This window comes from Scyliorhinus torazame, unplaced genomic scaffold (genome assembly GCF_047496885.1).
Source record: "Scyliorhinus torazame isolate Kashiwa2021f unplaced genomic scaffold, sScyTor2.1 scaffold_475, whole genome shotgun sequence".
In the NCBI taxonomy this organism is placed as follows: domain Eukaryota; kingdom Metazoa; phylum Chordata; class Chondrichthyes; order Carcharhiniformes; family Scyliorhinidae; genus Scyliorhinus; species Scyliorhinus torazame.
In genome coordinates this window covers 1-123067 of record NW_027308202.1, presented here as the reverse complement: position 1 = coordinate 123067, position 123067 = coordinate 1, and the positions used below count along the sequence as shown (strand labels likewise).

The 123067-nt window shown below is 49.7% G+C and overlaps 1 protein-coding gene across 1 annotated transcript; it reads left to right on the top strand.

Annotated features, from left to right (window-relative positions):
• Positions 1-40256: 40256 nt before the first annotated feature.
• Positions 40257-119476, top strand: LOC140406322 (anoctamin-5-like; the record flags this gene model as incomplete). The annotated part of the gene is made up of 9 exons (XM_072494439.1): positions 40257-40815; positions 69532-69699; positions 74201-74255; positions 81007-81141; positions 82543-82780; positions 95994-96116; positions 97411-97506; positions 117014-117102; positions 119355-119476. Coding segments are annotated over exons 1-9 (1305 nt in total), but the record flags the coding sequence as incomplete, so codon positions are not given.
• Between the last annotated feature and the right edge of the window lie 3591 nt (positions 119477-123067).

Genomic DNA, 123067 nt, shown 5'->3' with positions numbered 1-123067 from the left:
CAGAACGGATCCCTGTGGTACTCTACTAGTTACAGGTTGCCATCCTAAAAATATGCCTCTTATCCCAACTCTATGTCTTCTATAGTCAGCCAATTCTCTGTCCCTGGTAAAATGCTATCCCCAACATCACGGGCTCCTATTTTGTATGTCCTTGAGCACTCGGCCAGCTCGGTCAGCCGTGATGCCACTGAGTTACTGTTGGTGATGTACATTGAAGTCCCTTTCCAGAGTACATTCTATGCCTTTGCCACCCTCTCTGGTTTCTCCAACATGGGGCTGAATATCAGAGTTAAAGATAGATAAGGTAAATTGTTTTATCTTTATCATTTTGTATGTGTCAGTAAAGATATAGCAGGGATAAAAGGAATAGTGTAAGTTTACATCATTTTCTTGTGTTTGTATTGAGATCTTTCAAACCTTTGTGTTTGGTGTCAATAAATGTTTTATTCTTCGTGTTAAAGGTTTATCAGCAGACTCCTGTGAATTTGTTCAGTACCTTTCCTCCACCGTTTCTAAACAAAATTAGTGGGCGGGATTAGCCACGGAGAATCCCTTTTGACGCTGCAATCGGGGGGGGTGCCTGATTTTGGATGCTCCGTCCCCTCCAAAACGGCATCATCGGTGAGTACGCCGCACGCCATTGTGACGGCCTCAGGATGCCACCTGAAGGCCCTCCCCGATGCTCCGCCCCCGATGGGCGACTTCCTGACGATGTGGATCACTTGTGCTCTTGAGTTTTCGTCAACCTCATGTGGCCGCTGTTGACTGTGTCCAGCGCCACCTCAATCAGGGGGGAGCCATTCCGCTGGTCGGGGGGCTTCGGCAGGGGCGGTGATGGGGGTTACAGGGAGGCACGATCTGGCAGGCCGGATCCGCTGCTGGTCGTCGCTGTGCGCAGGCGTGGCCCCGGACCTGGCAATTCTCCAGCCATTTCTGTCGTGAATGCCAGGGGTATTACGTGATGCGGCTGTGAGCCCCCCACTGGGCAGAGCATCGGTGCGGGGGTGGCGCCGACATTTTCATCGTGAAACTAGACACTTCCTCCGGACATAGCACGGTAGTACACGTGGATAGCACTCTGACTTCACAGCGCCAGGGTCCCAGTGTCGATTCCCCGCTGGGTCACTGTCTGTGTGGAGTCTTCACGTTCTCCCCGTGTTGCGTGGGTTTCCTCCGCGAGCTCCGGTTTCCTCCCACAGTCCAAAGACGTGCAGGTTAGGTGAATTGGCCATGATAAATTGCCCTTAATTGTCGTGTTGGGTGTTCTGATGCACAAATGATCCAACACGGCTGCAGATGGTACAACTCTGTTTTATTGTCTAACCAACGGTAACATCTAACTACTGGCTTGGGTTTGTGCTTCACCAGCTAACCTGTGGACCCAGACCTATCACTATCTTAGTGAGGCACTCAGCACATGGTCTATGTCTGAGTGGGACGCTGTGAGCTCTGTACTCTGAGCTATCTCCTGGTAGAATGAGCGGGAACTGTGGTGTTCCCTGTTTTATAGTGCGTGTGCTCTCACTGGTGATTGGCTGTGATGTTATGTGTGTGCTGGTTGGTCCAACTGCCTGTCCATCAGTGTGTGTGTTATTGCACCATGATATGCTGATGTGGATATCATGACATTAGTGACCAAAAAGGTTAGGTGGAACTATTGGGTTACGGGGATAGGGTGGAAGTGAGGGCTTAATTGGGCTGGTGAAGGCTCGATGGGTCAAATAGCCTCCTTCTGCACTGTACGTTCTATGTTCTTATAGCCTCAAAATCGGAGAATCCAGTACTGTATCAAGCCAGGTTTCATTCTGGGATCTGACTTTTCCAGTAGTAACAAGAGTTGTGATTGTAACACCAAGCAGAGTCTGTAATGGCCAGTGACAGAAGGAAGGGAAGGTGTCAGTCTTTTCTGAATGGGGAGTTGTGATTTTTGGTGATGGGAATAGCACTCTTTGTTCCTTATGGATAGCTTGGCCAGAAAGAGATTGTTTTGGTCATCACCTCCTTCCTCTTCCTCCTCATGTTCCTGCAGCACCTCTGAGCACATCAGATGTTGCAAATTTGGCAAGAATGGTCCTCAAACATAACAACATTTCAGTGCTTGCCTCCACATAGTGATCATAGAATTTACAGTGCAGAAGGAGGCCATTCGGCCCATCGAGTCTGCACCAGCTCTTGAAAAGAGCACCCCACCCAAGGTCAACACCTCCACCCCATCCCCATAACCCAGTAACCCCACCCAACACTAAGGGCAATTTTCGACACTAAGGGCAATTTATCATGGCCAATCCACCTAACCTGCACATCTTTGGACTGTGGGAGGAAACCGGAGCACCAGGAGGAAACCCACGCACACACGGGGAGGATGTGCAGACTCCGCACAGACAGTGACCCAAGCCGGAATTGAACCTGGGACCCTGGAGCGGTGAAGCAATTATGCTATCCACAAGGCTACCGTGCTGCCCACGGTTGGCTGCATGGACTGGTTGGCTGCAGTTTTTTCCCCAAGAGAAGTGATCTGATGTGCAAAAGTTGCAAGACTTTTTTTTTCAGGATGACCTTCAACTTCTTGTTGTTTACCCTGACATCATTGCCCATAGTAGATCAGCTTGGGGATTCTGTAGTTATCCATGTGGGAGACATGGTCTATCCATCCAAGTTGAAATTTCTGAAGAGTGGTCTCTATGCTATTAACTCCAGCGCAATGGAAAACCTCATTGTTTATTATTTTTGTCCTGATGGTGGAAGTGTTCCAGAGCTTTGATATGGTATCTGTCGCAGACCCAAGATTCAGTGCCATACAGCAGGTCGTTAAGACAATGGCTCATAGCCTGTACCTGGTGCTGGCTGAAACATAACCTTGATATTGGAGACACAGATTAGGAGACCAAAATCTTTGAGAGCAATGGAGAATATGTTTTCCATAGTCATTGTCAGCACAAGGCATTGTTACCCAATAGGCATCCTTGGGTTTGCCATGGTGGCACAAATGTTCGTGGCACAGTAGATCGCTGCAAAATGAAGACACAATGACTGCTTCCAGCATACCAGTATTGACCTTTATGATTTGCTGCTGGACAGTGAGGCACTAAAATCCTTTACATTTCTAATATGGGGTAAAGTTGACATACTGCTCCAACAAATTGATATGCATGCAGTGTGTGTGCAAGCACGACGGGAAACCTGCAATCCTGCATGTTTGGTCCATCTGCTTCTCTCTGGCATAAGCATGTCTACAGTTCCAGCCTGGAAGGAGCCAGACACATCTTCACAGCCACTGGCACTGTGATCTTTGCTGTGCTCTGACATTGTAGTAATGATGATGTGGAGATGCCGGCGTTGGACTGGGGTGAGCACAGTAAGAAGTCTTACAACACCAGGTTAAAGTCCAACAGGTTTGTTTCAAATCACTCGCTTTGGGAGCACTGCTCCTTCCTTAGGTGAATGAAGAGGTATACATACCTGTTGGACTTTAACCTGGTGTTGTAAGACTTCTTATTGTAGTAATGGGTCCAGCAGGTGGCAGCCTTCACTGAGGCTATCCATACTTGACCTCATCCTCACCAACCTGCCTGTTGCAGATGCATCTGTCCATGACCGTATCGGTAGAAATGGCCACCGTACAGTCCTTGTGGAGATAAAGTCCCGACTTCACATTGAGGATATCCTCCACAGTGTTGTGTGGCACGACCACAGTGCTAAATGGGATAGACTTTGAACAGATCTAGCAACTCAACACTGGGCAGCCATGAGGCGCTGTGGGCATCAACAGCAGCAGAATTGTACTCAACCACAATCTGCAACCTCATGGCCCAGCATAGCCCCTGCTCTACTATTACCACCAAGCCAAGGGATCAACCCTGATTCAGTGAAGAGTGCAGGAGAGCATGCCAGGAGCAACACCAGGCATATAGAATCAAAGAATTTACAGTGCAGAAGGAGGCCATTCAGCCCATCAAGTCTGCATGGGCCCTTGGAAAGAGCACCCTACCTAAGGCCACACCTCCAACCTATCCCCATAACCCAGTAACACAACTTAAGCTTTTTTGGGGGGGACACTAAGGGCAATTTAACATGGTCAATCCACCTAACCTGCACATCTTTGGACTGGGAGGAAACCGGAGCACCCGGAGGAAACCCACACATATACGGCGAGAAATGCATAGACAGTGACCCAAGCCAGGAATCGAACCTGGGATTCTGGAGCTGTGAAGCTACAGTGCTAAATACTGTGCTACCGTGCTGCCCCTAAATCTAAAAATGAGGTGGCAACCTGGTGAAGCTGCAATACAGGACTACCTGTGTGCCAAACAGCATAAGCAGCAAGTAATAGACCGAGATTCCACAACAAAAGCATAAAATCTTAAAAAACAAATTCAATTTGGCGTGGCTAATCCACTTACCCTGCCCATCTTTAGGTTGCGGGGGTGAGACCTATGCAGGCATGAAGAGAATGTGCAAACTCCACACAGACAGTGACCCAGGTCCAGGATCGAAACCGTGTCCTCACCGCCATGAGGAAGCTGTGCTAACCACTGCACCACCATGCTGCCTACAAATGCATCAGATCTAAGCTCTGCACTGGCCTTGCCACATTTAGTGAACTATTACTGGGCAGCAAATATAGCCATGGTTATGAAGTGGGTAGTGGGGGAAGAGCCGACGTGTGAGCGGCTTGAGGCAGCCTCTTGTAAGAACACTAGCTTAGGCGCACTATTGACAGCACGTCTGCTGTTCTCGCCGGCCAAGTACTCCATGAGCCCGGTACTGGTGGCGGCTCCGAGGGTGTGGGGACAGTGGCAGCAGCATCTGGGTTGGAGGGTGCCTCGATTTGGACACCGATCTGCAAAAATCATAGATTTGCACCAAGGGGTTGGATGCGGGGTTCCGGGGGTGACAGCAGGCGGGGATCGAATGGTTTGGGGAATATTTGGGGGGGGCAGCTTCTTGGGTCTAGAGGAATTGGAAGAGGAGTATGAGCTGCCCAGTGGGAATAGGCTCCGATACGTAAAAGTGCAAAATTATGTTATGAAGCAGGTGCCATCCTTTCCCAACCTGTCGCTCCCGGGGCTACACAAGGTGTTGTTGAAAACATGAGTTGGCAAGGGCAGGGTGTCAGAGATTTATACGGAATTAATGGATCGGAAGGGAGCCCCAATAGGAGAAGTTAAATGGAAGTGGGAGATGGAGCTGGGGAGGGAAATGGAGGCTGGGTTGTGTGGGGAGGCTTTGAGGAGAGTGAATTCATCCTCTTCATGCGCTAGGCTTAGCCACATCCAATTTAAATTAGTCTATAGGGCGCATATGACTGGCCAAAATGAGCAGGTTGTTCGAGGGGTGTGGGTGGTGCATGGGAAGGCCCGCAAACCATGTCCACATGTTTTGGCCTTGTCCAAAGCTGAAGGGGTTCTGGCAGGGGTTCGCTGATGTAATGCCCGAGGTGCTGAAGGTTGTCCCGGTTCCAGAAGTGGTGATTTTCGGAGTGTCAGTAGACCTGGGAGTCCAGGGGACAGGAGAGATTTGGCCTTTGCCTCCCTAGTAGCCCGGGGATGGATTTTGTTGGAGTGGAGGTACTCGGTGTTGCCAAAGCCGGGCATGTGGATGAGTGAACTCGCGGAATTCCTTAGGCTGGAAAAAGAGGGTGAGTGGGGAGGTTTGCCTGGAGATGGGCAAAGAGATTTCCTGTTCTCTTTTTGGTTGTGGTTCTGTTTAATGGATATATATAAATGCATTAATAAAAATATTTTTTTTAAAGATCTAAGCTATGCAGTCCTGCCACATCCAGCCATGAATGGTGATGGACAATTAAACAACTGACTGGAGGCGGAGGCTCCACAAATATTCCCATCCTCAATGATGGAGGAGCCCAGCACATAGGTGCAAGGACAAGGCTGAAGGATCCATCTCAGTATTTCAATACAGTATTTCAATACTCAATACAGGGGCTGTTTAGCACAGGGCTAAATCACTGGCTTTGAAAGCAGGTCAAGTCAGGCCAGCAGCACGGTTCAATTCCCGTACCAGCCTCCCCGAACAGGCGCCGGAATGTGGCGACTAGGAGCTTTTCACAGTAACTTCATTTGAAGCCTACTTGTGACAATAAGCGATTTTCAGTATCCTCCGGGCTCCCCAGCATCACAGATGTCAGACTTCAGCCAATACGATTCACCCCACATGATATCAAGAAACAGCTGAATGCGCCAGATACTGCAAAGGCCATAGGCCCTGACAATATTCTGGCAAAAGTCCTGAACAAAGAACGAAGAAAAGTACAGTACAGGCCCTCCAAGCCTGTGCCGACCATGCTGCCCGTCTAAACTAAAATCTTCTTCACTCCCGGGGTCCGTATCCCTCTATTCCCATCCTATTCATGTATTTGTCAAGATGTCCCATAAACGTCACTATCGTCTCTGCTTCCACCGCCTCCTCCGGCAGCGAGTTCCAGGCACCCACTGCCCTCTGTGTAAAGAAACTTGCCTCGCACATCTCCTCTAAACCTTGCCCCTCGCACCTTAAACCTATGCCCCCTAGTAATTGACCCCTCTACCCTGGGAAAAAGTCTCTGACTATCCACTCTGTCTATGCCCGTCATAATTTTGTAGACCTGAAGACTTGTGTTCCAGAAATTGCTGCACCCCTAGCCAGGCTGTTTCGGTACAGCTACAACACTGGCATCCACCCGGCAGTGAGGAAAATTGCCCAGGTGTGTCCTGTACACAAGAAACAGGACAAATCCAACCCAGCCAATTAAGCCCTATCAGTCAACTCTCTATCATCAGCAAAGTGATGGAAGGAACCATCAACAGTGCTATCAAGCGGCACTTACTCAGCAATAACCTGCTCACGGATACTCAGCTTGGATTCCACCAGGGCCACTCAGTTCCTGACCTCATTACAACCTTGTTTCAAACATGAACAAAAGAGCTGACTGCCAAAGGTGAGGTGAAAATGACTGCCCTTGACATCAAGGTGGCATTTGACCTAGTATGGCATCAAGGAACCCTAGCAAAACTGGGGTCAATGGGAATCAGGGGGAAAACCCTCCACTGGTTGGAGTTATAACTGGCACAAATAAAGATGGTTGCGGTGCTTGGAGGTCAATCATTGCAGTTCCAGGACATCACTGCAGGAGTTCCTCAGGGTAGCATCCTAGGCACTACCATCTTCAGCTGCTTCATCAATGACCTCCCTTCAATCATAAGGTCAGATGTGGGGATGTTTGCAGATCACTGCACAATGTTCAGCACCATGTGAGACTCCTTGGATAACAAAGTAGTCCATGTCCAAATACAGCATGACTTGGACAATATCCAGGTTGGGCTGATAAGTGGCCAGTTACATTTGCGCCACACAAGTGCGGGGCAATTATTATTATCTCCTGCGAGAGAGGATCTAACCATCACCCCTTGATATTCAATTGCATTACCATCGCTGAATGCCCCACAACCAACATCCTACGGGCTACCATTGATCAGAAACTGGACTTGCCATATTAATACTGTGGCTACCAGAGCAGATCAAATGCTAGGAAACCCACAGCAAGTAACTCACCTCCTAACTCCCCTAAAGTTTGTCCACCATCTACAAGGTACAAGTCAGGAGTGCAATGGAATACTCTCCACTTGCCTGGATGAGTGTAACTCTAACAACACTCAAGAAGCTCGCCACCATCCAGGACAAAGCAGCTCGCTTGATTGCTACCCTCTCCACAAACATTCAGTCACCTCACCTTCTCCTCCTCCAACGAACAGTGACAGGCGTGTGTGCCATCTACAAGATGCACTGCAGGAACTCGCCAAGGTTCCTTAGGCTGCACCTTCCAAGCCACAACCACTACCATCTGGAAGGACAAGAGCAGCAGATACCTGGAAACCCTACCACCTGAAGGTTCCCCTCCAAGTAACTCACCACCCAGACTTGGAAATATATTGCCATTCCTTCACTGTCGCTGGGTCAAAATCCTGGAATTCCGTCCCTAAGAGACTTTGGGTGTACCTACACCACAGGGGCTGCAACGGTTCAAGAAGGCAACTCACCACTACCTTCTGAAGGGTAATTAGGGATGGGCAATAAATGCCAGCCTAACCAGCAATGCCCACATTCTGTAAATTAATTTAGATGTCGTGCATTGTTCCTTGCTGAGGTTCAAGTAGGTGAATTGCTCCCTTTTTTTATTCGTCCTTGGGATGTGGTAGCATTTGAGCTAGCATTTGTTGCCCATCGCTAATTGCCCTTGAACTGAGTAGCTTGTTAGGCCATTTCAGTGGGGGCAGTTCAGAATCAACCGCATCGCTGTGTGGGTCTGGAGTCACATGTAGGCCAGACCAGGTAAGGATTGCAGATTTCCTGCCCTAAAGGATATTCGTGAACTAGATGGGTTTTTATGACAATCTGTAATGCTTTCATGGTCATCATTAGACTTAATTGCAGATTTTGTTTATTGAATTCAGATTTCACCATCTGCATGGTGGGATTCGAACCCAGGACCCCAGAGCATACTGGGGTCTCTGGATTACTAATCCAGTGACAATATCACTCGGCCACTGCTTCCCCACACCATAGCATTCTGCTGAGAGCCCTTCTACTCTTCCACCTTCTCCATCCTCCAGCAGCTTATCCTGCTCTCCTCCGCCTCCATTCATTCTCCAAGTCCTGTTGCATTCCAAAGGGATTGCCTACTCGCACACTCATGTCAGTGAGCAACCTCTTTGTGCAGAAACGTTGACATCAGCAAAAACCTGACGCACATTTATAGACTTTTGTAATTTTAAAAACTACTAAAAAAAACACAAAATGCTTCCAGAATAGTAACAATTAACTCGTAAGCAGTTGATGATCCCCTTAAGTAAAACTGGTGAAGTAGTTTGCTGAACATGTGTTCAGCTATGCAAGGTTAAGAAACAACTTTAGCTGAAACATTGAGCTCCAGAATGGAACTGCTGGCATCAAATCAGCATTATTAGTTGATAATCATGATCTGCACGCACTGCTTACTTCAAGGAGATCGGCAGATGTTCACTGCGTATGTGAAAATGTAATTACTAACATGACACTTCGGACGATTTGCTTCACAGTCATTTTGGAGCTATAAGGGTACCACTCATAGAACATAGTTTACCAGAATTCTCTGAAGAAAGTATCTGCTGCATTAAAGGTCATTGGATTTTTTTTTTAAACATCAAAATAGTCTTACAATTTGGTAACAGGCAATTCCACGCAACCAGTCCCTGCCATCATTTATACTCTATGTAAGCAAATAATTCTGATCCCATTTCCCACATCCATTCAACCCTTTTTCCTTCATCTGCCAACCCACTCAAATCTTGCGTGTTGACATAATTTCTGCTTCAACATCCAACACCCGTAGTTTCCTGTGTGAAGAAACTTCTCCAGCCCTCTGTTCTAAATCTCTTACTTAACATACGTTTCAGCAAAACCACATCTGCAATCGTGGAATACCTTTTCACCATGCCAAAACATAAGTAGTTCTAGACATTGGTGTAGTCTTTCAATAGAACAAAATCCCCCGAGACTGCATCTGTTTGTGACACAAAGAACTACAGGGAATTTACTGAAGCAGGTTTTTTTGTTTTGTTTTTGTGTTTGCTTTTCTCCGAAGTGAATTTGCAATGGATTCTCACAAACAGCCATCACCAACATGTCACAACAGTCACGAGAAAGGGCAGAGACTTTGAAAAACAAAAAGCAAAGTTTGTGACAACTGCATATGGATGAATTATTGAGTGTTTGCCCATACTGTAGTTTTCAAATGGAACATATTCTAAAGAGATGAAATGCCCACATTTATAAATGCAACTCATCTAAAATTCAGGACAAACTAACTAGTTATGAAATTTAAACAAAGTCCCAAATTACTTCTTAATGCTATGAATATTTAATTATCTAATTGCAGAGTGAATATTGCATCAAAAATTCTGAATTTGTATTAATTTGGATTATCAACTATTGTAGTTGAGTTTATCATGAATATATTCCTTCAGTTACAACACATGCCTTCATTGCATCAATATTAGTTTACATTCTCATTTAATGTTTTTTTATCTGATTCGAATTAATGCCACTTCAAAAGAACTCAGCCTCAAAATTCTTCACAGGTTCTACCAGCTTCTCACCAAAATTCAGCAGGACTGAAAAATGATGGAGACCTGGTTTTGGCAGGAGGACTGGACTACCCCACCCAAGCCCAGACACCCTGTCTTTCTAGCCAGAATGGGAAGGTAGGCACCCAGACTGGCACATAGAATTGCATTTCTATTAGTTTGCACCACTTTTACCAGTTGCATTTTCTTGTAGGGGTGATCGATGGCTTTGCAAATGGAAAAATTAGCTATTGATACCGAGATAAATGAATCATATCCTAACCGTTGAATTTGTGCATCATTTATTATACCGTGCATGGCTCTTATGTCATAGAAGTCAAACATTTATCTGTTCTTCCAATTTTATGTCAGCTGTGGCTTGATTGATAGCACCCTTGCCTCTGTGTCACAAGGTTGTGAGTTCAAGACCTACACCCGGGCTAGAGCATAAAGTAATCTCCGCAAACACTCCAGTGCGGTGCAATACTGAGGCAGCGCTACATTGTTAAAGGCACGGTCTTTTGGATGAGACTTTAAGCAAGGTCATATCTGTCCTTTTAGGTGGATGTGAAAGATCTCATGCCACTATTTTGAAGAAGAACAGTTGAGTTATCCTCATTGTTTTGGCCATATTTATCCCTCAACAGCATCACAAAAACAAATTATCTGATCATTATCACATTGTTGTTTGTGGGCTTTTGAAGTGTGCAAATTAGCTGCTGCGTTTCCAACATGTAACTACACTTCAAAAAGTATTTTGTCGGCTGTATAGCATTTTAAGATGCTGTGTGCTCATGAAAGGTGATACATAAACACAAACCTTTTTTTAAATAGAGTATCCAATTATTTTTTTCCAATTAAGGGACAATTTAGTGTGGCCAATTCACCTACCCTGCACATCTTTTTGGGTTTGCGGGGGTGAGACCCATGCAGACACGGGGTAAATGTGCAAACTCCACCCCAACAGTGATCCAGGGCTGGGATCAAACCCAGGTCCTCGGTGCTGTGAGGCAGCAGTGCCAACCACTGCGCCACCGTGCCATCTCTATATAAACACAAACCGTTAATTCTTCTTTTTCTCTGCTTTCACATAATTTGAAAGGTCATCTATATGCTTTACAGTGAACATGTCTTACCATTTAATGTGTGTGATTAATTTAATTACATATGCACACCACATAACAAATCATAAATCTTTGATATAAACTGAATACATGTTCATTTGTGTCAACTATTATTTTATTTTCTAAAGTTTCACCAATATTGATATATCTTCATAAATTTACAATGATGTAATAAAGTCTCAATATTGAATTGATGCAGACCATCTGTACGCTTTATATTAAAATTAGCTAAAATAAAGCAGCTCTCATGCTGTGGAAACACTTAAGGTTTATTTTTACAGACCAACAAATCATAAGAAATAGGAGCGGGAGTAAGTCATTCAGTCTCTTGTGCCTGATCTGCCATTCAATAGGACCATGATTGATCTGATTGTGGCCTTAACTGTACTTCCTGCCCATCTCTCACAACAATTGGCTCTTGTTGGTCAAAAATCTAACTCAGCTTTGAATATATATTCAATGTCCCATGCAGCCTCCACTACCCTCTGGGTCAGAGAATTCCAAAGTCTAACGACTCTCAGAGAAAAAATCCTCCTCATTCCTGTCTTTAATAGGGGGGGACCCTTTTTTAAAAAAAATTGTGCCCCTTAGTCCTTGACACCCCCAGAAGGGGAAACATCCTCCCAGCATCCAGCCTGTCAACTCCCCTCAGAATCTTATGTTTCCCATTCTTCTAAACTCCAATAAGTATAGGCCTAATCTCCTCAGTCTTTCCTTATAAGACAACACCTTCATCCCAGGAATCAGCCAAGTGAACCTTCTTCAAACTGCTTCCAACGCAATTACTTTCCTCCTTAAGTAGGGAGATCAAAACCATATGCAATACGCCAGATCTAGTCTCAAAGCCCTGTACAGCTTTAGCAACACTTCAACCGCATTGCAATAAAGGCTAGCTTTTTTGATTTATATAGCAGAACACCCAAATCCCTCTGAACCACAGATTTCTGCAGCCGCTCTCTATTTAAATACTATTCTACTTTTCTATTCTTCCTGTTAAATTGGACAGGCTCACGTTTTCAGTCATTATACCCCTGCTAATATGTTACTCCCTCCATACCCTGAGCTCTTAGCTTCTGCAGTGACCTTATATGTGGCTACTTATCGAATGACATTTGGAAATCCAAATACACCACATCTACAGGTTCTCCATTATCCACCCTGCTTGTTACTTCCTCAAAGAACTCTAATAAACACAATTTCCTTTTCGCAAAACCACATTGACTCTGCCTGATCTTATGATTTTTTTAATGTTCTGTTCCTGCCTCCTTAATTAATTCAAGCATTTTCCTTTATGACAGATGTTAGGCTACCTGTCCTGCACTTTGCTGCTTTTTAAAAAATCTCTCCTGTCTTGAATGGAGGTGTAACATTTGTGATATTCCAATACCCCAGAATTCAGGGAATTTTGAAAACTTGCAACTATCTCTGCAGCCACTTCTTTTAAGGCTTTAGGATGAAAGCCATCAGATTCCAGGGGACTTGGCAGTCTTTACTCCCAATAGTTTTCCCAGTGCCTTTCCCATTGTGATTGTTTCAAGTTGCTCCCATTTACGTCTTGATTTTCAATTATTCTTTGGATGTTTTTTGGATTTTCTACAGTGAAAATTAATATTTAATACTATCAGCAAGGTAGCACAGTGGTTAGCACTGCTGATTCACAGCACCTGGGTCCCAGGTTTGATTCCCGGCTTGGGTCACTATCTGTGCGGAGTCTGCACGTTCTCCCTGTGTCTGCGTGGGTTTCCTCCTAGTGCTCCGGTTTCTTCTCACAAGTTCCGAAAGACGTGCTGTAAGCAATTTGGACATTCTGAATTCTCTCTGTGTACCCGAACAGGTGCCGGATTGTCTCAACAAAGAGCTTTTCACAGTAACTTCATTGCAGTATTAATGTAAGCCTACTTGTGACAATAAAGATTATTATTATTATATCCATAATTTCCTTAATTGACCATGGATAGTAAATCCTTCTCATAGAGCAATATATCTTTATTGGAAGTTATGAAATATCTCCCCAAATGTCTGCCACTGATTTTATACTGTGCAAACTTTTTAACCTATTTTCCCAGTCCACTTTAGCCAGCTCTATCTTCATATCATTGTAATTGTCATTATTTAAACTGAATGTGAAATTCCATCATATCATGATCATAATCAGTAAGTCAAACAACATATTCCTTCAGTTGTTTGGAATACGCAGAGTACAGATTGTACTCCACCAACCTGCACTTGCAAAGCCCAAAACAAAATGTCTGCTGTTAGATGTGATTCTGCAATTAATATAAAATACTTGTTCAATCCATTTGCCATTTCCTTGTTTATGATTTTTAATTCCCCATCTCACCCTCTAAAGGACCAACGCTTACTTCAACTACTCTTTTCTTTTTTATATACAGTACTTGGAAAAACGCTTACACTTTTTATGTTCCCAGCTGGCTTTCTTTCATACTCTAATTCTGCCCTCATTTTTAGTTTCAAGTATTCTTTGCTGACTTCTAAAATTAGTTCAATTGTCTGACCTACCACAGTATTATACACATTTTTTTCAATTTAATACTATCAGCAAGGTAGCACAGTGGTTAGCACTGCTGCTTCACAGCACCAGGGTCCCAGGTTTGATTCCCGGCTTGGGTCACTGTCTGTGCGGAGTCTGCACGTTCTCCCTGTGTCTGCGTGGGTTTCCTCCTAGTGCTCCGGTTTCTTCTCACAAGTTCCGAAAGACGTGCTGTTAGGCAATTTGGACATTCTGAATTCTCTCTGTGTACCCGAACAGGTGCCGGATTGTCTCAACAAAGAGATTTTCACAGTAACTTCATTGCAGTATTAATGTAAGCCTACTTGTGACAATAAAGATTATTATTATTATATCCATAATTTCCTTAATTGACCATGGATAGTAAATCCTTCTCATAGAGCAATATATCTTTGTTGGAAGTTATGAAATATCTTCCCAAATGTCTGCCACTGATTCTATACTGTGCAACTTTTTAACCTATTTTCCCAGTCCACTTTAGCCAACTCTATCTTCATATCATTGTAATTGTCATTATTTAAACTGAATGTGAAATTCCATCATATCATGATCATAATCAGTAAGTCAAACAACATATTCCTTCAGTTGTTTGGAATACGCAGAGTACAGATTGTACTCCACCAACCTGCACTTGCAAAGCCCAAAACAAAATGTCTGCTGTTAGATGTGATTCTGCAATTGGGCAGCACTTACTGAATGTGTTAATATCTATGCTAACAAGCAATTTAAGATGATCAGTTGAGATCAAAACATGGCTCACTTATGCTTGCTACAAGTGGCATATATTCATACACAGAGACCTGTTCGCTGCAACAAAAAAAAAGAATAGGTCCAAACCGTAAATCTTTTTGAATTACATGGGATCTTAGGGAGCCTATAGTTTCCTGTTGCTTTCTCCATGACAATGTCTTGGCCAATCAAAGTCGACTTGCCAACAAATCAGGACCCAGTTCTCCAGGAACAGAAACTCTTGACGTTTGAAATTTGGCATTCTTGCATTTGTCCTGATGAGGGCAAGACAAAAGCTTTAGTAACATGTCTCTCTTTTTAGCAATATCAAGTTCTATGCTGCCAAGTGACAATCAGTAAGTAATTTGTGTTATCTTTGACAATTAGCACAAGAGCAATAAATCGGCACTCCCAAGCCAGTAAAAAAACCTATGATGTGGCTATGAGAGCACTGTATCCTAGCCTCTAGACCACCAGCAAAGAGGTGTAGAAACTTTGAGAGTTGGCTGATCTACACCACCTTTGCCATTTCTTCACTTCAGACCATTTTCCCCAGGGACAACTTTCACCTACGATTGGTTCTTCTTATGAATTTTGCCTTCTCTGTTATTTTTGTTTTGCAACTTGTTAATCCTACCTTACTACAACATCCACATATAATACATGTGATCATCCACAAGAAGCTCACATTTCATTGTGATGATAAAAAGATTTTGTCACCTTTGACTAATTTTGATGCCAACTACACATAGATAATGAACTAATGATAACCTTTCATTGTAGTTAAACGTTCACTTTGTTGTGCCTACAAAATTGACACCCGAGCAACTCTTATTCTTTGTATCTAACAATGTGGTCATTTATTTAAACTAAGAATAAATAACTAATGTGTCTTGTTTTATTGATTTTTTATTCATTCACGGGATGTGGACATCACTGGCGTGGCCAGCATTTACTTCCCATCCCGAATTGCCCTTGAGTAGGTGGTAGTGAGCTGCCTTCTTGAACCGCTGCAGTCCACGTGGTGTCGGTGCTCCCACAGTGCTGTTAGGGTGAGAATTCCCACCCTAGCAGCAGTGAGAGTGAAGGAACAATGATAAAAGTCCAATTCGGGCAAGTGAGTGTGGTCAGGAAGGAACCTCCAGGTGATGGTCGCATGGCACACGTGTTAATCAACTCGGTCCTCCGACAAACTCACACTTTCTTTGGGCATAACATACACCAATTTATCAGTAGTCTAACTGCTCAACTAATCAAACCCATTTTCTAGGCATCCCAGATGGCATGTAAACATGTGGTAGATCTCTTGCATACGTAAATGAGGGGCCTAACCTCTGTTGAAGGACCTGATAATAAAATAGTTTAGGATGAGAAAAACAGATCTTGGGCCTGCCCTGCTCCAAATTCCTCAGTGGCTCCTTTTTGTGAGGGCCACGATGAATCCAGCGCGAGTTGGAGGATGGAAAGAAATAAAATATATATTTGCAATAACATATATATATACACACAACAGCAGCAGCAGCAACTCCCTTGCTGCTCACTCCTCTCTAGCTGGTACCAAACTGGCCAGCTTTATTTATGCAGGGAATCTGCTAATGATTTCTCCGCCCCCCTCATTGGGGAAGCTCATACTCCCAAAGGATTGTGGGATTGCCATTAGTCCCCAGCCAGTGGTAAGCAAGCAGGTTATAACATCCTCCCCCCCCCACCCCCTCTCCACCAAACTCCAAGGAATCCCCCGAAGACGCCGGCAAAGAAGGGCACCGGACTCGTTTTGCCGCAGGCCGGACACCATTTGCACGAGGCGCTGGATCGGACAGTGTGTAACGAGATGGAGAACGGCGCTTCCGTGATGAATGGCGTAACGGTTGTACATCCATGGCCCGTGGGCCTGAGGACTTCCCCTCTGAGGCGTCCTGTGTCTCCATCTCGGAGTCGGTGTCCGCTGCCTCCGTCATCTCGGCATCTCTATCTCCGCGCGGTTCTGCAAAGAACTGCGCAGGCTTTGAGTGTGGCACCAGAGGAAGATTGTGAGGAATACACTCCACTGTGTCTGTCTCTGTGGCTGTAGAAATGAGCTCCGTGGGCGGGGAATCTTTGGAAGAGATGGTCTTCTGGACCGATTGTGGTCTACAAGCTTGCGCCGGAGACGACCCTGGGCTTGCACCTGGTAAGAGATAGGGCCCATTCGGCGAAAGGTAATGCCAGGGACCCACTGGGCACCACCAGCAAAATTTTGAACGAACACTGGGTCACCGGGCGCAAACTGCCGAATCGGCCGATGCCGAGATAAACCATGTCCCTGCCGTTCTTGAGTGCGGCGTACTTTTTCGCCAATATCCGGGAAAACCATGCTAAGGCGGGTGCAACGTCTCCGGCCCATTAGGAGTTCCGCGGGACCTACCCCAGTCACGGCATGTGGAGTGATCCGATATGAAAACAAAAAACGAGCCAGTCTCATGTCCATAGACCCGGAAGACTGCTTCTTTAGGCCTTGTTTGAATGTCTGCACTGCGCGCTCTGCCAACCCATTGGAAGCTGGGTGGTATGGAGTGGTGCGGATATGGCGTATGCCGTTCATCTTCATGAACCTCGCAAACTCCTCACTTGTGAATGGAGTGCCGTTGTCCGTGACCAACACCTCGGGGAGGCCATGCGTACTGAAAGTCAAACGCATCTTCTCGATTGTTGCACAGGACGTTGTGCCTACCATCTTATGCACCTCTAACCATTTAGACTGGGCATCAATTAATAGAAGGAACATGGATCATTGAAAAGGGCCGGCGAAATCCGCATGCAAGCGTGCCCAGGGCTGCCATGGCCATTCCCAATGATGTAGGGGTGCGGCTGACGGAAGCTTCTGATGCTCCTGGCAAATGGAGCAGTTTTAGGCCACCTTCTCAATGGCAGTGTCGAGGCCTGGCCACCAGACACATCTCCGGGCCAACATTTTCATTTTGGTCACACCCGGATGCCCATCGTGCAAGTCCCTTAGTATCAGTTCCTTTCCTTTTTCCGGAACAATCACACGCGTCCCCCACAAGAGGATACCGTCTTCCAAGCTAAACTCTGACAGCTTGGAGGAAAATGCCCGCAACTCGCCTGGGAGCTGTCTATGCTGCCCACCATACAGGACTATGTGCCAAATCTTTGACAGGACTGGCTCCGTCTGGGTCCACTCACGGATCTGTGATGCCGTGACAGGCAAGGAGTCCATAAAATTTAGGGTTGCAACCACCTCACCGGTCATGGGGGTCGACATGGGGCCCATCGATAAAGGCAATCGGCTCAGTGCGTCGGCATTCTGGGTTCCTGGTTTGTGCTCCAGAGAATACTCGTAGGCAGCGAGCAACAAAGCCCAGCGCTGGATCCGTGCGGAAGCAATGGACGGTATTGGCTTATCCTCTCGGAAAAGTCCCAGCAGAGGCTTATGATCAGTCACGATAGTGAACTGGCGGCCATACAGCTACTGGTGGAAGCGTTTCACCGCAAAGACCACCGCCAAGCCCTCCTTCTCGATCTGCGCGTACTTCTTTTCCGCTGCAGTCAATGTGCGGGAGGCGAAAGCTATCCGCCGCTCGGCCCTGTTCTCCATTTTGTGGGACAGGACGGCCCCAATACCATACGGGGATGCATCACACGTGATGAGCAAAGGCTTTCTAGGATCATAGTGGGTTAGTAACCCAGACGACAACAATTGTTGTTTTACCCGCCAGAAAGCAGTTTCTTGCGGCTGACCCCAAACCCAGGTGTGATTCTTCTTTAGCAGAAGGTGCAATGGGGCCAGCGTAGTTGCCAGATTGGGGAGGAACTTCCCGTTATAGTTTACGAGGCCGAGAAAAGAACAAAGATGCGAAGTGTCAGTCGGGGTGGACGCCTGTTGAATTGCGCGCACCTTCTCTACGAAGGGGTCCATATGGCCGGGAGGCAGGGTCCAGCTCCAACTGTAGGTAGGCGTGACTCATATCTAATTTTGTGAATGAGAGACTGCCTGCAAGCTTCACGTAGAGATCACCTATGGTGGGTACCGGAGCAATGGGTCAGAAGGTGAAAACATTGAGGGAGAATTAGGGAATAGGGCCAGTATGGCTCTGAGGAAGAGCAGACAGGGAGATGTTGTTGAAAACAGCAGGTCTGGTGGCCTGAAGTGCATATGTTTTAATGCAAGAAGTATTACGGGTAAGGCAGATGAACTTAGAGCTTGGATTAGTACTTGGAACTATGATGTTGTTGCCATTACAGAGACCTGGTTGAGGGAAGGACAGGATTGGCAGCTAAACGTTCCAGGATTTAGATGTTTCAGGCAGGATAGAGGGGGATGTAAAAGGGGTGGCGGAGTTGCGCTACTGTTCAGGGAGAATATCACAGCTGTGCTACGGGAGGACACCTCAGAGGGCAGTGAGGCTATATGGGTAGAGATCAGGAATAAGAGTGCAGTCACAATGTTGGGGGTTTACTACAGGCCTCCCAACAGCCAGCAGGAGATAGAGGATCAGATAGGTAGACAGATTTTGGAAATGAGTAAAAACAACAGAGTTGTTGTGATGGGAGACTTCAACTTCTCCAATATTGACTGGGACTCACTTAGTGCTGGGGCCTGGACGGGGCAGAGTTTGTAAGGAGCATCCAGGAGGGCTTCTTAAAACAATATGTAGACAGTCCAATTAGGGAAGGGCTGTACTGGACCTGGTATTGGGGAATGAGCCCGGCCAGGTGGTAGAAGTTTCAGTAGGGGAGCATTTCAGGAACAGTGACCACAATTCAGTAAGTTTTAAAGTGCTGGTGGACAAGGCTAAGAGTGGTCCTAGGCTGAATGTGCTAAATTGGGGGAAGGCTAATTATAACAATATTAGGCGGGAACTGAAGAACCTAGATTGGGGGAGGATGTTTGAGGGTAAATCAACATCTGACATGTGGGTGGCTTTCAAATGTCAGTTGAAAGGAATTCAGGACCGGCATGTTCCTGTGCGGAAGAAGGATAAATACGTCAAATTTCGGGAACCTTGGATAACGAGAGATATTGTAGGCCTCGTCAAAAAGAAAAAGGAGGCATTTGTCTGGGCTAGAAGGGTGGGAACAGACGAAGCCTGTGTGGAATATAAGGAAAGTAGGAAGGAACTTAAACAAGGAGTCAAGAAGGCTAGAAGAGGTCACGAAAAGTCATTGGCAAATAGGGTTAAGGAAAATCCCAAGGCTTTTTACACGTACATAAAAAGCAAAAGGGTAGCCAGGGAAAGGGTTGGCCCTCTGAAGGATAGGCAAGGGAATCTATGTGTGGAGCCAGAGGAAATGGGCGAGGTACTAAATAATACTTTGCATCAGTATTCACCAAAGAGAAGGAATTAGTGGATCTCGAGTCTGGAGAAGGGTGTGGAGATAGCCTCGGTCACATTGAGATCCAAAAAGACGAGGTGTTGGGCGTCTTGAAAGATATTATGGTAGATAAGTCCCAGGGCCGGATGGGATCTACCCCAGAATACTGAAGGAGGCTAGAGAGGAAATTGCTGAGGCCGTGACAGAAATCTTTGGATCCTCACTGTCTTCAGGTGATGTCCCGGAGGACTGGAGAATAGCCAATGTTGTTCCTTTGTTTAAGAAGGGTAGCAAGGATAATCCAGTGAACTACAGGCCGGTGAGCCTTATGTCAATGGTAGGGAAATTACTGGAGGGAATTCTTTGAGACAGGATCTACTGCCATTTGGAATCAAATGGACGTATTAGTGAGAGGCAGCATGGTTTTGTGAAGGGGAGGTCGTGTCTCATTAACTTGATAGAGTTTTTCGAAGAGGTCACAAAGGTGATTGATGCAGGTAGGGCAGTGGATGTTGTCTATATGGACTTCAGTAAGGCCTTTGACAAGGTCCCTCATGGTAGACTGGTACAAAAGGTGAAGTCACATGGGATCAGGGGTGAGCTGGCAAGGTGGATACAGAACTGGCTCGGTCATGGAAGGCAGAGAGTAGCAATGGAAGGGTGCTTTTCTAATTGGAGGGATGTGACTAGTGGTGTTCCGCAGGGATCAGTGCTGGGACCTTTGCTGTTCGTAGTATATATAAATGATTTGGAGGAAAATGTAACTGGTCTGATTAGTAAATTTGCAGACGACACAAAGGTTGGTGGAATTGCGGATAGTGATGAGGATTGTCAGAGGATACAGCAGGATTTAGATTGTTTGGAGACTTGGGCGGAGAGATGGCAGATGGAGTTTAATCCAGACAAATGGGAGGTAATGCATTTTGGATGGCTAATGCAGGTAGGGAATATACAGGGAATGGTAGAACCCTCAAGAGTATTGAAAGTCAGAGAGATCTAGGTGTACAGGTCCACAGGTCACTGAAAGGGGCAACACAGGTGGCGAAGGTAGTCAAGAAGGCATACGGCATGCTTGCCTTCATTGGCCGGAGCATTGAGTATAAGAATTGGCAAGTCATGTTGCAGCTGTATAGAACCTTAGTTAGGCCACACTTGGAGTATAGTGTTCAATTCTGGTCGCCACACTACCAGAAGGATGTGGAGGCTTTAGAGAGGGTGCAGAAGAGATTTACCAGGATGTTGCCTGGTATGGAGGGCATTAGCAATGAGGAGTGGTTGAATAAACTCGGTTTGTTCTCACTGGAATGACGGAGGTTGAGGGGCGACCTGATAGAGGCCTACAAAATTATGTGGGGCATAGACAGAGTGGATAGTCAAAGGCTTTTTCCCAGGGTCGAGGGGTCAATTACTAGGGGGCATAGGTTTAAGGTGCGAGGGGCAAGGAATGAACAATATGGCCTCTCACGTCTGCTCCAAATGGATATATTCATAGAATACCTACAGTGCAGAAGGAGTCCATTCGGTCCATGGTGTCTCATCGGCCCTCCGAAAGATCACCGCACCCAGGCCCACTCCGTTGCCCTATCCCCGTAATCCCACCCAAAGTTTGGACACTAAGGGGTAAATTAGCATGGCCAATCCACCTAACCTGCACAGCTTTGGACTGTGGAAGGAAACCGGAGCACCTGGAGGAAACCCACGCAGACACAGGGAGAATGTGCAGACTCCACATAGACAGTCACCCAAGGTCAGAATTGAACCCGGGTCCCTGGCGCCATGAAGTAGCAGTGCTAACCACTTTATCACCGTGCCACCATCATGGCGATCTTGGTCTCAACTTCACTTTTCGACTTGGTCCTCATATCCTTTCCCTGAGAGATCCGAGGTCTGATAATCTTCAGCTGCTTCATCAATGACCTCCCTTCCATCATAAGGTCAGAATCAGGGATGTTTGCGGATGACTGCACAATGTTCAGCACCATTAGCAGTTCCTCCGATAATAAAGCAGTCCATGTTCAAATACAGCAAGACCTGGACAATGTTTAGGCTTGGGCTGACAAGTGACAAGTTACATTCGCGCCAGGCAATGACCATCTCCTACAAGAGCGAATCTAACCACCGCCCCTTGACATTCAATGGCATTACCATCGCTGAATCCCACACAATCAACATGCTGGGGTTTACCATTGATCAGAAACTGAACTGGACTAGCCATATTAATACTGTGGCTACCAGGGCAGGTCAAAGGCTAGGGATCCTACGGCGAGTAACTCACCTCCTGACCTCCCAAAGCCTGTCCACCATCTACAAGGCACAAGTCAGGAGTGTAATGGAATACTCTCCACTTGCCTGGATGAGTGCAGCTCCAGCAACACTCAAGAGGTTCAACACCATCCAGGACAAAGCAGCCCGCTGGATTGCTCCCCTTCCACAAACATTCAAAGCCTCCACCACCAATGAACAGTGGCAGCTGATTGTACCACCTACAAGATGCACTACAGTAACTCACCAAGGTTACTTAAACAGCACCTTCAAATTCACGACACTACCATCTAGAAGGACAAGGGCAACAGACACCTGGGAACCCCACCACCTGGAGGTTCCCGTCCAAGTCACTCGCCAACCTGACGTGGAAATATATCGCTATTCCTTCACTGCCACTGGGGCAACATCCTGAAACTGCCTCCCTCACAGCACACCTCCTAGAACTCCCTTCGAACAACACACCTCAAGGACTTTAGCGGCTCAAGAAGGTAACTCGCCACCACCTTCTGAAGGGCAACCAGGAATGGGTAATAAATGCTGGCTTAACCAGCAACACCTACATCCCGCAAATGAATTAAAAAAATATCAAAAATGTATCACATTAACCTTAGAGGACTGTAATTTGTTAGACCAGTTGCACCCTTGAGCAGTATAAACACTGTATATTAGGACATAGCAGCATTTTGTACTGGCAGAGTGGTATAATTTTACTTAAATTCATGGATTGAGTTTAGAAGAGTAAGAGGTGACTTGAATGAAACCTTTAAGATCCTGAGGAGTATTGACAGGATGAATGTGAAAAGGATGTTTCCTCTTGGCGTAGAATCTAGAATTTGGGGTAACTGTGTAAAAATAAGGGATTGCTCATTTAAAACAGAGATGAGTTTTCTCTCAGAGGATTGTGAGTCTCTGGAACTCTCTTCCTCAAAAGTCAATGGAAGCAGAGTCTTCGAATATTTTTGAGAGATTCTTAATTAAACTAATAATCCAGGAGACATGGAGAGGCAGGCTTAAACAGATTTATTCTGAACTCAGAAGTAAAACCACGGCGTACTACACAGGTGACCCAGCCCAAGACTAATGTAACTCCCAGTCCTGGTCTAGGATGACATTTAAAGGGCTTGGTGACACGTCCCAGCTGGGTGGGTCTCCACTGTTACCATGGGAACTCGTACTCCACAAGCCCCATAGAGAGGTTGATAAGTGATTCCCCCCCCCCCCCCCCCCCCCCGGAGGACTTCCGGGTGCGGCTATGCAGAGCTACGTCGCATATTCGGCAGCTTGGAACGGACTTTTGGGCTCTTTTACAGGGCCCCCTCGGCATTTGTTTGACATTTCCCAGTGTGGGAAGAAGACTGCAGCATTCCCCTGACAGTGTCCCCCAGGAATGTTATGTCTTTTGGCTACCAGACCCGGCAGAAACAGTAAAAGATTTGGCTTTGGCTGCAGGTTTAGACAAAAGCCTCTTCCAGCATGCAGGCGGGGGAAGGGCAAGCTTAAAGCTGCAATCTGACTTGACTCTATCAAAGGTGAAGTCTAGCAGCAGAGGGAACAACTGTGAAAAGATCTACCAAGGCCATTGAAGAAGCAGGGACCAGGCTTCCGGTGGCGGCCATGGAGGAGTAGGTCGCGCATTCGGCAGCTCCCGTCTGGAACTGACTCTCAGACCTTTTTCAGGAGTTTCCATAGACTTTTTAAACGGACCAGAAGTGTAACGGCCAAAGGAGCGGCACTGGAGCAACGGGAGAAGCGAGGGAAAGAAAACAAAATGGCGGCGGCTAGGGACAAAGGGGAGCTGCAGGAGTTCATCAAGCGCTGCTTCGAGGAGCAGCGTGAGGAGATGCGCAAGGAGATGTTGGCGCCTATGCTTTCGGCAATTGAAGGACTCGGGATCACCCAGAAGGTCCACGAAGCTAAGATCCAGGTACAGAAAAGAGTCAGTCAGAATGAGGACGAGCTTGTGGGCCTGGCGGTGAGAGTGGAGCAGAACGAGGCGCTACACAAGAGGTGGGCGGGAAGACTCGAAGACCTGGAGAACAGGTCGAGGAGAAAGAATCTGCGAATCCTGGGTCTCCCTGAGGGAGTGGAGGGGGCTGATGCCGGGGCATACGTGAGCACGATGCTCGAGGCGATGATGGGCACGAAGGCCCCTTCGAGGCCGCTGGAGTTGGATGGGGCACATCGGGTGTTGGCGAAGAAGCCCCAGGCAAATGAGCCGCCAAGGGCGATGGTGGTGAGGTTCCACCGGTTCACGGACAGAGAGCGGGTCCTGAGATGGGCCAAGAAGGAGCGGAGCAGTAAGTGGGACAATGCAGAGATCCGAATATACACGGACTGGAGCACGGAGGTTGCAAAGCGGAGAGCGGGTTTCAACCAGGCCAAAGCGGCGTTGTACTGGAAATAAGTGAAATTCGGAATGCTGCAGCCAGCGCGACTGTGGGTCACATACAAGGGCCAAGACTATTACTTCGAAACGCCTGAAGAGGCGTGGACCTTTGTACAAGCCGAAAAGTTGGACTCTAACTGAGGGTTTGTGAGGGTAGGGGGGATATTTGAGGTTTGATGTGTGATGGTTGTTGTATATAGGGGGTCAATCACGCGCAGGAAATGTTACATGGGCTGGGGGAGAGAGACAAGGCTGCGACAGGAGCTGCACCAGAGGGGGCGGAGCGGGCTTTGGAAAGCGAGGGGTGTTTTCCCGCGCGCGGGAAGAAAGGCGGGAAGGGGAACGAAGGAATGCATATGGATTGGGAGACTCCCACGCAGGGAGGTCAATGGGACAGCGGGGGAAGCCGGGGTCAGCAGGCGTCAGCTGACTTACGGGAGTGACATGGGGGGGGGAGCAAAAAAGGTAGACAGGGGTCTAGCGGGGGGGAGGGGAGGGGGGGAAGGGTGGGGAAAAAGGTTTCCTGCTGCACTGGCCGAAAGGGAATGGGACACAGAAGAGGATCCCCCCTCTGGGGGACTGGAGGGTGAGGGAGGCGTGGACACGGGACTGGCCCAGAAAAGGAGATGGCTAGTCGGCGGGGCGTGGGGGGGGTGAGAGCCCCTCCAATCCGGCTGATAACGTGGAATGTGAGGGGCCTGAATGGGCCGGTGAAGAGGGCTCGGGTGTTCGCGCACTTAAAGGGACTGAAGGCGGACGTGGCCATGCTCCAAGAGACACACCTGAAGGTGGCGGACCAGGTCAGGCTAAGAAAGAGATGGGTTGGACAGGTATTCCACTCCGGACTGGACGCGAAGAATAGAGGGGTGGCAATATTGGTGGGAAAGCGGGTGTCATTTGAGGCCAAGACTATTGTAGCGGACAATGGAGGGCGATATGTAATGGTGAGCGGTAGGCTGCAAGGGATGTGGGTGGTGTTGGTAAACGTATACGCCCCGAACTGGGATGATGCAGGATTCATGAAGCGCATGTTGGGGCGCATTCCGGACCTGGAGATAGCAGGCATGATAATGGAAGGGGACTTCAATACAGTGTTGGATCCAGCACTAGACCGCTCCAAATCAAGGACTGGAAAGGGGCCGGCGGCAGCCAAGGTACTTAGGGGGTTTATGGATCAGATGGGGGGAGTGGACCCATGGCGGTTTGCAAGGCCGCAGGCCAGGAAATTTTCTTTCTTCTCCCATGTACACAAAGCCTACTCCCGGATAGATTTCTTTGTTCTGGGTAGGGCGCTCATCCCGAGGGTGGAGGGGACGGAGTATTCGGCTATAGCCGTTTCGGACCATGCCCCACACTGGGTGGAACTGGAGCTGGGAGAGGAGAGGGACCAACGCCCGTTGTGGCGGCTGGATGTGGGACTGCTGGCGGACGAGGTGGTGTGTGGGAAGGTGAGGGGGTGTATCGAAAGGTACTTGGAGGCCAACGACAACGGGGCGGTGTGGGTGGGGGTGGGATGGGAGGCGTTGAAGGCGGTGATCAGGGGAGAGCTAATTTCCATTAGGGCTCATTGGGAGAAGCCAGAGGGTATGGAAAGGGAGAGGTTAGTGGGGGAGATTTTGAGAGTGGACAGGAGATACGCAGAGGCCCCGGAGGAAAGATTACTTGGGGAAAGACGACGGCTCCAGACGGAGTTTGACCTGTTGACCACAGGGTAGGCGGAGGCACAGTGGAGGAAGGCGCAGGGGGCGACCTACGAGTATGGGGAAAAGGCTAGTCGGATGCTGGCACACCAGCTCCGTAAGAGGATGGCAGCGAGGGAAATAGGGGGAGTCAAAGATGGAAGGGGAGCCACGGTTCGGAGTGCGACGAAAATAAACGAGGTATTCAAGGCCTTTTATGAAGAGCTGTACAGATCCCAGCCCCCAGCGGGGGAAGAGGGGATGAGACGATTCCTAGATCAGCTGAGATTCCCGAGGATGGAGGAGCAAGAGGTGGCTGGTTTGGGGGCACCAATTGGGTTGGAGGAGCTGAGCAAGGGTTTGGGGAGCATGCAGGCGGGGAAGGCCCCGGGACCGGACGGATTCCCGGTGGAATTCTACAGGAAGTACGCAGACCTGTTGGCCCCGCTACTGGTGAGGACCTTTAATGAGGCAAGAGAGGAGGGGACCCTGCCCCGGACAATGTCGGAAGCGACAATTTCTTTGATCCTAAAGTGGGACAAGGACCCACTGCAATGTGGATCGTACAGGCCGAATTCGCTCCTCAATGTGGATGCAAAGTTGCTGGCAAAAGTGCTGGCCACGAGGATCGAGGGCTGTGTCCCGGGGGTAATCCACGAGGACCAGACGGGATTTGTAAAGGGCAGGCAACTAAACACCAATGTGCGGCGGCTCTTAAACGTGATAATGATGGTATCGGAGGAGGGAGAGGTGGAGATAGTGGCAGCTATGGACGCGGAGAAGGCCTTTGACCGAGTAGAGTGGGAGTACCTCTGGGAGGTGCTGCGTAGGTTTGGGTTTTGGGTAGGGTTTATCAATTGGGTTAAGCTCCTTTACAGAGCCCCGATGGCAAGTGTAGTGACGAACCGGCGGAGGTCGGAGTACTTTCGACTGTACCGAGGGACGAGGCAGGGGTGCCCCCTGTGCCCCCTGTTGTTCGCATTGGCGATCGAACCATTGGCCATGTCTTTGAGGGAGTCTAATAAATGGAAGGGGGTGGTCCGAGGGGGAGGAGAGCATCGGGTGTCGCTATATGCGGATGACCTGTTGCTGTACGTGGCGGATCCAATGGAGGGGATGGTGGAGGTCATGCAGACTCTAAGGGAGTTTTGGGAGTGTTTGGGCAATAAGCTCAATGTAGGGAAGAGTGAGCTCTTTGTATTACAGGCGGGGGACCAAGAAAGAGGGATAGGGGACCTACCGCTGAGGAGGGTGGAGGGGAGCTTTCGGTATCTGGGGATCCAGATAGCCAGGAGTTGGGGGGCCCTACATAAACTGAATCTGACGAGGTTGGTGGAGCAAATGGAGGAGGATTTCAAAAGATGAGACATGTTACCGCTCTCACTGGCGGGTAGAGTGCAGTCGGTCAAAATGGTGGCCCTTCCGAGGTTTCTGTTTTGTGTTTCAGTGCCTTCCCATCATGATCACTAAGGCCTTTTTTAAGAGAGTAAGCAGGAGCATTTTGGGGTTTGTGTGGGCGAATAAGACCCCGAGAGTAAGGAGAGGGTTCCTGGAACGCAGTAGGGACCGAGGACGTTTGGCGCTGCCAAACCTGGGGAGCTACTACTGGGCAGCAAATGTGGCGATGATCCGCAAGTGGGTTATGGAGGGAGAGGGGGCAGCATGGAAGAGGATGGAGATGGCGTCCTGTAAAGGAACGAGCCTGGGGGCATTGGTGACGGCACCGCTGCCGCTCTCGCCGACAAAGTATACCACGAGCCCGGTGGTGGCTGCAACGCTAAGGATCTGGGGCCAGTGGAGACGGCACGTTTGCGAGCCTAGGGGCACTGGATGAGAGGTTTGAATTACCACCGGGAAATGCCTTTAGATATATGCAGGTGAGGGCTTTTGTGAGGCGACAGGTGAGGGAATTCCCGTTGCTCCCGACACAAGAAGTTCAAGATAGGGTGATCACGGGTGTATGGGTCGGGGAGGGCAAGGTGTCGGAAATACACCAGGAGTTGAAAGAAGAGGGGGAAGCGCTGGTAGAAGAGTTGAAGGGTAAATAGGAGGAGGAGCTGGGGGAGGAGATCGAGGAAGGTCTGTGGGCTGATGCCCTAGGTAGTGTTAATTCCTCCTCCTCGTGTGCCAGGCTCAGCCTGATACAATTTAAGGTGGTCCACAGAACGCACTTGACGGGGGCGAGGTTGAGTAGGTTCTTTGGGGTAGTGGACAGATGTGGAAGGTGCTCAGGGAGCCCGGCGAACCATGTCCATATGTTTTGGTCATGCCCGGCACTGGAGGGTTTCTGGAGAGGAGTGGCGGGAGCAATATCTCAGGTGGTGAAAGTCCGGGTCAAGCCAAGCTGGGGGCTAGCAATATTTGGAGTAGTGGACGAACTGGGAATGCAGGAGGCGAAAGAGGCCGGCATTCTGGCCTTTGCGTCCCTAGTAACCCGGCGAAGGATCTTGCTAATGTGGAAGGAGGCGAAGCCCCCCAGCCTGGAGGCCTGGATAAATGATATGGCTGGGTTCATAACGTTGGAGAGGATTAAGTTCGCCTTGAGAGGGTCTGCGCAGGGGTTTTACAGGCGGTGGCAACCGTTCCTAGACTATCTCGCGGAGCGTTAGAGGAAGGTCGGTCAGCAGCAGCAGCAACCTTGGGGGGGTGGGGGGGGGGGGGTGAGAGAGGAGTCCTGGGAGGGGGCGGGGGGAGAGGGGGGACTGCCTGGGAGGGTGGATGAGCAAGAGATAACATGAAGGGTTGGGGAAACTGGCACGTACGGGTGAGGGCCAGTGTACAAAGCTGTGTAAATATATAATTTTGCCATGTATATATCTTGCTCTGCGCGATTTCTCGTTTTTTTTTGTTACGGGGGGGGGGGGTGTTATTGTTTGTAAGGGAGAAAAATTGTGTTAAAAAACTTTAATAAATATATTTTTTTTAAAAGATAAGTGATTCCCCCTGGTCTTCGTGAGGGTTATCATGTTAACCATGGAGATAAAAGGTTATCTGGGTTGGCAGGAATGTGGGGTTGAGGTTACAATCAGACCAGCCATGATCTTATTGAATGAGAGAGCAGGATGGCCGAGTGGCCAACTCATGCTCCTAATTTGTATGTCTGTACGTATCACAACTTGGTTACATTTTTATTCGGAATGGGGGGTAAGGGGGTGAAGCTGAGGCCTTTGCTCATTCAGCTTCAGAGAAGTTAAGGTCAGGGTATTGTGAATATATGGCATAGAGTGAGATTGGAAGAAAGGATGGGATCAGGGAGGTGAAGGGTCAGAAGGATCTGATGGAGCATTGATATTTCAGTGTTGTTAAACATAGCAAGTGGGGCTCATTGCCTAGCATCCCAATCACAGCTTGATGCATGGACCCTGTGCTTGAACACTGCGGGAGGCAGCACCACAGATGCAGCAGCAAACCTCCGAACAACCAGGGGTTGTGCCCCAGCCTGGCACATGTTCGTGGCTGGGGTTTGGCGACGTTCTGTTCAGATGTCTGGGAGGCAGGGTGTGCGGACCTGTGATCAGCCCCCCGCCGTGGCCGGGTGTGCATGGGTGGGCTCAGTCGGGTGGGGGGTACCAGGTTCCCAGATCTGTGGTTGATAGGCCATGGGATTGGTGGTCGGCCCACATTGTAAAACAAAGAGCCAGAGGCATCAGACTGCTTGTGGCTAGGGTATTTTAATGTCTCTTGGACAAGTGGACACCATTACCCCACTCTCCCGATGGTGCCGCCCCACTACCCCCACTTCACCTCCTCCCCCCCAAAGCCCCCTCCCCCACCCGCCATGCACACTCCCCTCCTCCAACCTCCCCCCCCCTTACCCACGCCCCTTCAGTGCCCTCTCAGTGGTCTTTAACATGCTTGGTCTTCCGTGCTCTACTGCCACGTCTAGGTGTACCCCCAGGATGCACATCAGAGATTAAGGCAGCCAGCTGCTTACCAAATCCCATGGCCTAGATGCCCCTGGCAGATGTCCTCTGGGGTTTGAGGCCGGAAGGCCCCGGCTCACTGGACAGCGGCACATGCACAACCGTGCCACCCGGTTCCGGGTGCTGACTGCAAGACGTGGTTTCGTCAGATGGGTGGAACTCGGAGGAGCTGTGGCTACCATCGGCAACCCATAGGATGGGTCCAGGTTGCCACCTGCACCCCCTCCTCCCGGTCAGTGCCCATAGGGCCCTGGCATTCACCTCGGAATGGAGGGCAGTTGGATTGAGCCCCAGCATTATCTGGCTCAGCCAGCCCAGGCAGCTCCCCAATGTCTGCACCATGGTATCAATGCCCTCGGCGATGCTCCTCAGTGATTGGGCCACGCTCAGCAGCGCCTCGGCAGTAACCACCTGCGACTGGGACAAGCTCCACAGCCCCTTGGCCATACCCATCTGAGACCGGAACATATCCTCATCAAGGTCAGCCTGGTACTTGGTCATGTCCCCCAGTGAGTTGGAAAGCCTGCCATGACTCTCAGCTATGGCTGTCACTGGCTGTGCCATGTCATGGACACCTCCACTAATGCTGCTGACGTTGTGCATCAGACTCTTCACTGCGGTCGCCACTCCAGCGGTGTTGACCTCAGTGCCACGCATTGCCAGCGACATCACCAACAACCGTAGTCTCCAGAACTCCTCCAATCGGCTGTGGATCCGCTGGAGTGTCGCTGTAATTTCCCCCCGAATGTCCTGCCGAACCCAACGTCTGCATTAGCTCCGGGAAAACCTGTTCCAGAGGCCCAGCATCCGACTGGGACCCAGCTGTGTCCCAGGATGCAGCAGCCCTCCGACTGCTGTCTCGCCTTGTCGTTACTGCCTCCACCTCATGTGAGGTGCTCACCAGAATGTGCCCAAAAACCTGAGATGCCCACTGAGTTGCATGTCTCTGCGTGATGGAGGGTGGGAATGACAGATGTGGCACATCGATGATGCATCCTCGGAGCTCTCCTCTGAGGTGTTCTCCTGTGAGGCAGGGGACAACAACCCAGATGTGCCAACGGAATCGGCTGGAGGTCCTGCGGGAGGATGAACATGTGGTCAGTGGGAGGGATGGGCCAGCATGGTAGCATAGTGGTTAGCACAATTGCTTCACAGCTCCAGGGTCCCAGGTTCGATTCCCGGCTTGGGTCACTGTCTGTGCGGAGTCTGCATGTTCTCCCCGTGTCTGCGTGGGTTTCCTTTGGGTGCTCCGGTTTCCTCCCACAGTCCAAAGATGTGCAGGTTAGGTGGATTGGCCATGCTAAATTGCCTTTAGTGTTGGGTGGGGTTACTGGGTTATGGGGTGGAGGTGTGGGCTTGGGAGGGCGCTCTTTCCAAGAGCTGGTGCAGACTCGATGGGCCGAATGGCCTCCTTCTGCACTGTAAATTCTATGATCTATGAGTCTGTATGGCAATAACAACTCACGTTTGACAGGTATTCTTGGTGGAGTCCAGTGGATCTTCACCTCTGTGGCGTGAGCCGACCTCCTCGTTGGTGACTGCTCTGTCCTCGGCCATCCCCGTCATCTCCAGGGCACGTTCCGCAAAGGTTGTGAAGATTCTGATGTCCAGCATCCCGCCAATCTGGGCCCTCCCCCGATGATTGTGGGACAGCTTCTCCGGCGGACACAGTGAGGGATCGTTAGCCGCATGTGTGGTTCACTGTGGTAGGGGGGTGAAGGAAGTGTTGGGAGGGGGTGAAGGGAGGGGAGATGATGGGAGAGTTGGAGGGGGCTCAGGTAGTATTGGAGGGGGGCTGTTCGTGTGGGGTGGGAAGGTTTTGGGGGGGTCGGGCATGCCAACTCACACATGTGGCCCGGTGTAGGTAGTTGACCGTCTTGCGGCACTACAGGCCTGGTCTCCTCGTCATGCTGCCCAAGTTTATGGCTGCAGCCACTTTATCCCAGGCGGCAGTGGCTGCCCTGTGGCTTACTCTCCAGGAACCCCGGGAGGAACAGAACATCCCTCCTGGCATCTCGGAGCCTCCCCAGGTCTGCGTCTCCAAATCTTGTGGCCGGTTGTGTCAGCGCCATGGCTCCAAAATTAATGGGGTTGGCTGTGCAAGTGTTGTTTAAGTCTTGCCCGAACTTGTTAGCTGGAGCGGGCTGGTGAGCACGGTCCCTGCAAAATGGCTGGCGAGCCTTCAGTTGTGGCAAGAGGCCCATGGGACCTCGTTAAGTGGACCAATTAACATTGTATTGCATTGCTGGCCTCGTCGGGCCGAGCACTGGGAAACTTGCAACAATTCCCGCTCGCGACCACACTTAGAAATCTTTCCGGAGCGCAGTACAGTGGCGCAGTGGTTAGCACTGCAGCCTCACGGTGCCGAGGTCCCAGGTTCGGTCAGTCCCGGCTCTGGGTCACTGTCCATGTGGAGCTTGCACATTCTCCCCGTGTCTGCATGAGTTTCACCCCCACAACCCAAAGATGTGCAGTCTAGGTGGATTGGCTGCACTAAATTGCCCCTTAATTGGGAAAAATGAATTAGGCACTCTAAATTTATTAAAAAAACAAAAGAAAAGAAATCTTTCCGGAGAATCATGCCCATCAGCTCATTTCATTTGATAAGTTTCCTTTGGTTCTTATGGTTCAGTTTTCTGCTGGTCATGTTTTTTTAAAACAAGCACTTTTATTAGGATATTTTAAAATTGGGTTAATGACATTGAGGCAACTCTATGTCTCCTTATTGGTCAATTAAAAGAGTGAGCTAAATTTCCACAGCTGAATAAATGCAATTAGTGAGGCACCACTGAATTATGTATTTATTCTACAATTTAGCATTTTAGGGTGAATCAACTGAATAGGTTAACAGAAATTAACTGAAGGACAAATTAAAAGGGGCCGCCCCTTGTAGGAACACAGCCCAAAAATAACAAAAGTGATATTCTACAATTTATACTAGTGGTCTACACAAGTGCCACTGAGCAGCACAAATAATGAGCAATAAAGAAATAAACCAGCTTGTTAGGGACAGTCTTAAAAGTTCTCACTCCAAGCCAAAAAATATTGTTCAAACTCCCCCTGGGGCAGCATGGTAGCACAGTGGGTAGGTAGCACTGTTGCTTCACAGCTCCAGGGTCCCAGGTTCAATTCCCAGCTTGGGTCACCATCTGTGCGGAGGCTGCACGTTCTCCCCGTGCCTGCGTGGGTTTCCTCCGGGTGCTCCGGACATTCTGAATTCTCCCTCTGTGTACCCTGAACAGGCGCCAGAATGTGGCGACTAGGGATTTTTCACAGTAACTTCATTGCAATGTTAATGTAAGCTTACTTGTGACAATAAAGATTATTATTATTATGCTCAGTTTATGAAGATTTTGCTCTTTTCAGAAAAAGTACCCCTAATACTTACCTATTGATAAATCATTCATTTGAAAATAGGAAATGGAGAATATATGTTTATGCAATTTTGTACTGGGCCTGGAACTCTGATTCATCTTCAGAAGACTTCCAAACAATTAAAGTTGAGGACCAATTCATGATGAAATTAAATTTTGTTCTGCTCTTGCTTGGCTTGTTTTCAATATTTTTGCTTTGTCCTCTTGCCTACTCTCAAATAATTCAATGTAAAGCTGGCAGAATGGAGTTACCTGGGCTAGGGGAGCACCTATACTGATTAGCAAGTGGACAAAGTTTACAGCGACAAAGATGGTTACGGACCAAGGTGGATGGTACGTCATGGTCAGCAGTGTCCTGGACGGAGGACCAGTAGTTCTGGTAAACGTGTACGCACCCAACTGGGACGACACAGGCTTCATAAAAAAAGACCATGGCGGAAATCCCTGACATTGACCCACACTGACTGATCATGGGGGGCAACTGTGTACAGGACCCATAGATGGACCGATCAAACCCCAGGCATAGGCAGGGAAGTGGGAGCATTCATGGAGCAGATGGGGGCGGTGGACCCATGGCGGTTTCTACACTCAGGTGAGAAGGAATTCTCATTCTTTTCACCAGTGCACAAAGCATACTTGAGGAAGGACTTCTTTGCAGTGGGGAAATCGGTGCTTCCAGGAATAGTAAGGACGGAATACTCCACGATAGTCATCTCCGAGCATGCTCCGCATTACATGGATGTGAGGTTAGAGACGGGCCGAGCCCAACGTCCCCCGCGGAGCTCCATGCAGGCAGGTTCCTGGTGGACTTCTATAAAGAATTTGCACCAGCACTGGCCCCACACCTACAGGATATGTTTGCAGAATCGTTAGCGAGGGGGCTCCCTGCCTCCAATGCTAACATAGGCCACAATATCGCTGATCCCCATAAAAGACAAAGACCCGACGGAATGCGAATCATACAGACCCATTTCACTGCTCAACGCAGAGGCGAAGATACTCTCAAAAATCCTGTCCCAGAGATTGGAGAACTGTGTACCGGATGTGGTCGCAGAGGACCAGATGGGTTTTGTTAAGGGAGACAGCTAACTGTTAAATTAGGCAGCTACTGAATGTAATAATGACCCCATCCGGGGAGAGAACACCAGAAATGATCGTCTCCCTGGATGCAGAAAAGGCCTTCGACAGCGTCGAGTGGAAGTACCTCCTTGAGGTACAGGAGCGGTTTGGGCCAGGAGCAGGGTTCACCTCCTGGGTGAAACTCCTGTACAACGTCCCCAAGGCGAGCGTTCAGACCAACACCACCAGCTCTGAATATTTCCAGCTGCACAGAGGCACAAGGCAGGGATGCCCACTGTCCCCTCTCTTGTTCGCCCTGCCAATTGAACCCGTGGCGATCGCACTGCGAGACGTGAAAAGTTGGAAGGGCATCCAAAGAGGGGGCAGAGTGCAGATGACCTATTCCTCTACATTTCGGAATGGCCTGAAAGCAATCATGCAGCTCCTGGAAGAGTTTGGAGCCTTTTCAGGCTAGAACCTCAACCTGGGCAAGAGCAAGGCATTCCCGGTGAACCTGTTTGGGGAAGGGACAGAGGTGGCGGGACTACCATTCAAACTAGCCCAAAACAAATTCTGCGACCTGGGGATCCAGATAGCCCATGACTGGACACGGATCCACAAGTGGAATCTGACCAGTCTGGCAGAGGAATTTTAAAAGGACCTACGGAGACGGGACGCATACCCGCTCTCCTTGGCAGGGAGGGTGTAGACAATTAAGATGAACGTACTGCCGAGGTTCCTCTTCCTGTTCACATTCATACCGACCTTCATACTTTCATCCCCTAGGCCTTTTTCCATAAAGTAGACAAAATGATCATGGCCTTTGTGTATTGGGTAGGGTGGTGGTGGTGCTGGTGGTGGTGGTGGTGGTGGTGGTGGTGGTGGTGGTGGTGGTGGTGGTGGTGGTGGGGGGTAGGTAGGGCGGGGGGTAGTAAGAACCCAAGGATCCCTAAGTCGACACTGCAAAGGAGGAAAACTATGGGTGGTCCCTGCACATCTACCACAACCACTATGCAGCCACAGCCGAGAGGGTGATGGGATGGATACAAGAACCCAACATGGAATGGGTGAAGCTGGAGAAGTCTCCCTGCAAGGGAACAACCCTCTGGGCCCTTGCTATGGCAGTACTCCCCCCCCCCCCCAGACAAATACACATTCTGCCCAGTGGTGGTAGCCACACTGAAGACATGGAACCAAATGAAGCAGCATTTTGGTTTAACCGGGATGTCCCCCATGGCCCCTATCTGTGGCAACCACAAATTCCCACCAGCCATGCGCGACGCCATCTTTAAAAAATGGAGACAGGACGGGGTGGCGGGGGCTAACAGTCAGGGACTTTTACAGAGGAGACAGACTCGCGACCTTGGGCAAATTGACAGAATACCGGGAACTACCAACACAACAGGAATTCAGGCGCCTTCAAATTAAACACTTTCTCCACAAGGAGAAGGCAAGGTACCCGAGGGCTTAGAGAGATACACTACGAGAGGATCTAATAAACACAGACGGTAAGGAGGTGGAGAACTGTGGGAACATCTAGGGATGGTTACTCGATAGGGCAAGAATACCACTGGATGAAGCCAGAAGAAAATGGGAGGAGGAACATGTGTATGGAAGTGGGTTGGACTCTGGAGCGAAGCACTGAGTAGGGCCAACTCCACCTCCTCCTCTGCCAGGCTAAGCCTCATGCAGTTTAAAGTGGTGTACAAAGCTCACTTTTAACCAGAACCAGAATGAGCAGGTTCTCCCCGTAGATGGAGAATAAACGAGAATGGTGCCAGGGAGGCACAGCCAACATGTTCTGGGCATGCCCCAGATTTGGCGGCTTCTGGACAGTCTTCTTTGAGACAATGTCCAAGGTTGTGGGGGTAAGGGTGGAGCTGTGTCCAAAAGTGGCAGTCTTCAGGGTATCGGATCAGCCAGAACTACATATGGGGAAGAGGGCCGACACCCTGGATTTTGCTTCCTTAATTGCACGCCGGAGAATCCTGCACAGCTGGGGGACAGTAGCACGACCCACAGCTGCAGATTGGCTGGCAGGCCTGTTGGAATTTCTCCACCTGGAGAAGATTAAATACACCATCCGAGGGTCGGACAAGGGCTTCCACAAAGCATGGGGGCCATTCATCAGCCTGTTCCAAGACCTGTTTGAGGCCAATAGTGACTAGGAAGAGAGGGGGGAGGGAGGGATGGAGGAAAACAAATAAGGGCACACACAAAGTGGAAAGGAGCAGAGGGGGAAGTGGAAAGGAGGGAACCCAAGGGAATCACAGAACGAAACAAGGGGAAAAAGGGAGGGGGGGGGGATGGGGGGGGGGGGGGGGCAACAACTAAAAACAGCGGCAAAAAGGAGCAGAACACAGTATGTGACACACAGGGCAGAAGTCAGTACTAAGAGGGAAACTAAACTACCTACGGGGGGAAGGGATTTGGGGCGGGGGGATGAAGACAGATGGGGCACCACGTGTAAAAATCTCTCTAAGTAAGATACAACTTAATATGTAAATACCAGGTACACTGTAGATTGAGCTGTTACCCTGTAAAAACTGGAAAATACCAATAAAAATATATATATTTAAATAATGGAGTTACCTATTATCTGGGCCTGGCATTGATTTCTGGGCAAAGTGACTCTGCACATGCACACTTGAAAACTCTCAGAGTTTCTCTCCCTGGGTAACTAATATTTCATGCCAGGAGGAAAGTTTCAAGAAGAAGGCCATTCTTCTTATATTAAAACATCCATCTAGAATTAACCATCGATCACCACAATTGTGACCCCGAAAGAATGAATGGGCTTTTATTTAAATAGCACCTTTCACAGTCTCAGGGCAAGTGTTAAATATTGGCCAGGCACTAAGGAAAACACCTCTCCTCATCTTTGAACAGTGCCATGTGATCTTATACCTTCACCTGAGACAGTAAACAGGGCCTAGGTCTGAATGTCTCATCAAAAAAGTGGAACCTTCAACAATGCCTCCCTTGAAAGTGCATATCTAGTAATTTCTTAAATGTATCTAGCTGTTTTATTCTTTTGGTCAGACGTTCATTCCAAGCTTTGATCACTGCCTGCAAGAAGAACTCCCTCCCAACATTATTTTTTTACCTGTTTGAACCAATGTTCTCATATTCTACACCTACCATTTTAATTCAAGTAATATTCTAAGGGAGGGGGGGGGGTGGGTGGGGGATTTTCCAGTCCTTCCTACCTGCAGGATCTTCTGGTCCCACCAACGGTGACACCCCCCCCCCCCCCCCCCCCCCCCCCCCCCGCGCTGGGTTCCCTGGTGGCATAACCAGCCAATGGCGTAAATGGCCATGGAAGCTGGAAACTGAACTGTGGGAAAAAGCCTTGAAAAGGATAAATACATCCTTGTCCTGTGCTAGACTCAGCTAGATTCAGTTCAAGGTAGTCCACAGGGCCCACATGATGGTAGCTCGGATGAGTAGGTTCTTCGAGGAGGTGGAGGACAGGTGTGGGCGATGTGGGGGTAGCCCGGCCAACCATGCTCATATGTTTTGGGCGTGTCCGAAACTGAGGGAATTCTGGCAGGGATTTGCAGATGTTATGTCGGAAGTCCTGGAAGGTAGGGTAACTCCGAGTCCAGAATTAGCAATATTTGGGTTGCAGAAGATCGGGGACAAAGGGGGGGGGGGATGGAGGCACATATTCTGGCCTTCTCCTCTCTGCTGGCCTGGAGACAGACCTTGCTGAGATGGAGGGACTCGGAGCCCCCAAAATCAGGAGTGAGGGTCAGCGATATGGTAGAGTTTCTCAATCTGGAGAAAATCAAGTTTGCTAAGAGGATCAATACAGGGGTTCGCCCGGAGATGGCAGCCATTCATCGATTTCTTTAACCAGAACTGAACGTCAGCAGTAAGGGGGGAAAGGGAAAAAGGGGTGGGGGGGGGGGGGGAGGAAAATAGGAGGCATGGTAATGTTAAATAAGGACAGAGAATTTAGTACACAGGTAATTGGGGATAGGGTGGCAGAAGTGGGGTACATGGCTTATGGTTTGTTATTTGAGGGGGTATTTTGTGCGTCAACACGCGCAGTTGTTTTAGAAATGTCAATATGTTAAATTGTGAAAATTACAAATGGTTCAATAAAATATTTTCCAAAAAAAAAAGTAAATGGCCATTGACTTTGGCAGGACTGGAACATCCCTCCAAAGGCCAATGGCGAATTGCCTCTGTCGCCAGAAAACCTACCATGGTGGTGGTGGTGGGAGGTGGTGGGGGGGTGAAACAGGAAATCTCAACCTAAGTATATTATATCCATATAATTTACTATCTTACGTCCTGTGGCAGCCTTCCATCTTACAAGACAATGGTTTATACATGTGTTGGTCAATTCTGTGTTAAACATGATCTTGTGTGACTCAGAAGTCCCACTCTGCATGGCAGTTTTTGCCCTATTTGCTCGAGAGGAAGACGAGGCTGAAAAGATGCATGATTCCCTGGCCTCTTTTTTCCTCTGGCACCCTCTTCTCGGCCAGCTGAACTTTTTGTTTCTGCTCACCTTTTCCAATGCTACTCCAAACGGTCAGCCTCCAGAGGTCAGAGCCATGCAAGGGCAGCACGGTAGCATTGTGGATAGCACAATTGCTTCACAGCTCCAGGGTCCCAGGTTCGATTCTGGCTTGGGTCACTGTCTGTGCGGAGTTTTCACGTCCTCCCAGTGTGTGCGTGGGTTTCCTCCAGGTGCTCCGGTTTCCTCCCACAGTCCAAAGATGTGCAGGTTAGGTGGATTGGCCGTGATAAATTGCCCTTAGTGTAGGGTGGGGATGCTGGGTTTTGGGGATAGGGTGGAGGTGTTGACCTTGGATAGGGTGCTCTTTCCAAGAGCCGGTGCAGACTCGATGGGCCGGGTGGCCTCCTTCTGCACTGTAAATTCTATGATAATCTAACTGTCTCCCAATTGTCAATGGCAAAATCTGCCATCTTTATATTTTGCTTTCAGGTGTTCTTGAAGCAGGGGTATGGATGCCCAGGCGATATCACCACTGACATGCCCCTCTTCATGGTGAAAAGACCAAGCATCTCCAGTCATTCCTCATGTCATGGACCCCTGGCCCTAACACCAAGGATCAAACATTTAACTTTTGTCTACGTTGTGACCAGTGCTCAATGATCTCTCTTGTGTTCACTGTTGAATTGTTCCCCCCGTAAGCAGAGCTGGATGTAAATATTCAGGTCTTTTCGGACCAGAGAACTATACAATTTGATGACTACCTACATTTCACTACTTGGCTATATCCTGTTAGTTTAGTTGGTTTGCTGGTTGGACATATTTAGCAATCAAGACGATTAAGGTCACTTCATCAATTGCTATTTCAGCATAATTAATGGATAATATGTGTTTATTTTTCTATCTTATGTCTGTACTTAATCCAACCTGCTTTTTACCTGCCCGCATACTTACTTGGTCCAAATCACTACGGACCTTGAGCTGTGTCTGCTGCCCTTTCCTGCTCGCATAATCAGCAAACTTGACCACTTTGGACTTAGTATTTGAGTGGGTCATTTATGTAACTGAGAAACAACAATGGTCCCCAAATCTAAGACCCCCGTACACTCCCCCAGCCTTATGTAATTCAAAACTCAATTCACCCCAACCCTTCTTTTCACGTAAGTGTTGCTTCTGTTCATTCAACCAGTTTACCGATTCCCAGGTGTGCCCCATAGGTGTTTTACCAGGCAGTAAGTACACCTGAGCAGAAGTGTTTTTCTCTCCTCACGAGCCAATAGAAGGATGAGGTTGAATCAAGCAGGAAGTGGGGGGAAAAGGAACAAACAAAACAATCAGCCCAAAAAATAGTTTCTGGTCCCCCCCCAAAAAAAGAGTCGCAACCCCCTTTCAATTTAAAGGGGCGAGAGAGCAGTGGAAATTCAATTTGGATGTATGCGTTTGAGATAACCCCTTACAGTACATAGGCAGGGAATTGCACTGGGGAGCTGCTGTGGTACAAATACAGGGCAGTCGAGTGCGGGCTGACACTTTGCTCAAGCTTATTCTGCGCTGAACTTCTCGAGGCACCAACAGCACGGACGAAAATGACGGAAAATATCCGAGTTATCGACTATGTATTACTCTATGAGTGTGAGGCTGCAGACTGTGACCCTTATGCCAAACAGAGGATGGACTATCTGAAAGAGGTGCAGGGCACCGGGCTCCATTTAGAATTCAACATAACCAAAGAGGAATGGAATCAGGAGGCGGAGACGAAGCAGAAAGTAGCCGGAGACAAGTATCGAATTATTAAAATCTATGCTCCCTTTGAGCTGTTGAGCCAAACAGCGGAGAGGCTGAAATTGAAAATGCCTTTGACTGAGGTAAGATTATACTCCCCTTTAGTGCGTTCAAAAGTTGCTGTAAGGGACTGGAGGTGGGTTCTGAAACCCATCTCTCAATTTAATATTTGTTTCAATAACTAGAACAACCATGTTGATTAATTATCAATTGTTAGAAATGTTTACCCTGTTGAGGAAACTTACTCTTGTTATGCAGTATGCCAGGGTGTCTGAGGCTAGCTTGTTTTTAAATTGAGTTGCCATGTGTTTTTGTTTTATTGCAAATATCCATATATCGCAGGCACTCTGTATTTCACACCGTGTTTAGAATGGGAGAGAAACTACTTTAAGCTTGTCAGAAATGGGAGCGGCCGATTATATTGCAGGTGAAAAACACGAAACCGTGGATGCTGGAAATGTTTGGCCGACCAGGCAGCATTTGTGGAGAGGGCAACAAAGTTAATGCTCCAGGTCGATGACCTTTTTACCAGAACTGATCAGTCTGAAAGGGTAACTCTGTTTCTGTTTCCAGAAATTCTCCGCGTTTCAAACACCTGCTTGCTGCTTTTATTACTGATACTGAAACTGTTAGTTTTATTGTCCATCAAACTTTCAACGTATATACTCTTTGTGGGGAATCTTGATCTATCAACCGAATCACCGAATCCCTTCTGTGTAGAAGGAGGCCATTCGGACAACGGAGCTGGGACTGACCCTTCGAAAGAGCGCCCCATCCTTGTTACCCCACCCAACCTTTGGAGCCATGTCTCAGTTGGGAGTACCCACCTCGAGAGTCACAAGTGCCCTGTCGGGGCTTGCCAGCACTTGTTAGAGGTGCCATCGCTTGCATGAGAGATTAAACGGAGTCCTGCCTGTTGGGGTGAATACACGAATAAGGGTGAATACAAGAATATCTCCTGGCACTATTTTGGGGGAGTTACTGATGTCGGACAATTTTTCCTTAAATCACCAACACAGACCGATTACTTGGTTATTGTCACATTGCTGTTCGTAGGAGTTTGCTGTTCAAAAATTGGCTTGTTTCCTACATTGCAATAATGACTACACTTCAAAACCACTTAATTGGCTGTAAAGGGCTTTGAGACATCCAGTATTTGTGGAAAAGCACCATATAAATGCAGGTCAACCCTTTATTACATTCAAATCAGCACTGGGAGCTATTGCCAATATCAAGTTAGGCAATGAGTTAATTCAATTAATTCCTCAATTAAACTGGAGGCACTTGCAAACCAACTTTTTGTGATTCATGGCCACGAAAGTTGGGACAATTTAAAATGGGAGGGTGTCCAAGAGGCCAGAATTGAAGTCCTGATATGTTGCGAGGTATGTGGGTTTTGAAAAAAATAGAGATGGGGAGTGGGTGAGGCAGGAGAGTTTTCACAATTATCATGGGACTTTTAAAAAATCAAGTTGGTGCTTCAGCAAGTTAATGTTGGTTAATGGTGATGGGCAGCAGAGCGAGGGTAGAAGATGGGAGGCCGGCCAGGAGTACATTGCAATGGTCAAATCTAGAGGGACCGTTGACAAGGGTGTGGAATTAACAGCAGATGAGCTGAGGCAGGGACACACTTGGGCACTATTAGTGTTGGAAATCAGTCGGTGGGATGTTCATCTCAAGATCAAATATGGCATTTTAAGATTGCAAACGGATTGAATGATTTAATTGATTGTTGCCATGGAGAGTATGGAGTCAGTAGCTAAGGAATTAATTTTGTAGGAGGGACTGGACGATGGCTTCAGCCTTCCCAATGTTTAGTTACGAGCAGACATTTCTGCTCATCCAATACCAGATGTTGTTGGACGTGCAGTCTGGTAATTTGAAATGGTGGATGAATTGAGACCTGCGTCAAATAGAATGGTATCTGCTTGCGCATTTTCGGAACTATGTCGCTGGGGTTAGTATGTTGATTGAAAAATGGGGGTGGGCCGAGGATCCTTTGGGGATTCCAGAGGTAATGAAATGGGAAGGGAAACCTTTGCAGGTTATTCCGTAACTACGATTATAATGAGAATAAAAATAGGCAAATGCAGTCCGACCCAACTAGACAATGGTGGAAAGGCATTGGAGGAGGATGGTGTGGCCAGTCATGGCAAAGGTTGCAGAGAACGAGGAATGATAGTTTACTTTTGTCATAGTCACATGGGATGTCATTTATAACTTGTGCAGGGCAGAAATCTGATTTGAAAGATTAAAACATGTGACTTCTGGGAAAGGATTTGGGAGGTGACAAATGTCCAAAGCGGAAAGGGCATTGGAGATGAGGCAGAATGGTAAGGTCAAATATTTTTTCTGGTGCAGTGTGTTTGAGTGGTGAAGATTTGGGAGGACAGAGGACCATTTAAATAACAACTAACCTTGGTCAGTCAGTGGAAATAGAGTCGAGGGAGTAGGATGTGCTTCTCCTAGATGTGCTCACAATGCATGAGGGGAGATAGGAGAGTAACTTAAAAAAAAAAAAAAATGTATGTGTGCGTGAGGGCCTGGGCGATCTTTTAAATGGAAGTTTGGTCTGGTGGGCAAGGGGAGGGAAGTAAGGGAAGCTGATCAGATGGTCTTAATCTTTGTAACAAAGAAATCCATTGCAGAATTAGTATCTGGCATATCCAGGGTTAATATGGGACCAGGAAACTACCACCAATAGTTTGATGTAAAGTGACGCTTGATTTGAGACTAGGATCAGTTATGGACTGGAGGGAGACTGGCAAATATGGTGTAGGCTCTTGGGTTGTACCCTGTATTTATGGGTTGTACCCTTTTATGTTTGTGCCCAGATATATGTTAATAACACTTGCGTTAACGCAAGACTCCGAATCTCTTTGTGAGACCTAATGAACACACAACATCCATGAGCTCTGGAAACTTGTTCGAGGTGAGGGTGGGGAAGAGGGGGTTAAGAAGGCAGTTTGTGTCTTTTGATTTCCATTATACTCCAATTTCTCATTCTTCCTTTAAGTCATTACCTGCCACTCATGTTGGGAACCTTCTGTTGAGCAGTCTATACCTCCCTGACACTGCTGCTATCCATTTTGCTCCCCTCCTGTTGCGATCAGCAAATCTTTTGCATTTCTGTTGATGATTTGGTCATTAGAAACTCAACAGGTGCTTAATTGTGGCTGATAACACACAAATGAGGATAATTTAACACTGATGTGCTGCTATTCTGAATGAGGAGGTGTGAAGTTTCAACTGAGTTGTATTGAGGTGGGTTCCAATGTCAGTAAATCTCTGCATCGAAGAAACAACTGGCGCGATTCTCCGATGCTGCGCCGGTTGGGAGAATTGCTTGGCGTGCCATGTATCCCCACGATGCCAGTCCGACACCCTCCCGCGATTCACTCAAGTGGCGAGATCTGCCCCGTCGAGTTCTACGTGGCGCAGGCCGGAGAATCGCCCGAGACACCCAAAATGGCGATTCTCTGCTACCCCGGCTATTCTCCGGCCCGGATGGGCTTAAGTCCCGACGGCGTGATCCCAGTTCACTCCTTCGCTGTTCACACCTGGTTAATAAAGTCGTCAGCCAGTCGTGCTGACTGACGAGCGGTGAGCGGACTGTTCCGGAGCTCCTGCAGACCGGGTCGGCTTCCCCGAGAACACTGCGGCCGGGGTGAGGGAGATGGGAGGGGGGTGAGGGAAAGTGTGGAGATGGGAGGGGGGGGTGAGGGAGGGAGTGGAGGTGGGAGGGAGAGTGTAGAGGGTGTCATCCATCCGCGGATGCCACCTGTCAGCCGCCCTGATATGGCAGGACGGTGACGAGGACCCAGCCGCAGGTTGTCGTGTTGTCGCCACCTGAGTTGGCCACTTCCCGACTTAAAATGGAGAACCGCAAAGACTGAAGGGAAATTCAGCCAACACAGGCAAAAACTAGCAGGTGCAAGTTTACTGTGTATTAGACTCTACAGAAACCCAGACAGCATTGATACAAGCAGCCATCTGCATAATAATGTAGCAGCCATCTACATAGTAATGAGCGATCCCCGGGAACAATCGAAACATTTTAAGGTAAACAAAGTCAAACCGGACTCCCCGGCTCCAGCAGGACAAAGAGATTAACGGACACTTAAAGACCGCCCAACGATCAGGGAACAGCTCCAGCATTGGAGAAATCGAACCAAGTGATTGGAGTCCAATCACTTGAAACCAAGTACGGGGTCCGCCCCGAAGGGCGGGAAGCCCCTGGGGACTATAAAGTAAAGCCCCCAAGTTCATAGTCCTTCTTGACAGGGTCACGCAGCAACGCGAAGCAACCGTTGACTGTGACCTGGCCGGCAGCCTCCAAAGAAGTAAGTCTCCAGTCAATGCTCGCTACGAGATAGGCGCTCCTAGCTACCAGTCCATACCAGCTTTTGAATCCCGCAGACTCAGAACCCGAACGAAAGGCCATTTGTTCCCCTGACCTGGTGGGCCAGTCCGAAGCTAAGTATTGGCCTGTTAGTTATAGAAATAGCCTAGAAAGTAGAGTTTGTGCATGTGTACAATAAATGTGCTTTGATTTGAATCTTACCAATTGGTGTAATGACTTATTGATCATTTACTTGAACCTCGTGGCGGTATAAAGATACCTGGCGACTCTTGAGCAAAGGTTATAAAACAGAACCAATTGAACCAACCAAAAGTTAGCAACAGTGTGGCTGATGGGCACAGGTGACTGGCACACTGGAGAGGAGGACGGTGTGAACTGACCGTTGGACGCAGACAGTGACCAGGTGTTAGGCTGGCTGCATATCTGCAGCGCGACCAGGCCACCGGGGCACACGGGTATCCCAGGCAACCCGGCTGGCGAGGTGTGGAGGAACCTCCGTGTAATGTGTCGTTTCTCTGCCCCCCCACCACCCTCCAGCAGGTCCCCATGTATGCCAACCAGACAGCGATGTTCACTGCCGTGGTTGGACCCGCAGCTCTTCAGGTGGCCATCCGGCAGCGTAGACTCAAGACGGCCCACAGTGGCTGCAGATGCTGCGGCTGCTGCAGCAGAGGGGATGGCCGCGGAGTGGCCCGTCGTCGCCGAGCAGGCCGCAGGCGCTTTGGCCCGGAATGTCCAGGGGGATGCCGAGGGGAACATTGACCCCCCCCCCCCCCCCCCCCCCCCCCCCCCCCCCCCCCGAAGGCGAGGAATGCACAGGAAGAGGGCACTGATATCCAAGTGCGTGGGGGGGAGGGAGGGAGAGAGTGAGGATCCACTGATGGTGGTGCCAGGGCCCCACAGGCATCCAGCAAGGCCTAGGGTGTACCGCGACAATGTTGTTCGAGGCCCTACCGGACATTGCATGCAGGAGGAGACTACGGTTCAGCAGGGAGATGGTCACACTTGTATGCCACCTCGTGGCGCACCTCGCACCACTCGGAACGGGTGGAGGACACTCTATACCAGTCTCCGTCAAGGTGATGGTGGCCCTAAACCTTTACGCTACTGGTTCCTTCCTGGCGCCGAGTGGGGACCTATCCGGGATCGCACGGGCATCGGTCCACAGGTGCATCAGGGCCGTGACCGACTCCTTGTACGCCATCGTGGACAGGTGCATTAAATTCCCCGAGGACCAAGCACAGAAGGAAGCATGGGCACGTGGATTCGCCAAGGTGGCCGGGATACCAATGGTCCAAGGTGTCATCGATGGTGTGCACGTCCCCATGCGCCCACCTGCAGACAACAGGGAAGTGTTCTTCATGAACAGGAAGGGCGCATACTCCATGAACATTCAGGTGGTGTGCGACCCCCACATGAAGATCATGCACGAGTGTGCATGTCGCCTACATTCTGGCACAGTCGTTCATCCCCGCAATGTTCGATGGATGCCCCCCGACTGAGGGGCTGGTTGCTGGGCGACAGGGGCTATCCGTTGAGGTCATGGCTGATGACGCCAATACGGAGGCCTCAGACCAATGCGGAGAGCCTATACAACAAGGCCCATGCAGCAACCAGGGGTGTGGTGGAGCGGTGTTTCGGCCTGCTGAAGGTGAGATTCCGATGCCTGGACCGCGCCACGGGCCCTGCAGTACCGGCCCGACAGGATCGGTTGCATAGTTGTGGTCTGCTGTGCGCTGCGCAACTTTGCCATGCAGAGGGGAGATGCTCTGGTGGTGGAGTCGGAGGGAGGACCCGACGGCACCGGAGCTCACGCAAACTGAGGAAGAGCGCGTGCATCAGGGTGGGGGGAGGGGCGCAAGACACAAACACTGCCCGGGTGCTGGTTACGTCCAGGAGGCAGCACGACGGCACCGTCTAGGACCGTGGGCACGTGACGCGTTGGTGGCCGCATGTTTCAAGCACTGTGGGGGAGGGATTCGCTGAACACTTCCACTTGCACCGTCAGTCCTGCACACGGGCACCACACAGCACCCCGCACCGCGTTCACGGCACCAATTCCACATCACCTTGCCACTACGGGATTGCGCAACATTGATTGTGTAAGCGCCTGTTGAATGATGACAGCCCGCTCTGCGATGAGCTGTGAGCTCGGATTCGCCAGCCAAGGTCTGACTCATGGCTATAGCTGAACCATACACCCCAGATGGTACACAGGAGGGGAGGTGGACTGCTGAGAATCACGCCCTGTGACATGGCTCCCCCTCGGCACGCGTTTCCTGTGGCGGCCTGGCTTCGATGGGCCAGGCTGCTCGGCGGGCGTACTGGATGGCGTGGTGCTACCGTCCTGCCTGCTGCCCACCAGATGCACCAGGGACGGAACGGGGGGAGGCAGTGTGTCCTGGGACGTCCCTTGCTGGAGGTACCGGGACAGGCCCCAGAACAACTTGCTCACTCGGAGCCCGGTGGCCCCCGGGCCTCACTGTGGGGCGGAGATACGATCGGAGACCTGCCCCGTCTCACCACCGACACGTGGCGCTGCCAGCCCTGGAGGCCTGCAGCGGTATCGACCACGGTCCGAATGTTTGCAGAGACGGAGCCCAGGGAGTGCCACATTCCTGCCAGGGACTGTGCTATCTCAACCTGTGAGTGCGCTACGCCATCCATCACGTGTGCCAGGCGGTCTATGCTCTCCTCGACTGACTGCTGGGACCGGGCCATGGCATGGTGAGACTCAGCCAGGGTCCGGAGAGCGGCGGCAATGTCGTGTTGGCTCTGGCGCATGGCTACCTGTGAGAGGGCAGCCCTCTCCTGGGCCATGGGTGAAGCCCAACGCCTTGCAGAACCTGACCCATGGCCAAAACCGTTTCACCCATTGCCTCCACCGCAGACACCCGTGCAGTGTCGGCCTGGGTGGCTGCGATGAGCGGCACCACTCTCTGCTCCTGGATGCGAATGGACTCTTCCAACTGCGTGTGCAGGTCCTGGAAGATGGCCTTCATCCCGTTATTCAGTTCCCGGTTGTCTGGGTGGGTCACGTACATCCAGGAACCCGGGAAGCGTCTGGGCGGCAGCTGTTTGTTGGGCCTGGGCTGCCCTCTGACCGTCCAGCCCCTCGGCTGCTCCATACTCCACCTGCTGTACCGGGTCAGATGTGGGGTGCGCACCAGACCCTGACCCGGGAGCCGAGTGTCTCTGCGATGGTGGATGGTGTGGGAGACATCAGTGCCGCTAACTCGAGGTCATCGTCCGTTAGGATGTCTGGTGGGTACTGGTCCCCGTCATGGCCCGGCGCAAGGTGCATGCGGCCCATGTCGTGTTGCCCTCCAGGTGATTCGGTGGACTGTGTGGCCGTTCTCTGTGCGTCATCGTCACTGTATTGTCTCTGTCCATCGTATGTGCGTTCACGTCCAGCGTCCCATTCTCAGCGTCCCATTCTGAGAGGATGGCCCTCCTGTCCGACCGACTGCCACCCTCTGGCGTGCGTCCCTGGGTGCGCTTGAGGTTGGAGATGGTCGGCTGTGTCTTGGCCGAGACGACCCTGGACGGTCGGCGGCTGGCCCTGGGGAACACAACGATACGGGGTTTGTTAGCCACGCTGGGCCGTGTGTATGGGGGTGGTGGGGGCAGCGTATGGGGGGGGGGGGGAAAGAAAAGAAGAGGGGATCGAGTGTGCAGTGGCCTGAGTGTGAAGGGGGCGATGACTGGTGAGGGGGGGGAGGTGAGGACATGCAGGCTTGTCTCACTTGCTTCTGCGCCTCCCTGACATGTCGCGACCTCCCGGGTGGCGGATCCCCCAGCGAGGTCCAGAGCCCTCTGCTCGCGAACGTTTAGAGGGTGCAGCCCAGGAGAACCCCCTCCGGTTCTCATACGCTCACATTGGTTATGAGCTGTCTTGTCTTGGGGGGCGGTGGTTGGATAAAGCATCACGATTAGGCGGGTATCATTAGGGCGTGCAGATATAGGCTATATTAATGCTGGTCGGGGAGACAGTTGGAGCCACGCCATGGCATCTCTCCAAGGGGGGTCCTAGTGCTCATGTGGGTGACTACAACGTTGTGCACCCTGAACACCCCCCCCCCCCCCCCCCACCCCACTTCCCTCGTGCCCGCCGGGGGGGGCGGGTTGGCTGGTTGTGACCAGTGTGCGCCCTCATGGCACTTACCCTGGCAGCCTGAGTGAGGTTGTGCAGCTTCTTCCGACACTGCTCCCCGGACCGGGGGGTGTGCCCCACAGCACTCACAGCTGTGCCAACTTCACGCCAACCGCGCCTCACCGTGCTGGACGGCTGGCGATGCCCATGTCTTGGGCAGAGGGTGTCCCTTCGGTTTTCAACCTCATCGAGGAGGGTGTCCAGGTCCGTGTCCCGGAACCGCGGTGCGGCTCGTCAGGGCTCCGCCATTTCTCCTCCTCCTCCTGGGTCTTTCCGTGCGCGGATCACGCCATTTATGGCGCAGCGCCGCTTCATTCGGGCATCGCGCGCTTACGATGCTGCTTTCGCGACATGCACCCCGAGTTCCTCGCGGCCCCTCTCCTAGCCCATTTTCCTAACCCTGAATCTATCGCGATCGGGGCCGTTTCGCGCCGTCGTGAAACTCGACTGCGTTCACGACGGCGTGGGCACTTAGTTGCGGGAGCGGAGAATCGCGCCCAACCTGTGGGAATTCGGAAGCAAAATACCGGGGTGCTGGAAATATGAAATAAAAGCTAACTGCTGGAGGCAGGTCAGTGGAGAAAAAGAAAAAGGTAACATTTCCAGTCTATGGCCTTTCACCAGAACACAGATGCTGCCTGCCCTGAATATTCTGAGCGTGTTTTTGGGTTTCTATTACCTGTGGGAGATGATGGTGCTCTAGCAGTGTTTGGTGGACTTTAACATGTGTTTTATTGTTTGTTCATTTTCATACGTAGTGAGGTTGCATAGTGGCACATGATAAATCTATGTAGTCTACTGCACAAATTTACAAATTTTCTATCTGGGGCAGTTGGCACCCTTATTTTTCCACCCCCCCCCCCCCCTCCTTCCTTTTTCGTTCGTGCTTATGGTCTCTCTGTGTGGGGGGGGAGGTGGTCTCCCGTTCTTCCCCCTCCCCTCCCCTCTATTGGCTGTTGGCTGCAAACAGGTCCTGGGACAGTTTGGCGAATGGCTTCCACATCTTGTGGAACCCCTCATCTGACCTCCAGATGGCAAATTTGATTTTCTCCATTTGGAGAAATTCTGACCGGTCGGCCAACCAGTCTGCTGCTTTAGGTGGTGCCGCTTATCGCCAGCCGAACAGGATTCTTCGGTTGATTAAGGAGGCAAGGGCGTCGGCCCATCTACCCACAAAGAGTGATGGCTGGTCTGATACCCTGAAGACTGTCACTTTTGGGCACTGCTCTATCCTCACCCCCACAGCCTTGGACATTGCCTTGAAGAAGGCTGCCCAGAAGCTGACACGCCTGGAGCAACCCAGAATATGTGGGTGTGGTTGATTGGGCCTCCCTGGCAACATTCACATTTGTCCTTCACCTCTGAGAAGAACCTGCTCGTTTGGGTTCTGGTTAGGTGCGCTCTGTATACCACCTTTAGCTGCATTAGGCTTAGCCTTGCACGTGGAGATGGACTTGACCCTGTTCAGTGCTTCCCTCCAGAGCCTCCATCCTATTTCAATCCCAAGCTCTTCCTCCCATTTTTCCCTTGTCTCGTCCAGTGGGGAGCATGCCTTTCCCAGTTTCCCAAACCCCAAGTCACCTCGTCCAATAGTTCCAGTATTAATGAGTATCCTGGTGTCCGTGGGTATGCCGGTGTTTCCTGACAGGAAGTTTTTTGACTTGCATGTGTGATAACTGTTTCCCCCTGGTCAGTTGAAGCCTCTCCATACTTTCTTCTAGCTTTCAGTCTATTGTCTGTGTAGAAGTCACTAACTGTCAGCGTCGCCTTCCCCTTTCCCCGGTCCTGCCTCCACGTTTTAAAGGTGGAGTCCATTGTGGCTGGTGCAAACCTGTGATTGTGCAGATGGGGCCATAGTGGACATTTGGTCAGCCCAAAGAGTTGACTTGGCTGGTGCTGGTCCTATGTCTGGAGCATGGCTGTTGCCCATTGGGCTTGTTGAGTGCTTGACTGGTGGGGATGGGAGCGCTGCTGTAGCCAGGGCCCGGCGGACATCCCTATACAGGACCTCCTCCTCCATTCTTACCAATTCTATTCCTGGTTCCTTTTCCCATTCCCTCACTCTTTCTGCCATGGCTGCCCACTGCAGGTATGGGAGGGCCAGGGCCCTCCAGGGGGAGTGGAAATGTGTCTCACCTCTGCAGGTCCTTCTTTACTTCTTCCAGCAGACTTGTCAATAATAGTCTTTATTGTCACGAGTAGACTTGCGTTACGCTAACACTGCAATGAAGCTATCCCAGTCGCCACATTCTAGCACCTGTTCGGGTGCACAGAGGGAGAATTCAGAATGTCTAATTTACCTAACAGCCGAAATGTAAGTTTTAAGACCCAGTTTGAATGTTAATAAAACCAATGTTGGTGAATCCGTGAATGTGTAGGTGGGTGAGGTGAGAGCTAGTTTGGGTGCCCAGAAGACATAGGAACAGAATTAGACCATTCTGCCCATTGAATATCTGCTCCGCCAATCGGAGATGGAAGATAGTTGGGTGGTAGTTTAAAAAAAAAAAAAAAAAAAATTTAGTGTACCCAATTCATTTTCTCCAATTAAGGGGCAATTTAGTGTGGCCAATCCGCCTACCCTGCACATCTTTGGGATGTGGGGGCGAAGCCCACGCAGACACAGGGAGGGTGTGCGGGCTCCGCGCGGACGGCGACCCAGAGCCGTGATCGAGCCTGGGACCTCGTCGCCGTGAGGTAACAGTGCTAACCACTGCGCCATTGTGCTGCTGGGTGGGAGGTTAATGAGGTGATATGTGGATGGGGTGGCAGCTGGGTGAGGTGGAAGAGGTGGCAATTTGGTGAGATAGGTGGTAGGAGAATGTGTTAGTAAAGTAAAATAGTTTTAAGGGACTTATATTTGTATTGGTAAACATTAGAAATTAGGTACAGATTTATGTGGGCTTGGTTTATTGTGGGGGTTGGTTCAGTTCCAACCGTGTCTCTACTGTGCTTAGAGAGGATTACAGTGAATAATAAATAGAAGTAAGTTGTTGCTTAGCAACAGGGAGTCAGTTTCAAGAAGGAAGGGCTTTCCTTTCTTTGTTTTAACTGGAAGCCAGAGCAGTTTGAGACAGGATGTTGCAGACTGTACCTCACAACTCAACTCTACCAGAAGAAAGACTGGACAGGCTGGGAGCTGCAAAGAGGCAGGCTGCCTAATGTACAAGTTACAGTCCAGATAACTATAGATTTGGGACTGAAGGAATGTTCAAGATGACTGGAGTTAACTGAACAGAGACCAATGTATTGTTCAGATGAATTCAAGAAAGAGTAAACCAAGTGTTCTGACTGAAAGAGACAATTGTAATAACCAGATTTAAAGTAGGACAGCAGCCGTCAAAAGTAAATCAAACGTCTGACGCCATTTTAATACAATCTGGGAATCGAGAGTTAAAGCAACTGTGAACAACTTGCACAGCAGTCAAGGCAAAGACATCCTAAAGGTTTAAGATCCTGGACTGGAGTCGCTGTTAAAAGTGGAGCGGAAGCTTTGTTTAAAAGTGTTATTTGGAAAACCTGATCTGGATTTCAGAATGCAAACTACTAAGGGAAAGCAAAACTATGAGAGAAGATTTTAAAACATGTTTTTGGGAGTGGAGTTTTGGAAACTCATGTGACAAACATCTGGTGGAACTCTTGAGGAGACATCCTCAAACATTTACTTGGGCTCCGAGTGGAGAGTGTATTTGACCAGTCTTTTTGTGTGTTTAAAAAGGGAGACTGTGTTAATGAGACCATTGTAGATTAAGATGTACTTTGTTATCCTTGTTAACCCAAAAACCTCTGTCTAATTGTCAAGGGAGGAGTGAAGGAGTATTTCATGTTCGATAATATTTAAAATGGACCATTTAGAGTCATAGAGTCGTACAGCATGGAAAGAGGCTTTTTGGCCTATTGCGTCCACGCCAGCCATCAAGCACATATCCACTCTAATCCCATTTTCCGGCACTTGGCCCATTAGCCTTGTATGTCTTGGCATTTCAAGTGCTCATCAGGACACTGAGAGGCCTGGATAGAGTGGACGTGGAGAGGATGTTTCCTCTGGTAGGAAAAACTAGAACCTGAGGCCACAGCCTCAGACTGAAAGGACGATCCTTTAAAACTGAGATGAGAAGGAATTTCTTCGGGCAGAGAGTGATGAATCTGTGGAACTCTTTGCCGCAGAAGGCTGTGGAGGCCAAGTCACAGTGTCTTTTAGACAGAGATGGATAGGTTCTTGATTAATAAGGGGATCAGGGGTTATGGGGAGAAGGCAGGAGAATGGGGATGAGAAACATATCAGCCATGATTGAATGGCGGAGCAGACTCGATGAGCCGAGTGGCCTAATTCTCCTCCTATGTCTTATGGTCTTATCTAAATACTTCATAAATGTTGTGAGGGTTCCGCCTCCACCACCCTTTCAGGCAGCGAGTTCCAGACTCCCACCAGCCTCTGGGTGAAAAGGTTTTCCCTCACATCCCCTCTAAACCTCCTGCCCCTTACCTTAAATCTGTGCCCTGGGTTATTGGCCACTCTACCCTGGGGAAAAGTACCTTCTGATCCATCCGATCCATGTCCCTTTATACAAGGGAAGTTGCAAGAGCATTTCGATATAGCTGGAAAATGGTGGGAGAATTTGGCAACATGAGTCCATTTGAGGAAGACTCAGAAAACTGGAATCACAATGCAGAGCGATTCCACTATTATATATTGACCAATAAAATTTCAGAAGATATTCAGGTCCCTGTTTTTCTTTGTACAATTGGAAGCAAAACTTTTAATTTGCTCAGAGGTTTTGTCCACTGCAAGAAACCCGGTGACAACTTATCAAGAATTGGTTAAACTATTAGAAAACCATCATGCACCAAAGCCATTAATTATTGTGGAGGGGTTCGATTGCACCAAAGGAAACAGCGAGAAGGGTAAAGCATTGTTCAGTTTGTTACGACCCTCAAGCGCCTCCCAGAGTTTTGCAAATTTAGTGACTCGATGATACCAGGATGTTGCCTGGAATGGGGAGTAAGCCTTACGACGAAAGGTTGAGGGTGCTAGGCCTTTTCTCATTAGAACGGAGAAGGATGAGGGGAGACTTGATAGAGGTTTATAAGATGATCAGGGGAAGAGGTTTATAAGATGATCAGGGGAATAGATAGAGTAGACAGTCAGACTTTTTCCCCGGGTGGAACAAACCATTACAAGGGGACATAAATTTAAGGTGGAAGATATAGGGGGGATGTCAGAGGTAGATTCTTTACCCAGAGAGTAGTGGGGGCATGGAATGCACTGCCTGTGGAAGTAGTTGAGTCGGAAACATTAGGGACCTTCAAGCAGCTATTGGATAGGTACATGGATTACGGTAGAATGATATAGTGTAGATTTATTTGTTCTTAAGGGCAGCACGGTAGCATTGTGGATAGCACAATGCTTCACAGCTCCAGGGTCCCAGGTTCGATTCCGGCTTGGGTCACTGTCTGTGCGGAGTCTGCACGTCCTCCCCGTGTCTGCGTGGGTTTCCTCCGGGTGCTCCGGTTTCCTCCCACAGTCCAAAGGTGTGCAGGTTAAGTGGATTGGCCATGATAAATTGCCCTTAATGTCCAAAATTGCCCTTAGTGTTGGGTGGAGGTGTTGACCTTGGGTAGGGTGCTCTTTCCGGGAGCCGGTGCAGACTCAATGGGCCGAATGGCCTCCTTCTGCACTGTAAATTCAATGATAATCTATGATTAATCTAGGACAAAGGTTCGGCACAACATCGTGGGCCGAAGGGCCTGTTCTGTGCTGTATTTTTCTATGTTCTATGTCTTTCGGGACTTGTGGGAGGAAACCAGAAGAAACCCACGCAGACACCAGGAGAACATGTAGACTCTGCACAGACGGTGCCCCAAGGCAGGAATTGAACCTGGGACCCTGGCGCTGTGAAGCAATAATGCTAACCACTGTGCCACCCGTGTCCCATTTTTCATTTCCATTGTGGATCCGTGTTTGCAGGTAGCGCAATTTGTTTCGGTCTCGTTTGAACGGTAGTCCCTCTAGCTCTGTCCCTCACCTTTGCAAGTTCATCGGGAAGATTTCACTTTTGTTCAGGGTGAGTTAGTAGCCCGAGAGAAGGCTCCAAACTCTTTCAGGAGCACCATGATCCCTTCCATTCTGCTTTGGGGGTCTGCGATGTAGAAGAGCAGGTCATCCGCATAGAGTGACACTCTGTGCTCTCTGACTCCCCTCCAGATCCCCTTCCAGTTTTTCACTGCTCTGTGCGATCACCAGTTGCTCAATTGCCAGTGAGAATGCAAGCTGGGACGGCAAGCATCCCTGCCTTGTGCCCCTGTGCAGCTGGAAGTATTTAAAGCTGGTGGTGTTCGTCTGCACGCTTGCCATGGGAACACTGTATAGAAGTTTTGCCCATGCCGTGAACCCTGTCCAGAGCCCAAACTACCCAGTACCTCAGTGACAGTAAGGTGCTTCTAGTAGATTCTGTCAAAGGCCTTTTCTGTGTCCAGGGAGACGATCACCCAATGTTCTCTCCCTGGATGTGGTCATTACAATGTTTAGCAGGCGCCTGATTTTTGATGTTAGCTGCCTACCCTTAACAAAGCCCATCTGATCCTCTGCAAGCACCTCTTATACGCAGTTCTCCAGTCACCTGGCTAGGACTTTGGCCAGACTTCCACATTTGGCAGCGCCCGCTCGAGGTGTCTTTTTTTCGGTCCTTTTCCCCGTGTACTGGGCGGATGTTGTGGTTGAGGAAGGTTATACTCGACTGGTGGAGTCAATGGGTGGATTCGTGGACCAGAAGTGGTTGAGAAGGAAGGAGATGCTGGAGCAAGATCCTCTTTTTGTGTGACACGAGGAAGATGGCGAAGGGTAAACGGTCGACTCTACCAGCCTTATGGTCAATAGAGCAGCTGGTTGAATTCCTCAACAAGTTTAGCCAGCAGCAGAGGGAAGCCAAGGAGGACCTGGTCAAGGTGGTGGAACCTCTAAAAGTGGGGATCGATCTGGTGGTGCAAAGGCTGGAGACCCAAAGCCAGGCGATCCAGAAAGTGGAGGGGGCGGTGGGGGAGCGGAAGGAACAGCAGTTGAAGTAGCGACAGAGGCTCCAGATGGAGGTTGGGCTGGTGTAGACGGGGAAGGCGGTGAGGCAGTTGCGGAGGGCCAGGGGGCAGTGTATGAGTATGGGGAGAAGGATGTTGGCTCACCAACTCTAAGTACGAGGCTGCAAGGGAGATCGGAAAGATGGGAGGGGAAGACTGGTGCTGGACCTGGTGGGAGTGAATGGGGCCTTCGAGGAATTTTATAAGGGGTTCTATGCATCGGAGCCCCCCGGGGGGGGGGGGGGGGGGGGGGGTGCTGAAATGCAGCGATTCCTAGATCGGTTGAAGTTCCCCAATGTGGAGCAGGATCTGGTAGAGGGACTCGGTGCCCCCATGGATTGGTGGAGGGTATGGGGGCGATGCAGGCAGGGAAGGCCCTGGGCCCAGATGGGTTCTTGGTGGTGTAATTCTACAAGACGTTCTCTGGGAATCTGTGGTGGGGCCTCTGCCAGTAAAGGCATAAAACGGGGCAAGGGACAGGGGGGGAACATACATTATCACAGGCTTCGATATCCTTAATTTTGTAGAAGGATAAACACCCTGAGTTGTGTGTGTCCTACTGCCCGATATCACTGCTAAATGTAGATGCCAAACTGTTGGCAAGATCTTTGAGGCAGATTGAGGACTGTGTGCCGGGGGTGATGGGGGAAGACCAGACAGGGTGCTCTTTCCAAGGGTGGGTGCAGACTTGATGGGCTGAATGGCCTCCTGCACTGTAAATTCTCTGATTCTATCAAGGGGAAGCATTGCCCCCCGCTGCAGAGGAAGCAGGGGATTAGCAGAGTTTACCCCAACCAAAGGACATCTAAACTGTGGCCTTTGGAACCCTCTCTGATTCTCTCCAGCTCGGACAGAGGCCTCAGCAGTGAGCCCCACTCCTCAGGATCACCAGCTGTCTCGCCTGGTGAGACTGGCAGCACTGACTGCCTGTGCCATCTCCTCCCAGGCATTGCTCAGGAGAAAGGGCTTTTCTGCGGCCCACCCTGGGCAAGAGGGTGTCCCTCCTCTTGCTTCATGGTCCACCTCAGACTCCTGAGTTCGGGCGGTAGATCTTCTGTGAGCCATTTTTGTCGGCGCAGTGAAATGTGTGATAAGTGGAGCGCTTATAATCCGCTCCAGTTGTCAGGCTCGTCGTGTTTCTGCGTGTTCACTCCAGTCCCAGTGATATCCATGCCCCAGGGCTGGGAATTGCTCTCCATTCCCACCGGCGGAGTGTTGACTCGCTTATTGAAAGCACCTCCAATGAAAGCACCTCCAATGGAAGTGCGAATCGTACGAGTACTGGCGGGAATACTTGGTGGGGTTCTCCGGCCTATACTGGAATTCTCCGGCCTATACTGGAACTATGATCTGACAGAGAAAGCGAGTCGACCAAAAATCCAGGTCTGCGCCGGGTGTCCAGTGGATGCCATATTCCGGCACCTCGATCGGCGGCGTGAGTGTTGTTCATGCCACGCGGCAGCATGAGCATGAAAATTGTACAGTAACAGCGTAAGCATCTCATTAACGGGCCCCCTCTGCCAGGCCGAAGTGACGATGGTGAGGTTCACTTGTGCTTTTTAAAATGGGGACTGGGCATCGTGGGAAGTTGCCAAAGGTGCAACTGTGGGCTTCGTTGCGTTGATGGCTCGGGGTGCGTCTGCAAGGGCAGGTTGAGGGGGGCGGGGGTGCGTCTGCAGTGGTGGGCGGTGACCAGGCGAAGGGGCGTGGGGTCGAGATGCACCATGGCCCTTGTCACGCTCACTGGCAAATGCCCAACCCACTGCATTCCTGCAAGAACACCAGCACCAGACCCTGCCTGTCCACTGCACTCTTGCACCCATGCACCTTGCCACTGGACAGAGAACACACGACAGCTATGGTCCCAACGGACAGCCAGCCCTGTTTGCATGGTGCCAACCGGTGGCACATGCCCCAGGTGGCACCCTACTGGCGGGGTAGCACATGTCCCACCCAAGAAGGAAACTCACTGGAGGACACCGGACTGGAGCCATTGATGCTGGCAGGATGGGCAGTGGGGCAGGAGGCCCCAGGTGACGGGCGCTGATGGAGATAGGGCTGCGGTGCAGGGGGAGGGGTATCGTGGGGAAAGGCTAGTGCAGTGGGCCCATGATCGGGAGGGCAGAGGGGACATATGGGGCATGGGCTGCAGTGTAGCCTGTTGGACCTGGGTGGGCACGGGAGTACTCGCCATGCTTGCCCTCTGCAGACAATTGATTTTGGTGTACAGGGTATGGTTAGCATCTGCATGGCTGCCGCAGCCCTGGCAGATACACTCGAGGCTGCAGGAGCTGCTTGGGGAGGACCCTGTAGAACACCAGCCTGCCCCAGAAGACCAGGGGCCAGCTGGTGAATATGGAGAGCCGACCGTCGAGCAGGTCGAGGAGGAGGTAGGAAGGCGTCGTCCTCCTATCAGGCCTTGTGTATACCGGCAGCACCTTGCATACGCGGACCTGGGGGACCAAGCGACATCTATGTCGGATCATGGTGTACCTGGAGCTGTGGGAGTATGGGGGGGAACACTTGCTCCGGGTGGCCGTCAAGGTGCTGGTCTCCCTGAATGTTTTTGTCATGGTGTTTGGGGACATGTCTGGGATCTCCCAGACTTCTGTGCACAGTTGCATCCATGATGGGTGCCCTATATGCTTGGGCATCACAATACATTACCTTCAGCAAGGACCGATCCCACCAAGTTGCCCAGGCAGTGGGATTTGCCACCATCGCTGTCATGGTCCGGGGAGTGATCGATGAGTCACATGTACCCCTGTGGTGCGGACACCGGCGCATAAGGGTGTGCCGTTCATCAACCATAAGGGTGTGGCCTTCATCAACCGGAAGGGCCTCCACTCCCTCAATGAGTAGTTGGTGTGTGACCACTGGTTGCAGGCCTGATACCGAGTTTGGCCTGATACCGAGGCTGTGTGCATGACTTTTTTTAATAAACATTTTATTGAGGTATTTTTGGCAGTGTAACAGCAGCAATATAAACCATGTACATAGTGCAAATACCACCTCGTTCCCCGCCCCCTCTCTGCTGACTATTAATTCTCCGCGAAGAAGTCGATGAATAGTTGCCACCTCCATTGAATAGTGACCCTCCAAGACGAACTTCATTTTCTCCAGACAGAGAGATCTAGTCCGATAGCCAGGTCTCCGACTTGGGGGCTTTCAGTCCCTCCATGCTAGTAATATCCGCCTCCGGGCTACCAGGGAAGCAAAGGCCAGAACGTCTGCCTCTTTCTCCTCCTGGATCCTGCGACACCCCAAAAATTGCCACCTCTAGACTCAATGGCACACTTGTTGTTAATACCTTGGGCATGACAGAAGCAAACCCTTGCCAAAATCCCCTCCGCTTTGGACATGCCTAGAACATGTGGACATGGTTCGCTGGGCCTCCCACACATTTTGCGCACCTTTCTAATTGGAGGGTTGTGACCAGTGGTGTTCCACAGGGATCAGTGCTGGGACCTTTGCTCTTTGTAGTATATATAAATGATTTGGAGGCAAATGTAACTGGTCTGATTAGTAAGTTTGCAGACGACACAAAGGTTGGTGGAATTGCGGATAGCGATGAGGACTGTCTGAGGATACAGCAGGATTTAGATTGTTTGGAGACTTGGGCGGAGAGATGGCAGATGGAGTTTAATCCGGACAAATGTGAGATAATGCATTTTGGAAGGGCTAATGCAGGTAGGGAATATACAGTGAATGGTAGAACCCTCAAGAGTATTGAAAGTCAAAGAGATCTAGGAGTACAGGTCCACAGGTCATTGAAAGGGGCAACACAGGTGGAGAAGGTAGTCAAGAAGGCATACGGCATGCTTGCCTTCATTGGCCGGGGCATTGAGTATAAGAATTGGCAAGTCATGTTGCAGCTGTATAGAACCTTAGTTAGGCCATACTTGGAGTATAGTGTTCAATTCTGGTTGCCACACTACCAGAAGGATGTGGAGGCTTTAGACAGGGTGAAGAAGAGATTTACCAGAATGTTGCCTGGTATGGAGGGCATTAGCTATGAGGAGCGGTTGAATAAACTCTGTTTGTTCTTACTGGAACGACGGAGGTTGAGGGGCGACCTGATAGAGGTATACAAAATTATGAGGGGCATAGACAGAGTGGATAGTCAGAGGCTTTTCCCCAGGGTAGAGGGGTCAATTACTAGGGGGCATAGGTTTAAGGTGAGAGGGGCAAGGTTTAGAGTAGATGTACGAGGCAAGTTTTTTACGCAGCGGGTAGTGGGTGCCTGGAACTCGCTACCGGAGGAGGTGGTGGAAGCAGGGACGATAGTGACATTTAAGGGGCATCTTGACAAATACATGAATAGGATGGGAATAGAGGGATACGGACCCAGGAAGTGTAGAAGATTGTAGTTTAGTCGGGCAGCATGGTCGGCACGGGCTTGGAGGGCCGAAGGGCCTATTCCTGTGCTGTAGATTTCTTCTTTGTATCTTCCACCCCAAAGAATCTGCTCATCCGGGCCACTGTCATGTGAGCCTGGTGCACGACCTTGAATTGAATCAGGCTGAGTCTGGCACAAGTTGCGGTCGCGTTGACTCTACTCAACGCATCGGCCCAAAGGCCCTCCTCTATCAATACCCCCAGCTCCTCCTCCCACTTTTGCTTCAGCTCCTCGGTCTGCGTCTCCTCTGATCCCATAAGTTCCTTTATAAATGTCCGAAACGCTCCCCTCACCTAGCCATCCTCTGGAAACTACCCTGTCTTGAATCCCCCTTAGCGGCAGGGGTGGGAAGGTTGGTACCTGTCTACGCAGAAAGTCCTGCACCTGCAGATATCCAAAATCTGTTTCCTCCCGCCAATGCAAACTTCTCCTCCAGCGCCCTCGTATTTGGAAAGCTCCCCTCTATAAACAAGTCCCCCATCCTCTCAGTCCCTGCTCTCCGCCATATTTGGAACCCCCTGTCCATCCTCCCCGGGGCAAACCAGTGATTATCGCAGATTGGGGACCAGACCGATGCTCCCACATATCTCCTCCGTTGTCCCCGGACTCAAGGCCGCCGTCGCCACCACGGGGCTGGTGGAGTACCGTGCTGGCGGGAATGGCAGAGGCACAGTTACCAGCGCGCCCCCCAAACTTGTGCCTGTCATGTTAAGCACACTGAGATAACACAGGCTGCAACTGGATGCAGCTTTAATTGAAAGATACTCCAGACCTTGAAGTTAGTTCAATCTGATTTATTGAACCCGTCTCTCAGTTCTCTGTGAATTCGACTCTCTGCTAACCTAAGTGTGATTACTCTGTCTGACTGAACCAGACTAGCTCTCAGCCATGTGCTGTAGGTGTTATGTGATGTGTATATACACCCTGACTCACTCTGTAGATGTCCCCAGTGGAAAGAGACAGAATGTGAGTACCTCATGTCAGTTATAGTGGGAAACCACCCCCAAGTGTTGTGCCTGCTGATTGGTGATGTCCTGTTCTCTTGTGTTCATTAGCTGCCTGTCTGTATCTCCATTATGTGCATGTCTGCATATCATAGTGCCCTTGCAAGAAGCCGCCTCCATAAGCTCCCATGCCGACCACCCCACAAGCCATGTTCTAATCATGGCTATGTTAGCCACCCAGTAATAATTGCTAAAATTCGCAGCACCAGCCCTCCCTCTCCCCGATTCTGCTCCAGCATTACCCTCCTCACGGGGACTTGCCCGTTATAACTTTATTGACCCACTTAAAAAAGGACTGCGGAATGAAGATGGGGAGACATTGAAATACAAACAGGAATCTCGGGAGGACTGTCATTTTCACCGTTTGGACTCTACTAGAGACAACGGAAGCGCATCCCATCTCCGGAAATCATCATTCATCTGATCCATCAACCGAACCAAGTTCAATTTACGTAGACTGTCCCAATCCTGCGCCACTAGGATACCCAGGTACCTGAAACTGTCCCCTACCACTCTGAATGGCAGTTCCCCCAGTTGCCTCTCCTGACCCCTCGCCTGGACCACAAACATCTCGCTCTTCCCCATATTAAGCTTTATACCCTGAAAACCAGGCGAATTCCCCAAAATTGCCATGATTTCTTCCATCCCCTTAATTGGATCTGAAACGTACAGAAGCAGGTCATCCACATTCAGTGAGACTCTGTGCTCCACCCCCCCCCCCCCCCCGGGCCAGCCCCTTGAGGCCCTGAGAGCAATTGCCAGCGGCTCTATAGCCAGCGCAAACAGCAGTGGGGAGAGGGGCATGCCTGTCTCGTCTCCCAGTGCAGTCTAAAATAGTCCGAAGTCGTCCTGACCCAGTCAATAAAGCCTCTCCCAAATCCAAACCGCCCCAGAACCTCCCATAAATTATCCCACTCCACCCAGTCAAAAGCATTTTCCGCATCCATTGCAACCACTACCTTCACCTCCCTACTTTCTGGGGGCATCATGATCACGATTAACAGCCTTCTTACATTGGCCGCCAGCTGCCTGCCCTTAACGAACCCAGTCTGATCCTCCACAATGACGTTCGGTTCACAATCCTCAAACCTGGAGGACACATTTGGCCAACAGTTTGGCGTCTACATTCAACAGGGAAATCGGCCTGTAAGACCCACATAGCTCCGGGTTCTTGTCCCGTTTCAGGATAAGCGGAACCATGGCCAGTGACATTGTCTGGGGCAGAACCCCTCTTTCCCTTGCCTCATTAAACACCTTCATCAGCACTGGTCCCAATATCCCGGAGAACATTTTGTTGAACTCGACAGGGTACCCGTCCGGTCCCGGGGCCTTACCCGACTGCATGGCCTTCAAGCCCTCCACTATCTCTTCCAACGCGATCGGGGCCCCCAAGTGCTTCTACCAGCTCCCTGTCCACCTTCGGGAAAGTCAGCCTCTCCAGGTCGTCCCTCATTCCCTCCGGCCCCGCAGGGGGTTCCGACCTGTACAACCTGCTGTAGAAATCCCTGAACGCCTTGCTCGCCCCGCCGAGTCCCCAACTAAGTTGCCATCCCTGTCAATAACTTTTCCTATTTCTCTAGCTGCCTCCCTCTTTCCGAGCTGCTGTGCAAGCATCCTGCTGGCCTTCTCACCATGCTCATAGATCGCCCTCCTCGCCTTTCTGAGCTGTTCCACTGCTCTCCCTGTGGTTAACGGGCCAAGCTCCGCCTGTAGCCTCCGCCGTTCCCTTTAAAAGCCCTATCTCTGGAGTCTTCGCGTACCTCCTGTCGACTTGTAGAATCTCCTTTACCAGTCGGTCCATCTCTGCCCTGTTCGTCCTGTCCCTGTGAGCCCGGATCGAGATCAGCTCTCCTCTCAGCACTGCCTTCAGCCCTTCACAGAGCACCGCTGCTGAGACTTCCCCCATATCATTTACCTACAGGTAGTTCTGTATGCATTTCTGCAGCCTCTCGCACACCGCTTCGTCCGCCAATAGCCCTACATCTAACCTCCATTGCAGGCACTGATTGCGATCTTTACTCACCTGCAGGTCAACCCAGTGCGGAGCATGGTCCGAGATTGTGATCGCCGAGTACCCCGTGTCCACCACCCCTGCCAGCAAGGCCCTACCCAAAACAAAGAAATCGTTTGGAGAGTATTCCTTGTGCACGTGGGAGTAGAAGGAGAACTCCTTCACCCTCGGCTGCCTAAATCTCCATGGATCCACCCCCTCCCATCTGCTCCATGAACCCTTTCACTTCCTTTGCCATTGCTGGCACCTTGCCCGTTCTCGAGCATGACCGATCCAGGCCGGGACCAATAACTGTATTAAAGTCCCCTCCCATGACCAGCTTGTGCGAGTCCAGGTCCGGTATCTTCCCAACATCCTCCTTTATAAATTCCACGTTATCCCAGTTTGGCGCATGTACATTAACCAGCACTACCTTCATCCCCTCCAGCTTACCACTAACCATAAGATATCGACCCCCACATCCGAAACTATTCTACCCACCTCAAATGTCACCCGCTTATTAATCAAGATCTCAACCCTCCTAGTCTTTGTATCCAACTTCGAGTGGAAGACATGACTGACCCAGCCTTTCCTCAATCTAACCTGGTCCACTACTCTTAATGTGCGTCTCCTGCAGCATTATCACTTCCGCCTTCAGCCCCCTCGGGTGCGCGAACACACGCCCCCTTAACCAGCCCATTCAACCTCGAACATTCCAGGTGATCAGCCTAGTTGGGAGGCAAAGTGGCCCCCCCCTCTGCCGATCAGCCATCCCCTTTCTTGGGACCGTCTCCAGCCCATGCGCTGCGGCCTGCCCCCTGGCAGCCCCCACCACCGACCTCCTCTCTGTCCCTCAACCAAAGTCCCTCCCTCGTCAGCAGAACAACTACCCCCCCCCCCTCCCAGCAACACCACTCTGAAACCTAACCCATACAATAAACTAAACATATGCACACCCCCAACTGCGCTTCAGTGTGCTAGCTCACCCAGTTAGCTTGGTGGCCCCTGCCCCGGTGCCAAAAAGTCTCCCACCTATTGTTCCCTCACTTCTCCCCCCCCCCCCCCCCCCAAGCTCATACAGACAAATTCCCTCCTCTAACAATCCCCACACAATCACCCAGCTGAATTTTAAAAATCCAAACACCGAAACCCAAACAAGCACATCTCCATCCCACAAAAGTGCACATCGAAGAAAAAGACATTGCCAACATCCACCAAAAAGAAAACCCGAAGCCAACATCCACCAAAAAGAAAACCCGAAAATGAAAAACCTTTCTCCCCCCCCCCCCCTTCTTAAACAGAAGAGAAAAAATAAAAAAGAGACCCAATATAAGCCAACCAGTTGCATCAACGTTCGAGAGTTCTCAGCCCCCCCACCAGTCCTTTCTTTTCGCGAAGTCCAGCGTGCCTTCGGGCGACTCAAAATAATGATGCTGGTCCTTGTATGTGACCCAGAGCTGAGCCAGATACAGCAGTCCAAACTTCACCTGTTTCTTGAAGAAGATTGACTTAACTTGGTTGAAGCCTGCCCTTTTCCTGGCCACCTCCACACTCCGGTCTTGGTACACCCGCAGGATACTGTTGTCCCACTGACAGCTCTGCGTTCGCTTGGCCCACTGAAGAATATATTCCTTGTCCAGGAACCTGTGGAATCACACCCCCATTGCCCTTGGAGGGTCCCCCCGTTCGTGGCTTCCTCGCAAGCTCTATGGCGTGTCCACCTCCCAAGGGTCGGGAGAATGCCCCCTCCCCCAGCAGATTTTCGAACATACCCGCTATGTATGCCCCAGCATCAGCTCCCTCAGACCCCTCCGGGAGCCCGACAATTTTTAAGTACTGCTGGCGGGACCTATTCTAGGTCCTCCATCTTCTCCAGAAGCCTTTTCTGCTGGTCCCGTAGCATCTCCACCTCCAGCACCACCACTGTTTGATGCTCCTCGTGCTCAGCCAGCGCCTTCTCAACCTTCTGGATCGCCCGATCCTGGGTGTCCAATCTGTGCTCCAGCCGATCAATCGACTCTTTAATCGGGCCCAGGCAGTCCCGTCTCTGCTTGGCAAAGCCGTCCTGGATGACCTGCATCAACTGCTCCGTTGATCGCTGGGCCAACACACCAGGGGTCCGGTCCTCGGCCATGCTGTCTCCAGCTGCAGCTTCAGCACAGCTCTTGCCTATCTTTCTTTCTGTCTTTTCGTGCACTTCTGGTTCTTTTCTCCATACACCGATACGTGGAAACGGTGCCCAATTGCCTCTGCCTTCGAATTCACCATTTAAAGCCGGAAATAGGTTGTGCAGCTTCTTTTGGCACTGCTGCCCGGTCCTGGTGGTGATGCCCATGGTCCCAGCTACCAGGTCTGGTTAACGTCAGCGAGTGGAAGCCTCCATCCCACCCAGGCGAACGGGGTTTCCCGCATCATCTCCTCCACTGCATCCAGCAGTGTCTCCAGCTCTGCACTGCCAATCCCGGGGCCGCCCTTCGGGGTGGCGGCATCTTGGCTGGAAATGAGCGTGTGGGGAGTGGAGGCTTATCTGCAGTTCCGTCTCGTCAGGCTCTACCGCCAATCCCAACTGCAGTGAATCCGATGCTGGCATCTGTTGGACTTGCACATTCCATGTGAAACATGGGCTGACCCATTAGCGTATCCTGAATTTCTCCGGCAGTCGCACCCTTATCGTCATAGTAGAAGTTCCGCGATTCAGTCCTGGTGTCAGCACTTAAGACTCTGAAACTGAAGTTTCCCAAATGGGCTGTCCGGCGGGAATACATGGGGCATGATTCTCCGGCCTCAGTCCGCTCTCGCTTAAGCGTAATGAGGTTGGTGAATAGCGGGAGAGACCAAAAATGAAATCTGCTCCAGGCGCCAAACAGTGTGTGATGCAGTCTGGTGAGAAACCAATTATCACCATTTAAGCTCCATTTCCATACAATGAACGGGAGCCACCCCATAACTAACAGCCTCCCATCATTCAGCAGACTCCCCAACAACTGGACACGCTGGCACCGATTAGTGAACCTGGCGGGAGGGCTTCACTGGGCAGCCGAGGGGGTGAGTAGCATCTTTTGCTCACAGGCAAAGACCCTGGGGGTGCTGGGCTTGCCACCCCAGTGGGCGTTGGGGGACCCTCCGCAGGGGTGGGCCACCGTGGAGGGGGGGGGGTGGAATACCTGGAGAGATGGACAAAGGTCCCGGGGGTTGGCCCACATTGCAGAAGGAAGTGACAGAGGCATCATAATGGCTTTGTGAAAAGGTGTTTAATGTGTTGCACAAACCCGATGCTCTGCAGTGCCAGAGCCATGCCCAGCTGCAACTGCATCAAGCTCTGCAGCACCTCTATCATTCCCATCTGAGAGCGGGACATGTCCCACAGAACCTCATCAAAGTCAGCCTGGTACTGGGTGACATCCCCCAGGCGAGTCGAACATTCTGCTGAAATCCTCAGCCATAGCTGTCACCAACTGCGCCATGCCTTGGACACCTTAACTAATGGTGCTGACTGTGCGTCAGGCTCTCCACTGCGGTCGCCACCCTGGCAGTGTTGGCCTTGGTGCCACTCATTGCCAGCGCCATCTCCTGCACCCTTAGCCTCTAGGGCTCCTCCAAGCGGCTCTGAATCTGCTGGAGAGATGTTCTCATCCCCCTTTGAACATCCAGATTGGTCCCTATCGTCTTCATCAGCTCCGGGTAACCCTGTTCCAGAGGCTCAGTGACTGGCTGGAAGCCAGTTGGATCCTGGGATCCAGCACCCCTCCGATTGCTGTCTCACCTGGAGGTTCCTGCCTCCACCGGATGTGCATCATCAGCAATAGTGTGGTGCTCACCAGATTGTGCCCCAGAGGCCTGTGTCCTAACATGCCCCAATGAGGTGTGTCTGCGCTGGTGGAGGGTGGGGATGACATCTGTGCAGCGACTACGGTTGCATCCACGGAGCTCCCCTCCGAGGTGTTCTCTTCGGAGTCGGGAGAGGGGGCTGTCTGGGATGGGCCCGCGCTGTCGGCTGGAGGACCTGTGGGGAGAATGGACATGTGGTCAGTGGAGGGATGGGTCAGTCAGTAAGGCAATCACTACTCCCGTCTGACAGGTCCTCTGGGTGGGGCCCAGTAGTTCCTCACCTCTGTTCCGTCCGCCAACCTCCGCTGGCCGTTCTGACCGTGGTCACCCCAGTCACCTCCAGGGCCCACTCCTCGAAGGAGGTGAGGATTCTTAAGTCCGGCACCCCTCCAGCAGATTGGGCCCTTCCCCGATGATTATGGGAAAGCTTTTCCTGAGGGGACACAGAGCATCATTAGCCACATGTTTGGTTCACAGTGGTGGGAGAGGAAGTGTGGAGGGTGGGCTGGGGGTCGCATGGGGAGTTGGGGGGTGGATGCTCCATTGACGGGCGGGGGGGGGGGGGGGGGGCATGGTGTCTACTCACTCGTGCTACCCGGTGTAGATCGTTGACCTTTTTCCGGCACTGCAGGCCAGTCTTCCTGGCCCCACTCCCCGAGTTGACAGCTCCTGCCACCTCATCCCAGGTAGCACTGGCTGCCTTGTGGCTGACTCTATGGGACCCTCGGGGGAACAGGGCATCCCTCCTGGCCTCCACCGCATCGAGGAGTCTCCCTAGCTCATCGTCTTAGAATCTTGAGGCCGGTCACCTGGAAGCCATTGATGCAAGTTGGCTGAGCGAGTGCTTCTCGACCTTGTTGGGGGGGGGTGGGGTTTGCCAGCGGATCAGCTGGCGAGCCTTCATTTGTGATGAGAAGCTTGTGAGGCCTCGTTGGACCAATTAATGTTGAATTGTGTTGCCGGCCTCGCTGGGCCGAGCACTGGGAAGCTCGCTGCAATTCCCTTCACTACCAATCTGGACAATTGCGCCCATGATTTCCCAAAAGGAGAATTCCAGCTGCTGTTCTTCATCATCTATATTGGACCTGCACTCCAGACTGGAAGCTCTCTCTGGATGTCCACTTTTGTTCTGTCCACTTTTTAGTTATCATATTTCACTGTACTGCCTTACATACTGAAATGAGCAGTCAACAGGCTGTAAATAGTCCCTATTATTTCACTAGGAGGCTGGGATTGCCTCCCAATTTGTGCTCTAACAACCTAACATTTGCCTAACATCTTGTGAAGGTGATTCCATATTATGGCTTATGGTTCTTCAGTTCCCACATTACTATACCCATCATGTCTATACTTTGGCTATATTTCCCATCATGCTTTTAAAAAGAGCTCCCATACTAACCTGTGTACCTGTTTTTAAAGCTGTAATGCTCATCTTAATTGGTACTTTTGATGGATAGGCCAGCATATCCAAACGACAATGAAAATGAAATGAAAATCGCTTATTGTCACAAGTAGGCTTCAATGAAGTTACTGTGAAAAGCCCCTAGTCTCCACATTCCGGCGCCTATTCGGGGAGGCTGTTACGGGAATTGAACCGTGCTGCTGGCCTGCCTTGGTCTGCTTTCAAAGCCAGCGATTTAGCCCTGTGCTAAACAACCCCTACTGGGGATAGCCAAGCCACTCCATTTGCTTCCATATGGGATTGAACTCTTCTTGAGTTGTATATCTTTTATGAGCCAGAGGGCACAACATTCCAATTATTATTATGTGGATTATTGAATGAATTCTCTCTGTGGAGATCAAAAGATGAATTTCTTGATTTATTGCATGATGAACTGTAATTATTTGTGGCTAAATCACACTGATGTTGAATTGAAAGTCAACAATTTATAGTCCTGACCATAATTTTGCACCGAAGACAACAGCAAAGAAACATGCCTTGCAGATGACAGGAAGTCAAATCACTAATGGACTTCTCTTTTGTTTCATTCAAGGGCGTAGATGTGAAATTGCCTAGCCGTTTAGAAAGATTCATGACTCGTTTCGCAACCGAAGTGGAGGTCAACTTTATCAGTGCACATTATGAACATAACAAAAGGCATCTGTTCCGAGGAATTGAAAACCAGGCAACGTTTTTTCGCCCTGCCATCAGATCTCTACTTGTAATTACAGAATTTTGTTATTCTTAAGAGGTGTAGGAGTAAATTTTAGATTGTTAATGTCAAATTTTTCATCTGAATGCCATATTGATCAAATTGCAGATGTAGATGAACCTCGCGCAAGCCAGACTGCTTCTTGATGAAGATTGTAATTTTAAACTGACCTTAATTTGGAACGCACAAATGTTAATAACTGTGTGTGCTGTTCTGATGTAATGTTAGCCTTTTATATTATTGCTAATAAATTCATACTAATCCGTTTTTATGAAAACACAAGATGCATCATAGCCCTGCATGAAGTAGATTTGGGGCAGTCTGAAGCACAGCTCAAATCTATGCAGGATTTAAATATTGTTCTGTAATGAGTTAACAGGGCTTTGTGCAAAATGTGATGTAGAGTACAAAGGCCAAATGAGTTTAGGGGCATAATCTAGTGGCCAGGTCGGGCATGAATGGGAGCAAGCTGGTTAGATCATAGAACTCCTACAATGTAGAAGGAGGTCATTTGGCCCATTGCTTCTGCACTGACCCTCTGAAAGAGCACCCTACCTTGGTCCACTTCCCCATAACCCAATTTAACTTTTGGGCATGACAATTTAGCATAGCCAATCCACCTAGCCTGCACCTTTTGGATTGTGCAAGGCGGAGGTGGTTGACAGCTTTTCCTTGGTGTGCACATCACCAACAATCTGTCCTGGTCCGCCCACATCGACGCTATGACAAAGAAAGCACAACAGCGCCTATACTTTCTCAGGAAATTCGGCATGTCCACATTGACTCTTAGCAACTTTTACAGATGCACCGTAGAAAGCATTTTTTTTACAGATGCACCACAGAAAGCATCCTATCTCGCTGCATCACAGCCTGGTATGGCAACTGCTCAACCCAATACTGTAAGGCACTAGAGAGCCGCAAACACCCCAGTCCATCACGCGAACCCGCCTCCCATCCATTGACTCCATCTACACCACCCGGTGCCTTGGGAAAGCGGGCAACATAATCAAAGACTCCTCCCATCCAGCTTACTCACTCTTCCAACTTCTTCCATCGGGCAGGAGATACAGAAGCCTGAGAACACGCACGAACACATTCAAAAACCGCTTCTTCCCCACTGTTACCAGATTCCTGAATGACCCACTGATCTATCTCTTCACACACCTTCTCTACTGAGTAGTGCTACATTCCTGTAGGTTTCACCTGATGCCTGTGTCTATATATTTACATTGTATGCCCTATGTTTTTTTTCATGTATGGAATGATCTGTCTGGACTGTACCCAGAGCAATACTTTTCACTGTAACTCGGTACTAGTGACAAAACAAATCCAAATCCAAAACCGGAGCACCCGGAGGAAAACTATGCAGACACAGGGAGAATGTGCAAACTCCACTTGGATGGCACTGTGAGGGATAGCAAGAAATTTAAGGGTGGGGAGAGGCTCTGGGCATTCGAGGGTTCCGGGGTGGAAGCCCTAATCGCGGTGTCTCACCCTCTCCAATTCCTTACAGATATCACGTTATGGATGATATTGTGGGCCCTGCGGAAGCTGCCCTTGTGGTGGCAGTCCAGGCAGCCAAACTCCAGCGAAGGCAGCAGCAGTAGCGTCGACAGAGGTTTGAGGTGGCAGCCCATGTTCAGGAGCCTGCCCCACACCCTGAGGACTCGACTACCCATCGGGCCAGCGAGGTGTACAGGTGCCACTGGTTGTTTGAAGAGATGTCAGACAGCATGTGCTGCACGAGGCTCTGCCCACGTCACCAAGGAGATGGTGCAGCACCTGTGCCATGGTCTTGTGGACTGTGGAGGAGGAGGATACCCCGTTTGCCCGGGCAGCTGACTATATAAACTGCCCCTTGATGCCTGGGCAGCAGGATTCTCCGTCATAGCGTGCACCGGACAATCCTGGAGTATCCTTCATTAACAGGAAGGGGTTCCACTCCCTGATCATCCAAGTTCAATTCTTTTTTTTCCCCCAATTAATAATAATTTTTATTATTGTCTTACACACCAGTTACTGTGAAAATCCCCTAGTCGCCACACTCCAGTGCCTGTTCAGGTACACAGAGGGAGAATTCAGGATGCCCAATTCACCCAAGGGGCAATTTAACATGGCCAATTCACCTACCTTGCACATCTTTTTGGACTGTGTGGGTTAGACCCATGCAGACACTGGGAGAATGTACAAACTCCACACACAGTGGCTGGATTGAAGCTGGGTCCTCGGCGCCTTGAGGCAGCAGTGCTAACCATTGCAACACCATGCTGTCCCTTGACAATTCAACTTGTGTGCAACCACCACCTCAAGGTTATGCATGACAGCTACATCCTGGAGAAGTCGAGATTCCTGGTGCCTTCGAGGGACACCCCAGGATGACTGTTTGGCTCCTGGGGGATAAGGGGTACCCGCTTGGGATGCCTCAACTGCTCTGGTGGTGCACTGCAGTACATCCCTTCCCCCACCTCGAATATTGCACGCTTTGTGGTGGTCTGCTGTGCCCTCCAAGTTGGCACTGCTGGAGGAGGACGCCCCCCCCCCCCCCCCCCCCCCCCCCCCCCCCCTTGCATATCACACTGGTCCACCCTCTCGGGGCCAGAGTAACATCACTCTGGGCCTGGGTCAGCACTGTCAGCGGGGCGATATACAAGGCAGGAAGGTGTTAACCCGCTGAGGTGAGCTCTGGTGCTCCTGAATCTATGCCATTGTCTGACTCCTGTCTGTCTGCTGACAGCATGCTCACACCCATCACCCAAATGTGGTATGCCTGGGGGGCAGCAAATCTCAGACCACTGCCGGGCGGCTGGGGCCATGGGAGGGCGGAGGGTAAACTGGGAAGGAAGTGCAGGCCGGCCTGTAGTGCTGAATAGTATGACAGAGGCTTTGCATATCTCGGGTGTACCGTATTTTAATGGTGTACAATTGTGACCCTAACTGTCCCTAGCTACTGCCAGTGCCCCCCTTCCCCCTCAGTAACCTCTCCGTAATCCTTCTTGGTCTTCCATGCTCTGCTGCTATGTCTAGTTATGTCCCAAGAATGCACATGGAGGTGGAGGCACCCTGCTGCTCACTGCACGCTGTAGTCTTTGATGCCCCCAGTGGGGCGTCCTGTAAGGCATTGGGGGTCACCTTGCGGCAGCGGTGCAGCTGCATGTGCTCCAAAGGCCTCTGCATCATCTGGCTCTGCCAGTCCCAGTGGTTCCCCATTGTCTGCACCATGGTGTCAATGCCCTCAGCGATGTCCCTGTTTGACTGTGCCACGCTCTACAGTGCCCCGGCCACGCTCTGCAGTGCCGGAAGGTCCACCTGAGACTGGGACATGTTCCCCGGGACTGGGACATGTTCCGCAGCGCCTCGGCAAGATGCACCTGCATCAGGGACATGTCCCAGGGGACATGCGGCTGAGGTGCTCAGCCATGGCCATCACTGACGGAGCACCTTGGAACCTCGATTCACGGTGCTGATGTCATGCTCCAGGTTTTCCACTGCAGTAGCCATCCTAGCAGTGTTGGCCTCGGAACCATGCATTGCCGGTGCCATCTCCTGCGCCCATAGCCACGCCTCTAAATGGCTATGGACCCACTGGAGTGTTTCTGACATCCCCCTCTGAATCTCACGGCTGCACCCTAGCGTCTGCATCAGCTCCGGGATAACCTGGTCCAGAAGCTCGACATCTGTCTGGGACCCAGCTGGATCCTGGATCCAGCAGACCTCCAACTGCTGAACCTCCTGAACATTCCTGCCTCCACTTGGGAGCAACTGTGCGGTGCTCCCAAGATTGTGATCCATGAGCCCTGGAAGCTTGTCCATTAATTCCGCCCATGGAGTAGTGTGTATCTGCGCTGGTGATGGGTGGGGATGACAGCTGTGACCCCTCCAATGGAGGCGTTCTCCGAGCTCTCCTTTGAGGTGTCTTCTTGGCTGGTGGAGGTGGGCCTAATGGGCTGGCACCATCAGATGGAGATCCTGTGGGATCAGGGTGGGCACTGTTCCTCCCCTCCGCAGCGCAAGCCTGTCTCGACGCTGGCTGTTTTCGCTCCCTCCCACTGCATTCTCCAGGGCCCATTCCTCATAGGGGGTGAGGACTCTAATGTCTGGCATTCCATCGCCTGTCTGGGCCCTTTCCTGTCCATTGTGGGCCAACTTCTCCCTGCGGGGACAAAAAGTGGGCATCGTGAGCCGCAAGCTTCATGCATGGATGGGGGGGGGGGGGTGATGCGTCTTAGGGTTTATGAAGTGTGGAGGTTGGCAAAGATAGCAGTGGGGAATTTGAGCCTCAAGATGGCAAAAGGTAGAACTGAGCATTCTGCAGTCATGATACTGAGATAATATTGTTTTATACAGAACTTGTACAAGATAGTTTATAGCCATATACAGCAGACATGAATGAATAATTAGCTGTTATTCATGGTCATTACAAGATTCCCATATTAAATAGAACCTATTCTATTTGGAAAAAATAATCTGGGGGGAAACCTATTAAAATAACCTCTACTGTTTTGCTTTGTAGGTTCACTATATCCTCACAAACATACCCATTGAAGTTGGACATGATGATGCAGAAGGTAACTAATAAAAAAATTAGACTTAACATCAAATTTATTTTACATTTGTAATCAATACTGTTCCAGTTGCTCTGTAGAGCTATTAGATTTTGAGTTTACTGTTGCAAATTGAACACTTTTTGAGACGACTAATATAATTGAGTAAGAGATGGTCTTGAAACCCGGGTGACAGTGATTGTACAGGACCAGGACAGGTTTTTTCCAAAGTTCCTTGATCAGAGTTACAAAGCCAAAGTGCAGAGTGGACAGGGCCAAACCTCTAATCCTTCTTGCCTGCTCCAAAAACCAATTCACATTGAAACCAATTCATGGTCCCCACAAGAGAGACGTACCAGATCTAGGCATTACACCTGATCTCACCCTCGACCTTGGCCAAAAGGCCGAGCAGCGATAAGACCAGGCCAGTTTAAGTACGCTGTTTTCTCTGAATGATTCCTTTGCAGCAAGAGCAAGTGGTCAACCTTGTAAATGCTCCTTTTTATTTAATCAGGAAAATCTCCGTGGTGTAATTCTTGATTATGTTCATGTTCCCCAGAAGAATCATAGATTATACAGTATAGAAGGAGTGTGGTCGTCACCGCTAACTGTATTAGATGTAGTTCGGTAAGACGCCTGTACTAGAGGTATATGGGTAAACCCCTGCCTGCTGGCTCCGCCCAGTAGGCAGCGTATAAATGTGTGTGCTCGGCCGGTGCGGCTGCCATTCTGGGAGCAGCTACAGGAGGCCACATATCTTTGCTCAATAAAGCCTCGATTATTCACTACTCTCATCTTTGTAGCAATTGATAGTGCATCAATTTATTGAGCAAAGATTTTAAAACTATGGAACTTCGCATCAAGCCTGATCGCCTACAGCTGAGCCCTCAAGCAGCCAACGCTACGTCCGCTTTTGACCACTGGCTAGCCTGATTCGAAAGCTACCTCCGAACATCCGCTGAAGAACCCTTGGATGCACAGAAGCTCCAGTTCCTTTATTCACGGGTGAGCCCTGACAGTTTTCCTCTCATCCGGGATGCGCCCATTTACTCTGAAGCAATGGAGTTCCTGAAAGGACATTACGTTCGGCCAGTCAACAAACTATACGCCAGGCACCTCCTGTCCACGAGACAGCAACTCCCCGGTGAGTCCCTAGACGATTTTTGGTGTGCCATGCACATCCTGGCGAGGAACTGTGACTGCCAGGCAGTTTCGGCAGTCGAGTATACAGAACTTTTAATCAGAGACGCTTTTGTTACGGGCATGGGGTCGGCGTACATTCGCCAGCGCCTATTGGAGGGGGGTACGCTTGATCTTGTGGGAACCAGGCAGCTCGCAAACTCGTTAACAGTGGCCTCCCATAACATCCAGTCATACTCCCCCGACCGCGTGGCACCCTCATGGGCATCGTGGGCCCCACCAGCTACCGACCCCAACCCACCGCAAGCCTGAGCCGTGCGGCAGCCAGCCAACCCCGGGGGGCCCAAATGCTACTTCTGCGGGCAGAACAAACACCCCCGACAGTGCTGCAGAGCGCAACCTGCTGTGGAAAGAAGGGATTGTTTGCAGCTGTGTGCCAGGCCCAGTCGGTCGCCACTGTTTCTAGGCCCAGCGTTCCTACACCCCACATGTGCGGCCCGGGGGTGCCGCCATCATCTTCTCCGCAGGCCACATGTGGCCCGTGGGCGCCGTCACCTTATTCTCCGCAGGCCACGTGCGGCCCATGGGTGCCATCTTCTCCGCAGGCTCCGTGCGGCCCGTGGGCGCCGCCATCTTCTTCTCCGCAGGCCACGTGCGGCCCATGGGCGCCGCCATCTTCTCCACAGGCCACGAGCGGCCTGTGTGCCGCCATCTTCAATGCTGCCTGCCATGTGCGCCCCGTGGGCGCTGCCATCTTCGGTGCCATTTTGGACGGCGCCTCAGGACCCCTGCCTGTCGGGAAGCTCGTCTGTCCGCTCATCGCCTGCCACCACCGCTGACCAACCCGGGGCCTCCCCGCATCAGCCGCAGCTCGCCTCGATCACCCTCGACCAGTCCCGGCCCCACAACCTCGTAACAACAGCGGTGAAAATCGATGGGCACAAGACTTCCTGCCTTTTTAACTCCGGGAGCGCAGAAAGCTTCATCCACCCCACTACGGTAAGGCGCTGCTCCCTCGCGGTACATCCCATTACCGAGAAAATCTCCCTGGCCTCCGGATCCCATTCCGTGGAAATCCGAGGGTACTGCATCGCGACACTCACTGTCCAAGGCGTAGAGTTCACTGCCCTGTTACTCGGCCTGGACTTGCGGTGCCACCTCCAAAGCTTAACTTTAAAATTCGGCGGACCCCTAGCCCCTCCCCCCCCCCCCTCACTGTATGCGGCCTCACGACCATTAAGGTCGACCCACCTTCCTTGTTTGTAACCTGACCCCGGATTGCAAACCCGTCGCCACCAGGAGCAGATGGTACAGTGCCCAGGACCAGACCTTCATCAGGTCGGAGGTCCAGTGGCTTCTGCGGGAAGGCATTATTGAGTCCAGCAACAGCCCCTGGAGAGCCCAAGTGGTAGTAGTAAAGACTGGGGAGAAACACAGGATGGTCATTGACTATAGTCAGACCATCAATCGGTACACGCAGCTCGACGCGTACCCCCTCCCATGCATATCTGATATGGTCAATCAGATTGCACAGTACCGGGTCTTTTCCACAGTGGACGTGAAGTCCGTCTACCACCAGCTCCCCACCTGCAAGGAGGACCACCAATACAGATGGCCGCCTCTATAACTTCCTTCGGGTTCCCTTCGGCGTCACTAACGGGGTCTCGGTCTTCCAACATGGGATGGACTGAATGGTTAACTGGTACGGACTGCGGGCCACCTTCCCTACCGAGACAACATCACCATCTATGGCCACGATCAGCAGGACCACGACGCTAACCGTCTTCAATTTTTCCACACTGCCAAAATTCTTTAATCTCACGTACAATAAGGAGAAGTGCGTGTTCCGCACCAACCACTTAGCCATCCTTTGCTATGCTGTGGAAAATGGAGTTCTAGGGCCTGACCCCGACCGCATGCGCCCCCTCGTGGAACTCCCCCTCCCCCGCTGCCCCCTCGTGGAACCCCCCCCCCCTCCCCCACTGCCCCAAGGTCCTGAAACGATGCCTGTGGTTCTTCTATTACGCCCAGTGGGTCCCTAACTATGTGGACAAGGCCCACTCACTCATTCAGTCCACAGTCTTTCCCCTGATGGCTGAGGCCCGCCAGGACTTTAACCGCATCAAGGCAGACATCGCTTGGGCCACGATGCACACGGTCGATGAGTCCCCCTCCTTTTCAGGTCAAGAGTGATGTATCGGACGTAGCTCTGGCCGCCACCCTCAACCAGGCAGGCAGGCCGTGGCATTCTTTTCCCGCACCCTCCATGCCTCTGAAATTCAACACTCCTCTGTCAGAAAGTAGGCCCAAGTGATTGTGGAAGCTGTGCGGCATTAGAGGCATTACCTGGCCAGCAGGAGATTCACTGTCGTCACTGACCAACGTTCGGTTGCCTTCATATTCAATAATACACAGCGGGGCATGATCAAAAACGACAAGATCTTGAGGTGGAGGATCGAGCTCTCCACCTATAATTACGAGATTTTGTATCGCCCCGGGAAACGAGCCCCCCGATGCCCTCTCCCGAGGTACATGTGCCAGCGCACAAGTGGACCGACTCCGAGCTCTACACGATGGCCTCTTGTCACCTGGGGGTCACCACTTCATCAAGGCCCGCAACCTGCCCTACTCCATTGAGGAGGTCAGGACTGTCACCAGAGACTGCCAGGTCTGCACGGAGTGCAAACCGCACTTCTACCGTCCAGATCGAGCGCGTCTGGTGAAGACCTCCCGCCCCTTTGAGCGCCTCAGCATGGACTTCAAAGGGCCCCTCCCCTCCACCAACCGAAACACAAACTTTCTGAACATGATCGACGAGTACTCCGGTTTCCCTTCGCCATCCCATGCCCCGATATGACTTCTGCCACGGTCATTAAAGCACTCCACAGCCCTGTTCAGTTTCCCCGCTTGCGTCCACAGCGATCGGGGATCCTCCTTCATGAGCGATGAGCTGCATCAGTTCCTGCTCGGCAAGGGCATTGCCTCGAGCAGGACGACCCCCGGGTAAACGGGCAGGTGGAGAGGGAGGACAGGAAGGTCTGGAAGGCGTCCTGCTGGCCCTACGGTCTAAGAATCTTCTGCTGGCAGGATGTCCTCCCCGAAGCGCTCCACTCCATCAGATCGCTCCTCTGCACTGCAATTAACGAAACCCCCCCCATGAACGTCTCTTTGCCTTCCCCAGGAAGCCCACCTCCGCGGTCTCACTCACAACTTGGCTGGCAGCTCCTGGACCTGTCTTCCTTCGAAACACGTGCGCACCCATAAGTTGGACCCGTTGGTCGAAAGAGTCCAACTATTGCACGCGAAGCCGCAGTACGCCTACGTGGCACACCCCGACAGGCACTGGGACCTGGCACCCGCTGGATCCCCACACACTGCCCCTCCCTCCAGCGCACCTTACCGCAGCCCGCGCCCCAGGAGGATCCGTCCTCCCACTGGTTCCACTCGGGGGCGATGAAGACCAGGACAACACGCTCCCGGAGACACAGATGACTAAGTCGGTGCCTGCATCACCACCAGGACTGGGGCGATCACCGTGAGGATCAAGGCCCCCGACAGACTGAACTGGTAAATTTTCCACCACCCCGTGCCGGACTCTTTTTTTTTTTTAACAGGGTGTGAATGTGGTAGTCACCACTAACTGTATTAGATGTAGTACGTTAAGACTCCTGTACTAGAGGTACATGGGTAAATCCCTGCCTGCTGACCTGCCCAGTAGGCGGTGTATAAATGTGTGTGCTCGCCGCTGCTGCAGCCATTCTGGTTCCAGCTACAGGAGGCACAACATCTTTGCTCAATAAAGCCTCGATTATTCACTACTCTCGTCTGTCTAGTAATTGATAGTGCATTAAGGGGGCAATCAGCCCATCAAGTAGTGCTGGCCCTTAAAAAGCAATTATGTTTGTCGTACGCTCCACATCTTCCTCATTCCTGCAGTTTTTCTGTTGAGGTATTTCGTACCATTCCCCTTGACTGCTACTTTTAAAATCCGTTTTCTTCATTATTTCAGGCACTGCAATACAACTCCTGGGGCAGCATTGTGGATAGCACAAATGCTTCACAGCTCCAGAGTCCCAGGTTCGATTCCGGCTTGGGTCACTGTCTGCGGAGTCTGCACATCCTCCCCGTGTGTGCGTGGGTTTCCTCCGGGTGCTCCGGTTTCCTCCCACAGTCCAAAGATGTGCAGGTTAGGTAGATTGGCCATGATAAATTGCCCTCCATGTCCAAAATTGCCCTTGGTGTTGGGTGGGGTTATGGGGATCGGGTGGATGTGTTGACCTTGGGTAGGGTGCTCTTTCCAAGAGCCGGTGAAGCCTCGATGGGCCGATTGGCCTCCTTCTGCACTGTAAATTCTGTTAATCTATGTAAACTCCTGAACATGCGTTACATAAAGATTTTTCCTTCCTCCTTTTGTGTCAATTGCCTCAAATCTGTACATCCTGGTTATTGACCCAGTAGCCGTTGGAAACTGTTTTCTCACTTGTTCTGTGTAGACCTGGTAGATTGTAGTTTCTGGTCAGTGGTCACCCCAGGATGTTGATAATTTGGATAAAGTACTTGTCTGGGGCTGAGCTCCTGCTCTTGTATAGCTTTAGCATAACCTCCTGGTCATTGTACTCTGCTTCAATTTATAAAGCCCAGGATCCCATTTTCTTTATTAGCTATATTTATTTATTAACTTCTACCACAATGTGTCACCTTACACTTTTCTCTGCATTGAATTTCATCTGCCATGCATTCATACATTTTACCAACATATCTATCATGACATTCTTGAAATCTATTACTGCCTTCACTGTTTACCAACTGCACTTCCAAGATTTCTTTTGCCATCTACAAATTTTGAAATCATCCCCCTTGGCTTGGTAAAGTATGTTTGTATTGAACGCCTGCCCACAACTTGGCGCACCTCTCAAGCTTGGGTTTTGTATTGGGACCAGGAGTTTTACATGGGGAAATATAAAACATGTTATTTAAGGTCAATCTCACTACAGTGTAATGCATTCATGGAAATTGTTTCAATTCTGCTCCCCTGATGAGAAATCTTCCAGAAATGTTGTATTGGATAATGTGCGCAATTAATTCATTGTCGGCTGTGTCATGCAGTGGAGGAGCTGACGGAGGCTAACTGGCTCTTCATACAGAGGAAGGAAAACCTGAAGTGGACATTGTCATGATATTCAAACACACACATCATGATAGACACACCAACAGACAAATCAGAACACACAACACCACAACCAATGACAGAAAGATATAAAAGCACAGACACGACCCCCGGTGGTCAGTATTAGCTGCAGAGGAGAACCAGGACACATCTATTGCCAAACACACTCAGGGAGACAGCACGTGCAGAGTATCCAGAACGAACTGTATTATAAGAGTTATAATAAAATAGAGTTGTACCACATACAACTGTGTTGGCTCATCTGTGCACCAGAGCACCCAACACCACAGACATCACCCCAGTGTTTCTAAGAACCAGTCACTCAGTAGCATCCAGAGAATCTTGAGCATATGTCCCCAGCCTTCATAGCTAGGGAAGGTGTGATGATGGAGGCAAGAAGTCATAATGTTGAATATTTTGCTTTTAACTAATGTGCATTTTACTAAAATAATTTTGTTATATTTGCAGCAGCAACACGCAAGGTTTTAGGAAAAGTTCCAGCTCTCCCCTACTTGCTTATGAAGAAGGCATTTAAATCTGCTTTTATACTGCACGATTTAAAAATTTGCAGTGATTCCAATCGACTGACACTACAAGACTGTGGTGAGTAGGAGAAAACCCACTGACTGTGATTGCAGGAAGTTTGGAAATCCAATTATTAGATTTTCAATTTTTTGTGAAATAAGACCAGGAAATACTGGAGACACTCATCAGGTCATAGTTGCCTGTTTTAATGTAATATCCCGTTTTAATGTAATATCCCTTGGTAATGATAGGTGCAAGGCAAGACTCCTATTGTATTTCTGTTGGACTGTAAATTTGATGTTGGTGCCAAAAGTTTTATTTCAAACCGATCCATGCTGGATTTGGTCTCTAAGATAATTTTTGCAAGGATGTTATAAATTTGAACAAACTTTTACCATTGAAAGGATGGAATGAACTTCATAGTTCTTGTCAGAGACTAATGAAAAGCATTGTGTGCAAATTTATGATGCATAAATCCTGCATCAATATGAATATGGTTCCTGCTTGCTTGCACTCCCGTGAACATCAGGCCCATGTTTACTCTTTAGATAGTCAAGTGTCTGTCTTTGCACTCCTTTTTATTGCTTTTCCTGAACTCGTTGCATGTGGTGGGGGGTAGGAAATGACACAAAGGTGGGTTGGAAATGAGGTTTACTAATTTGTGGAAAGAGCGGGTTGTCCTAAGAGGATAGGTTGGACAGGGCTCGTTCCCATTGAGTTTAGAAGAGCGAGGGGTGACTTAATTGAAGTTTACAAGATCCTGAACGGTCTTGACAAGGCGGACGTGGAAATGATATTTCCTCTTGTGAGTAGTCCAGAACTAGGGGGCACTATTTTAAATTGCCGGTGCTCTTTTAGGACAGAGTTTTTTTTCCCTCGGTGGGTTGTGCCATTGGAACTATCTACCTCGGGTGGTGGAGATGGGGGTCATTGAATATTTTTAAGGCAGAGGTAGATAGTCTTGTTAGATAAGGGAATCCAAGGTTATTGGGTATATGTGGAATCAGAAACACAAATAGATCTATTGTGATCTTGCTGATTGACCGAGCAAGCTCAATGGGCTAAATTTCCTATTTTGTATGTTCATATGTATAAGAGAAGCTGAGATCAGCAAGTACAACGGAAACGGGAAAGGCCGTTTGCTCAGCTTGCCATTTTCTGGTCTGTTTTAACTTTGTTTCCCTGTGGAGTGATTCCTTCTGGGGCTTGCTGAGATGAGCTACAGATGTGAAAAGTCATATTGGACTTCAACTTGCCATATCAACATTACACATTATTGCAGTATTGGATTTGGGAACAATGCCAGGATCATGTTCTTCCATTTATTTCATGAAAATAATTGATTTTCTTTTTTAAATAATCTGTGTACATGTTTTTTTGAAATAAAACTGGATGCATATAATCCAAGTGAACCTTTGGGTTTAAAGACTTTATTAACAGCAACCGCTTCTCATGTTATTAATATAATCACTTTTCTAGATCTGACATGTGTGGCTTCTGAAGATGAAACCCAACTAACTGACCCTCCAGATGCATGGACAGAGCTTAATAACTTGTGGGCAAACACTTACCTAAAATTCCAGCCTCTCTGGAAAATACGAAATTATTTTGGTGAAAAAATCGCACTTTATTTTGCTGTGATGGAAACGCTATTAATTAGTCTCATTATTCCTGTGCTCCTTGGTGTGGGCGTCTTCACTTATGGCCTTTATTGCAGGTTTGTAATTTTCTCATTTGCTTTTCAGCAGTGATTTGTATATATTTTTTGTGAATAGGTGGTATATTGGGTGTTAAATGAGTTTATTTTTTCCAAGGGAAATAATTGCGTCTCATTAAGACTAGAATTCTCCCATTTGGGAAGTGTGCTGGCAGGTGGCTCTGGTGGTGCCTATCCTGCTGAACGCTGATCAGAATAGCAGGATTCTGTGGCAGATTGTGCGTTTGGAAGCAAATTAATTATGCACAAACTAGTTCCGCTCTGGCTCACTTGGCGGGCCGCAGCTGATTTTTTCATCTGCTCGCCGTCCGCTGACGGGTTTGAAGATCCCAGCAACATATTTAAACATCCAGCACCTTCCCATCACTCTTTCCAGCCCATCTGTCTTCATCAGACTGTGCAGGCTGTCAGCAACCCAGAGGGAGAAGGCTAGCCGCCTCTAGAGGGAATCTGTTCCTCGATTCACCCACCCCACTTGGACTTCTACCCACTGCATCTGGAGTCTCCATCCACTTCCTGTAATAGATGCGGTATACCTTTTGACCTCTGTTGTGAGGTTTTCAAGCAGCCTTGTCGGGTGCAACTTCCCTTGCATTTCATCATCTTCACCAACCTCCTTATCCCTCTGCATGCCGTTGTGACCAACATCACTCCCCCCCCCCCCCCCCCACTCTCTTGAAAATGAAATGAAAATCGCTTATTGTCACAAGTAGGTTTCAATGAAGTTACTGTGAAAAGCCCCTAGTCGCCACATTCCGGCGCCTGTTCGGGGAGGCTGTTACGGGAATTGAACAGTGCTGCTGGCCTGCCTTGGTCTGCTTTCAAAGCCAGTGATTTAGCCCTGTGCTAAACAGCCCCCCCCCCCCCCCCCCCACACACACACTGCACTGCAGTCCTTCCTCATGGCTCCCCTTGTCATTGTCTGCCCACCGTATCCTATGGCCACGCTTCACACTCCCAGTCAGATTTTTGCGATGGCAGCATGGGGTCGTCCACAGCACAGTGCTGTTCAGATAAACACTGTGACACCAGGGGCAAGGAAACCCCTGTGCTAATCAGGCACAGTACTGATCCGACTCAGTGACAGAGGAGGGTCAATGGGTCCAGCGGAACAGGATGGAGATGGGAACTGGTCTTCCTCAGTAGAGTGGTGTGCAGCATGTGAGGCACAGCACTATAGCAGAAAGATATTGCACTCCCCCCAAAGTCTCTGGTGAACTGAGGACAGCCTTGTGCACACCACTCATTAGCAATTGGGTTGGACACTAATGTAAATTCCTACTGGCGCAATGCATGATTGGAAGGCCTGATGGGTTGCTGGCAGGCAGCTGTTATAATGAGCATTCATGAGATGCAGCTGAATATAAAAATGGTGTCCATGCCATTTGCCAGCGGGAAATGCAACCTGCTATTGGGAGAATTGCAAAGGAATTTTACGCTTGCAGGTTTCCGACGTTTTGGTTCCTACTGAGGGCTGGTTGGCAAAATTTCATCCAGTATTTCCTAGTTCTGAGATGACTTGTTTGGTACCCTAATGGACTATTCTAAAGGTGGAATGACCTGGATTTGTAATTTTCAAGAATGATAAGAGCTTGATTATGCCCTCTGGAGGAGGAAAGGAAGAACAACTATTGGAGACAATGAGTTGACCTCTGTGATAACTTGTAAAATTCTCCCAACTCTTAAACTCTAAACAACATTTTTTTTCTCCTCCCTTGTCTCTATAATGCATGCCCACCTGTACAGGCAAGCATTGCAGGAGGATTATACATAGATACATAGAAGATAGGAGCAGGCGGAGGCCTTTTGGTCCTTCGAGCCTGCTCCACCATTCATCATGATCATGGCTGGTCATCCAAATCCTGCTTTCTCCCCATAGCCTTTAATCCCCTTCTCCCCAAGTGCTATATCTAGCCGCCTCTTGAATATATTCAAAGTTTTAGCATCAACTACTTCCTGTGGTAATCAATTCCACAGCCTCACCACTCTCTTTGTGTGAAGAAATGGCTCCTTGTGTGTCCGAAATGGTTTACCCTGAATCCTCAGACTGTGATTGTTGTGCAACTCCGCACCTAAAGCCTCGCAAGAATAAAATGACCATGGGGCAGTTGTCAATTGGACCATGTTATGTATGAGAGTCAATCTGGGGCCTCTGAGAAAGCTACAGTAAATATCAAAGTCTCTCCACCCCTAACCCAATATAGCACTCAAATTACCTGCTGGAAAGTTCAGTACAGAGACATACAGGTCTAATGACTGATAAGTCCATACTACATGGAGATGGGAGCAATTATCTGTACACATGGCGACTAGGGGCTTTTCACAGTAACTTGAAAGCCTACTTGTGACAAGTGATTATTATTATTATTTACATATTTCAGCCTCTAGAACTGAGGTGATGAGAAATTCCTTCACTGAGTTGTCATTCTTTGGAATTCCCCACCCAGTGAGCTGTGAATGTTCAGTAATTGATTATATATTTAAGACCGGTCGATATGTGGATACTGAGGAAATTGAGGGATATGTGAATAGTGCAGGGGGGGGGGAGGGTAGCTGAGGTAAAAGGTCAGGCATGATAGTCAAAATGGCTAAATCGTGTTTTTCTTGCTGTATTAACTGAGTAGTTGCTTCTCTTGCCAATATCACTATTGTAAAAGCTACATACAAGTTAGTTTGTACAGAGTTTCCTGAAGTAACTTATTTGTTCGCGGTGTGTGGGCATCGCTGGCTAGGCTAATATTTATTGCCCACGAAGGTGGTTTTAAGCCATTGCATTGAACCACTGCAGTCCACGTGGTGTAGGTACATCTGCAATGCTGTTGGGAAAGGGTTGGTTTAGCACAGGGCTAAATAGCTGGCTTTTAAAGCAGAGCAAGGCAGACCAGCAGCGCGGGTTCAATTCCTGTACCAGCCTCCCTGAACAGGTGCCGGAATGTGGCGACTAGGGGCTTTTCACAGTAACTTCATTTAAAGCCTACTTGTGACAATAAGCGATTTTCATTTCATTTCATTTTGACCCAGTTACCAATTTGACCCAGTTACCAAGAAGGAAGATATAGAACATAGAACATTACAGCGCAGTACAGGCCCTTCGGCCCTCGATGTTGCGCCGACCTGTGAAACCACTCTAACGCCCATCTACACGATTCCCTTATCGTCCATATGTCTATCCAATGACAATTTGAATGCCCTTCGTGTTGGTGAGTCCACTACTGTTGCAGGCAGGGCATTCCACGCCTGAGTCAAGAACCTACCTCTGACATCTGTCTTGTATCTATATAGTTCCAAGTCTTGAATGGGGTGGTGTTTCCATGCATCATCTGTTCTTGTCCCCTTCTGGGTGGTGTCGGGGGTTTGGAAGGTGCTGTCGAAGGCACCTTTAGTGAGTTGCTGCAGTGCATCTTGCAGATGGTACACACTGCTGCCACTGTGTTGGCAGTGGGAGTGAATGCTTAAGGTGGTATATGGGGTGCCTGGAGCATGGATCTTGGCAAGTTTCTTGTGTTGTTGCTGTTGCACTCATCCAATCGCGAGACCAACAGGAATGCGCAATAAACACTGGCCGAGTCAGCGCCCACATGAAAATGTACAAAGCTTTCTTTTACATATTTGCTTTCAAATATGTAAACCTTTTTTGACATTTTTTGCCATGATTAATGAAAGCGATATTATTTTTTTTTAAAGTCCTTCAACATTTATTGTGAATTTTGAGCTTCACATCCCTAGGGTCCAGATCATTTGATCCCGATATTTGATTGGCAATATTTAAGCATTTATTCTGAGCCCAGCAGTAAGAGGATTGCACTGGCACCACCCACCCAGCCGCTGGGGATTTGACACCACATGGAATACAACTCCAGAATAACTGGACCAAATCCATGTACAATTAAATAATATGCTGCTGTTCAAGCTCTTGAGCCATCATGCTGAACTGTTGACCAGGAAATCATGATTTGACTCTCGTTATGATCCCATTGAGGTCCACGTTTAATGGAGTCCCCATGAAGCCAGCGGATAGAAAACCTATGGACAAAATTTTGCTTTGATTTTAACTTGTACTATAACATACCAGTCAAAATCAACATAACTTCAATATCCTTCACCTGTTAATGTTCAAAAGGGAACATTTTCACTTTAAATCAGTTGATGCATCAAAGGCACCCTTCATGTAGTCACACGCACTTATAGAATCATAGAATCATAGAAGTTTACAGCATGGAAACAGGCCCTTTGGCCCAACCAGTCCATGCCGCCCAGTTTTTACCATTAAGCTAGTCCCAGTTGCCCGCACTTGGCCCATAACCCTCTATACCCATCTTACCCATGTAACTATCTAAATGCTTTTTGAAAGACACAATTGTACCCGCCTCTACTACTACCTCTGGCAGCACATTCCAGACACTCACTACCCTCTGAGTGAAGAAATTGCCCCTCTGGGCCCTTCTGAATCTCTCCCCTCTCACCTTAAACCTATGCCCTCTAGTTTTAGACTCCCCTACCTTTGGGAAAAGATGTTGACTATCTACCTTATCTATGCCCCTCATTATTTTATAGACCTCTATAAGATCACCCCTAAGCCTCCTACGCTGCAGGGAAAAAAGTCCCAGTCTACCCAGCCTCTCCTTATAACTCAAACCATCAAGTCCCGCTAACATCCTAGTAAATCTTTTCTGCACTCTTTCTAGTTTAATAATATCCTTTCTATAATAGGGTGACCAGAACTGCACACAGTATTCCAAGTGTGGCCGTACCAATGTCTTGTACAACTTCAACAAGACGTCCCAACTCCTGTATTCAATGTTCTGACCAATGAAACCAAGCATGCCGAATGCCTTCTTCACCACCCTGTCCACCTGCGACTCCACCTTCAAGGAGCTATGAACCTGTACTCCTAGATCTTTGTTCTATAACTCTCCCCAACGCCATACCATTAACTGAGTAGGTCCTGGCCTGATTCGATCTGCCAAAATGCATCACCTCACATTTATCTAAATTAAACTCCATCTGCCATTCGTCGGCCCACTGGCCTAATTGATCAAGATCCCGTTGCAATCCTAGATAACCTTCTTCACTATCCACTGTGCCACCAATCTTGGTGTCATCTGCAAACTTACTAACCATGCCTCCTAAATTCTCATCCAAATAATTTATATAAATCACAAATAACAGTGGACCCAGCACCGATCCCTGAGGCACACCACTGGTCACAGGCCTCCAGTTTGAAAAACAACCCTCTACAACCACCCTCTGCCTTCTGTCGTCCAGCCAATTTTGAATCCAATTGGCAACCTCCCCCTGGATCCCGTGAGCTTTAACCTTCTGCAACAACCTACCATGCGGTACCTTGTCAAAGGCTTTGCTAAAGTCCATGTAGACAACGTCTACTGCACTGCCCTCATCTACCTTCTTGGTCACTCCCTCAAAAAACTCAATCAAATTTGTGAGACATGATTTTCCACGCACAAAGCCATGCTGACTGCCCCGAATCAGTCCTTGCCTCTCTAAATGCTTGTAGATCCTGTCTCTCAAAATACCTTCTAGCAACTTACCTACTACAGACGTTAGGCTCACCGGTCTGTAGTTCCCAGGCTTTTCCCTGCTGCCCTTCTTAAACAAGGGCACAACATTCGCCACTCTACAATCTTCAGGCACCTCACCTGTGGCTGCCGATGATTCAAATATCTCGGTTAGGGGACCCGCAATTTCCTCCCTAGCCTCCCACAACATCCTGGGATACATTTCATCAGGTCCCGGGGATTTATCTACCATGATGCGCTTTAAGACTTCCAGCACCTCCTCCTCTGTAATATGCACACTTCTCAAGACATCACTATTTATTTCCCTTAGTTTCCTAACATCCATGCCTTTCTCCACCGTGAATACCGATGAGAAATATTCATTCAGGATCTCACCCAACTCTTGTGGCTCTGCACATAGATGTCCTTGTTGATCCTTAAGAGGCCCGACTCTGTCCCGAGTTACTCTTTTCCCCTTTATGTATCTGTAGAATCTCTTTGGATTCTCCCTTGCATTATTTGCCAAAGCAATTTCATGTCCCCTTTTTGCCCTCCTGATTTCCCTCTTAACTCTATTACGACAATCTCTATACTCTTCAAGGGATCTACTTGATCCCAGTTGCTTATGTACGTCATATGCCTCCTTCTTCTTTTTGACCAGAGTCTCAATATCTCGAGTCATCCAGGGTTCCCTACTTCTACCAGCCTTGCCCTTCACTCTAAAGGGAATGTGCTTACCCTGCACCCTGGTTAACACATTTTTAAAAGCCTCCCATTTACCAGCCGTCCCTTTGCCTGCCAATAGTCTCCCCCAATCTACCTCTGTAAGTTCCTGTCTGATACCATCAAAATTGGCCTTGCCCCAATTAAGAATTTTAACTCTTGGGCCAGACCTATCACTCTCCATAGCTATCTTAAAACTAATGGAATTATGGTCACTTGTCCCAAAGTGATCCCTCACTAGCACTTCTGTCACTTGCCCTTCCTTATTTCCCAAGACGAGGTCAAGTTTTGCCCCCTCTCTAGTCGGTCCATCCACATACTGAATGAGAAATTCCTCCTGAATACACTCAACAAATTTCCCTCCATCCAAGCCCCTAATGCTATGGCTGTCCCAGTCAATGTTGGGAAAGTTAAAGTCCCCTACTACTACCACCCTATTATTCTTGCAGCTATCTGTAATCTCCTTACATATTTGCTCCTCAATTTCCCGCTGACTATTTGGGGGCCTGTAGTACAGTCCTACCAAGGTGATCTCTCCCTTCTTATTTTTCAGTTCCACCCATATAGACTCAGTGGGCGAACCCTCGGATATATCCCCTCTAAGTACTGCCGTGATGTTCTCCCTAATCAAAAACGCCACTCCCCCTCCTCTCTTACCTCCTGTTCTATCCTTTCTATAGCATCTGTACCCCGGAACATTGAGCTGCCAGTCCTGCCCCTCCCTTAGCCATGTTTCAGTCATAGCTATAATATCCCAGTCCCATGTGCCCGTCCATGCCCTGAGTTCATCCGCTTTGCCCGTCGGGCCCCTTGCATTGAAATAAATGCAGTTTAATGTAGACCTTCATTGCTCTCTGCCCTGCTTTCTCTGGTCATGCTTTACACACTCTCCCTTCCTGCCTTTTGTTTCTGTCCCCACTGACTTCCTACATCGGTTCCCATCCCCCTGGCACATTAGTTTAAACCCTCCCCAACTGCACTAGCAAACACCCCCCCCAAGAACATTGGTTCCGGTCCCACCACATTTGTGCATTACTTCTGCACAAATGTGCAATCTGTCTTTGCATCTCCTGTGTTATGCCCTCAATCATTTTAGCATGAGTCACGTTCATCAGCAGACACATTGCATCCAAAGTCCCTGATACTGATGAGGTACTTGCAAACCCCCTCTCACTTGGGTCATGCCAATCCTTGTGCCAGACTTTTGCTCCTTTTATATGACCGGTGGGCTCCGGCAACACCAGCAACAGCAATTCCACAACCCTTTTACCTTCCTGTTTTTCAGCTCGCTGTTATTTCTAATTGGACAACGCACACAATAACGCAGTCTCTGCCATATTCTGAGACCTGCTTCAACATCTGGAACTATTTGAAGACTGCTAGACAGAAACCTGTTCCATTTGAGAAGGGGTAGAGTGGGTTAGGATGGAGGAGGAATCTTGTAAGGGGTCTAGTTCGAGGGCTATGGTGACGGCAGCGTTGCCAATGGCTCCAAGTAGGTATTCAAGGAGCCTGGTGGTGCAGTCCACAATGAAGATATGGGGCGAGATTCTCCGACCCCCGCCGGGTCGGAGAATCGCCGGGGGCCGGCGTGAATCCCGCCCCCGCTGGTTCCTGAATTCTCCACCACCGGATTTTCGGCAGGGGCGGGAATCGCGCCGTGCCGGGCACCCCCCCCCCCCCGCGCGATTCTCCGGCATGGGCCGTAGTCCCGCCGCTAAAATGCCTGTCCCGCCGGCGTAGATTAAACCACCTACCTTAAAGGCGGCACGGGCGGGCTCCGGGGTCCTGGGGAGGGGGGGGGGGGGGGGCCGCAGGGCGATCTGGCCCCGGGGGTGCCCCCACGGTGGCCTGGCCCACGATCGGGGCCCACCGATCTGCAGGCGGGCCTGTGCCGTGGGGGCACTTTTTCCCTTCCGCCTTCGCCACGGTCTCCACCATGGCGGAGGCGGAAGAGACTCCCTCCACTGTGCATGCGCGGGAATGACGTCAGCGGCCGCTGACGCTCCCGTGCATGCGTCGCCCGGAGATGTCATTTCCGCGCCAGCTGGCGGGGCACCAAAGGCCTTTTCCGCCAGCTGGCAGGGTGGAAATTCGTCCGGCGCCAGCCTAGCCCCTTAAGGTTGGGGCTCGGCCCCCCAAGATGCGGAGCATTTAACACCTTTGGGGCGGCGCGATACCTGACTGATTTGCGCCGTTTTGGGCGCCAGTCGGCAGACATCACGCCGTTTACGGAGAATTTCGCCCCTGGTATCAGTTGAGGAGGCATTTTTGGGTGGAAGGGATGTCGGTGCTAATGCCGCTGTGTGAGAATCATGGGTTTGAGCCGTGGGGGGTGGATAGTGTATATAGGAGGTGGTGCTGGTCAAGGTGAGGGTTCACCAATCTGGAGGAGCTAAGGGAGAGGGTAGAGCTGCCGAGGGGGAGTGAGTTCAGGTATCTGCAGGTTAGGGACTTGGTGCGAAAGGTCTGGAGGGGGTTCCCCAGGTTACAGGGATACAGCCTGCTGGAGCAATTCTGATTCCGAATGTAGAAGGGGAGGGAAGAATTGGGGATATATACGTGGCTGGGGGAGCAGAGAGGCGAGCGGGTGAAGATCAAGGAGAAATGGGAAAGGGAGTTGGGAGGGGATATCAATTGGGGAGTATGGAGTGAGGCACTGCGAAGGGTAAACGGGACCTCCTCTTGTGCAAGAATGAGCCTGATACAGTTTAAGGTGGAGCACAGGGTGCATATGACTCTGGCGAGAATGAGTGGGTTCTTTCGTGGGGTAGCAGATGAGTGTGAGAGGTGTGGGCGGGGGCCAGCAAATCACGCGCACATGTTTTGGGGTTGTGAAGAATTGGTAAGATTCTGGGCGGGAGTGTTCGTGGTCTTAGCCAGGATAGTGCAGGAGGTGGTGGACCCAGATCCTTTGGTGGCGATATTTGGGGTTTCAGAGACGCCGGTGCTCATGGAGAGGAGGAAGGCTGATGTCTTGGCCTTCGCCTCTCTGACTGCACGGCGGCGAATTTTGCTGGAGTGGCGGTCAGCATCGCCACCGGGGGTAGCAGCATGGTTGGGTGACCTGCACGACTACCTGCAATTGGAGAAGATAAAGTATGAGTTAAGGGGCTCTTCAGGGGGGTTTGAGAAAAGGTGGGGGATGTTTGTGACCGTGTTTGAGGGGCTGTTGTGGTGGAGGGGGGTGAAAAAGGGAAAAAATCTGTACAGACTGTACAGTTGATTGTTGGGAAGTATAGTTTCCCAGGGTGTTAATTCACTAACCTGTTTTGATACATGTTTGTAATAAAATACATTTGAAAAGATACCTGTTCCATTTGGAGAGAACCTTTGCTTGTTTCCTCTACCCAGGTTTTCCAGTGTTTTTAACTGTCAAATAGGAAACAGTGGCTGACTCAACCCCACTGCAATTGGCATTCACTTCATCCTTTGTTTTGTTTCTTAGCTTCCATCCCCAGGTCACATGGACATTCTTGGAATCTAATAGTGTAGTCATGGCCACATAACATATGTTTCCTTGAAGTGGTCAATGTGCATCCCTCCCTTATTGAATGTATGCTTGGTTCGATTTTAAACATTGCCCAGCGGAGACGCATTGGCGTAAACATATAAATTTGTTTATAAACTACTACTGATATTCAGTCGAAAAGTTTTAGATAATGAAAATGGGGATACAAAGTTTAAAATGCAGGTAAAAGAAAGATACTTTGAGATTTAAAATCCGTCTCTTGTGATACTGATGGATTCTGCAGTCAGTGTCGTCATGATATTCAGATAAACCTATCATGGTGCAAACACACATAGACACTGATGGACAGATCAACGGACCAATCAACACACACAACACCACAGCCAATCACAGGCAAGAGCATACACACTACAAAACAGGGAACATGACACTTCCCGCTCATTCCAGCAGGAGACAGCTCAGGGCACAGAGCTCACAGGGTGCCACTCAGACATACACCATGTGCTGAGTGCCTCTCTAAGATAGTGTTAGGGCTGTGTCCACAGGTTAACGGGTAAATTACGAACCACAGTCATAAGTTTGCAGATGTTGTTATCAAGAGTAATAAAACAGAGTTGTACCATCTACAACAGTGTTGGTTCGTCTGTATAGCAGAACACCCAACACGACAAGTGTCTGTCTTTTTCAGCTCAGCAGGATTTTAGGGAGAGAGAAAATGTCCTTTTCCTCTCGTCACGTCACTTGTAGATTTCTTGGACATGGCAGAAACAGCAGTTGATTTCTTCAAACTTTCCTCTTTGTCCTCCCTTGGTCAAAAACCCCCTCTGAAGTTGTTTTCAGCATTCCTCCTGGTGTTCGGAGCACCAGAGGTTGAATTTTCCCTCTTTTTCTCAGAGACGGGATGGTTGCTGTATCATGTGATCTGGACAAACTGCCAGGTCAACTTCCAAGCAGTGGTAGCCGAAGTCCCCTAATCAGCTGCAGTATTTAAAGCGGGTCAAGGCCGGAATTTTCTGGCTGTTGCCTCCGTGAAATTTTCCGGTTCTGCCGACGGTGAACTTTCACCGTAGGCTACCTGGCAGTGGCAGGTGCATACACTGGGAAACTCCGTTGACAGCAGGGGGGGGGGATCTTCTGATGCCACCACCAACCAATGGCAGGCTGCCTGCCTCTATCACCGCGAACCACGCTGCAGGGGGTGGAGAAAATCCAACCCCAAGGCTTTCACATGTCCAGGGAAAAGTACTTTCAAGCATGTCCACTTCATAATCCACTTGAAACTTTCTGGAAGCTCAGTCACACTGCAGGGGGAAGGGGAAAGGCCAGGTGACTTTCGGCAGCCATCTTTATGGCTTCTTATGTCCATTTAAAAAAAAAAAAAAAAAAATAATGCTAACCTTTGCAAAATCTAAAATATCACAACTACATGCCCGCTTGTGACATTGTCAAAGGACAGCACGGTAGCAGAGTGGTTAGCATTGTTGCTTCACAGCTCCAGGGTCCTGGGTTTGATTCCCAGCTTGTTTTACTGTCTGTGGAGTCTACACATTTTTCCCGCCCCCCCCCCCCCCCCCCCCCCCCGTCTCTCCGTGGGTTTCCTCCGGGTGCTCCGGTTTCCTCCCACAAGTCCCGAAAGACGAGCTGTTAGGTAATTTGGACATTCTGAATTCTCCCTCTGTGTAGGGTGCCGGAATGTGGCAACTAGGGGCTTTTGTTTTTAATGCTTTTGTTTTCTTGCAGTTGTATTGAATATTTGACTAGTACATTCTCATTTTCACATCTATTCTCTATGTGAAGGCATTATACTAAGTCGCAAACACTTTTCCTTGCCTATTTTAATGCTAGTAAATTTTCTCCATCAAATAAATTTGAAGTGATGATTAACAACCGAACCATGGGTCCCCAATCAGGAACAACCATAGGTTCGCCCCAGGAAGAATGGATGGAGGATTTCAGAGCTGGTTCCAGTTGGGAATTAGGAGGGTGGGAGATTTATTTATAGATGGGACTTTTGCGAGCTTGGGAGCATTGGAGGAAAAGTATAAGTTGCCCCGGGGAAATTTCTTGAGATATATGCAGGTGAGGGCATTTACTTAGACAACAGGTGAGGGAATTTCCATTGCTCCCGACACAGGGGATACAGGACAGGGTGCTTTCAGGGGTGTGGGTCGGAGAGGGCAAGGTGTCAGAGATTTACCGAGAGATGAGGGAAGAGGGGGAGGAGTCGGTGGGCGAACTAAAAGGAAAGTGGGAAGAAGAACTAGGGGAGGAGATAGAGGAGGGTATGTGGGCTGATGCCCTAAGCAGGGTAAATTCCTCTTCCTCATGCGCCAGGCTTAGCCTGATTCAATTTAAGGTGCTACATAGAGCACACATAACGGGAGCAAGATTGAACAGGTTCTTTGGAGTGGAGGACAAATGTGGGAGGTGTGGCGGGAGCCCGGCAAACCACGCACATATGTTTTGGGCATGCCCGGCACTGGAAGGGTATTGGAAGGGAGTGACGGGAGTGATTTCGCGGGTGGTGAGGGCCCGGGTCAAACCAGGCTGGGGGTTAGCTCTATTTGGAGTTGCAGAAGAGTCGGGAGTGCAGGAGGCGAAAGAGGCCGACGTTGTGGCCTTTGCGTCCCTAGTAGCCCGGCGCAGGATCCTACTCATGTGGAAGGAGGCGAAACCCCCCGGACTGGAGGCCTGGGTAAATGATATGGCGGGGTTCATTAAACTGGAGCAGATAAAGTTTGCCCTGAGAGGATCGGCTCAAGGGTTCACCAGGCGGTGGCAGCCATTTCTCGACTACCTAGGGGAACGTTAGAGGGAAGACAGATGACCAGCAGCAGCAACCCAGGGGGAGGGGGGGGGGGGGGTGGGGGGGGGGGGGGGGGGGGAGGGGGGGTTTAGTTTAGGTCAAAGATAAAGGGGTTTTGTTACTTGTGTATTGTTTAAAATTTCTGTATTGTTATTGTTGCGTTTGCTTTGTAAGAGGGGAAAAATTGTTGTTTGGGAAAAAATTTTCAATAAAACATTTATTAAAAAAAAAAAAAAACAACCGAACCATGGGAAGCGAATGGTCACAAAATAGCATTGAGGTGTTTGTAAACCTTTTTAGAATCCTCTAACATTTTTAATGTCATAATTATGTCCAAATTGCTTTTGCTGAACTTGATTGGTAGCCCTCTCAATCTCTGATTCAGAAAGACTTGTGGGTTCAAGTCTCACTTTGGCGACTTGAACACACAATCCAGACTAACACAAATCCAGTCATGAAGTGCTATCTTTCAGATGAAGCATTAAACCGAAGCACCAATTGCCCTTTCGAGTAGGTGTCATACCATTTCAAGGAATTCTCCCTGATATCCTGGTCGACATTGATCCCTGAACCAGCCTTTCTTAGCGTGATAGTGACCAGATAATTGATTTGTTTGTGGGACCTTGGCTGTGTGGATATTTTCACGTTTTGTGCCTTGCCGTAGAGACTGCGTTTTATCTGTTTTCTCTTTTTCAGTATATCTTGTTACAATGCCAGCAATAATCTAGATGATTTTTTGCGTGGATATAATTACGATGAGCTTTGTCAGTCTTCAACCAAGATCGGAGAAGTGGTAAACCAAGCTGTGAATAGAATTCGGTATAATTATTTTGAGAATGACTTTAAATGTACTGTGTTCTTACCTGAAATGGATTCTGTTCTGTTACTGCTATCTAATTAGTTTGAATAAATATTGGCATATTATCCACTGTATGAATACTTGCATAAGCTTGTTAAAAGCTCAAATTATGGCAGCCTTTTACTAATATTTTTGCTTTATTACATGGAATGTGTTGCAGAAAATTATAATCCTGTTTTGTTCTGAGCAAGTATTCAGAATAACTCTAGTGCTAATCTTTATTGAACAGGTAAGTACAGTTGAAAGGCTTTTGGTCAATTTCAGCATCCTTCTGAATAGTTTTCTCTGCCACAATATCAAATTGTCTCGAGTGAGGAGAGTTTTTTGCATCCTTTTACAAAAAACATTTTTAGATGTTTAATAGCGCTCTTGTGAAGATGCTTCCCAACATCAAAGCTAAATAGTAATTGCTTTTACCAGATTATAATCCCCCTCTTTAGTTTGAAATAGTAATCCGTATCCACTTTTTTTTCTAGTTCAATGTATACAGGAATACAGCTGCTCTGCCATTCAAATGTGATCATCCCTGCCCTGGTGACCTATCTCCATAACCCCTATGTCCAGTTGATTAATCGCAGATTGATCAACCTTTGGATTATTGTTAATCTTAACACCTCCATATAGCACCTCAATATACAAACCCTTCTCAACACCCTTTCATATGCAATTTTTTTCTCTCTCTCTCTCTCTCTATCTCTCTCTCTATCTCTATCTCTCTCTCTATCTCTCTCTCTATCTCTCTCTCTATCTCTCTCTCTCTATCTCTCTCTCTCTCCCTCCCCCTCTCTCTCTCTCTCTCTTTCCCCCCCCCCCCCCCCACACACACACACACTCTTTCTTCTGACCTTTTTTGGACTTTGATGTCTGCTTGGCATTTTTGTTAGTTATCCTGCTTGCAATCTTCTCAAATGAAGATTTTCCTAATGTATGGCAATCAAAAACAGGAATGTCGCAGTCATGCCTACAGTGTCTCATTTGAGTGAGACATTCCAAAAACCTTCCCCTTTTGTGTAGAATGAGGTGGAGTGTGTTGTTAAGACAGCAGGATATTTGACGAGGCAAATGATTTGAGAAGCCTGTAAGCTACAGTGGAGAACAAAACGTTTCTGGACTTTGCAACCAATGGAGCGAAACAACCTTTTCAAGAGCCGTACTACGTGTTCCTATTTAGAGTAGGCAGTATTGCTGCCAATAATTTATACACTCTTTTATGTTGTGGTAAATTTAACCTAGTTTTGTCTTGCTTTATTTCAGAGGTGCATGTAATAACATTGCTGGAAGGAAAATTATAATTGCGAAAGCAGTCAATATAACATGTGCTAGTAAGACATGGAAAGATGCAAATTTTCAGTAAGTGCTTGGTTCCTGATCCAAATTCTTTGAACATATCTCGAACCATATCTATTGATTTATCTGACAAAGGTTTGAAAATGTTTAATCTATGCCATTTGACTTCTAGTTATCGTGTTCATACTGCCCTTTTGAGGCGTTTTTCTTCATGTCATGTATGTCCACATTTGAAATGGAGTTTACCTAACTTGTCATGCAGATTGTGAACTTGGGTGACTGAAGAGTTTGAAAACATTGATCTCCGATGTTGTATTTGTGGAATGATGTAGCATGGAAGGAAGTCATTTGATCCATTGTGCCTGCGCTATGCCCAGAGCTGTCCAATTAGTCCCCTACCCTGTAAATCTATTTCATGGGTCAGAGTGTTGTGTTATTGGCCTCCTGACAGAAACATGCCATGTGAGTTTGGTAACAAATGCTGGGATTCTTGCTGAACAGCAGACTATATACAGGGTTACAGGAGAGCTCTACATATACAATGGAAGATTAACACTACTCCAGCTGTTGTGTGACATGTTGTCTTGCATCACTTCCTGCAGTGATATATTTTAACTGTACACAATTGATGTGCTAATCAGAACACTGCACTACATGCGTTAAAGTAATATCCGAATATTACCCACAACCCATTTTCCTTACATAAAAATATTACAGAAACAGAATATTGATATCCTGTGAATGCAATTTACACTGATGTTAAATCTTTGGGGGCGATTCTCCAAGCCGGCGCTGAGCCGGAGAATCACCGCAACCACGCCCTGACGCCGGCGCGCGACTCTCCTCGGTGCGGAGAATCGGCGCGTTTGGCGCAACGCTGGCTGCGGGAATCGGCGGGGCCGCTAATTCTCCGGCCTGGATGGGCCGAGCGGCCGCGCCAATACAACAGAATCCTGCTGGTGCCGTTCACCCCTGTGGGGGCCAGAATAGGTCGTGTCCGGTCCCTGTTCGCGCCATCGTGAAACGCGATGGCGTTCACGACGGCGCGAACACTTGGCCTCCATATCGGAGAATCGCCCCCTTTGTCTTTGAAATGCTCTGTCTCTCGGAGATCTGGAGTTAAGCATAGAATTTACAGTGCAGAAGGAGGCCACCCGGCCCATCGAGTCTGCACTGGCCCCTACAAAGAGCAGACCACTGAAGCCGATGTATCTACCCTATCCCCGTAATAGACTAACCCCCACTTAACATAATTTGGACACTGAGGTCAATTTAGCATGGCCAATCCACTCAACCCGCACACCTTTGTCAATACTGCTCTTGTTTGGTGTAGTTGTGCTGGTTTTCTTCCTCAATCCACTCAAACCAAACATAAACATCTTCTCAATTCTTTCCTCCTCAAATGACGCCCCCACCCCCCATTTTGGGATTGCTTATTGCAGTTACCACTGCAGGGAACCAGGTTCTTTTTGTTGAGTGGATAACTCCTGCTCTATATCCAAATGAGGCAACTTCACACTGTACACCTTTGTTATGACACCCTGGGCGAGTGCACGGTCAATTCCAGCCCCACGGGCTCCAGAGCCCCAACATAAGTGAATTAACCAATAATTTGGATATGTTTCTGAGATCTTTGACTTTTGATTGCACCAGATTTGTAGGTAAAACTTAGTAACTGCTTATTTATAACAAGAGCAGAGAAAAACATGGAATATTGATACTAGAACAACAGCCTGCTAATTTAATTAGTTCCCCCCCCCCCCCTTTGCCACCCTACCCTCTACCCATGCGCACACAAGACAGACACACAGAGGGAAGGATCAAAATAGTGGGGATTAAAAGGGGCGAGAGATAAGTATCTTCGCTGCTTGAGGTTATAGCCTTTGTAATTGGCAATATTCTCAGGATGCGGAGTGTTGAAACCCATCAGTTGGATTGGACCTTCAGAATGTGCCTTCAATCCGAACTCGCAGGCTGTGGAATTTCCTCTGGGCAGTCACTGCCACTTTTATTAATCTGGGCCTTCACACTGAAGATTCACCTTCAGGTATGTTTAATTCTGGCTGACCCCCATCAGATTACCTCTCCGACTCATTGTGGTAACGTTAGATTTCTCTACCTGAGCATTTAAAAGATTTCTGACCACTCTGCTCATCTGCCGTTGGCCTGGAACTTCCAGAGTTAAAAGAAGGTTTTCACAAAATCTAGCTTGTTTGCAACCTTTTTAATCGGAAGTGAAACTCTTACAAGCTGGTTAGGGAGAGTCTTAATCACGAGGCATTAGATGAGAGAGAGTTCAAGTCTGTGCCTCCCCTCTCCTGTTTCAAATGAAACTAACTCAAAATGGGGTCTTGTGCTTTTCTGCAGAATCTTCTGCAGAATCTTCTGCAGAATCTTCTGGAACTCCCCACACCAATCAACATCCAGAGGAAAGCAAATACCTGGATTTCACAACAGCTTATTGGCTGCCAGCCAAGTCCATCAAAATGTTATCAGTGGGCCGTACCAAATAGCTCATTGGACTGCAGAGGTTCTTGGGCCAGGCCAAATAGCACATTATACTGGGATGTTCTTTGGAATTAATTTTAAAAGCAAAGATTGTAGAAGCCAGTATAACAGAATATAAAAGAATTGCATAGGGAAAAGAAGGTATAAACATGGGGTTCCTTACACCTGTCACATGTAGACTTAAATCTCCAGAAATCTCTCCTGCATTGATAATCTGGTCCGAGGATAACTCTGAAAATGTTGTTCTGATCAGCCTTCCAAGCTGATTTCAGCTGGTGATGGTCTGTAAATGTAACATTGCAGTTTATGAGCAATTTGACTACAAGAACCATCCTCGCAGTGAGGTGGTAGATAGATCCCTTCTCTGTCAAATGATTGGAAATTTTGAAATGTCACTAGGAGTATATCATTGCCTCATGGTAAATAAATCAGTTGCTATCTTCAACAATGGGTATGATGGAACCTTGCGAGGATAGAGCAGTTCTTTGTGCTGGGTTGGTTGGTGCTCTTGGCATGCCTCCCGCAACTTCACAACTCTTTCAGGAGCACTGTTTATCCCAGGCCAATAATACATTGTTTCCCTCATAGAATTTAGAATTTATAGTGCAGAAGAAGGCCATTTGGCCCATCGAGTCTGCACCGGCCCTTGGAAAGAGCATCCTGCTTAAGCCCACACCTCCATCCTATCCCTGTAACCCAGTAATCCCACCTAACCTTTTGGACACCATGGGGCAATTTACCATGGCCAGTCCACCTAACCTGCACATCTTTGGACTGTGGGAGGAAACCGGGGTGCCCGGAGGAAACCCACGCAGACACTGGGAGAACGTGTAGACTCTGCACAGTCACCCAAGGGGGAATTGAACCCGGGACCTTGCCACTGTGAAGCATCAGTGCTAACCACTGCTACCGTTGTACCAGTCTGCCATGAGGGACCTTGTCAAATACCTTATTAAAGTCCATGTACAAAGAACAAAGAAAAGTACAGCACAGGAACAGGCCCTTCGGCCCTCCAAGCCCGTGCCGACCATGCTGCCCGACTAAACTACAATCTTCTACACTTCCTGGGTCCGTATCCCTCTATTCCCATCCTATTCATGTATTGTCAAGATGTCCCATAAACGTCACTATCGTCCCTGCTTCCACCACCACCTCCGGCAGCGAGTTCCAGGCACCCACTACCCTCTTGTGTATAAAAAGTTTTTTTTTTTTTTTTTTTTAAACGTACCTCTAACGTCTCATGTAAACCTTGCCCCTCCATGTAGACGACATCCACAGCCGTTTCCCTCATCAATTAATTTTGTCAGCTCCTCAAAATTTTTTATCAAGTTGGTAAGACATGACCTTCCCTGTACAACACCATGTTGTACTTTAAAAACCTTCCCTTCTAGCAATTTTTATTGATACATGAACATTTTTACCATTCTCTTCATTAGCAGTACCTATGACTTTAATGCTATCCATTATACACATACAACCTGGAACCAGGTAAGGTTCTGGTTATAACCCTCGACTGCTGATGGGGAATTTGATTATGGTAATGCCGTAGAATGCCAAGGAACGGATGGTTGGATGTTCTCTTGTTGGAGATGGATATTGTCTGGCACGTAGCAGGAATGTTACTTGCCACTTAAAGCCTGAATGTTATCCAGGTCTTCCTGCAGGCTGAAACAGACTGTGGAAGTCTCAAATGGTACAAAGCATTGATAATCATCAGCGACTATCCCCACTCCTGGCCTTTATAATGGAGAGAAGGTCATTGCTGAAGCAACTGAAGATGGTTGGATGTCGGACACGATCTACTGCAGCAATGCCCTGGGCTGAGATGGTTGGCCTTCAACAACCATGTTTATTTTCTGCTGGGTCTGACTCCAACCAGTCGAGGGGTCTCTCCTGATTTTCATTGACTTGTTAGGGTTGCTTGATGCCACCTTGCCAAATGCTGCCTGTCCAGGGCAATCACATTTGCCTCAAACCTCTGAAATTTAAACCTCTTGTCTTGGTTTATTCAGCAATTCTGGCTGTGATTGCACCTGCTTCAGCCTTATCTCGTGCACTGAAGTGCAGGGCATCCCCCATCATTGATGATGCATTATTTGTGGAGTTGCCACCTCCCAGTTACTTGTTCAATTGTCCACCACGATGCATGACTCTGGGTCTGTACTCGTTGGAGTTTAGAAGGATGAGGAGGGATCTTATTGAAACTTGCAGCATACTGCAAGGCTTCGATAGAGTGGACGTGGAGAGGATGTTTCCACTTGTAGGAAAAACTAGAACCAGAGGACACAATCTCAGACTAAAGGGACGATCCTTTGAAACAGAGATGAGGAGGAATTTCTTAAGCCAGAGGGTGATGAATCCGGAATTCTTTGCCGCAGAAGGCTGTGGAGGCCAAATCACTGAGTGTATTTAAGACAAATGTTAGAGGTGAAAATATTCACACGAGGGCCTGAGTATAGTTTTTTTTAAAAAAAAAAACAGTTTATTATGTCAGAATTCTGGGAGAGAAGGCCTGAGACTCTGCAGCCTATTGCCGGCACCTTTTCTCACTTGAGCTGAGGCTCACATGGGTTAATATACAGATTCAAGGGGCGGGTTCTTATTTACATACAATCAATCAACTATATTCTCGTCCCACTTTATTACATGCAGTCAATCAATTTTCTTAGCATCCCAGTTATCACATATATGGTTAAAGTGGGTGTTGTCTTACCCGCCCCTAACTTCATACAGAAGTCATTCAAAACTAACACAAGGATATGTCCTGTCTACAGCTGTTGACCCTGAACTTTATCAAGGATACATTGCATGTCTTGTTCTGTGAAGCTGTTATCAACGGCTGTTGGGATACTCCCTATACATACCACGGTTGGTTCTCATGAGACAGTTTACAGGGAATGTGGCTTGTTCAGCCATTTTGTGTCTTTAATATCACAAAATAGCTAACAGCCATTTTGTCTTTTCTGATATTAACAGCATTGTGTATACACAATCTATTTCTACAAATTGTCTCTTCTAAACAGGATTCTAAGTCAATGAGATCTTTTGTCTCATCAGAACTATTCAAAAGTAATCTATGAGCACAAATGTAGTTACAGGGCCACCTACAATTTATATCATAGTCCAGTATCAGAAAATGCCCTTCAACAGTATTTAAGACCGAGGTAGATAGGTTCTTGATTAATAAGGGGATCTGGGGTTGTGGGAAGAAGGCAGGAGAATGGGCATGAGAAAAATATCAGCCATGATTGAATGGCGGAGCAGACTCGACAGGCCGAGTGGCCTAATTCTGCATCTAGGTCTTATGGTTGGACCAATGGGGTCATCAGGAGCCAAGTACCCCAGGAAGAAACAAAGTTGTGCATCGGTGGGTGTGTTCTTGCTCAGTAGCTCCTTGATAGCACTGTCGACGACACTTTCCATTGCTTTGCTGAAGATCAAGAATAGATTGATGGGGGCTTCCGGTTGCGGCTATGCAGAGCTAAGTCGCACGTTCAGTAGCTCCCGCTTGGAATGGACTTTTGGGCTCTTTTCGGGCCCCCAACGGCATTTTTTCGACATTTCTTGGTATGGGAAGAAGACTGCAACATTCCCCCGACAGTGTATGGCTTGGACCAGGAGCGGGCGACTAATTAAAAAAAAAAAAAAAAAAAAAAAGTGGTGGTGAAGCCAAAGAAAGTGCGAGGGAAGAAGAGCAAGGTGGCGGCGGGCGGGGACCAGGCAGCATGGATGCAGTGGGCGCAGGAGCATCGGAGGTTATCCAGCACTGCTTCAGGGAGCTCCAAGCGGATCTGCTGGAGCCGATGAAGGCTCCTACTGGTAAGCTGCTGGAGATCCAGACAGCCCAGGGTGTGGCGATCCGCGTGGTCCGACAAAAGATCTCTGATAATGTGGACGAGATCTTGGGCCTAGCGGTAAAGATGGAGGCGCATGAGGCACTCCGCAAGAAATGGCAGGAACGGTTTGAGGAGATGGAGAATCGGTCGAGGCGGAAGAATCTGAGGATCCTGGGCCTCCCGGAGGAGCTGGAGGGGTTGGATGTGTGGGGGCCTATGTGGTCACCATGTTAAACTGGCTGATGGGAGCGAGGTCCTTCCAGGGGCCCCTGGAGCTGGAAGGGGCCCGTAGAGGGCTGGCAAGGAGGCCCAAGGCTAACGAGCTGCCGCGGGCGGTGCTGGTGCGGTTTCATCGGTTCGCTGATCGGGAGTGCGTACTCAGGTGGGCCAAGAAAGAGAGGAGCAGCAGGTGGGAGAACGCAGAGGTTCGAATATATTGGGACTGGAGCGCGGAGGTGGCGAAGAGGAGGACCGGGTACAACCGGGCAAAGGCGGTGCTGCACAGGAAGGGGGTGAAGTTTGGCATGTTGCAGCCGGCGTGTCTGTGTGACCGACTAGAACCGGCACCATTATTTTGAGTCCCCGGAGGAGGCGTGGGCCTTTGTTCAGGCCGAGAACCTGGACACAAACTGAGGGTCAGGATGGGGGGTCGGGTGTGGGGATGGTCGGGGATTGTTGTTGTTGTGTTACATTTTGAGGGGGTTCTTTGTTGTTTATTTTTGGTTCGGTGGGTTGGGCACTGTTTTGGTTGGGTCTGTCAGGTGGGCTCTTGGAGGGGGGCAAGTAAACGGGGGTGGATGGCCGGTAGGGGGGACTGGGCCCCGCGGCGGGAGGGGGGGACTGGGCCCCGCGGCGGGAGGGGGGGACTGGGCCCCGCGGCGGGAGGGGGGGACTGGGCCCCGCGGCGGGAGGGGGGGACTGGGCCCCGCGGCGGGAGGGGGGGGACTGGGCCCCGCGGCGGGAGGGGGGGACTGGGCCCCGCGGCGGGGGAGGGGGGGACTGGGCCCCGCGGCGGGAGGGGGGGGACTGGGCCCCGCGGCGGGAGGGGGGGACTGGGCCCCGCGGCGGGAGGGGGGGGACTGGGCCCCGCGGCGGGAGGGGGGGACTGGGCCCCGCGGCGGGAGGGGGGGACTGGGCCCCGCGGCGGGAGGGGGGGGACTGGGCCCCGCGGCGGGAGGGGGGGGACTGGGCCCCGCGGCGGGAGGGGGGGACTGGGCCCCGCGGCGGGAGGGGGGGACTGGGCCCCGCGGCGGGAGGGGGGGACTGGGCCCCGCGGCGGGAGGGGGGGACTGGGCCCCGCGGCGGGAGGGGGGGACTGGGCCCCGCGGCGGGAGGGGGGGACTGGGCCCCGCGGCGGGAGGGGGGGACTGGGCCCCGCGGCGGGAGGGGGGGACTGGGCCCCGCGGCGGGAGGGGGGGACTGGGCCCCGCGGGGGGAGGGGGGGACTGGGACTGGGCCTGGGCCTGTAAAAGGAGCTGCGCCAGAGCAGGCGGGGCCGGGCAGGTGGAAAGTGCAGGCTTTTTCCCGTGCTTGGGTGGAAGGGGGAGGCGGAGAGCCTGCTGGTGTGTAATGGAGTGGGAGGGGAAGTCCCACAATCGGAGGAGTCGAAGGAGAGGCGGGAGCGGCCAGGGTCAGCAGGAATCAGCTGACTTGCGGGAGTCGAATGGGGGGAGCAATGCAGCTAGGAGGGGTCCTAGCTGGGTGGGGGGCATCTGGTTGCTGCTGGTATGGTCATGGGGTAGCTGGAGCGAGTAGAGGGGGATGGGATGGGGGTCTGCCGCCGTGGGGAACGCGTGGGGCGCGGGCACGTGGCTGGCCGAGGGGCTATGGCTAGTCGGCGGGGGAGGGGGGCGGGTAGCTCCCTGATCTGGCTGATAGCCTGGAACGTAAGGGGACTGAACGGGCCGGTTAAGCGGGCCTGGGTATTCGCGCACCTGAAGGGGCTGAAGACTGATGTGGTAATGCTCCAAGAGACACATCTGAAGGTGGCAGACCAGGTAAGATTGAGGAAGGGGTGGGTAGGCCAGGTGTTTCATTCGGGGCTGGATACCAAGACTCGGGGGGGGGGGGGGGGGGGGGGGCGATCTTGGTGGGAACTGTATTGGTCCGAGCCCCCATTGGAGGAGGGAGGGATGGGCCGCTTTCTGGAACAACTGAGGTTCCCGAAGGTGGAGGAGGGGCTGGTGGCGGGATTAGGGGCCCCGATTGGGCTGGAGAAGCTGGCCAAAGGGATAGGGAGCATGTAGGCAGGGAAGGCACCGGGGCCGTACGGTTTACCGGTCGAGTTCTATAAAGAATATATGGACCTGTTGGGCCCGTTGCTAGTTAGGACCTTCAATGAGGCAAGGGAGGGGGGCTTTTCCACCGACTATGTCCCAGGCACTGATCTCCTTGATCCTGAAGCGGGACAAGGATCCCCTGCAGTGTGGGTCTTACAGGCCGATTTTGTTGTTAAATGTAGATGCCAAGGGCATGGCGAAGGTCTTAGCCACGAGGATTGAGGATTGTGTGCCGCAGGTCATCCATGATGACCAGATTGGGTTCGTGAAGGGGAGACAGTTGAGCGCGAATGTGTGGAGGCTTTTGAACGTTATCATGATGCCGGCGAGGGAGGGGGAGGCGGAGGTAGTGGCGGTGATGGATGCTGAGAAAGCCTTCGATAGGGTAGAGTGGGGGGACTTGTGGGTGGTGCTGAAGAGGTTCAGGTTTGGGGAGGGGGTTTGTCAGGTGGGTTAGGCTGTTGTACGAGGTCCCGATGGCGAGTGTACCCACGAACAAGAGGTCTGAGTACTTTCGGTTGCATAGAGGAACAAGGCATGGGTGTCCCCTGTCCCCTCTGCTCTTCGCACTGGCGATTGAACCCCTGGCTATGGCACGGAGGGAGTCCAGGAACTGGAGGGGGCTGGTGCGGGGAGGGGTGGGTGGGGGGAGGAAGAGGGAGGGGGGGGGTAGGAAGAGGGGAGGGGAGTGGGGGGGGGAAAGAGAGGAGCATAGGGTGTCTCTCTATGCGGACGACTTGCGTATATGTGGCGGACCCGGTGGGGGGAATGCCGGAGGTAATGAGGATCCTCGGAGTTCGGGGATTTCTCGGGGTACAAACTCAACATGGGGAAGAGCGAGTTGTTCGTAGTTCACCCAGGGGACCAGGAGAGGAGGATTGGCGAGCTCCCACTAAAAAGGGCGGAGAGGAGTTTCAGGTATTTGGGATCCAGGTGGCCAGGAGCTGGGGGGGGCCCTGCATAGACTTAATTTCACGAAGCTGGTGGAGCAAATGGAGGAGGAGTTAACAGGTGGGACTCGTTGCCGCTGTCCCTGGCGGGTAGGGTGCAGTCAGTCAAGATGACGGTGCTTCCTGTTCCAGTGCCTCCCCATTCTTATCCCGAAGGCCTTCTTTAGGCGGGTCAACAGGAGCATAACGGGGTTTGTGTGGGCGCGAGGGACCCCGAGGGCGAGAAGGGTGTTCCTGGAGCGGAATAGGAATGGGGGGGGGGGGGCCCTCTCTGGGTACTACTGGGCCGCCAATGTGGCGATGGTGCGCAAGTGGGTGATGGAGGGGGAGGGGGCGGCATGGAAGAGGCTGGAGACGGCGTCTTGTGAGGGTACGAGTCTGGAGGCGCTTGCAACGGTGCCGCTCCCTCCAATGAGGTATACCACGAGCCCAGTGGTGGCGGTTACCCTCAAAATTTGGGAGCAATGGAGGCGGCACTGGGGAGAAGTGGAGGCCTCGGTGTGGACCCCGATACGGGGAATGACCGGTTTGTCCCAGGGAGAATAGATGGAGGATTTACGGGGTGGCACAGGGCAGGGATATGAAGGTTGGGGGACCTGTTTGTGGATGGGAAGTTCGCGAGCCTGGGTGAGCTGGAGGAGAAGTACGGGCTTCCCCCGGGGAACACTGTTAGGTATCTACAGGTAAGGGCGTTTGCCAGGCCGTAAGTGGTGGAATTCCCGCTGCTGCTGCCACGCACGGTACAGGACAGGGTGCTCTCGGGGGTGTGGGTTGGAGAGGGGAAGATTTTGGCAACATACCAGGTGATGCAGGAGGAGGAGGAGGCCTCAGTGGAGGAGCTGAAAGGTAATTGGGAGGAGGAGTTGGGAGAGGAGATTGAAGAGGGGACGTGGGCAGGTGCCCTAGGGAGTGTGAACTCTTCCTCATCGTGCACGAGGCTCAGCCTGATACAGTTTAAGGTGCTGCACAGGGCACACATCACCGGGACACGGATGAGATGGTTCTTTGGGGGTGAGGACAGGTGTGTTAGGTGATCGGGGAGCCCAGCAAACCACATGCATATGTTCTGGGCATGCCCAGCGTTGGAGGAATTTTGGAATGGCGTAGCGAGGACGGTGTCGAGGGTGGTAGGATCCAGGGTCAGACCGGGCCGGGGGCTCTCAATATTTGGGGTTGCAGAGGAGCCGGGAGTGCAGGAGGTGAAAGAGGCCGGTATTCTGGCCTTTGCGTCCCTGGTAGCCCAGCGAAGGATTCTTCTTCAGTGGAGGGATGTGAGGCCCCCAAGCGTGGAATCCTGGAACAACGATATGGCGGGGTTTATTATATTGGAGAGGGTGAAATCTGCCTTAAGGGGATCGTCGGAGCAAGGGTTTTTCAGGCGGTGGCAACCGTTCTTTGTCTACCGTTCTGCCAGGAAGTCTATGGTCAGCAGCAACTGTAGCCACCTAAAATGGCTGATTCCTGATTTATTTGGCCAAAACCCGATATAAAATGGCTAACCGAAAAGGCTGATGGGAAAAGCAGCCAACAGGACACAAACGGACAGCTGCAGACAGAATAGCGTATTCGGCTCTGGGGAAATCGGCCCAGATCGATATCTGCGACTATTAGCAGCACATCAACACAGACATTTGCAGTTTAATCGGCTATTCCCGGGAACAATTGCAACATATTAGCAATTGAATGCCGGGCCAGACCTCGGCGCCTGCAGTGGCCGAAACAAAGACAGGTGAACGACCACCCCCCCCGATCGAGGAATCGCCCCATTATTGGAGCATATTGAACCCAGTGATTGGGAACAAGTCCAATCACTTGGAACTCTGGGTCAAGGGCCGCCCCGAGGGGCGGGAAGCCCCTGGGCCATATCAATTGAGGGGCCAAGTTCAGATTGATCTCTCTCTCCCTCCTTCTCCTGCTCGCAAGCTTCGCAAGAACATCGACTAGAAATCGTAAGTTTGACTCCTAGCCATCGACCCGTATCAGCCTTTTGAATCCCACAGGCCAGATCCAATTCGATAAACCATTCGTTTACCTGACCTGGTGGGCCATCCCCAAAAGTAAGTATTGGCCAGTAGTGGTAGGTAGTGATATAGACAGTTGGATTATTGTATAAGTATTTATTGCTGTACATAATAAATGACTGTTGATTTCAATTTTACTAAGCGGTGTGCTGACTTATTAATCATTACTCGAGCGGGACTTCCGGGTGCGGCTATGCAGAGCGAGGTCGCATATTCGGTAGCTCTCGCTTGGAACGGACTTTTGGGCTCTTTCACAGGGCCCCCACGGTATTTGTTTGACATTTCCCGGTGTGGCAAGAAGACTGCAGCATTCCCCTGACAGTGTCCCCCAGGAATGTTATGTCTTTTGGCTACCAGACCCGGCAGAAACAGTAAAAGATTTGGCTTTGGCTGCAGGTTTAGACAAGGGCCTCTTCCAGCATGCAGGCGGGGGAAGGGCAAGCTTAAAGCTGCAAATTGACTTGACTCAATCAAAGATGAATTCTAGCAGCAGAGGGAACAACTGTGAAAGGATCTACCAAGGCCATTGAAGAGGCGGGGACGAGGCTTCCGGTGGCGGCCATGGAGGAGTAGGTCGTGCATTCGGCAGCTCCTGTCTAGAACTGACTCTCTGACCTTTTTCAGGAGTTTCCATAGACTTTTTAAATGGACCAGAAGTGTAACGGCCAAAGGAGCGGCACTGGAGCAACGGGGAAAGAAAACAAAATGGCGGCGGCTAGGGACAAAGGGGAGCTGCAGGAGTTCATCAAGCGCTGCTTCGAGGAGCAGCGCGAGGAGATGCGCAAAGAGATGTTGGCGCCTATGCTTTCGGCAATTGAAGGACTCTGGATCACCCAGAAGGTCCACGAAGCTAAGATCCAGGAGGTACAGAAAAGAGTCAGTCAGAACGAGGACGAGCTCGTGGGCCTGGCGGTGAGAGTGGAGCAGAACGAGGCGCTACACGAGGTGGGCGGGAAGACTCGAAGACCTGGAGAACAGGTCGAGGAGAAAGAATCTGCGAATCCTGGGTCTCCCTGAAGGAGCAGAGGGGGCTGATGCCGGGGTATACGCGAGCACGATGCTCGAGGCGATGATGGGCACGAGGCTCCTTCAAGGCCGGCTGGAGTTGGACGGGGTACATCGGGTGCTGGCGAAGAAGCCCCAGGCAAATGAGCCGCCAAGGGCCATGGTGGTGAGGTTCCACCGGTTCACGGACAGAGAGCGGGTCCTGAGATGGGCCAAGAAGGAGCGGAGCAGTAAGTGGGACAATGCAGAGATCCGAATATACACGGACTGGAGCACGGAGGTTGCAAAGCGGAGAGCGGGTTTCAACCGGGCCAAAGCGGCGTTGTACCGGAAAGAAGTGAAATTCTGAATGCTGCAGCCAGCACGGCTGTGGGTCACATACAAGGGCCAAGACTATTACTTTGAAACGCCTGAAGAGGCGTGGACCTTTGTACAAGCCTAAAGTTGGATTCTAACTGCGGGTTTGTGAGGGTAGGGGGATGTTTGAGGTTTGATGTGTGATGGTTGTTGTATATAGGGGGTCAATCACGTGCAGGAAATGTTACATAGGCTGGGGGAGAGAGACCAGGCCGCGACAGGAGCTGCGCCAGAGGGGGCGGAGCGGGCTTTGGAAAGCGCGGGGGAAGAAAGGCGGGAAGGGGAACGAAGGAATGCATATGGATTGGGAGACTCTCACGCGGGGTGGTCAATGGGACAGCGGGGGAAGCCGGGGTCAGCTGACTTACGGGAGTGACATGGGGGGGGGGGGGGGGGAGAGCAAAAAAGCTAGACGGGTCTAGCGGGGGGAGGGGGGGGGGGGGAAAAGGGTTACTGCTGCACTGGCCGAAAGGGAATGGGACACAGAAGAGGTGGTCGGGACGGGGATCCCCCCTCTGGGGGTCTGGAGGGTGAGGGAGGCGTGGACACGGGACTGGCCCAGGAGATGGCTAGTCGGCGGGTCGTGGGGGGGAGGGGTGAGAGCCCCTCCAATCCGGCTGATAACGTGGAATGTGAGGGGCCTGAATAGGCCGGTGAAGAGGGCTCGGGTGTTCGCGCACTTAAAGGGACTGAAGGCGGACGTGGCCATGCTCCAAGATGCGCACCTGAAGGTGGCGGACCAGGTCAGGCTAAGAAAGAGATGGGTAGGACAGGTATTCCACTCGGGACTGGACGCGAAGAATAGAGGGGTGGCAATATTGGTGGGAAAGCGGGTGTCATTTGAGGCCAAGACTATTGTAGTGGACAATGGAGGGCGATATGTAATGGTGAGCGGTAGGCTGCAAGGGATGTGGGTGGTGTTGGTAAACGTATACGCCCCGAACTGGGATGATGCAGGATTCATGAAGCGCATGTTGGGGCGCATTCCGGACCTGGAGATAGGAGGCCTGATAATGGGAGGGGACTTTAATACAGTGTTGAATCCAGCACTAGACCGCTCCAAATCAAGGACTGGAAAGAGGCCGGTGGCGGCCAAGGTACTTAGGGGGTTTATGGATCAGATGGGTGGAGTGGACCCATGGCGGTTTGCAAGGCCGCAGGCCAGGGAATTTTCTTTCTTCTCCCATGTACACAAAGCCTACTCCCGGATAGATTTCTTTGTTCTGGGTAGGGCGCTCATCCCGAGTATGACTGAGGGGACTGAGTATTCGGCTATAGCCGTTTCGGACCATGCCCCACACTGGGTGGAACTGGAGCTGGGAGAGGAGAGGGACCAACGCCCGTTGTGGTGGCTGGATGTGGGACTGCTGGCGGACGAGGTGGTGTGTGGGAAGGTGGGGGGGGGGGGGAGGGTGTATCGAAAGGTACTTGGAGGCCAACGACAACGGGGAGGTGGGGGTGGTATGGGAGGCGTTGAAGGCAGTGATCAGGGGAGAGCTAATTTCCATTAGGGCTCCTAGGGAGAAGACAGAGGGTATGGAAAGGGAGAGGTTAGTGGGGGAGATTTTGAGAGTGGACAGGAGATACGCAGAGGCCCCGGAGGAAAGATAACTTGGGGAAAGACGACGGCTCCAGACGGAGTTTGACCTGTTGTCCACAGGGAAGGCGGAGGCACAGTGGAGGAAAGCGCAGGGGGCGACCTAAGAGTATGGGGAAAAGGCTAGTCGGATGCTGGCACACCAGCTCCGTAAGAGGATGGCAGCGAGGGAAATAGGGGGAGTCAAAGATGGAAGGGGAGCCACGGTTCGGAGTGCGACGAAAATAAACGAGGTATTCAAGGCCTTTTATGAAGAGCTGTACAGATCCCAGCCCCCAGCGGGGGAAGAGGCGATGAGGCGATTGCTAGATCAGCTGAGATTCCCGAGGGTGGAGGAGCAAGTGGTGGCTGGTTTGGGGGCACCAATTGGGTTGGAGGAGCTGAGCAAGGGTTTGGGGAGCATGCAGGTGGGGAAGGCCCCGGGACCGGACGGATTCCCGGTGGAGTTCTACAGGAAGTACGCGGACCTGTTGGCCCCGCTACTGGTGAGGACCTTTAATGAGGCAAGAGAGGAGGGGACCCTGCCCCCGACCATGTCGGAAGCGACAATTTCTTTGATCCTAAAGCGGGACAAGGACCCACTGCAATGTGGATCGTACAGGCCGATCTCGCTCCTCAATGTGGATGCAAAGTTGCTGGCAAAAGTGCTGGCCACGAGGATCGAGGACTGTGTCCTGGGGGTAATCCACGAGGACCAGACGGGATTTGTAAAGGGCAGGCCATTAAACACCAATGTGCGGCGGCTCTTAAACGTGATAATGATGCCATCGGAGGAGGGAAAGGCGGCGATAGTGGTAGCTATGGACGCGGAGAAGGCCTTTGACCGAGTAGAGTGGGAGTACCTCTGGGAGGTGCTGCGCAGGTTCGGGATAGGGTTTATCAATTAGGTTAAGCTCCTTTACAGAGCCCCGATGGCAAGTGTAGTGACGAACCGGCGGAGGTCGGAGTACTTTCGACTGTACCGAGGGACGAGGCAGGGGTGCCCCCTGTCCCCCCTTTTGTTCGCATTGGCGATCGAACCATTGGCCATGTCATTGAGGGAGTCTAATAAATGGAAGGGGGTGGTCCGAGGGGGAGAATAGCATCGGGTGTCGCTATATGCGGATGACCTGTTGCTGTACATGGCGGATCCAATGGAGGGGATGGTGGAGGTCATGCAGACTCTAAGGGAGTTTGGGGAGTTTTCGGGCTATAAGCTCAATGTAGGGAAGAGTGAGCTCTTTGTATTACAGGTGGGGGAACCAAGAAATAGGGATAGGGGACCTACCGCTGAGGAGGGTGGAGGGGAGCTTTCGGTATCTGGTGATCCAGATAGCCAGGAGTTGGGGGACCCTACATTAACTGAATCTGACGAGGTTGGTGGAGCAAATGGAGGAGGATTTCAAAAGATGGGACATGTTACCGCTCTCTCTGGCGGGTAGAGTGCAGTCGGTCAAAATGGTGGTCCTTCCGAGGTTTCTGTTTGTGTTTCAGTGCCTTCCCATCGTGATCACTAAGGCCTTTTTTAAGAGAGTAGGCAAGAGTATTATGGGGTTTGTGTGGGCGAATAAGACCCCAAGAGTAAGGAGAGGGTTCCTGGAACGCAGTAGGGACCGAGGAGGGTTGGCGCTGCCAAACCTGGGGAGCTAGTACTGGGCAGCAAATGTGGCGATGATCCGCAAGTGGGTTATGGAGGGAGAGGGGGCGGCATGGAAGAGGATGGAGATGGCGTCCTGTAAAAGAACGAGCCTGGGGGCGTTGGTGATGGCACCACTGCCGCTCTCGCCGACAAAGTATACCACGAGCCCGGTGGTGGCCGCAACGCTAAGGATCTGGGGCCAGTGGAGACGGCACCGGGGTGCAATGGGAGCATCGGTGTGGTCCCCGATCAGGGGTAACCACCGGTTTGTCCCGGCGAAGATGGACGGGGGGGTTCCAGAGCTGGCATCGGGCGGGGATTGGAAGAACGGGGGACCTGTTCATCGACGGGACGTTTGCGAGCCTAGGGGCACTGGAGGAGAAGTTTGTGTTACCCCCGGGAAATGCCTTTAGATATATGCAGGTGAGGGCTTTTGTGAGGCGACAGGTGAGGGAATTCCCGTTGCTCCCGACACAAGAAGTTCAAGATAGGGTGATCTCGGGTGTATGGGTCGGGGAGGGCAAGGTGTCGGAAATACACCAGGAGTTGAAAGAAGAGGGGGAAGCGCTGGTAGAAGAGTTGAAGGGTAAATGGGAGGAGGAGCTGGGGGAGGAGATCGAGGAAGGTCTGTGGGCTGATGCCCTAGGTAGGGTTAATTCCTCCTCCTCGTGTGCCAGGCTCAGCCTGATACAATTTAAGGTGGTCCACAGAGCGCACTTGACGGGGGCGAGGTTGACCAGGTTCTTTGGGGTAGAGGACAGATGTGGAAGGTGCTCAGGGAGCCCGGCGAACCATGTCCATATGTCTTGGTCATGCCCGGCACTGGAGGGTTTCTGGAGAGGAGTGGCGGAGCAATATCTCAGGTGGTGAAAGTCCGGGTCAAGCCAAGCTGGGGGCTAGCAATATTTGGAGTAGTGGACAAACCGGGAGTGCAGGAGGCGAAAGAGGCCGGCATTCTGGCCTTTGCGTCCCTAGTAGCCCGGCGCAGGATCTTGCTAATGTGGAAGGAGGCGAAGCCCCCCAGCCTGGAGGCCTGGATAAATGATATGGCTGGGTTCATAAAGTTGGAGAAGATTGAGTTCGCCTGAGAGGGTCTGAACAGGGGTTTTACAGGCGGTGGCAACCGTTCCTAGACTATCTCGCGGAGTGTTAGAGGAAGGTCGGTCAGCAGCAGCAGCAACCTTTTGGGGGGGGGGGGGGAAGGGGGGAGACGTCCTGGGAGAGGGGGGACTGCCTGGGAGGGTGGATGAGCAAGAGATAACATGAAGGGTTGGGGAAACTGGCACGTACGGGTGAGGGCCAGTGTACAAAGCTGTGTAAATGTATCATTTTGCCATGTATATATCTTTGCGCGATTTCTCTTTTGTTACGGGGTGCGTTATTGTTTGTAGGGAGAAAAATTGTGTGAAAAAACTTAAATAAAAAAAAAAAAATCATTACTCGAGCTTGGACCATGTAGCGGTATCCGAAAGATACCTGGCGACTCGTGAGCAAAGCTGACATAATCAGAGCTAATAAAACTAAGACTAATAAGAGCAACACAACCCGGTGGGGAGGGGGGCGGGGATGGGTTCTATTTTATTTTTGTTTGTCTATACTGGGGGATCTGAGGGGGTGTATATATTTGTTATGTTTGCCATGTGTTTCGGCGGGTGATAATTTATTATTTATGTATAGGGGGGGAGGGGGGCACTGGGTTGTTTTGTTTTTATTCAATTCTATTGGGTTCCTTTTACATTTAGTTGTTGATATTTTGTGAAAACTTTAATAAAAAATTATTTTTTTAAAGAATAGATTGATGGGTGTCATTGGCAGGATTGGATTTGTCTTGTTTGCCCTGTGTCTTGTATGCAAGGCCTACTGGCCAATTTTCCACATTGCTGAGTAAGATGCAATTGGAGCTGTTACTAGAACAGCTGGGTTAGGGATGCAGCTAGTTCTGGTTACCAAGACTACAACTGGGATGTTGTCAGGGTCCATAGCCTTTTTAGATTCCAGTGGCTTCTGCTGTTTCCTTGTTATCAGCAGAGTGAATTGAATTGGCTGAAGACTGGCACCTATGCTGAAGATCTCGGGAGGAGGGCGAGATGGTTCATCTTAGCAATTCTGGCTGATATTGCACCTGCTTCAGCCTTATCTCGTGCACTGAAGTGTAGGGCTTCCCCCATCATTGATGGGATATTTGTGGAGCTGCCACCTCAGTTACTTGAAATGAAAATCGCTTATTGTCACGAGTAGGCTTCAATGAAGTTACTGTGAAAAGCCCCTAGTCGCCACATTCCGGCACCTGTTCGGGGAGGCTGGTATGGGAATTGAACCGTACTGCTGGCCTGCCTTGGTCTGCTTTAAAAGCCAGTGATTTAGCCCAGTGAGCTAAACCAGCCCCTCAAATTATTGTTTAATTGTCCACCGCTATTCATGACTGGATATGGCAGGACAGTCGAGCTTTGATCTGAACTGTCGATTGTAGGATTACTTGCTCTTTGGCATGCATATAATCTTGGATTGTAGCTTCCCCAGATTAATTTTCCCTTTAAATATTTATCCTTATCCAATTCTGTTTTAAATGCGGCTTCTACCACACTTTTGGGCAGTGCATTCTCGATCACCTTAGCTCGCAGTGTAGAAAAATGTTTCCTCATCTATTCTTGTCTGCATCTTTTCAGTCACTGACCTTTTGTGTTATTTTGCATGATTTTGAACATCCGCGGAAATACGCCGGCCGGTCCGTGCACGCGTGAGTTCACGCCAGCTGTTCCTCACATGTGCGAACTCGCGCCGTCCCTTCGGTGCTGGCTGGAGCAGCGCCAACCCCTCCTGCGTCCACCTAGCCCCCGAAAGTTCGGAGAATTCCTTCCTTTCGGGAGCTGTTGATGCTGGTTTCCTGCCGGCGTGGGGACTTTTTGGCCAGGATACCCAGAAGGGAGAATCCTGGCCAATGTCTTGACGATATAACCTCTTTGTTCAATTCCAGTTATTCATCCCTTCTTAATAAAATATTTTGGGTTGTTTTCCTAACTGAAATGGGCAGTATTGTATCTTTTCCCCCACATTTTATTTAAATTTTAAGTGTTCCTGTTTTTTAAAATCTTGTATCAAGCCACATAATGTTATGGGACAGTGAGGATGTCCTGTATGGATGTTTTGGATTTTTCCATGTGTCTGGATGTGTTGCATGCACATATATTTTGATACCAGTGCAAATTTTAGTTTTTATTCTGTAATCCAGAAAGATCAAATTCAAACCAATTTGAAATTAGACTTGGGGCTCCTCCAAGTTTCTTGTTACCATGTATCCAAAAATGATCCAATTAAATCATTCTTATCAGTTTATATTCTGAACCAATATTATCAATTTCATTGTTAATTTGCAGTTATTCTCATTCTGTTTTGTCACAGGATTTCATCAGATGATTTATTTACTGTAATCCAATCGTCCTTTGATAATGTTGCTACACCATGGTTTGGTCTCGTTATTTGTTTGTGGGGTAAGGAATTTGTCAGTGGTAATCACTTGCTATTATGGAATATCTCTAGCGATAATATTTGCACCATTAATTACTTGCAAATGAAATCTCCAGTTTATGGTTCTGCTCAACTAGTGGTAATTTAAGAGAGCCAGTGGATGAGGTGAACCAGTTAAATTGCTCGCTGAGTTGGCAGGCCAAATGGCCTTATTCTATGATCCTCCTGTGACGGCCAATCAATTCACTCTGGGTGACTCGAGGTATATTGATCAGTCTAACCAGTGAAATACAAGTCCATATTGAGGTCTTCAGTTAAAACTGGGTAATAAGAATACTGATCATGTATATCTTGAAGTGAAACACCAGTTAAAACTGGGAAATATGAACACCGATCCAAACTTTGTTTTTCCTAAAGGAATGACTTGAATTATATGATTCATACTTTATTCGACTGATAAAATGAACATGATGTATCTAAAATACTAGTAAGAAGTCTTACAACACCAGGTTAAAGTCCAACAGGTTTGTTTCTAATCACTAGCTTTCGGAACACTGCGCCTTCCTCAGGTGAAGGAACATTCGCCGGAGGAAGGAGCAGTGCTCCGAAAGCTAGTGATTCGAAACAAACCTGTTGGACTTTAACCTGGTGTTGTAAGACTGCGTACTGTGCTCACCCCAGTCCAACGCCGGCATCTCCACATCACATCTAAAATTACTAGAGTCTTCAAAACAATTATTTTTGCACTGGGCACTATGGCAAATAATGTAAAGACTTAAAATTCTTCTGCATTATTTTTAATTTAAACAAAATAAACGTGTGTATGCAGGACCAGAGAATCCGGCTGCCAGCAAATGGTCGGAGAATTCCAGCTCATAGTCTGGATTTCTAATAATATAATTTGAATTAGCTGATCAGGATGGTCTTTGGACTAAACTGCGTGAGTGAATTCAAGCAATGATGTCAGCAGCAGGGCGACCTAGGATAAATCATTGAAAACTGTGAATATTGGGAATTCTCAGCAAGCTTGTCAGCATCTTGAGAAATGTGGGTCATACCCCAAATATTCGATGTTTCCTTAGTAGAGTAAGGGGAAGTTTGGAAAGTACATATTTCTGGGCAAGACCAGGATTGAACTCCACTGTGATGTCCTCTTTACCTCCAAATAATCTTCTAGCAGTTACTGCTTGGATTCCGCATGCCTGGTTGGACAGACAAAGATGTACAAGGGGAATGGTACCCCACCTTGGATTCAGCATGCCTGCTTGGATTCAGCATGCCTGCTTGGATTCAGCATGCCTGCTTGGATTCAGCATGCCTGCTTGGATTCAGCATGCCTGCTTGGATTCAGCATGCCTGCTTGGACAGTTAAAGATTGTACAAGGGGAATGATACCCCAGCATGAATCCCTGCTTCCAGGGAATTGAGGCGAATAAAAGAATAGGGTTGAGGAAGAAAACTGTGAACCTACAAAAACTGTGTTGAAGATATAGAATATGGGGGGGGGGAGAGAGAAAGAGATGCTATTTGAACCCACGTTAGCCATCAGCATAAATATATAGAATATGGGGGGGGGGCGGGGGGGGGAGAGAAAGAGATGCTATTTGAACCCACGTTAGCCATCAGCATAAATGGCAATGCGGACCTAAAATCTCACAAGAATCTGGAAACCAGATTCTCACCGAAGAGATCTCGTTTCTTGACTTTCCACGACTCGTGACGTAACGAGATTCAATAAATTTAATTGCATTTAATGTCATTATAGGGTTTCCCGCAATACGGTTCCCTCCACACTGAATATTCATACCTCACTGACAGGACAGGCCTTCAAAAACCTAAAGCAGTTTGAGGGGAACCCCCAGGGGCGCCAAGCTAAATAAAGCCCCTAGGGGTAGAGGGACCTTGCAGTGCCAGGATGGCAGTGCTGCTGCGGGGCCTCTTGGAAGGGTTTTGGGGGGGTGGGGGGAAGGAGGAGAGGCGGAGGAGATGTTGGGCCCCGGGCCCCTGATGCATCTGTGGGTCCGATCTACCACAGATCGGAGCGCCCTTTAACGATGGTGCCCTGATATCTGTGGAATTGGCATTGCCGGCTCTATCGGTCCCGCCAAAGTGCACTATAAAGTCTGGCGAGAAACCTGCACACTGCTTTTCTCACCTCAGACAGAATCTGCTCTATAGTTTTAATTTGGCCATTCTGCTCTTGTTGTGATCAAATTGGAAGAGGACAAGTCTTGCAAGGTCAATTGTACTGAATAAAAGTATGCATTGTCTTCAGGAACAATATTTGTGGAAATGTGGAAAAGAGTAAATGCAAAACTGGTTTACGAATGGGATGTTGAAAACTTTGAAAATGATGAGCCAGCCAGACCTGAGTTTTATGGAACAAGTGTCAAAAAGGTACATATTTTTGCTGTTTCTTATAAATTCTTAATCCGATTAATTGCTAGAGTATTAATTGTTCAAGTATTAGTACATTCTGTAACTAACTTTCAATGAAGTGGAGAAATATAATTTGGGGGCAGAGATTTGGATTTTATTCACCATTTAAAAGAACCATTGTTTGTTTGGATTTCAGTAGATCTGTTAATCCCAGTTAGAGGATAGGTAGAATATAATAAATTTATGATCATGTTTCTAATTAAATTGGGCCTATAGATTCTTCATTACAGATGCTTTCCAACACCGATGGAGATACATTATGAATATGGGAAAGTGGAATTTTAAGCTTACATTAATTTGTGCTTTTTCATAATTAATACCTTCCAGAAACACACAGTTTAACAATACTGCTGATTTCTCTGAGCTATGCTCACCTTGTGCGTAGTTTCCTAATCAAAAGTACAAAATTGGTAAATTTACCCCCCTATGTAAAACTTCCCAGAAGTGGAAATGGTCCATAAAAACGGAGGATTTCCTTTAGGATACAGAAGAATTCCACAATCTATTATGTAGGTAAACTGCAATCACATCACTTAATTTATTATCAAGATAAACTGGGTTAGGATGTTACTTGACCAAGGCTATGACTCTCAACCATGGTTATTTCATCTGTGAAAAGTCTGCAAGATGGAACCTGGTCCAACTGTAATCAATCATTTAAATTTGGCTGAAAATAAAATTAAACCAAAGGGAAGTTGGAAGTTTTGGGATTCATCTGCCTTGCCTTAATGATTTGACCCTACAAAGATGTGCAGAATGCATGGTGAGGCAATATATGGCTTCAGATTAAGCCACTTGTGTTTGCAGTAGAAAGTCATTGATCTCCCACAGCACTGCAATATAATTAAAATGGAGACCATGATCAAAATGGTTCTGTTGTGTTGGTCTGAAGAGGTTCATGTACCTGATTTATAGAATTCCCAAACCTGTCTTGTATACCCAGCAGCAGTCTGGCTATTCTACCTGATATGGACAGGTGAAATATGTTAAAAACACTAAAAGCCACTTTGAAATCTTGCAGTGTTAGCCCCCAGCGCACCATGCGTCCTAAATCAACTTGGCAGAATTTGAGGTTGCCCCACCTGACTAGAAGGCAACTTATCTAATGGCCACATCTGTACTTAAGTGGGACATGTACAATCTGTATGCATTAAGGGGCTTTTCTCCTATTAACTGAGTCATTTAATGGGTGACTCCACTAGCCTAGTAAGAGGAAATTCTGTAACCTATAGGGTCTGTTTTAATCCTCCTCTCAGAAGTCGCTCAATTGAGCAGGAAACTAAGGGCATCATTCTAAATCTATTTGCATGAATACTGGATTTTATGAAATTGGCACTTATTGCTTACTGACCTAGACATTATTCAGCGCTGCTAACTGGCATGGAAAACCTGCTTGAATACAGCAATACAATTTCTCGCGTTGAAATATGCAATCCACTGCAGCCCTCTGTCAAATCCAACCTGACACCGCACTGAAGGAGAGCATTTAAGCGAGGAGTTGAAAATATTAAGAGGCAGTTCCCTGTAAAGGGCTGGCTGGCTTTTTGTCGTAGTGGGGGGGGGGGGGGGGGCAGGGGAGCTGAGCTGATTGGCAAGCCGCAGCGAATGCATTCCTCCCAAATGCTTTGATTGGTTTCCTTAGCAACACAGGCCCGCGCAGAGGCCCCCTCCCCCTCATCCCACCCAACACACTATACAGCGCATGCGTGTCATGTGATCCTTCGCGTGGTCCTGCACCGAGGTGCAGATTGGGATTAAAAAATGACAGAGGGTCGTCTACAGTACACAATCACATGTGTAGATCATCTACATCATCGAAGGCCTGTCCAGCATTGTAAATTGAGTGGTGTGATATGAAGGAATTTTAAAATGTTTGGTAGTTGCCTTTGGTTCTACTGTGCTCTCTGGGAATCCAGATTCCATCCTTAATAATTAAAAAACACAAGATGGGTAATTTAAACCCTGCTGCATTGTTTTCTGTACAGTATTATAGAATTTTTCATTATTGGATTTACTAAATGTTTGAAACTTAATTTGAAAACACCCACTCATGATTGTTTATCCATGTAACAGCGTTAGATTTGCATTTTCCATTCGTGTTTTAGATTTCTACTTCAGATTGGTGGACATTTTTTCTTTGAAATGAAAATACCGATTTTTACTGCCAAAATACTGATTTTTGGTACCTGGAATACTGATTTCTGTTGGGAAAGGTTGGCAGCTCTGATTATTCATTGATTTTTAAAAAACAAAGCTTAACGATCTTTTATTTCAGCTTTACGTATTGCTAATAAAGATGTTAAAAATGTTTTCAGCATGCAACAGTGAGTACAAAGCCATGTAACTGTAGTGTAGACAATAAGATGGCTTCTTATCTGTAATCCTCATTCTAATCTTTAAATTGAAGGTTCTCTTCACAACAACACCTTGCTGAAATAATGCTGTCATAGTGCACCTGACCTTCCAATCTGAAAAAGTGGCCATTGCCTTGATGTGTTAATTTTTGGAGACCTTCCATTTAAGAAATTCAGGGGGGAAAAAAGCACTGCTTGTACTTGCTTTTCCTAGGAGCATGGGTAGTATTACAATGTGTGGCATGGTATACATCAAAATTAACCTGACTTTTCTTTTTAGGATCATCTAAGCAACAATGATTTTTTTAAAAATGTGGTGAAATGACCATGTTTGTCCTCATGAGTAGTGGAAACTGACCTAATTCCTCTCTGGAGAGGAATGAAACAAGGTTGCTTCCTTATCCACCAATTTATGGTATCTGTGAGGGCCAATCGAGGAACCAAATTTTTTTTTGTGTACGTTACTTTCTCTTTCCCCCCCCCCCCCCCCCCCCCCCCCCCCCCCCCCCCCCCCCCCCCCCCCCCCCCCCCCCCCCCCCCCCCCCCTCTCCCCCCCCCATTCTACCCCGGCAATATTGTATTGACATATCCACCTGAGAATCTATTGTTCTACTTACAGCTTTGAATATTGTGCTAATCATAGTGGGCCTGATGCACAGAATCAGGATTATAGTTTTGTACTGCTTAGAGGATTTCTGTAATCAACAGATGCTGCCAACGAAGGTGGAATGGTCTTTCTCCAAATTCTGTCGCTGTTTACAACATCGTGTAAAATGAAAGGGTAACTTGGCCTTTTGTGCAATAACGGACCAACATGGGATGGATTTATGGTGTTGGGTGGAAAGGCTTTCAAAAGTCACTGTCAAAAAGTCAACATAGCTCTTTTTGCACGAGAACCTGGAGTCATGAACGATGAACCTGGTGCATGCAATTGGAATACAAAGTAAGGTGGCTGTCCCTTTTTATAGGTCCCTCCAACACACAGAAGGCAAATGTTCATCAGTAATGAAGTCACGGCTATAAATGGATTTATAGAATATAATACCTTCCCTTCAATATTCATTTGGTACCCATGTTTGTTATATATACCTGTTACCCAGGGGGAGTTTCAGTGGCGGCCATGGAGTGAGTAGTCGCAGGGCAGCTTCCGGCTCAAAGGCATTGGTTTGAGCTGATATTACCCCAAAGTGGGGTA